This window comes from Pituophis catenifer, unplaced genomic scaffold, assembly GCF_029215685.1.
Source record: "Pituophis catenifer annectens isolate HBS135680 unplaced genomic scaffold, rPitCat1.0.hap2 SCAF_4, whole genome shotgun sequence".
Taxonomy (NCBI): domain Eukaryota; kingdom Metazoa; phylum Chordata; class Lepidosauria; order Squamata; family Colubridae; genus Pituophis; species Pituophis catenifer.
In genome coordinates this window covers 93,805,556-93,949,734 of record NW_027256884.1, presented here as the reverse complement: position 1 = coordinate 93,949,734, position 144,179 = coordinate 93,805,556, and positions in this window count along the sequence as shown.

The following is a 144,179-nucleotide window of genomic DNA, read 5'->3' as shown; positions in this document are numbered from 1 at the left end:
ATCAGTAACAAAGGTTTTGTTTATTGATTCCGCAATGTGTAGTAGTAGTCCTTGTTTTAAATTAGTGACCCTTCAAAGTAACAACCATACTAAAACTAACCTTTGGCTAGTCTTCATATTATGGTCATCACAGCTTTCCAATGGTTACATTATTAAAATGTGTGTGCTGGGCAACTGGCATGTATTTATAATGGTTGCAGTATCATAGGCTCATGTCATTATTTTTTTACCCTCCTACCAATCTTTGACAAGCAAAGTCAATGGTGGAAGCAAGATTCACCTAACAATCAGATTCACTTAACAACTGTGTTAAACTTGGCAAAAATGGCAGCAAAATCAGGAGGGACTCACTTAAAAACTGCCTTGCTGAGCCATGGTAATTCTGATTCCAATTGTGGTTTTAGGTCAAAGACTACTGCATTGGAAAAAGCAAGGTTTGAGGAGGGATCGTTGAAGACTTTCTGTTTTTTATATTATCGCATCAATGCAAGATGTATTGTAATGATGATGGAAAGTAATCCTACCACCATGTTTAGCTCCCCTTCTGTCTTGGGGGAGTCTCAAATCTCTTTATAAATTTGTTTTGGACTAATTCTAGTTGGCAATAAACTTATCATATCATCAGATCAGATCCCAGTCCATACAGCATCTGAGCAATCACCTCGCCTTAGAATTTTATAATGCAGGGCAACCAACTGCCTTCCTTGGGAATAGAAACATTTCAGAATAGTGTTCATTGTGGTTGCTAAAACAATGGTTGATTTTCTTTTTCTATTAAATGAAATGTGCCATCAACTCCCAGTGAATCTCAGTAATTTACAAAACATCTAAGCATTAAAAAAAAATCCAAAATATTTTTTTAAAAGCTGGCAGAGATGCAAACAAAGAAAAAGAGGCTTCCATCATACTTGAAATGGAAAATGTGTTTTCTTACATGAGGTTTATGAAAGGGGATACCTAGGTGTTAAAAAAGTTATTAGGATTGGAAATTAATTACAGCCCTCTCTAAGTGGTTTACAAAGTTAGCATATAGCATATTGTATATTAGCATATTGCATTAGCATTAGCATATTGCCCCCAACAATCTGGGTCCTCATTTTACCCACCTCGGAAGGCTGGAAGGCTGAGTCAACCTTGAGCCAGTGAGATTTGATCTGCTGATCTGCTGAACTAGCAGTCAGCTGAAGTAGCTGCAGTACTGCACTCTAACCACTGCGCCATGCAAGCCTCCCTGATTCAAATGGAAGGAGAAACAAAGCTGATTTTATCAGCATATTGATATATTAAACCATAGTTCTTGCATAACTGTTCTCCATAATATCATACAGCTCCCATGGTTTACTCTGCTGGTTGGTTTTCAGGCTGGAATCGCCATCATATAAAGCCCCAATTCCAAGCTTACTAAGCCATTTTAACAATATCGTATATTCAGGTGTGTTAAGATTCTGCAATTCAACATGTAACTTCCCTTGAGTCTCTTTCCAGATAAAGGTTAACAACCATTAGCTATTTCTGTATAAAGTTCAAACCTGAACCCAAAATGAAATGGAACAAGAGATGCAATTTACACAAGTGTGCTTGTACTTAGATATCCAATAACTGTTACTTATCTTTCCCATGAAAAGAATATTTACAACTGGGTGGTAGTTGTCCAAAATATCAGGAACCAGGTAGAGGCTCTTCAAAAGAGACAGTGGGAAGCCATGTCAATAGGCATTGATCAATGCCATGTAAAATACCCAATGATGAAAAAATATGGGAGTTACAGCCCAACAACATCTGCAGAGTCGATATTGCCTGACCTTCATAAGAGAGAAGCATGGACCTAATATCACTATATCATATGATTCACATTATTGGTTTCTGAAAAAAACAACAGCATTAAATGTGTCCTAAGAAGTGAAACAAGTGTATTTTCTATGATTTTTATGTTTGAACATGCTAAGTAGGTAATGGATTTATTCAAACGCAAGCAGTGTGATCTCACAGTTTATTTGTGGGCTGCCTGAAGGAAAGATTTTGCTTAACAGTAGATAACTGCTGACACCAAAACTCATTAAAGCACACTCGGGGCATTCCAGTGCCTCTGACAGATCTTAAAGACTTGGGCTGATGTGAATGTAAACTGAAAATGACTTATATCTGTAGCCTGCCTGACTTTCTTTATTCTGAAGTGCTTAATATATGTTTATGGAATTGCTCTCTTCAGTGGATATATACTGATTAATTAGTTTAGAGGAATACTTCTTCTTAAAATGTGGTTGTTGTAAAGGAAAAGCTCCCTATTCCATTAAAAAGCAATTTCCTGCTCTGCTCTTTTAAAAAGTAAGACATGTAAACTACTAAAAATGAAACGTCTCTATATTATGTACATAGTTACATATGGGCTTGGATGATTTTTTTTCTGTATGCACACATGAGTGTTTGTATTTTATTTTATTTTTTTTAGTTTTGCATTTGTGTATTCAACTGGCACTGGTTATTATTTGTTTTATATTTAAGAAAAGCTTATTGAAAGAAGCTTTTACACCACTCCAGAATTCTCCAAAACTCTCAACAGTTTTTCAGGTCCATTCTCAAGCACATCTCATCTATAAAAGTATTTAAAAAGAAAAAAGGAAACCGAAGGAGACCAGCCACCCAGCATTCAGCATCATGGAGTCATACTGTGCATAATACGTAGTTTCTGACATAATCACATAAAGAAATTTTTCTATGATCTTATATGTACCAATGCTTCTGACACATCCTCACTAGGGAGGAAATGGTCTTTGGTGGATGAAGCAGTAGCTTCTGGCCAATCATTTAGCTTGGTGATGGAAGACATTTCTTTCACCTTGTTCCACTTGGGAAAATGTACCTAAAATTGGAAGAAAACTACCATCATTAATCATATCTTTTTTGCATGCTGTCAGGAGACTTAGTCTTTACCACAAGAGGTAGGGAAGTGTCCAAATAATTGTGTGATACAATCTAATGGAGTGCAGATGCCTCTGTAAATAATCTAAATAACTTGTAAATCAAGAGGGGTTTTTAAAATTAATTTCAAATCTGTAGGATAAACACAAGAATTAAGAATAGCGAACAGAAAAGGAGACTCTTTTCCTGCATATCAAAAACTGGGTAACATTCACACATTTACAGTAATTGCTTTATTAGACCTTAAAAATGTTGAACACTGTCTTCTAGGTCATCACCTTAACCATTACACTAAATTGGCCTCCATTTTTGCTTAAATATTATTGATTTGAGATTGAACTTGCTCAAAAAAACAAATCTTCTTTTCTTTTGGAACAGTATTTGGAATATAAACTTGGTTAATTATATTAATGGGTTATATAATTAAAGTATGATTGATATTATCCAATCATTAATTGCATTGAAGCCTTGTAGTGATTTTGCAATATCCTTCCTGTCTATGACAGCTGTTCCCTCTCTTTTTTATGTCCTTAAAAGTAAACAGTATCATTTCCTGATTGAAAGTATCCAATTCAAGTCCATTTCAATTTACTGATGCTTAAGATAATAATGTGTAGTCAATTCACTAAGGTGATCATCCACTACCAATATCTTCCTACATTGCTGATATAGTTGCCTGCTTGCTTGATCTGGGAAGGTGGTATGACCTTCATGCCTTCAGTGATCCTGCTGTGATTTTATACTTTTAGCATACATTCCCAGCATTCTCAGCAATCCTTACTTGGTACAAACTGGCCCAAGAAAATGTGAGGGGGACCTCAAATAATAGTGGTGCCATCAAATAATTGGACATAAAATCTGAAAAAATGTGCAGCTAATATTAGCTATGGGAGAGAGTAGTTGTGTTTCTAGAGTTTATATTTCCCCAAATATCAGGAAAATATCCGATCAAATCTATTTATAGTTTAATTATGTTTCTTTACTATACTTTTAGATAGAAGATAGAGTTCCAAATAGAATCTGATTTGATATTCTCAAATTTTTAGCTGATTTTACAATTCCACTTTAGTTCAGAAGTAGAAAATTGTTTACTCCAAATCAGTTTCTCATGCTGAGAAGCTGCTCTCTTTAAGTAGCCATGCAGATTTATAATCTCATCCTCCTTGGATTACTTGGAAAATTAACTGGCCTGGCCGATATCATCTGCTTGTGGCATTACACCAGCTCCTCAAAAATCCAGCTAAAGCCCAACAGAATTTTTTGATATTTTAAAAAAGAAATATTTTTTCATGGTCAAGCCTCACTTCTTAAAACATATAATATTAACACATTAATCCAGTGACCAACCAAATTAATCTTTATAATAAGAGCAGGCAATTCTGTAATATTTTGAAGAAATTAATGAGAGGATTTATTTAATCTGTAAAATATGGTTTATGAATTATAATTTACTGTAGTTTACTGTAGTCTATTGATTATGTTCCACTAAGTCCTTTTTGACTCTAGCAACTATTTCAATAGACTTTCTCCATGCTGAACTATCCCTAACCTGTTCTTTTAAGTCTCCCAAAGGCATACTCATCATCCATATAACTGAGTGTCTCTACCTTACTTCTGTTCATCCACCTCTTTTCTTTGCCAGTATTAGAGCCTTTTCTAAATGGCTAGGTATTCACATAATACAAAGTAGGATAATATGAGCATGGTCATTTGTGCATTTAATGAGAATTTTGAGTTGATCTGTTTTATATCTATTAGTTGTTTTTTTCACTGCTCTAAGTATTCTCAGGAATCTTGACACTTTCGAACTTTAGTGTTGGAAAATTCTGCTTCTTTAATGTTCAATTTTTGCTTCCATAGATTGTGACAGAAAATTCCATGCTTGTACAGTTCTGTTCTTTGTAGATTATAAACACATCATGGCATTTGAATACCTTTTCCAAGATCTTCATGGTACTCTAACAAGTGCAAGTCCGTACTGTATTTCTTGACTGCTTGTTCCTTTACATAGAATATAGAACATAGAATAATAGAATTGGAAGGGACTTGGGAAGTATTCTAGTCCAACCCCCTGCTCAAGCAGGAGATCCTATACCATTTCAGGCAAAAGGTGTCCAGTCTCTTTTTGAAATCTCCAGTAATAGAGCACTCAAAATGTCTGAAGGCAAGCTATTCCATTAGTTGATTGTTCTCAGCATTAGTAAATTTCTCCTTAATTCTAGGTTGTTTCTCACCTTGGTTAGTTTCCAACCATTGTTTCTTGTCTTGCTTTGGAAAATAGTTTGACCCTCTTGTCTTTGTAGGAGATCCTTAAATATTGGAATCGTGTTATTAAGTCAGCCCTAGTCCTTCTTTTCATTAGACTAAACATACTCAATTTCCTATACCCAATCAACCAAGGTTGATCCTATAAGGCAGAATTCACCACGTTGATACCTTTATTTTCCATTCTAAATGAATAGTTTATTCAAAAAAATTATAATAGAATTATAATAGAAAGAAAACATTTTTTAACAAAGGATGATATGATTAAAAGTTAGAATAAGATATAGAAATAAGAGAAAAGGGAAATATTAGTGTATACACCTTTATATAATAAAATAAGAGTAATAATAAGAGAAAACATGGAATAATTAAATAATGACAGATTGCAATTTAATATAAATATGTATTATTATAAGAAATATATAAATTGGATTGAAAGTAATAACTATGACTAAAGCCATTAGTTTTATTTGTATTAGAATGTATGACACCCAGGTGCCACACTGTTCATGCATTGATGTGTTTGTAAAAATAAAATAAAATAAAAAACTTCAAAAAAAAATTATGGTGTACACATGAAGTAATTATGTAGAAAAATACTGTGAAAATTGTGAAAAAGTACTTTATTTCATAGAAGATGGTACTTTTGTTTTCTTTTTTGATTAAACTGTCTTAACCATTACCTATTCTCACATTGGAGTGTGAAAAACAATATTCAAAATTTGAGGTCCAATTTCACTACTTTGAACAACTTATTCGTTTCAGTTTTAGGCTAAAGAAAAAAAATCCATGTATGTCTCAGTAATTGCAGATTTAATGTACTATTTTCCCCAACATTTAAGAGTTTATTTGTCAATATTATATGCACATAGAGACAAGCACATATACTAGCATACACATATACAGGTAGAAGCCCAACGCAAAACATGTGTGAAAATTAGCTGCGGTTCTTTAATTATTTTCTTCTTTAATTCTTAGCTTGTCAATTTCTCTTAGAAATGGTTGAATTTGTCCATTTACTCAATTTATCAAGTTTATTCTATTATATTTTTGCATTAATCTGCAAATATTTGGAGAAACCAAGCTAGGAAATATATTTTCTTTTAATGTTCACATTTGCATTCAATTTTCCTAATGTACACTTTTTGCAGTCAGGTTTAGTCAGTACTAGGCATTTGGTGCTATAACATATGCATATCTGCATTTATTTTTAGCTAACATATGCATTTTTAACATACAGTGCTTTGTTTCGGGAAGAAGTTTGAGATGCAAGCTGTTTTGCTTCATTTGAAAAAGTATGGATGCCATACAAATAACTGTGATATAGATCACATAAAACTTGGCATAGTGCAAACTAAATTGGTTCAATGCATTTCTTTCTCCTAATAGTTTTGGGTTTGGGGGTTAAAAATTCATTTTTTTTTCTTTCTGGTTAAAGCAATAAAATTTTCTAAATACAAAGAAAATCCAGTTCATAATCCAGTACTTATTCTTCAGAAGCATTAAGAGATCCCACTGGCACCTCAGGGAAGAAAAGCACACCTCATCACAGGGAGTATCAAAATGCCACTTAATGACCTTGGATCATTCTAACAATAAAACCACAGGCATAAATCATATCATCTTGAAAACCAATGGCACATTAAGAAAATATCTCCCTAATGTATTAAAAAGAAAAGCAGATCAAAACAGGATATATATTACTTTTTCTGTCCTTAAACTGCACATTTAAGGATAGTGCACCATATTTTGGATAGTGCAAAAGAGAAAATTTTATGAGCCTAAAATTTGAGACAATTAAAAAATTGCTTCTCAATATATAGTGTACTGAGATATATCTGATTTTTTTTTCCAGAAAGTGTCATTATTGGCTATGCCTGATCATCAATTTTGAGTATATTTTGAACAGTATAATTTTATTATGTCCAGGAAGATATGAACAAATGCCATAAATTCAGTACTGAATTAATTTATTTGAGGATGACATCTAAATGCCATAATAAAAATTAAGGTCATGTTATTAACAACAAATATTAATTCCTCCTACCAATTTTATACATACAAGAAACGGCAGTTTTGCCTTTCTTTACCCATTGCAAAAATGGGTGAAAAATCTTTTCCTACAATCCCCGATATATATATCTGTTCATAAACCAGAACATACTTTTTTTCATTCCTGGCAATATTAATGAACAACTTATGTTTAGTATCCTGTCTATACTTCTTTCTTGTGAGATAAACTAAAGATCAATGACAATATTGGTTTGATTTACATATCCTAATGAAGTGAAGTAAGACTTCACTTATTTTATTTTTATTATTTATAGATTTCACTTAAGTCAAGAAGTTTCTATAGTTTTGTATATTTCTTCCACCACGTTCACCAGACTTACCTCTTTTCAATATACTATTTGTTCTGTCCCAACATTCCCTTTGTAGATTGCTAGTGTACTGCTTTAAAAAGGCCAGCACTTAATCCAGCACTAACACTGAAGGAATTCACACATTTAACATTTTCGTGTATCATACATACCATTCAGTGGTGGGTTTCATTTACTTTTGCTATCTGTTCACTTGCATGTGCGCCACTTCTGCACATGCACAGAAGCTTCTACGCATGTACAGAGCATATTTGATGACGTCTGGGCGGGTGGGCGGACCCTCCCGCCGCTACTACTACTAGTTTGCCGGAACCGGCCTGAACCGGTAGCAAGCCACCACTGATACCATATAAGCACCCATCTTGATATAGACACAGGATGAAGAAACAAATTGTAGGTTGCGGTGAAAGCTTCTCTTAGGCAACTATGCCAAATTTTAGGACATTAGGATTGTTTCTTCCTATTTCCCCTCCTTTTTTTGCTATGAATTTGATTTTTTTTTCCCTTATCCATCTTTTCTTCCTTTCTCTCTCCCTCTCTCTCCCCATCCTTCCCTCCTTCCATCCCTCTCTCTAAGGGACCCAGTTTGTACTTATCTTAGTTTGCAAAAAAAATGTAACTCCAGCTATATATAAAACTAGCAAGTATGGTATATTTTTTTAAAAAAGTCAGATAGAAGGTTGTTCAGGACAGCTCATTATTTGATGATGAAAATAATAGAAAATGGTGTCAGTGCTGAGAAAGTACGGCAGGCATATTAAAGCTGATGCCATCTCACTCTTAGAAAAGAAAATTCATTCAGTGAAGTTAAAGGCTACATAGCCCAGATTTCAGAGATATGAGACAAAGAATCGGTTCAGACAGAAAAGTTACTTTTGAATGCTTTTGCTGCTAACCCAAAAGTTCCATAGATATAGAAATTCAGAGTGCTAGAGAATGCAGATTGTATGAGTCGTCTCTATTTTGTTGTTGTTTGTTACTTGACCAATAATAGCAAGATTGCCTAGCTTAATGAAAGACCAATCAAAGGTCTTAACAAAATTTCTTTTCATAAATTCAGTTCTGTACTGTAGTCTTTTAGCCAGGTATTCTCATAAATAACTCTGGGATTGTTCTCCCCATGTGATTAAACTGGCACATGCTTTTATCTTTAGTAAAAGTTCAGTAAATGTTGTTTGACACTAGAAACTTAATAACTACAGTAATCAATTGTTTTATAAACAGTCAACCTTACAACTGTTCATTTAGTTTTGGAACACTTGGGGTTCTTAGAATTATAGATTGTTGCTATTGTTGCCTTATGCTACAATAGAGCACAAAAGAACACAAAATAGATCTGCTGGCTGAGCTTAGACTCATCTGAATCTGGCTTCTTTGTTTCTCAGTTACCAACCAGATGTTTTATTATTGCTACTTTACACCTCATCCCCAACAGATATTGTCATTTAAACAGTGATGTGAACAGAAGAAGTTTAAATATTTATATTTAATGTGTACCTTTGAAGCAAATGCACAAACCAAAATGCAAAATATTATTCTTTTTATGAATTTGTGGTGCAGTTCTCCAATCAAAAGGACAAGCTTGCTGTAGAAATAATATCAGAGGAGAGATGCAAACATGCATATATTAATGAAAATTACATTCCAATAAAATAGGTATAGTTGCTTTAAAAATGGTACAATAAGACATGGCAACTACGTTTCTTAGATATAAGAGAAATATCTGAGAAGAATGATTGCTAGAAACATAAAAAAAATCCTTGGGTATATATGTTGAATCATTATGATGTAGAAGTGGAAGACAATAACTTAAGGCTGAAAATGTAAGAAACTGAGAAACTCTTTCTCCTATCATTGAAGTGTGATGCTCCTAAAACTTAAACATATTTGAATTCTATACACTTCCCCCTGAAATAGATACATTTCTCATGTAGTTCCCGTATTTTTGTTGTTATTGTTGTAACTTTCTTCAAATTTGCATTTCTGTATAAATTTGAGCTAAAAACTGCACTAAAATATAGAGATCTATATCATCCAAGGATTATAATACATAATAAAACTATTTAATATTCTGCAGATCCATTTATTAGTCTGGTTTGTGCAAATTACATTGGTTCAATATTATAGCAGACAGATCTTTATTTTTATGTTGCCTCTTGTGTAACTATGAAGTTACACAACATATGAAGATATAAGCTTTCACAGACAGTAGTATACAGATCATTATAGTGTTCTTCTCTGTAAAATATACTTTAGCCATTAAAGGTGCTATGAAAATAAAGGTAATTTTTGTACTACATAATATGCAGCAAGAAATACCATCATAAGAAAATTGCTTAAAAGTCACACATTTCTTATAAAAGCTCTTACACCTGAGATATATAAATGTATATATAGAGAGAGAATCAGGAAGGGAATGAATTAAATTTTATATACCTCAGAAGTACCAATAAAGGAGAATATTTGTAGCTCAGGGTTGAAATAAGGAATCCTTGGTGCTCTCAGAGTTTGGTTGTTTTCTTGCAGGCATTGTTTTCTGAAGACAATCTTTCCCTCAGTAATCATTGTGACATATTTTACTATTCAAAGAATTGTCACTTTTTCTGAAATATTTCTAAGAGCTTAAATTAATCACTAGCATCTTTTATTTTATTTATTTTTATTTATTCATTTACTTTATTTCGTCAAGCGTGTATTTTATGACAGATACAAGTGTAAACATAATTATAAATACATGAAAAGGATACGAATAAAAGAAAACATTAGGACAGGGATGGTAGGCATGCTGGTGCGCTTATGCACGCCCCTTAAGTGATTTATTGTACTGAGACAAGTTACTAAAATAATTTTATTAGTAGGTACTTTTTATATCTCATTCTGTGATCTTACTTATTTTTCTGTAGCTACTTTTGCAGGAGTTCACCCATAATTCCATGTCAGTGCAAATCTGTGTAACAAGTTGATTGATTCAGACCTATTATATGAATACACTGCATATCACCTGGACATTTCAGATCAATGTCAGCCAATTCTTATGATAAAATATTATTCAGGTTATCCAGCTATATAATTTTCTTATTGACTTCTCTAGTGAGATGCTTTTCCTCCCCCAACTTCCCTCAACTTCTTTTTTAAAGACTTGCTCTTCACTGCGAGCCATATGGGCTCTTTCGCCTATGGAGATTAAATCTGAATCTTTAGGGGCACGTTCATCATTGTTCACAGGAGTCAAAATTGTCACTGCTTTATATCATATTTGAAATGCCTCCATGATATAAATATCAGACATTCTGCACCTGAAAGTTTCCAGATTAAGTTCACCCAAGTTAATCCTTCAATGAAATGTGACCCATTCCAAGGTAATGACAAACACATGTTCATCGTGTAATTAAAAAAGGGCTGCCCTGGAGCTAAAATTACAAAATACATGAGTTAAATGCTGATGAATTCCCAAATCCTGGAAATACATTGCAAACTTTCACAGCTTAACATAGTGTGAGATAGTTCAAGTCACAGTGTTAACTATCATTAAAACATATGCAGGGCTTATTTTCAAGCTTCTCACATTAACCATGAACTCTTTTTAACAAGGAACTTTTTAAAAAATATAAAAGCTGAGATTCTTGCATAAATGTATGACAGTGTGCTCTGGCTTTGAACAGGCCACGCATGGCTCAGATTAACCATTAAATTAAATACAGTACAGAGCAGCTGGGCCTTAGACAAATTAGGTTTCTGCGATGGATAATCGTCCTTGCGTTTACAATGAAAGCAGTGGAAGTTATCCCACAATTAAAGAGCAAAAAAGGCTTTGTAAAGGATTGGTGAGGTTGAGTAAGTGGAAGTTGAAAAACGGCACTGATTCCCCTCCATCAATAACCCCTACAAAAAAAACTTCCCAAAATGTACAATACATCTCTGAGTTAAACCCAACTCCTGGGGACTTAATGCACCCTCTATATTCATTCAGTTTTCTTGGGAACAATATTGAGGCAGTTTGCCACTACCTTTATCAGGGATGTTTTTTCAGTATTTTCATTCTTGATCACAGTTCTGGTATTGCCTAGAGCCAAGTACTAACCAGGTCTGAGACTGAGTTAATTACAAATTTAATAACAATCTTAGTTATTTTTATATTCAGGGCAAAATCCAATCGTACTAATAATCTTTAAATTCTGCAGATTCAGTTACAGAGATTTAAATTTATGATTAACATTATGATGACCAGTCATAAGTTACTGTATATACAATACTAAAAGCCTTCTCAAACAGGATGAGAGGATAGAAAGATAAAACACTAAACTGAGTTATATATCTTAGTGGATTTAAAGGAATTATTTGCGCAAGGCAGAGCACATCATATTGTTTTCTTACTTCCTGTGGCATATAACTTACTTTTTCCAGTGTTTCTCAAATTTCAGGAACAATTTTTCAATGCATCCACTGGGTAAGTGACCAGATACATGGCTTTACATACACCAGTGTAAGTGATAAAGGTAGGTGTGTGTGTGTGTTTGTTTGTGTTTGTGTGTGTGTGTGTGTGTTTGTGTGTGTGTGTGTGTAATTTCAGTAGCTTTTAGGTCATGGATGGGCAAGCCAAGGTCCACAAACTGCAAGCAGCCCCGGGATCTCTGGTTCTAATCCATAGATTGAAAGAGATGTATTCCTGGGTTTTGGTTGTTGTTTTATTGGTTCCTAAGAGATCAATTATCATTGCTGTTTGTCTGCTATCCTGAAATCAGGAGAATCTAAATTCAAGTGTATCATAATCAGAAAGCCATAAACTTTCCTCTTGTTCCCTGTGTTGGTATTGAAAATCACTAGTTAAATGAAATAATAGCCTGCATATCTGCTTTCATGTCTATGCAAACATAACTCAAGTGCCAAATATGAGCCAAAAGTGTTTGCATGTACTATATTTTATGGAAATACCTACATATAATCAATTTAATATCCAACTACTTCCCTTTTCAAAACTTTTGTCAACAAATATGTGGGGTAATCTGGGCATATACGGTACATACTGGTACTTCAATGAAAACTTTGAATATTTAAAGTTAGCATTACTTCAGCTCTTTATTTTGTTACATGTGTGTTTTTTTTCCTAATTATGTTTTCTAATTATTTTCTAATTATGATTCAGATAAAGTGGAGGCCAGTGTTTATGAAATTACTAATACCTTCAGGCACATAATGAAAAGATGTTTAATACAGTCAATTCTCATTTAAGAGTAGTGAAAATTGGCAAGAATTCTTTGGGAAGATAGACTATCATAGTATTTCTTCCAAGATTAACTGCCTGTCTTATCTATGCAACAGTTCATTGAGACATAATATCCAAAGTTGTTTGTTTTACCTAAATTTTGTTGGACAAACCATAAAAATGAAAGCAGGATTCATAACAAGAAAAGTGTTGTACTAGAGATGTGATTAGATACAACTATTGGAATACATACCTTCCAGTAGTGGGTTTCAAAATTTTTTACAACCAGTTCTGTGGGTGTGGCTTGGTGGGCGTGGCTTGGTGGGCGTGGAAGAGGAAGGATACTGTAAAATCTCCATTCCCTCCCCACTCCAGGGGAAGGTTACTGCAATATCCCCATTTCTTCCTGATCAGCTGGGACTTGGGAGGCAGAGAAAAGATGGCGGCAGGGCCAGTCAGAATTTTTATTACCGGTTCTCCGAACTACTCAAAATGTCCACTACCAGTTCTCCAGAACTGGTCAGAACCTGTTGAAACCACCTCTGATACATTCCTTCTTTTTAAAGGAGCTATTGTTTTCTGACATTGCTGTGTTTTTTTAGTAAAAAAATGAATAAATGAAAGCATGGCAAGCAGCTCCCAATGAAACTTCTTTGAAGTTTCCTTTCAAAGAAATTCCCCTGAAGATTTGATGGTATACAACCATCAATTTAAATAGGGAAACAAAGAAGATAAGAATTATTAAAGAACATTAAGCTTTCACGTGGCTTTGTATGATAGACAGTTAAGAGTAGGCCTGCCTAAAATGGACCTTATAAGCGAACCTGATGCCTTAATGATGATGTTATCCTATGGTAGTTGATTATTCTTGTTTAAAATTATGCAACCATACAACCATTCATCTCTCTGCATCTCTCTAAAATTGTACAAAGTGTGTTTGAAATCTTTGGACCTGCTTTCTAATAAACCATCCTTGAATTTGCAAAATATTCCTAAAGAAGAAGAAAAAAAGGAAATTGACGTAGAAACCCCAGCTTTCACAGTATTATTGGTTTTAAAGTAGGATGTAATAAAACAGCTCATTGTGAAATATGTTTGAACAATGCCCCCACCCCACCCCAAGGGGGGGAATAGTTAACACATGTCTTCCCTTTCTCTGATCAAATTTCCCTGATATCTGGATTTACTTGACAATATTTTCAGAACTGGCATTGACCTATTTCCTTAGGCTGACAGAATCTGACTGGCCTAAAGTTACTGAGCTGGCTTCCATGCCTAAAGCAGAATTACCTCTTCTGATCTTCCAGTTTGTAATCTGATTCTTTAACTGCTAGGGCAAACTGATTTTCGATTTAACACTGTATCTTTCACATAAATTGAGCCAGTGGAGGACAAATCTGTTTTCTCCTGTAAATATTTAGATGCTGTGTATTATAATGTTTAAAACTACTAGGCAGTCAAAAGTGTTATGGAGACATTATCAGAAATAATAAACTAGACAATTGGGAAGAAACTGACTTCACCTTCCTGCATAATAATGATAACCTGCTGGCATTTTCCGAGCCATCAGTAATAATCTAAAAAGACCATTTGCACTTCGGAGCATTAATATTCATTAGGTGTAATACCGTATGTTACTCCACAGGATTCACTGCCAGAGACTGTTTGTCATCAAGCCAGATTTAATAAAGTATTGTTAAACTAACATTACAATGAAAAATAGAAAATGACGGATAATTAGGGGATAATAAGGGAATCCTAATTGCCACTTTTCTATAATAACATTTATTTGGGATGAATCTCTCTTGTGATAATACCTTACTTAACTTTATTTTCTCCCTGTGTCTTTGTGATACACGTAGAAGGTAAGGTATTTTGAACCTAGAAAGATCCATTTTAAATATGATTGCAGCTAATGAATTGCTTGTTTAGACACAGCCATTAATCACTGATATTAATCAGTAGCCTGAAAATAAATCCACTGCATTTCATGTGTAAGAGGAGGAAGGATGTTAATTAGATGGGGCTGGTTTCAGTACTTTTGAAGTTATATTTAATCTGACACATATGGAAGCAAAATCTCATGTTAAAATGAATTCCTGTACCCAATTTCTGTTTGAGGAAACTGGTATTGCTGAAAATTGAAATTTTTTGAGATGACGATACATACATACATACATACATACATACATACATACATACATATCTCCCAAAAAATATCTCAAACCCATTTCACTGACAGAGTGACTCACAAAAAATATGTTGTACAATAGTGGAGACATTTATAGTTAAATTAATACGGAGTATTAAAATTTATCTTGGATACCAAAAGAGCAGTTCCCCCTCAGGTCAGTGATCATATAATATGGGAATTGTGAAACTGTATGTGACAATTCCATTTTTTCCTTTTGCATCATAAAAGAAGCATAGGGTGCAGTAAGTAGGGACACTAAATTCCATAGATTTACATAAATGTCTGTCTCCATCATCAGCTTCAACTCTAGAAATGGGGTTTGTGACTCAAGCAAGAAACAGATGAGTACACTATGGTAGCAGGCTCAGTAGTTGCATTCTTTTTATTAAATAAACATACCAACAATTTAATATAAAAATTGTCTAACAGAAAATGGCATTCATATCTAGTTGGATCCTTACATGGTTCTGTAATTCTTGATTGGGAAAATAGAGTACTTTACCCCAGTGATGAAATGTAAAATTTGTTACTACCAGTTCTGTGGGTGTGGCTTGGGGGATAATGTGACTGGGTGGGCGTGGCCAACTTTTTTTTTTAACTTTTAAAAGCATTTTTTCTACAACCTAAGAGGTTGTAAAAAAAATGCTTTTAAAAGGCTCTGACGATCCCAGCCGACTTGCCTGATCATCAGAGGCTTTTTTTTCTTTTAAAAGCATTTTTTCTATAACTTCTTCGGCCGAAGAGGTTGCAGAAAAAAATGCTTTTAAAAGCCTCTGACGATCAGGTAACTCAGCTGGGATCGTCAGAGGCTTTTAAAAGCATTTTTTTCTACAACGTCTTCGGCTGAAGAGGTTGCAGGAAAAAATGCTTTTAAAAGCCTCTGACGATCCCAGCTGAGCCGCGCGATCATCAGAGGCTTTTTTTTTTACTTTTAAAAGCATTTTTTCCACCATTGTAGAAAAAATGCTTTTAATAGTTAAAAAAAGAGCCTCTGATGATCACGCGGCTCAGCTGGGCATGGGGGGGGGCAGGAATTTTTGCTTTTAAAAGAAAAAAAAGCCTCTGACGATCAGGCAACTCAACTGGGATCACCCCTGCTTTACCCTGAAATAAACAAAATAAATTGTAATGCTAATTGAACAGACAAGTTTTAAAATTGAAATAAATAAAAAAACAAAAGCCTGCAGAAGTAGTTATAGAAGCAATGCTTCTAGGGGAAATAAGTAGAACAAGTTTCCAAGGCTCAAATTATGAGGGATGCCATCCAAAGTATGACTCAGCTGAACTGATTCTTTGCAATGAAAGCAGTGAAATATAATTCCAAGATTTCAATTTTTCCTCCTACAGGTAGGTTCCTATAAGTGGGTCTTCAATAGACAAAAGATTTTTTTAAAAAATACCTTTTAAGAGAGTGCATTAGGAAAGTAGAAGTGGGGAGCTTAAATGAATACTGTATTTTTTTTCCTAGGCCTCTCAGGATCTTAACAAGATGTAGGCAGCATATGTCAGGTATAATCATTGTTGCAAAAGGGAACAATGGGAAAGTCTATCAGTATAATTTAAAGGAAAAAGTGAAATCAGCTGTTTGAGACAGTAGCATTTTATGCTTTTAAAACTGAACTGTCCAGCATAGCAAATACAATATGGATTGGAAAAGACAAATAGGTCTCAATTAGCTCAATTCTTTTTCTTGCTGTTGCTTCTTTTTCTCTCCTTTTTTCAGTTGGGGAATTATTTTTTCCCATCTTGAAGATTAAAAGGAGTATTGAGCGGAAGAAGATAATGCTGTAGCATGTGAAAAAAAAGAAGAAGAACAGAGAGATCCCAGTGTTTCCTTTGGGCCACAACTAGCCTACAATTTACTGTTGTATCTGACAGCTCAGTTAACAATGGACTAATGACAGGAAATGTGCTAATATGACCCATTTGTGTATGATATCTGTGTTCAGTCCAAGATAGAATAATTTTATGTGTGGCACAGATATCATGCCTTTTAAGAACTCTCTCCTAAACCCTCTTTCCTAAAGGGTTTGCCTTATTACAGATTTGACCATATATTGAGTGTTCCAGTAATCTCAAAGGAATGGAATAAAAGCTGTCTTTTTTGGTGTTCCTTATGAAAAACAGACCGGCAAATCCAAAGGGGGAATCGGCATTTAAAATGTACAATGTGATGTGAACAAGAATACTGTGAAACATATTGATGACAAGACTTATTATACATCTCTTGCCAAAAAATAAATAACCACAAAGTTATTGTAGCTTCCTGCTTGGATACAAATCATAGTGATGCATATCTGACTCTTTCTTAGTCTGTCTTATGTTTCACAGCACACTCTCTCTCTTTCCCGGTCTCTAACCATAAGCCACATTTCTAATATTTCACTACTCTCTTTGTATTTCATTTCACATTTGTGGCACTTTCACTTTTGTAGTGAAGTCCCTTTTTATGTTCATGTAGAGTATGATCAAGACTATGTCCAGTTGTATAATTAACTGAATCAAAATCTGTTATATGGTTGTCAATAAAAATTGCACAAAAGAAAGAAAATCCCACAAGTCATGTCTTTCTCTAGACCATTCAAAAGGATTCACTGCATTCAGTAATACAATAGCATGACTTCTCATCTGTACTGGACACTGTAGGGACTTCAACAAACTGAAGTCAAATTTGTTTTTTTCAGTAATATATTTAGTTTATATTTATTTATTAAGGAACCTTGGTGGCACAGTGGTTAAAGTGCAGTATTGCAGGCAAACTCTTTCCACAGCCTAGAGTTTGAGCCTGAGGTTGACTCAGACTTCCATCCTTCTGAGGTTGATAAAATAATAACCCAGGTTGTTGGGAGAAATATACAAATATTCTTACATTGTAAATTGTCTAGAAAACAAAGCCCTATAGAGTGCTATATAGAAGCCTAAAATGCTTTTGGTATTGCTATTTTTTATACCAGAAAATCACTTTGTTTTAGTGGTAAAGCAAACCTGGAGACTATGAGTTCTAGCCCCATCTTAGACAAAAAAACTGGCTGGATGACTTTGAGTCAGTCATGTTTCTCAAAGCAATGTCAATAGGCTCTGGCAATAATTCCTGTCACAACCAATAGATTTGTTGTTGTTAGTTGCGAAGTCGTGCCCAACCCATCACAACCCCATGGCCCTCCAGGCCTTCCTGTCCTCTATCATCCTCTGGAGTCCATTTAAGCTCACGCCTACTGCTTCAGTGACTCTATCCAGCCACCTCGTTCTCTGTCATCCCTTTCTTCTCCTGCCCTCAGTCTTTCCCAGCTTCTTCTCCAGTGAGTCCTTCCTTCTCATTAGGTGGCCAAAGTATTTGAGTTTCATCTTCAGGATCTGGCCTTCTAAAGAGCAGTCAGGGTTGATCTCCTCTAGGACTGACCAGTTTGATCGCCTTGCAGTCCAAGGGACTCGCAGGAATCTTCTTCAGCACCATAGTTCACCAACAGATTAACATTTGTTAAATATATATTTCATGAAAGTAAATGCTCACAATGATTTTCTGTCTGATAAATTCAGCACAGGAAGCTAAATTCAAATACAAAGACAATGGATGTCAATTTCTTCTGGAAAATTTTCTTCTTGTACAAAATTCTGGGAAGCCTGCCTTTAAAAGACTCCATCATTGCAGAATCCTTTAAATAAAGATAAAGAAATTGACTTTCAATTGCCTTAAAATTGCACAATTGTACTCTTTTTTTTCTCTATTTTTGGAGAGGTGAGGCTTGGTAAAGAAACATGTATCTTTGTCTTTCTCTAGAGAATCTAAAAAGCTTTCAGAAATGTAATGTAGCCAAAGGCAATGACAAGGCTGCTTGCTGAAACCCAACACAAAGATGGCAAAACTGAAAGTAAAGAAACAAAGAGAAATACCTGTTTCAAGATTTGGGGCCATTGTATCTGAAATAGTACACCTTGTACTTCTAACCTAGACCTTGTTTCAAATGCTCTCATGTTCTTGCAATTTAATCTTTTAAGTTATGTCCACCGATTATGGTATTCCCTTACTAGAGAGTTCTGTCTGGCACTCTCTGTTATCTTTTGTGCAGTATTTATTTATTTGAGACATTTATTTTTTCTATACTTCCTGTGCTGCAATGTATATTTATGTAGTATCTATGCGTTTATAGTGCTTATCTCTACTAGAGTTGTTATAGCTATTTCCATTGATTATTATTCCATTCTGCTTGCTTTTTTCTGTATTGGTAGTTACAGCAGGTGGCAGCAACTAGCTGATGTTGGCTAACCAAAAAAAGAAAGAAAGAAAGAAAAAATTAAGCATGATTGAATTTGGTACTTGAATGAAATTTTACCAAGATTGCGAAGTATGATAGAAAGTTTTTAAAAAAATCACAATTGATGGTAATAAAAAAAACACTTTGATATTTTTGCCAACAAACTATGTGAAGTTGAATTCGGCTCAAAGGCATCCTTACTTTTTTTATTCTGCAAGAATCTGGGAATTTATAATTAGTAACACATACATTTCCTGAATAATTAGGTGTTTATAATCTTTTGCACTACTCCTGAAAATATTATTTACGACCAAAATTTACCCAACTATTAAATAAAACATTGTTATTAGAAAGATACAAAAGCTTGTCTAAAAAAATAACAAAATGAAACCAAATATTTCAGAATCAAACCACAAAAGTAAAACACTGTGAAGCTAAAATCTTAAAATCAAAAGGCTAAATCTTTCAACTTTATATTTAGAATTATTATAAGTTTTGATTATAACGGTACACTATCACAGATACCATTAATCTCACATCCTCTGGAAATAATTCTGCAGCAAAGAGGCTGCTACAGAAAAGAGACTGTCACAAATTCCCACCAACTGCGATTCTTCTGGTGATGGATTGCAGAGCAGAGCTTGCAAAATTAAGATAATCCAATAGAAAAGATCCTCTGAGAGGAAGCAGTCTTTTAGATATTCTTGCCCTGTGTTGTCTTGGGACTTATAGGTAAGCAGCAATTTGAAATATGAAGCTAGGTAAGTCCACCAAAAGAGTAGTTGGAGTTCCTTGATTGTCTTCAATGTAAGGAGGACAGCTCCTTATGAAGTGTCATCTATTTCAGTAGAAAATAGCATATTTATATAATATATTTTAAGATATTTAAAATATTCTATATTTCCTACCCTTTGTGAAGCCCTACTTAAGTCTTAAACATATTCCTAAGCAAAGCAACTTTCCAAAGAAACAAATGCAGAGAATGAACATAAATAGAAAATGAAATAGGTATAAAATAAAAAATAGGTATAAACATGATTAAATGTCTTCTGACATTTTTTTGCCACAGAACCATGCATATTTATAAAAGAATAATATCTGTTTGTTTATTTATTGAAGACATACTAGAAATCATGTGACAAGGTATGTCTTAGTGATGACAGACTAAAGCACTGCCAGGATTTTCATGCTGTCAGTGCATGAAGTGTCAAGCAAGCTCTGCAGGAACAGGCTGAAGAAAGGGAAGAAAGGAAGTTAACTTAGTTCCTGGAAACCTTTTATAAAAACCCAACCAGTATTAAATGTGACAAGATGACACTGAAGACACATACATTCTAAAAGAATTTGCTGAGTGGTAATATTTGATATTAAGATTGATTTAGAAGCAGATTTTGTATGCGTGTAAGTAAAAAAAAATATTCTTTTCATTTTTAAAGGTGCTGTGGAATGTATATATTAGATCCATATATGAACTTCACATTTCTTTGGCAAATGGATTGTCAACTCTATTATTTCCTAATTACAGTCATATACTGTATGTATAGGGATGCCTTGGCTCAGTGGCTAAGATGCTGAGCTTGTCGATCGAAAGGTTGGCAGTTCAGCAGTTCGAATCTCTAGTGCCGCGTAACGGTGTGAGCTCCCATTATTGTCCCAGCTTCTGCCAACCTAGCAGTTCGAAAGCACATAAAAAATGCAAGTAGAAAAATAGGGACCACCTTTGGCGGGAAGGTAACAGCGTTCCATTCACTTTTGGCGTTTAGTCATGCCGGCCACATGACCATGGAGACATCTTCAGACAGCGCTGGCTCTTTGGCTTTGAAAGGAAATGAGCACCGCCCCCTAGAGTCAGGAATGACTAGCACATATGTGTGAGGGGAACCTTTACCTTTTTAATATTTGATATTAAGATTGATTTAGAAGCAGATTTTATATGTGTGTAAGTAAAGTAAAATATTCTTTTCATTTTTAAAGGTGCTGTGGAATGTATATCCATATATAAACTTCACATTTCTTTGTCAAATGGACTTTTAACTGTCAATTCTATTATTTCCTAATTACAGTCATATATATATATATTGTGTGTGTATAAACAGACGCACACATAAATTTGTTTGTATGTGTGTGTGTGTGCCACTGATTCAAAAACCTGTCCTCAACAAAGGTATGAAAATGTAAATATCCATGCCAGATAGTTATTTAACTTTGACTTAAATACATCCATCAAAAGAGAAGCCACTATTTATCTGATCAGTTAGTTCCACTATGAAACAGCTTTACAAGGAGAAAGTTTTTAACTAACATTCCCTGAAACTGTGCTTCTTGCAACATTAATCCATGATTTCATGTCATGCACTTAAAATGATGGCTGTTGGATCTTGATTTTGTCCTTTGCTACATCCTTTAAGATATTTGAAGAGTGCTATCATATAACACTTCAGCTACTGTTTCATAGACAAAGATCTCTAGTTCTTTCTCTCTTTCTTCATAGGATTTAGTTACTGGTCTTCTAATTGTGACAATTTCTAAATCTGTTCCAATTTGTCTACATCTTTTTTTAAAATTGGAAGAACTGAACACAGTATTCAAGGTGAGGTGTGACCAATGCAGTAAAATGATGGTTCCATGATTTGTAAATTATATTTATATTACTCCAAGATAAAATTGTCTTATGATTTGTAAATTATATTTATATTACTCCAAGATAAAATTGTCTTAGCTTCTCTCCTTTCTCTCTGCAGCTTATCTACATTGCTTATTTCCCTGGATTAGTTTTTGTCGACTGTTTTCTTCTGGATATAAAACTCGCAACTAATAAATGTTAAGATATTGTGGTAGCAGTCAGTTCAAATCTTGATTACAGTTTTAAACCAGCATAAAGCACACAGGAGGAATATAGTCAATAAAAGAACCACGGAAATAAAAGGTAAAAAAAGGTGTTGGGGGACACAAAATAACTTGAAAGACATATAAAATAAGTTAAAAGACTGTTAAATTCTAGGCTATAAAATACTCAATAGTGGCAGACAAGGGACATACTGAGACTAAGCTATATGGTTAGGTGCTGTGCATGAGCCAGAAGTCATTGTCTAATAATATTGAGTGTTGCTGCACAGAACTTGACAAAACTGTATATTGTGGCAGGGATGAAGAAGCAGCAGGAAAATATAATATTGCCTTGAGTGTCCTGGATATTTGTATAGCGATGAGGTTGGTGTGAATTTCTATACAGTATAAACACTAGACATGCTTTGTTTTACTAAATGTGCATATTTACAAAGGCTTACATGTGGCTCTTATTCTAATCATAATGTATTTTATTTTTTTAACATCCATCCATTCATCCATCTACCTAAACACATTTTTAACATGTGTTGGCTTCTCCCGTGCTAATCACGTCATTTCACCAACCATACCCGTGCAAGACAGGAAGATATATTATGGCCTTGCCTCTGCAAGTTATTTTGGCTTTTTTTTTTTAAAGAATGTCTCCTTTGAGATTAGCTCATTTGCTAATGACTTTATAGATACGAAAATTAATTTTCCTGGCAGTAATATGGAAGTAGATTGCATTGGAACCTTGCTGAGATTTTCTTTTTTACTTTCCAATAGTTTGATAATCTGGTCTTCCATGTAAATACTAACCAGCATTTACCCTGCTTAGCTTTTTGGGATCACACAGGATATGGAATACTTAGAGTCTCTATAACATTTCCAATGTTATTACATAACTTAAATACAATAGCCAATTAGTCATTTAAATTTTTGTTTAATTCTTGGAACATCCAAAACAGGTTTGTGAAAATTAAGAGTTATTTCAGGAAATAAAAGTTGATTTATTGCATATTACATATTTTAGGTAAAGTACCAACAGTGTAAAAGCTAGCATCATGCTGACTTTTCACTAGCATTTTATTCAGCCAAAACCCTACATTCATGTAACAAATATAAAAGAACAGTAAAGTTATATACAGTACACAACTGTATACCATCTTTGTTATTCCCTCTATTGTTAGACTCAAAGTATTCCCTTACAATTGTCAGTTACAAGGTGATAAGGAATATGTACTAAGGCACTTTAGAACATAGAATTTGTAAGTTACATTAAAAATATTAAATGGGTGTTGGTTAAACACAGACGTTTTAGATGCCGATAGATCTTCACAAAAATATTGCACAATATAATTCTAAGGGAAAAATCAAGCTTAACCCCAAGTTTTCTCCGTCCCCCTCCCCCAGCATGCCTCCATAACATATTGAAATAGTAAACTCTGGTTGAATATTTTCAATATAAGAATATGACTGTGATGATTACAGGTAGCTTTCTGGCAACTATTTTAAGTCAGCATGGTATTTAAAGTCAGTAGATTTTTTTAAAATCATCATCTCATGTCAGTCTGATGTAGATGCTGGAGTCACATTTCTTAAAACTTCACAGAGAAAAACAGACATCATTTTATAGCAGATCTATCCTTGTTCTGAGGATTAGTCAGTTGTTGCCCATGATGTAAAAAGGGAAACTTTTTTTCCATCTGCTGTATTTTGTGTTCATTAACTCTGCCACAGTCTATTTGACTCTGAAGCAGGATATGATCATAAGCTGGCTATATTGATTTTCTTAGAAAAGGGAAGCATGTTTAGTCTCATATTTAAAATGTTACTACTCAAATTAATTTAAAACATTTCCATCTGGAATGACTGGAAGAATAGGAAAAGAAACAATATAGTGCTGTAATGGTGAACCTATGGCACACGTGCCAGAAGTGGCACACAGAGTCATCTCTCTAGGCACACGAGCCATTGCCTGTTGCTCTTCTGGGTTCTGGCACCCCAGCCAACTGGTCTTCACATGTGCAGGAGTGGCATAAACTGAAAGAGCAGCCACCAGTCTTCCGGTTTCTGGCATGCATACCAGTGCCATGCACGCACTGGAAACCAGAAGGTAATCTTCCCGGTGTGTGCATGTGCACCAGGTGGCTGCTCTTCTGGCACTCCCACGCATGTGAAGACCAAGTGGCTGGAACCCGGAAGAGCAAGGGGAGCAGAGCTGCCAGCCAGGATGGGCAGACCAGGGCTTCCCTCCCGTCCCACCCAAGTGGGAATCTTCCACAGCCCCAGCCCTCCAGCCTGCAGCACCAATGTGCATCCATGGTCTGGAGCGCCTGGCTGGCTTGGATACACAGGGCAGCGGGGCAGTGTTTGCTGGTTGGGCAGCCATCCGCCTGCACGGTGCTCCTGCCAACACAAGGGGCAAGGGACCGGCAATGGTCTTACACTGCTGCTTCCAGCCGGGATGCTGGAGCAGCCAGGAGGAAAAGGAGGAGGCACCACCATCGGGAAGGCAAGCTGATCCAGGAGGGCTGGAGGAGAGCGCAACTGCTCACACATGGAGATGCCAGTGAGGAGTAAGAGGCACACTGGCCGGGAAGCAGCTGAAAAGGGGGAACTGGGTTGGCTTGTTGTCGGTGGTGGGCTGCAGGGGGGGCTTCATCCCAGTCAGAGTTGGGGCAAAGCTCTCCTGCCTGCTGGCCCCACAACCCGACCCCCGGGAACGCTGATACCCCTTATCTCCAAGGCTGGGAAGGGGTTCTGGTTTTCTAGCAGAGAGAGGTGGCATTCCCCACCCAACTCTCTCTCTGTCCAGGGCCATGGAACTGGGTAATCAGTGGGGATGTCCTGCCAGCCCGACAGGGACCAGGGGGTGGCCAGGGAGGCACGAGGACCCCCAAAAGGCCAGGCAGAGCCGGCACATGTGCACTGGACATCTGGTCTTCATGCGTGCATGTGCCCCAGAAACCAGAAGACCAGGTAGATCATGTGCATGCCAACACTGATATAGTGTATTGTGAATATATATGGCCTGCATTCTACAGTACATAGTTACTCCCATCAATGAAAGATCAAATATTTCATTGACATTTATAGTTAGAAGAATGGATTGGATTGAATAAAACATCATAACTAAGAGTGGGAACAAATACATTAAAAATTGTGTCATATCCTAGAATTAATTATAACTAAACTTAATTTCTTCAGAAATGGTCATTATTACTTTTTTCTTTTCTGAAATCCCAGTCTAGTTAAAATTAGCAGAACTGGAAATATATGAGCCGTGATGCTGTCTTGACAGATGATGATCTCAAGATTCCTGGGAAATCTATATGGCAGTTGCTTATGGTGCAATCATTCAAATCAGTAGAAATTGAAAACGGTAACTTTTAGCCTTCCCTGCTGCACTGTGTAATTCTAGGCAGATTTCCAAGGGTTCGTTGCCTTTGGAAAGCTTAAGAAATAGAGTAAATAGGTGGTGTTATCACCATTCCCACTGACAGCTTCCTCTATTTTTCATATAAGTTTGGCAACAAAGTGGAAAATGATGATGGTATAAAGCTGGTGCAATTGGCAAGTTTCCCTTGTGTATAGAATCTATATACCTTTTATGCTAAAGGACTCTGGAATTTAGAAAAGGAGCCAGCAGTAGAACAAGCCAAATATGAAACTGTGGAATTGGAGAACACATAGGTGCTAATTTAATGACTTTATGGAATATATATATATATATATATATATATATTCAAAATCTTGCCAAAATATAAACAGGAACTAACTGAATCAGATAACAATTTTCAACACTGGAATTGCAGACATCTTTCCTAGCCTAAGTTGCAGTTGCATGGGAACAAATTTGAAATGCTCTTCATGCTAAGCTGAAGTTTTATTACTGTGCTACACCCTCATCAAAATATAAACAAATGGTATACCACAGATAGGCAAAGGATGATTGTGTACATTTTATATGTTCTGTTTATTTGTCACTGTACCAATGCAAGGCTTGTTCAGTAGTAACCTTCTACAGGTATTCCTTGACTTACAATCATTCATTTAATGATTATTCAAAATTATACAGTTAAGTGTGCTGAAATAAGTGACTTACAAGAAGTCCTTGCATAATTGTGGCTGCATCCCCATGGTAATGAGATCAAATATGTTTGATAACTGACATGTATTTGTTATCGTTGCAACATCCTTGGGTCATGTGCTCATTATTTATAAACCTTTCATGGAGCTTCCAACAAGCAAAGTCAATGAAGGAAGTGAATTTGTTTAACAACAATATGACTCACTTGACGATCATACTGGATCGTTAATGACACAACAAAAAGGTTGTAAAATTGAGCAAAACTCGCTCAATGACTCCCTGTCATTGTGGAACATTTTCTTCTGACAGACAGAAGCACTGCTGCTTCTTCCACGATTTTATTTTATTTCATTTCATTTTATTTAAATTTCCCAGTGGGTCTATAGTCCTGACATTTTCTACTAATCTGCTATCTAAACATTAGCCATCTCTGACACTGCTTAGTTTCTGACATTTTTGCTTGGTTATATTTGCATTTTTTACACTTTCGTATGTTTAATTTATTTAATTATATTACTATCTGTTTATTAAAACTCTTATTAAAATATGATTTTCGGTGTAGAAATCACTAGAAAACTTTGACTACTGAGTAGTATAATATTTAGACCTGTGTGAAATTTCAAAGGCATGTTTGCTTTTGAGAAAGGTTGCAAGTCCCTTGAACTGCTTTATAAAGCAATGTACTTTCTTTCTTTCTAAAAGCAAAGGGAGAGTTCCTTTAACTTGCTTTACTTTGAAAACCTTCTTGATCTACTGTCATGGAGCTAGTGTTATGGGAAAAAGCTGAAAGAAACTCTTCAATATTGCTCACCTCCTCCTTTGGTGGACAGTATGTTCCTCCAAGCTGCTCATCAATTCCTTCACATGCATGCAAATTAAAATATGCTAAGTAACGTTTAAATCACATAAGCATTTGGTTTTTTTTAAAAAAAATCTTTTAAATCTTTATTCTTTAAAAAAAAGAATATTAATAGAATTGAATTTAAAAATTGGAAGAGAGTTATTTACCCAATGGCTATTTTACATAATGCTCTTTGTGAAAGAAAACTGTGATTCCTTACTCTGTTTTCTTCTAAAGATCAGGGAGGGAATATCTTCCATCTGGTTATACAGTCATTTCCTGTGAAGCTCCTCATGTGCATCAACACCATATCTTATTTTTCAAGGAATTAAAAAAAACAAAAAAAACCAAGAAGAGCCAGTGCCACCCAAATTCTTTGCATATGTACCATTTATTTAAATTAAGAAGACAATGTTTTCAACGCTCTCCTTTAAGCTTTTTTTTAAATTTCTGCCATCTGTATTACTTAAATCTCAAGTCCTAGGTGTTTCTGTCATATTAAAGGAGTAGCAACAACAACAATAACAAATCTTTCAGCTGTGTATTAATTTAGCTTCTTATTCTTTTTTCTCTTGTTTTTCTTCCTGTCAAATTTGTAATTTTTTTTTCGCATCACCGATACAAATAGTTTTAAGGGAATGGATTTTTGCTGTTTCAGACATCTAAATAGCATGTGTTGTTTTAAAATAACTTATGGCCTCCCTTAATTCCTCCCCATTCAGGAAAATTTGTCTTCAAGCAAATTACTTTCCAGTGTTGTATATTGTTGGATGGTGGTTTTAAATTTTTTTTTATCGATTTTGAACCTCAGCAGATCCGACAGATGTTTTAAAGCAAATAAACCATGTACGGTGGTTGTCAGACATTGCTCACAGGCTAATCCCTTTATCCAAATGTAAAAGTTAAACACTTGAAATCATATGCTCAAATAAATGGAGTAGTTCAGCATACACTCAAAAATGCCAGCACCAATTTCTTCCAATTTAGTTATTTGGCATTGGCGTTACATTTTTTTAATTATTGGTTATATAGTCTATGTCCAGATATGAGAAAACATGCATTTATGAGCTAGTTTTATAGACATTATTGCTAAATATACAGATCTCACTCCAGCAGTCCAAACTTTAAAATTGGAATAGTGTACAGAAGTTTCTTGGGTGTAGGTTTTTTCTGTTTTTTCTGTAGTTTTTATTACTCTATATTATTCTGTTACATGTTGTGAACTGCCAAGTATCTATTTAAGAATGCAGCAAGCAATTGATTAGTTCAGATCAGGAGAGAGGGAGGGAGAGAGGAAGGGAGGGAGAGAATGATAGATGGATAGATGGATAGAAGGATGGATGGATGGATGGATGGATGGATGGATGGATGGAGATAGATAGATAGATAGATAGATAGATAGATAGATAGATAGATAGATGATAGATAGAAGAGAGAGAGAGAGAGAGAGAGAGAGATGTGTGTGACACATAGAGAAAGAGTTAATAACTCCATTGCTAGCATTTTAAAAGCTTTAGATTCATTGCACAATTGCACACTGAAATTGATTCTTCAACAAAACTATATGTCATCTGAAGAATAAGCAATAGTGTTTGTGAGGAAGGGGAGTAAGTGGAATCTACAATAGTTGAAGTGGTTTCTGGTTTTCTTTGATTACATGATAAACCAGAGATTCTATTGTAAGCTAATTAACACAGGACATGATGGAGTCCTTAAAGAATATCTAAGGTAGAAGACTGACAATTTTTCAGGTCAAGAATTATCCCCAGTTCAAAATCATGCCTTTCCTGAAGTGGACAGAAAAAATGTGTGCGGAGCCAAATTACAACAAATAATATTTACCATTGAAAGCAATATAGTTGCTACTACTTTTATCAATGTTATCTCTGTTGTGTTTATAGTACTCTTTTTCCCTGAAAATAAGCCTCCCCCCAAAAATAAGCTCTCCCCAAAAATATTTAAATGCAGAGCTGGAAATCAGGTAAGATGGCAAGAGGAGAGCCATCTTGCTCCACATATCCCAAAATAATAAGACGTCCCCGAAAATAAGGACAAGTGCTTATTTCAGGGTTCAAAAAAATATAAGACAGGGTCTTATTTTCGGGAAAATACGGTAATAGTACTATCAGCAACATATAAAGATATTTGTCAATATATCAATTTATCAAAGTTCCATTCCTTTTGTATATGTATTTATTCCTGACTGCAGCTAGACCATCAGGGCAACCTCGGTGCCCAAGAGACCATCAGGGAAACCCCCAAGTTTCTTGTAAGACTAAATCAGATCTCTATTTGTTATCTGGCATGGGCTAATTTAACATTGCTTGTCTCTCTGTAAGGTGGGTTGGCATCAGCAAATTGAAAAACAATCCATCAGAAAATGATCCAACTATGTTGTTGTTTTTATTTGCGAAGTCATGTCCAACCCATCGCAACCCCATGGACAATGTTCCTCCAGGCCTTCCTGCCCTCTACCATCCTCTGGTAGACCTCCGGAATCCATTTAAGCTCATGTCTATTGCTTCAGTGACTCCATCCAGCCACCTCATTCTCTGTCATCCGTTCTTCTTTTGCTACATCTTTCCCAGCATTAGGCTCTTCTCCAGTGAGTTCTTCCTTCTCATTAGGTGGCCAAAGTATTTGAGTTTCATCTTCAGGATCTAGCCTTCTAAAGAGCAGTCAGGGTTGATCTCCTCTAGGACTGAGCGGTTTGATCTCATTGCAGTCCAAGGGACTCACAGGAGTCTTCTCCAGCACCATAGTTCAAAGGCCTCAATTCTTTGACACTCAGCCTTTCTTATGATCCAACTATGGCAATAGGCAAATAGCTAAGTCTTCAAAACCAAATCACAACTCAATGCACTGAGACAAAAACCAATTCCAATGTGCAACCCCTGATATATATTGGGTCTGTAATGACCTGGGACATGCTTCATGGTTTCCATGGTGAATCCTGAGCTATCCTGGGTTCACTATTACTGGGTGGCAAATTGAAATCCCCATGGACCATAACATTCAAGATCTCAGCCACTAATCTAGCAATGCAATCTGGCAGATAGGGAAGATGCTGTGAAGCATGAAGGGCAGCACAACAACAATAATCCCACCAGTTCCCAAGAGTTCAACTTCAACCAGTGAATGTCACACTGGTTGACGTTGAAGTTGAAATTGTTATCTACATGGAAGAACTTCTGAAAACAGATAATGTGTGGATGATTGCTGTCATCCCATTTTGTCTCCCCTAGAGTCATGGCTGGGGAGACACAGAATCCAGGTAGGCATATCTCCAAGAGAAGAAGTCCTCCTTCTAAGTTTAGGTTCCATGATTATTTTATGGTTAGTTAATGAATTGTTTTATTGTTATTAATTTATTTATTGTGGTATATCTCGTTTCTGGGGCAATTGAAGTGGTTATAAATTTACTGCCCGATACAGTAATTGTACAGTGATTGTTGATATTCTTCTTCTTCATATTATTATTATGAATTAAATGTATCTTTAATGTATTACAAAGAAGACAATGGTGTCAGAAAAAATATTTCAGAGGAAATAAAGGCATGTGATTCAGTTACAGTTTGTACCTGAAAAAAATATTTAGAAAAGCAGAGACATTCAGGAACAGGGTAACTACTTTTCTGGAGGAGACTGACCTCCTATTGAAGACAATATAAGTTATTTTCTTATTCATCTAATGCAAAATATTTAAGAGGACAACTGACTTTTATACTAAAAAATTAATTATGGCATGCAAACATGAGCTGAGGTGTAAGCTTTGATGCAATTGTCTCATTGACTGACTCTGTGTGGAGCTCTCGTTTTCAATATAAATGAATACTTTATTATGATCACTGACAAGTACAACCTTAATATGCCAGTCGGGTTGTTTGAATCATTTCACGCATGCTGGTTCTTCAATTATATCACACAATAATTTCTTATAACTGAAAATAGTTAAAAAGAAATACCCTTCTTGATTTCTGTTTCCAGACCAATATTTTTATGAACTTCTAAAAGATTTCAATCATAGTTTGATAATTATGTCTGTGCCCCTCAGTTGAATAGCCGGCTTGCAATCGAATGACAAAATAAATATATGTGTACAATCACACCTGCTCTCTAGAGAGTGTGAAATCTTTTTGATCCAGAGTCTAATAACTTCTAGGTTACATGAAGTAACCTATAGAATGTCTTCCTGGCAATTTTCCAAACCAATGGAAGAGATTCCATTTGTTTTCACTGCCATCATTTGCTTAACCCAAGCCAAATAAAAATGGTGAAAAAGACTGAACCCAGATGCTAAAAACTATCCAGATGTTTCAAATCTACTAATAAAGTCCCTAGATAGTAATATTCTGTGTTGTCGTTAAACTTTTTTTTAAAAAGCCCCCAGTATTCTATTATTGTGTATTGAACTATACAAGTTTTTAACCTTGTACTTCATTCAATTTTCCTGAATTTCGTCTTTTTTCTGTACCGCAGGTGCAGATGAGATGGAAGTGGGAGGCTACTTTGGCTGAGAAAAATATCTCTTTTCCTGAAAATAAGTCCATAGAGAACAATAACAGCATTCTTAGGAGCCACAGCATGTCTTCCAAGGATCTTACTGTGTCTGCATTCACTCTGTAAGTGGAAATGAAAATCTTAATTAACTTCTGAATGTTTTTGATGAATTGTCTTAGGTCTACTCAAAGACATCCAGAGGGACTTCATCCTCATTGAAAAATAAATTAAATGAAATATCCATAAGTCATTTTTAATAACAAGTACATGAACAGTCTCTTGATTTGTAACCATCTTCCTTCAAAGTCAGTATCTTAAAATACCCAAGAACCCATAATCTTCATGAAAAAGCTTTCTTGCCTTCCTGGAAAAACTTTCTTACTTTTTTGTGAGTAAAACCAACATGTTGGTGTAAAACATCCTAATAATATGTTCCCATTTATTTGTGTAAATGGTTAAAAAAAACATGAGGGAGAATTGCTCATTAGACATAGCATGCCAGATTGAGGGGGAAAAGAAGCAACATGATCAGTAATGTTTTGTTTTAAATATTATTTTCTGTCCTTTCACCAATTATGTTTCCCATTAATGTGTACAAATTGGTTTAAAATGTAAACCATTATTTGAGTCTGAAATTGGTTGTTCTGGTTTTATTGACTCTTACGTATCTACAACCATTCAAATCACAAGAATTCCAAGTCTAAAATGATTCTGAGACTACAGTATGTCACTAATGTTAGAACAGCTGTTTCAGTTCAAAACATTTTCTAACCCACTAGTAACTAATGTATTAGTATTTGTAGTATTTTTAAAATATTGTGGTTCTTATGAATCCTAATGATATCCCAATTATATAGCAATATGCCAAGCCAGGATTATTTATTTACTTACTTACTTACTTACTTACTTATTTACTTATTTATTTGTCAAACATGTACAAGATAACAAGAACATAAACTTAAACAAAGGAAGTAAATACAAATAAATAGGGACAGTAAAACAGAGACAGCACGCTGATGTGCTTATGCATGCCCCCTTTATGGACCTCTTAAGAGTGGAGTGAGGTCCACAGTAAACAGTTTGAGATTGAAACTGTGATGGTTTGAGGCTGTGACAATGGAATCAGGTAGATCATTCCAGTGTTGACCACTCTGTTGCTGAAATCGTATTTCCTGCAATTGAGTTTGAAGCGATTTACCTTGAGTTTGCATCAATTGTTTGCCTGTGTACTATTGTGTTGAATCTGAAGAAGTCATTGACAGGCAAGACATTGTAGCAGACAATTTTGTGTACTATGCTTAAATCAGACCGCAGGTGGTGCAATTCCAGATTGTCCAAGCCCAAAATTTTAAGCCTGGTGGCATAGGGAATTCTATTGTGAGTAGAAGAGTGGAGTACTCCTCTCGTGAAATACCTCTAAATCCACTCAATCATATTAATCTCCATAATACAGTGTGGATTCCAGGCAGATGAGCTGTATTCAAGAATCTGGAAAAGGTTTTGTATGCCTTAGTTAGCAATACAATATTACCAGAGAAGAAACTTTGCAAAATTAGGTTGACAACTCTTAGTGCCTTTTTGGCAATGCTATTACAATGAGCTCTGGGGCTTAAATCATTTGAGATGAGTACTTCTAAGTCCTTGACAGAGTGAGGGTCATCTACGAGATTGCTTCTGCCCAACTTATATTTGGTATTCTGATTTTTATCGCCAATGCGTAGGACAGAACATTTATTAATTGAAATTTGGAGTTGCCAATTGCCATTCTGAAGTGCCATTCTGACACATAGTCAAGGTCACTTTGTAGGGCAGCAGCATTGCCAGTGGTGTTAAATAATTTTACATCATCGGCAAAAAGACGCAGCTGCTTATAATATAATCTCATAGTTGATATAAAGCAGAAAGAGTGTGGTAAATTATGTTATCAGTGCTGTCACATTTTCATTAAGAATTATTTAATATTATCCCAGTATTAGTATTTATCTACTGTAAGTTCTTGCTTATTAAACCTGATATAATGTCACATTACTTTAATATTATTTTAGAAAACCATTCGCAGTAATTTCAAGAAACCATGCTTATCACCTTTGTACTATAAAGAAAATGTACTAGGTTAGTTCTACAATACATAATTTCATGACAAAACATTTCTCCATGGAAATTTTACTTTTTTAATTTTACAAAATTAGTTCTGCCTTTCAAATATCAGCCAATAAAACACATGCAGAATGGGACACATTTTATTGAACCAAAAAATTATAAAAATTCATTAAGAATAGGCATAATAATATTGAAAAAGCACAGGTGGCATTGTACATTTCTCTTATATATTTCATATTAATTCTGACTTACTGCCTGCCTTTCTTATGAGCATGAAATTTTTATTTATATTTCATATTTCTTAACTGGTTATCTCCCTCAGATAGAATTTCCAGGTGGTGTACAATTATAATATAACACAACACAACACAGCCATAGCCATAGCCATAGCCATAATGATGTGGTATGTGATGGCTCAGCAGTTAAAGACACTGAACTTTTCATCTGGAAAGCTGACAGCCTGGATTTGAGACCGAGCACTGCATGACTAGATGAGCTCTTGTTAGTTGCCCCAGCTCCTGCCAACCTAGCAATTCAAAAGCAAATGCAAGTGGGTAACTGTGGTGACAAGGTAACAGCAATGTATAGTCATGCTGGCTGGCCACATAACCATGGAAAATGTCTTCAGACAATGCTGACTCCCTTGGCTAAAAAATGGAAAAAAGCACTGTCCCCTAGAGTCAGACATGACCAGACAGGAAATCTTTATCTTTACCTTTACTTTTATACTGTGTGTGTGTATACACATACACATACACATGAAACTTGATTTAAAATCATGTTTTAGTGGTATATTTTGTTTTAAAGGTGTAATACATTTTGAACCTAAATCTTCCTCAATTTCTGTCAAGGAGTAGCTTTTAAGAAATGGCCTTTAATGTGAGTGGTTTCTATTTGTATTAGGTTGAATAAAACCATAATGAGGCTGAAGGTTCCCTATAGCTATCAGCTTGCTTTGTACTCCATATGTTGTTTGTGAGATCTACCAGATGGCAACAATGAAATACTCCTTCCGGGTTTTTGCAGTGTGTATATCACACTTTGTTGGTATGCCGATGTTGGTTCAGCTGTTTTATTGTTAATTTAAAAAAGTAGAATAACTTGTAGAATAGTAGAATACTATTACTATGTATTGTTTTTAAAAAGACACTGGAGTGATGTGTAACAAAGGTAAGCAAACTTAGAGCATACTTCCTCAGACGAGAAAGAACAAGTTCATTGAGTCAATGACCAACATATGCAATACAAATATGTCTAAAATCTATAAAACTGCTATAAAACTAAGCAAGAATTAATACAAAATCATATTAACCTAAAATTAAAAAGAACCTGTGTCTGTTAAAACTAAACTATGATACTGAACCTACATAAACCACCTGTTTTAAACGTGTTGGAACATTTATACTATACCACAATAAAATATGGCATGTAACTTGTAAAGTCTAATCCAAATGTAAATACAACCGTTACTTGTCCCAGTTCTGCCAACCTAGCAGTTCGAAAGCACATAAAAAATGCAAGTAGAAAAATAGGGACCATCTTTGGTGGGAAGGTAACAGTGTTGGCTCTTCGGCTTTGAAACGGAGATGAGCACCACCCCCTAGAGTAGGGAATCACTAGCACATATGTGCGAGGGGAACCTTTACCTTTACCTTAGTTAGTCAAACAGTTATCACCTTTTAAAATCACCAGGCAATATAACAATATTTAGCAATTATTCAAAGTAACTATCATTTATATAAGATACCAAAAATAAAATTAATATGGATGGTGATACATAATATGTGTTAATATCCTGATAGAAGATGGAACACAAAAAAATGAACAAAGAGCCATTTCAACCTGATCACCTGAACACAAAGTGGTAAGTTGAACTGGAATCAGATTCTTAAGTCAAGCAACCTTTTAATACCTCATAGCATGGTGTAGCATAGTCTTCCCCAAGCTGCAATTTTCAGATACATATGATCTGCCGATTCCAAAATTCTCAGCCAATGCAAGGCTACTAAACTAATATACACTCTATTTTGCAAGACAATTAAATTTATACTTGGATCAAATATTTATGTAACATTTCCAAAGATATACTAGGAAGAATACTGAAAGAATCCCCTAGAAAAAAACAGACCAGATAACAAAAGATCTTTGACTGAATAATTTTATTCAATTTATGACTCAATCTACAGGCAATTTACTTCATGCATGTTGAAACAGGCAATTTCCTAAATCATATTTTCTGCTTTCCATATCTACTAGAATTGAAATAACCTTTCTTACTACTAATCCTTATTTTGTGATAATGTGCTTCTTTTGCTTTCAATAATAACTAAAAAGTAAAACTATGTAAGGGTTTTATGTTACATTGTGTTCAATTGTGTTTCATCTCTTCTTTTTAATATATAAAAACCTGTTTGATCCCAGTTCCATTGAGCTAAAGCGACCACAATTTTAGCTTGAAAAGAATGAAAGAAATAGACATTGAAAAGACTGGACCTTACAATAATATGGCTGTGATGTTGTAAGGATACTCCATCAAAGTAAATGAAAAAATCCCCAGTAAAAGATAAAAAGGAAACTGTCACTAAAACTCATATGGTAACTGTTGGAAGAAAAAACAGCTTATAGTTGCCTCCCTTTTGAATCTATACATATAAATCACAAGCTATAGATGATAAATAGAATTAATCTTCCTTGTTTGAGAATGGACATGCCACAATGACTAGAAGTGAGAACAATGAAGCAGAAAATCCATAATTCAAATATTTATGTTTAAAATACATTTAGTCTGCCTTTCAGGGTATGCAGCAATTTTCCAACAAAACATTTTACATTTGTGAACTTCTCTGACTTTAAGCAAACCACTCACTCTCATCCATGGTCTCCCTTCTTTCTCTCCACAGTTCTGCAAAACAAAAGAAAAGAAATTGAAGTCCCTTTCCAGCTGTAGTATGTGTTGCTGAGTGGTGTGTGAAATATTTCAATAGTTTTCAAGTTTTGTGAAAATTGAAATAATGATTACAGGCAGTATAATTTAAGAACATAAGCCCTGTTCAATTGGATCCGTGGCCCACAAAATCCAGCAGTCTGCTTTCACAGTTGCCCAACAAATTTAAATGCTGGTGGAGAAAGTTATGGTCCTACAGTCTATATTTGTAAGCTTCTTTAATGCGCCAGTTTAAAAACTGTACATCAAATAACCTTTAACCACATGGGCATTGGTCCTGATCCTGTTAATTTTCTTCATTGAGAAAGAATACACATTTTGCTTGTTTTTGTGAATATCTGAGTAGTTTTTTAGGGGGAGGGGCTCAAATTGTAAAATATATTTGTTAGTCTTTCAATTATTTTATTGGACTGTTTATATGTATTTATGGAATACTTCAAGATGCTTATTGAGATGATAAATTGAGTATAAAGTTGAAAACAAGGATCATCATCAGAGAGAATCCTAAACACACCAATGAAGAGTCAGGCATGTTGAAGCAGTTTGATGCAAGCAAGCTCTCAACACTGGACAAAACATGTCGAATGCCTTCATGGAGCAAAAACACTGCTTAGCTTATACATTATGGCTAAATGTAAAATGTTCAGAAAGTTTCATGCTTTCCTCATGTATCAATTTCACTGAACGTTGCATCTTCAAGCATGATACTCTTCTTTTCTGTAGGATGTAGGGATTAGGGAACACATTTCAACATATTCTTGTTATTTTTTTTCCAACCCCATGAAATGTTGTAAAGAAATTATGTAAAATTGCTCAGAACTCTGTCTTTCTGGTCTTCAGCATGATAACTCTCCAAAGTCAAAACAGAATGGGACCAAATTGCTATGATGACAAATGCTCCTGAAACAAATATCTGGTAGGGTGATCAATGCCACAAAGAGAGAGATCAAGTTCAAAATTGGACCAGATTTTTAAAAAAGTCTGGGGGGGAGGGGGGCGGTGGAGAGAGATAGAGAAACAATGAATCTCTAAGAAAGCAACAGTATGACTTTGCAGGTTGGCAAATATCATGTTCTAAACTACCACTTCCTCTTCCTTCTGTCACATCAGTGGTGGGTTTCTACTGGTTTGCCCCGGTTTGGGCGAACCGGTAGTGGTGGTGGCGGGAGGCTCCGCCTACCTGTCCGGATGTCATCACAAAAGTTCTGCAAATGCGCAGAAGTGCCACGTGCGAACGAAGCAAGCATGCACACAAGAACGCTCCCGATTCCAAACCGGTTGCAAAGTTAAGTGGAACCCACTACCGTGTCACATGATTTGGATCAGATATATGTGGCTCATCCCATTTTTCCCAGATATATATAAACACAACCACTAGAGAATAAACAAATAGAAAAACAGTGATACATGTTATTTTATTATATAGAAAAAAAATACAGATCCGTGCTCTGATCACTACTGATAAAAAGCTTGAAAAGACATGATGTGAATGCTTTCTTTATCTTGTTTTTAATTCCATATCCTCTCCACTATATAGGATAATATATTCAGTGCTGCTGAGCAAAAGAAGAAATGCATTCTATGCCAGATGCAACTTCTTACTATGAAATGTAATAGCCTGGTATAATACTTCCCCAGCTTTGTCTATCTGTTTGTAATAAACTAGTAAAATTTCTTCTCCTGGATAGAATGCTTATAAAATTGTATCAAACAGAATATTATGTCTAAAGTAGTAGTGATTATATTGTATATATAATTATGCATGTATAATTCTTTAATTATGTTGATCTTTTTCTTTAATGTACTTCTAAGCTCCAACGAGTTCATTCCTAGTCAAATTGAACTGACTCACATCTGTAAACCTATAGCAGAATTTGTCCATTTACATTAACACCCACACATACATAAATCAACTTCCTCATTTCTCTTGCATTATGTACACTTGTGTACAAATTATAAACTTCCTATTGCTTGACTGTTCTGGCATCTGTCCCCATAGGGGAGGAAAACCTTTCAAAGTTTCCTTTGGCCCAAGAAGGAGAAACATCTGTTGCAATCATGAGTGGCTTGTTGGCTGGATCAACAAACCAGAACCTGTATTTAATTAGCTTTGTTCCTTTCTCTACTGTTCATTGAGTCTCTGGGAAATAGTTTTACTGCCATTGAGGAGAATTTTTTTTATTAATAAGACATGGAAAGCAATATAGAAAAAAAAGATTGGGTACATTGGACTGATGAAACATAATTCATAGTCAGTCATGTAAGTTAAATCAGTATTTTTTTTTTGTTAGGCTTTTTAAAACCAGAACTAAAATATGTAATGAGAAGTAGGATGTTTGTGGTTTGTTTTGGTTTTAAAAACACAGCTGCTTGACAAATAAAAGTTTTTTTTAAAAAAGTGGCAGCTTAAGTTTTCACCTCCTTTGAAAGAAGGGAACATTCATTATTTTAGGACACCCCGGACAATAAAATAATTGTTGACCTGTTTTGCCTTGGCTAAATGCCATGTTCCTGTGGAGCAAACTGGGCAAAAAGATGACAGTCATCATTGCTAACAGGTGCAAGTCATTGCTGTTTTATAAAGACTTAACTAAAATGGTTTGCTGGCTCTGAGATCTGATGATTCATTCCATTGATTTGTACCATCCACAAGTTGCCTAGGTATGCACACTTCTTGTTGATCAAATATGGTTTTGAAATATCCTCCCCTAGTGTTTCACAAACAACATCAGGATAAATATTTTTACTCTTGTATCTATTTTGGCAAAATAGGAGAAGTTAAAATAAAAGAATCATAAAAAGAAAACAGAAGACACATTAATAATAAATTAATACTTTGCTTATTTATTTGAATCCCACTTTTATTGCTTTTACAAATAACTCGAAGCAGTCAATATATCCAACACACCCTCCTCCTTCTATTTTCCGCACAACAACAACCCTATGAAATGAATTAAATATATTATATTATTGTATATAAATAGTTAAATACAAAAACATATCTGACATTTGTATACTCATAATTATCCCAAAATACTTTATTGAAATATTGATCACGTGTTTGACTATTTTCAATGTATAAAAAATATACAATACTCAAAGGGTCATTTAAGTCATATAGTTCCTTCAGAGAAGAAACCCAATTGAAAGCATTAGTGGTGAATATCTATTGCATCGCTGCTTGAAACAGCTAGTGAAGAGGACTCTCCTCCATCTCTAAGTAACTTTTTCTACTGTCTCACTACACCTACTAGTAGTAATAGGAAGATTACTACTAGGAATTATTGCCTAGGAATTTGCTTTCCTGTCTCATAAGACCATAGTTCTGTGTCATTCCATCTGAGACAATGGACAACAGGGTATGGCTTTCACACTCTAACCCACTTCAGATACATGAAGAGCAATACATCATACTCAAATGACTGGCTGTCATTTTCTGAACCTAGGATTCCCAGTTTTCCCACAGTTTACATACCAGATGTAAGTTTACCTTTCCTTCCATCAGTTTGTTTCAATCCTTCTAAAAATGTACTCATTTCTGCACAGAATGGAACTATTAGTTCCCTTGACTTGAAGACTATATTTTTCTTGGTGCATTCTAAACCATTTTATTATTAAACCATTAAACCATTAAAAACCATTAAAAAACCATTAAAATACAATTAAATAATTGGCCCGGAAAATGAAATTTAAAACACCCCAAATTCATAAGACAAGTTTAAAATTTAAAAATTTAAAAAATTTTTAAAAACAATTTAAAAGAGAGGTTAGGCCAGGCCGGCCTGATGAAATAGAAATGTTTTGATGGCATGGCGGAAAGCGCATAGGTCCGGGATCCTCCGTATCTCCGGGGGAAGCTCGTTCCAGATGATGGGTGTCCCCACAGAGAAGGCTCTCCCCCTGGGGGCCACCAGTCAACACTGTTTGGCCGACGGCACCCTGAGGAGCCCCTCTCTATGGGAGCGTACTGGTCGGTGAGAGGCTACTGGTGGCAGAAGGCGGTCTCGTAAATACCCCGGTCCTAAGCCATGGAGTGCTCTAAAGGTGATAACCAGAACCTTGAAGCTCACCCGGAAGACCACTGGGAGCCAGTGCAGCTCGTGCAGGAGGGGGTCACATGGGAGCACCACGTCGCTCCCATAACCACCCGCGCGGCCACATTTTGGACCAGCTGGAGCCTCCGGGTGCTCCTCAAGGGGAGCCCCATGTAGAGAGCATTGCAGTAGTCCAGGCGGGAAGTGACAAGGGCATGAGTGACCGTATTTAACAAGTCCCAATCCAGAAAGGGATGCAACTGGCGAATCAGGCAAACCTGATAAAATACCCTCCCGGCCACAGCATTATCATTTAATGATAATGCTTAATATTTAGGCAATACATGTGTGGGATATAAGTTTATATCTCCCCAAAAGGAAGTGAAATATATATATATATATATATATATATATATATATATATATATATATATATATATATATATATATATATATATATATATATATATGTTTTCTCAGGTTTTCGCGGGTGTTTGTATGTAGGTCTTTGGTTATTCGGGTCTTCTCCCACGTAAAATTGGAAGTGTCTTGGCGACGTTTCGACGAAGTCTCATTCGTCATCTTCAGGCTGGTGTTCTCGGCTTCGTGCTTCCAGGAGCAATGTGAGATCGCAGCTGTCTCTTCCTTTTAACTGCTAGTGGGGGTGTGAGCTGATTGGGTGGGAACTTGGCTGTGTTCTGATTGGGTGGAGGTGTGTTCTGATTGGTTAGGGGCTTGGCTGTGCTCTGATTGGCTGGGGGTGTGTTCTGTTTGGGTGGGGGCTTGGTTGTGCTCAGCTTAGTCTGAGTTGCAGGGGGATTTGAGCTGGTGAGCTGCGTTGTTGTTGTTTGGTTTCGTGTTTGTGGCCGTGCGAGCTCTTCATGGTGGGTGTCAGTCTGCTTCATGTATGGATTGGAGGGGTTTAAAGTGGCTAATGATGCAGCTGCGGTCTGGCTTCTGGTCCTTGGTCGTGGCTCATTATCAGTGTGGGTTTGAGTCTGCTTTCTGCGTGGATGTGTGATGGTGACATCAGGTGTGGCACTCGTGAGTGTGGGTCTGGTGTCATTCGTCGTGTTAGGGACTCGTTTGTCAATAAGGGCGGGTTTCCAAATGGCTGGTAGGCGGGAGGTATCGTCTCGTTTGTTCATGCTGTGTGGGCGTTTTTCTATCTCGATGGCTTCTCTGATTATTCTGTTGTTAAAGTGTTCAGTTTTGGCGATAGTTCTGGTCTTTTTAAAGTCAATATCATGTCCTGTGGCTTTAAGGTGTTGGACCAGGGAAGAAGTTGGTTCCTCTTTTCTGACTGAGTTCTTGTGTTCTTCTATGCGTGCACTTATTCGTCTGTTGGTTTGTCCGATGTATGTGGTGGGGCAGGCGGTGCATGGGATTTCATATACTCCTTGATTTTCTAACTCAATTTTGTCTTTGGGGTTCCTTAGGATGGTGGATATTTTTCGGTTTGTGCAGAATGCTGTCTTGATGTTATGTTTGTGGAGGATTTTGCTTATTCTGTCTGTGGTGCCTTTTATGTATGGGAGGAGGGCCTTGCCATTTTCTTGTTCTCTGTCTTGGATTTTAGTGGGGGTTTCTTTTTGGATTAGGTTGGTGATCTTATTTCTTTGGAATCCATTGGATGTGAGTACGTTAGTGAGGGTGTGTAGTTCGGTTTTTAGGTGTTGTTCGTCAGCTAAGCGTTTTGTTCTGGAAATGAGTGTCTTGGCTACAGAGTTGATCTGGGCAGGGTGGTGGTGTGAGAGTGCGTGCAGATAGCGGTTTGTGTGTGTTTTCTTCTGGTATATAGTGTGTCCTAGGGAGCCATTGGATTTTCTGTAGACTAAGACATCCAGGAAGGGAAGTTGGTTGTTCACTTCTGTTTCCATGGTGAACTGTATTTTGGGGTGTAGGCTGTTGAGGTGTGTGAGGAAGTTGTCCAGTTTTTCTTTCCCATGTGGCCAGATTATGAAGGTGTCGTCCACATATCTGAGCCAGAGTTTGGGTTTGTGATCGGATTTTTCTAGAGCTTGGGTTTCAAAGTATTCCATATAGAGGTTGGCAATGACAGGTGAGAGGGGTGATCCCATGGGTGCTCCTTCTGTTTGTTTGTATTTCTGTCCATTATAGATGAAGTATGTATTGGATAGGCAGTGGTTGGTCAGATCTAAGATGTGCTTGGGGGGGTTATATTTGTTTTGGATAACTGTCAAGGCTTCTTTGATTGGTACTTGGGTGAAGAGGGATATGACATCAAAGCTCACGAGTAGGTCACTGGGCTGTAAGTTTTGTTGCTTTATGATGTCTATGAACTGGAATGAGTTTTTTACGTATGAGGTGATGGATTCTGCATAGGGCTGTAGTTGTTTGGCGAGAAATTTGGCTAGGTTTTGTAGAGGTGAGCCTATGGAGCTGACTATGGGTCTAAGTGGGGTTCCTTCTTTGTGTATCTTGGGGAGACCATAAAGCTTAGGGCATCTGGATGATTTCTCTCTGGGTATGATTCTTTGCTGAATCTCTTCGCTGATGGGGGAGGCTTTTATTTTGGATCTGGTGGTTTTTTCCAGGTAGGTGGTGGGGTCTGTGTTTAGGGGTTTGTATATGGAGTCTTGGAGTAGGTTGGTTAATTTGGTTTGGTAGTCAGATGTGTTCATAACCACCGTGGCATTGCCCTTGTCTGCTGGTAGGATTATTATGCTGGTGTCTTCTTTCAGGTTAAGTAGTGCTGTCTGTTCCTCTTTGGGTAAGTTACTTTTGGGTGGCTTGCTGGTGCAGAGGATATTGGTGATTTCGAGTCTGATTCTGTTTGCATCGTCGGGGTTGATTTTGGTCAGGCTGGTTTCAACTCCGCATATAATGGTTTCAGTGGGGATGCTTTTGGGAGCGACTGCAAAGTTGAATCCTTTGGAAAGGACATTGGTTTCGGCTTTGGTGAGGATCCTATCTGAGATGTTATGCACTGTTTGTTTCATGTGTGGCTGTGAGGGTGGAGGGGATTGTTTCTGGCATTCTTGTAGTCTTCGGAGTTTGTTGGTGTGTGTGTCTGTCTTGAGGGTGGTCTGTGTTTCGGCTCTCCAGATGGCAAGTTGTTTGGATTTGTCCCAAAGTGCGGGGTGGATCTTGTTGCTGAGTTTGAGGTGAAGTGTGAGGAGATCCTTGTTGATTCGGTCTAGGAGGAATCTTTTTCTGTGGAGTTCATTTCTGATTAGGGCTAGTTCTGTTCTTTTCAGAATGCGTTTGGTGGCTGCAGAGTTGAAGTGGAATTTCAGTTGGAAGCCTGTGGGGATTAAATTTTGATCTCGGCAGTTGCGTAGGAATGCAAGGTCACATAAAATGGAAGCTCTTTGGACTTCGAGTTTTTCATAGGTCCTGGTCAGATGGTGGATTTCCTCCCCGTAGAGGTGGGATATTTGTTTTCTCAGGTTTTCGCGGGTGTTTGTATGTAGGTCTTTGGTTATTCGGGTCTTCTCCCACGTAAAATTGGAAGTGTCTTGGCGACGTTTCGACGAAGTCTCATTCGTCATCTTCAGGCTGGTGTTCTCGGCTTCGTGCTTCCAGGAGCAATGTGAGATCGCAGCTGTCTCTTCCTTTTAACTGCTAGTGGGGGTGTGAGCTGATTGGGTGGGAACTTGGCTGTGTTCTGATTGGGTGGAGGTGTGTTCTGATTGGTTAGGGGCTTGGCTGTGCTCTGATTGGCTGGGGGTGTGTTCTGTTTGGGTGGGGGCTTGGTTGTGCTCAGCTTAGTCTGAGTTGCAGGGGGATTTGAGCTGGTGAGCTGCGTTGTTGTTGTTTGGTTTCGTGTTTGTGGCCGTGCGAGCTCTTCATGGTGGGTGTCAGTCTGCTTCATGTATGGATTGGAGGGGTTTAAAGTGGCTAATGATGCAGCTGCGGTCTGGCTTCTGGTCCTTGGTCGTGGCTCATTATCAGTGTGGGTTTGAGTCTGCTTTCTGCGTGGATGTGTGATGGTGACATCAGGTGTGGCACTCGTGAGTGTGGGTCTGGTGTCATTCGTCGTGTTAGGGACTCGTTTGTCAATAAGGGCGGGTTTCCAAATGGCTGGTAGGCGGGAGGTATCGTCTCGTTTGTTCATGCTGTGTGGGCGTTTTTCTATCTCGATGGCTTCTCTGATTATTCTGTTGTTAAAGTGTTCAGTTTTGGCGATAGTTCTGGTCTTTTTAAAGTCAATATCATGTCCTGTGGCTTTAAGGTGTTGGACCAGGGAAGAAGTTGGTTCCTCTTTTCTGACTGAGTTCTTGTGTTCTTCTATGCGTGCACTTATTCGTCTGTTGGTTTGTCCGATGTATGTGGTGGGGCAGGCGGTGCATGGGATTTCATATACTCCTTGATTTTCTAACTCAATTTTGTCTTTGGGGTTCCTTAGGATGGTGGATATTTTTCGGTTTGTGCAGAATGCTGTCTTGATGTTATGTTTGTGGAGGATTTTGCTTATTCTGTCTGTGGTGCCTTTTATGTATGGGAGGAGGGCCTTGCCATTTTCTTGTTCTCTGTCTTGGATTTTAGTGGGGGTTTCTTTTTGGATTAGGTTGGTGATCTTATTTCTTTGGAATCCATTGGATGTGAGTACGTTAGTGAGGGTGTGTAGTTCGGTTTTTAGGTGTTGTTCGTCAGCTAAGCGTTTTGTTCTGGAAATGAGTGTCTTGGCTACAGAGTTGATCTGGGCAGGGTGGTGGTGTGAGAGTGCGTGCAGATAGCGGTTTGTGTGTGTTTTCTTCTGGTATATAGTGTGTCCTAGGGAGCCATTGGATTTTCTGTAGACTAAGACATCCAGGAAGGGAAGTTGGTTGTTCACTTCTGTTTCCATGGTGAACTGTATTTTGGGGTGTAGGCTGTTGAGGTGTGTGAGGAAGTTGTCCAGTTTTTCTTTCCCATGTGGCCAGATTATGAAGGTGTCGTCCACATATCTGAGCCAGAGTTTGGGTTTGTGATCGGATTTTTCTAGAGCTTGGGTTTCAAAGTATTCCATATAGAGGTTGGCAATGACAGGTGAGAGGGGTGATCCCATGGGTGCTCCTTCTGTTTGTTTGTATTTCTGTCCATTATAGATGAAGTATGTATTGGATAGGCAGTGGTTGGTCAGATCTAAGATGTGCTTGGGGGGGTTATATTTGTTTTGGATAACTGTCAAGGCTTCTTTGATTGGTACTTGGGTGAAGAGGGATATGACATCAAAGCTCACGAGTAGGTCACTGGGCTGTAAGTTTTGTTGCTTTATGATGTCTATGAACTGGAATGAGTTTTTTACGTATGAGGTGATGGATTCTGCATAGGGCTGTAGTTGTTTGGCGAGAAATTTGGCTAGGTTTTGTAGAGGTGAGCCTATGGAGCTGACTATGGGTCTAAGTGGGGTTCCTTCTTTGTGTATCTTGGGGAGACCATAAAGCTTAGGGCATCTGGATGATTTCTCTCTGGGTATGATTCTTTGCTGAATCTCTTCGCTGATGGGGGAGGCTTTTATTTTGGATCTGGTGGTTTTTTCCAGGTAGGTGGTGGGGTCTGTGTTTAGGGGTTTGTATATGGAGTCTTGGAGTAGGTTGGTTAATTTGGTTTGGTAGTCAGATGTGTTCATAACCACCGTGGCATTGCCCTTGTCTGCTGGTAGGATTATTATGCTGGTGTCTTCTTTCAGGTTAAGTAGTGCTGTCTGTTCCTCTTTGGGTAAGTTACTTTTGGGTGGCTTGCTGGTGCAGAGGATATTGGTGATTTCGAGTCTGATTCTGTTTGCATCGTCGGGGTTGATTTTGGTCAGGCTGGTTTCAACTCCGCATATAATGGTTTCAGTGGGGATGCTTTTGGGAGCGACTGCAAAGTTGAATCCTTTGGAAAGGACATTGGTTTCGGCTTTGGTGAGGATCCTATCTGAGATGTTATGCACTGTTTGTTTCATGTGTGGCTGTGAGGGTGGAGGGGATTGTTTCTGGCATTCTTGTAGTCTTCGGAGTTTGTTGGTGTGTGTGTCTGTCTTGAGGGTGGTCTGTGTTTCGGCTCTCCAGATGGCAAGTTGTTTGGATTTGTCCCAAAGTGCGGGGTGGATCTTGTTGCTGAGTTTGAGGTGAAGTGTGAGGAGATCCTTGTTGATTCGGTCTAGGAGGAATCTTTTTCTGTGGAGTTCATTTCTGATTAGGGCTAGTTCTGTTCTTTTCAGAATGCGTTTGGTGGCTGCAGAGTTGAAGTGGAATTTCAGTTGGAAGCCTGTGGGGATTAAATTTTGATCTCGGCAGTTGCGTAGGAATGCAAGGTCACATAAAATGGAAGCTCTTTGGACTTCGAGTTTTTCATAGGTCCTGGTCAGATGGTGGATTTCCTCCCCGTAGAGGTGGGATATTTGTTTTCTCAGGTTTTCGCGGGTGTTTGTATGTAGGTCTTTGGTTATTCGGGTCTTCTCCCACGTAAAATTGGAAGTGTCTTGGCGACGTTTCGACGAAGTCTCATTCGTCATCTTCAGGCTGGTGTTCTCGGCTTCGTGCTTCCAGGAGCAATGTGAGATCGCAGCTGTCTCTTCCTTTTAACTGCTAGTGGGGGTGTGAGCTGATTGGGTGGGAACTTGGCTGTGTTCTGATTGGGTGGAGGTGTGTTCTGATTGGTTAGGGGCTTGGCTGTGCTCTGATTGGCTGGGGGTGTGTTCTGTTTGGGTGGGGGCTTGGTTGTGCTCAGCTTAGTCTGAGTTGCAGGGGGATTTGAGCTGGTGAGCTGCGTTGTTGTTGTTTGGTTTCGTGTTTGTGGCCGTGCGAGCTCTTCATGGTGGGTGTCAGTCTGCTTCATGTATGGATTGGAGGGGTTTAAAGTGGCTAATGATGCAGCTGCGGTCTGGCTTCTGGTCCTTGGTCGTGGCTCATTATCAGTGTGGGTTTGAGTCTGCTTTCTGCGTGGATGTGTGATGGTGACATCAGGTGTGGCACTCGTGAGTGTGGGTCTGGTGTCATTCGTCGTGTTAGGGACTCGTTTGTCAATAAGGGCGGGTTTCCAAATGGCTGGTAGGCGGGAGGTATCGTCTCGTTTGTTCATGCTGTGTGGGCGTTTTTCTATCTCGATGGCTTCTCTGATTATTCTGTTGTTAAAGTGTTCAGTTTTGGCGATAGTTCTGGTCTTTTTAAAGTCAATATCATGTCCTGTGGCTTTAAGGTGTTGGACCAGGGAAGAAGTTGGTTCCTCTTTTCTGACTGAGTTCTTGTGTTCTTCTATGCGTGCACTTATTCGTCTGTTGGTTTGTCCGATGTATGTGGTGGGGCAGGCGGTGCATGGGATTTCATATACTCCTTGATTTTCTAACTCAATTTTGTCTTTGGGGTTCCTTAGGATGGTGGATATTTTTCGGTTTGTGCAGAATGCTGTCTTGATGTTATGTTTGTGGAGGATTTTGCTTATTCTGTCTGTGGTGCCTTTTATGTATGGGAGGAGGGCCTTGCCATTTTCTTGTTCTCTGTCTTGGATTTTAGTGGGGGTTTCTTTTTGGATTAGGTTGGTGATCTTATTTCTTTGGAATCCATTGGATGTGAGTACGTTAGTGAGGGTGTGTAGTTCGGTTTTTAGGTGTTGTTCGTCAGCTAAGCGTTTTGTTCTGGAAATGAGTGTCTTGGCTACAGAGTTGATCTGGGCAGGGTGGTGGTGTGAGAGTGCGTGCAGATAGCGGTTTGTGTGTGTTTTCTTCTGGTATATAGTGTGTCCTAGGGAGCCATTGGATTTTCTGTAGACTAAGACATCCAGGAAGGGAAGTTGGTTGTTCACTTCTGTTTCCATGGTGAACTGTATTTTGGGGTGTAGGCTGTTGAGGTGTGTGAGGAAGTTGTCCAGTTTTTCTTTCCCATGTGGCCAGATTATGAAGGTGTCGTCCACATATCTGAGCCAGAGTTTGGGTTTGTGATCGGATTTTTCTAGAGCTTGGGTTTCAAAGTATTCCATATAGAGGTTGGCAATGACAGGTGAGAGGGGTGATCCCATGGGTGCTCCTTCTGTTTGTTTGTATTTCTGTCCATTATAGATGAAGTATGTATTGGATAGGCAGTGGTTGGTCAGATCTAAGATGTGCTTGGGGGGGTTATATTTGTTTTGGATAACTGTCAAGGCTTCTTTGATTGGTACTTGGGTGAAGAGGGATATGACATCAAAGCTCACGAGTAGGTCACTGGGCTGTAAGTTTTGTTGCTTTATGATGTCTATGAACTGGAATGAGTTTTTTACGTATGAGGTGATGGATTCTGCATAGGGCTGTAGTTGTTTGGCGAGAAATTTGGCTAGGTTTTGTAGAGGTGAGCCTATGGAGCTGACTATGGGTCTAAGTGGGGTTCCTTCTTTGTGTATCTTGGGGAGACCATAAAGCTTAGGGCATCTGGATGATTTCTCTCTGGGTATGATTCTTTGCTGAATCTCTTCGCTGATGGGGGAGGCTTTTATTTTGGATCTGGTGGTTTTTTCCAGGTAGGTGGTGGGGTCTGTGTTTAGGGGTTTGTATATGGAGTCTTGGAGTAGGTTGGTTAATTTGGTTTGGTAGTCAGATGTGTTCATAACCACCGTGGCATTGCCCTTGTCTGCTGGTAGGATTATTATGCTGGTGTCTTCTTTCAGGTTAAGTAGTGCTGTCTGTTCCTCTTTGGGTAAGTTACTTTTGGGTGGCTTGCTGGTGCAGAGGATATTGGTGATTTCGAGTCTGATTCTGTTTGCATCGTCGGGGTTGATTTTGGTCAGGCTGGTTTCAACTCCGCATATAATGGTTTCAGTGGGGATGCTTTTGGGAGCGACTGCAAAGTTGAATCCTTTGGAAAGGACATTGGTTTCGGCTTTGGTGAGGATCCTATCTGAGATGTTATGCACTGTTTGTTTCATGTGTGGCTGTGAGGGTGGAGGGGATTGTTTCTGGCATTCTTGTAGTCTTCGGAGTTTGTTGGTGTGTGTGTCTGTCTTGAGGGTGGTCTGTGTTTCGGCTCTCCAGATGGCAAGTTGTTTGGATTTGTCCCAAAGTGCGGGGTGGATCTTGTTGCTGAGTTTGAGGTGAAGTGTGAGGAGATCCTTGTTGATTCGGTCTAGGAGGAATCTTTTTCTGTGGAGTTCATTTCTGATTAGGGCTAGTTCTGTTCTTTTCAGAATGCGTTTGGTGGCTGCAGAGTTGAAGTGGAATTTCAGTTGGAAGCCTGTGGGGATTAAATTTTGATCTCGGCAGTTGCGTAGGAATGCAAGGTCACATAAAATGGAAGCTCTTTGGACTTCGAGTTTTTCATAGGTCCTGGTCAGATGGTGGATTTCCTCCCCGTAGAGGTGGGATATTTGTTTTCTCAGGTTTTCGCGGGTGTTTGTATGTAGGTCTTTGGTTATTCGGGTCTTCTCCCACGTAAAATTGGAAGTGTCTTGGCGACGTTTCGACGAAGTCTCATTCGTCATCTTCAGGCTGGTGTTCTCGGCTTCGTGCTTCCAGGAGCAATGTGAGATCGCAGCTGTCTCTTCCTTTTAACTGCTAGTGGGGGTGTGAGCTGATTGGGTGGGAACTTGGCTGTGTTCTGATTGGGTGGAGGTGTGTTCTGATTGGTTAGGGGCTTGGCTGTGCTCTGATTGGCTGGGGGTGTGTTCTGTTTGGGTGGGGGCTTGGTTGTGCTCAGCTTAGTCTGAGTTGCAGGGGGATTTGAGCTGGTGAGCTGCGTTGTTGTTGTTTGGTTTCGTGTTTGTGGCCGTGCGAGCTCTTCATGGTGGGTGTCAGTCTGCTTCATGTATGGATTGGAGGGGTTTAAAGTGGCTAATGATGCAGCTGCGGTCTGGCTTCTGGTCCTTGGTCGTGGCTCATTATCAGTGTGGGTTTGAGTCTGCTTTCTGCGTGGATGTGTGATGGTGACATCAGGTGTGGCACTCGTGAGTGTGGGTCTGGTGTCATTCGTCGTGTTAGGGACTCGTTTGTCAATAAGGGCGGGTTTCCAAATGGCTGGTAGGCGGGAGGTATCGTCTCGTTTGTTCATGCTGTGTGGGCGTTTTTCTATCTCGATGGCTTCTCTGATTATTCTGTTGTTAAAGTGTTCAGTTTTGGCGATAGTTCTGGTCTTTTTAAAGTCAATATCATGTCCTGTGGCTTTAAGGTGTTGGACCAGGGAAGAAGTTGGTTCCTCTTTTCTGACTGAGTTCTTGTGTTCTTCTATGCGTGCACTTATTCGTCTGTTGGTTTGTCCGATGTATGTGGTGGGGCAGGCGGTGCATGGGATTTCATATACTCCTTGATTTTCTAACTCAATTTTGTCTTTGGGGTTCCTTAGGATGGTGGATATTTTTCGGTTTGTGCAGAATGCTGTCTTGATGTTATGTTTGTGGAGGATTTTGCTTATTCTGTCTGTGGTGCCTTTTATGTATGGGAGGAGGGCCTTGCCATTTTCTTGTTCTCTGTCTTGGATTTTAGTGGGGGTTTCTTTTTGGATTAGGTTGGTGATCTTATTTCTTTGGAATCCATTGGATGTGAGTACGTTAGTGAGGGTGTGTAGTTCGGTTTTTAGGTGTTGTTCGTCAGCTAAGCGTTTTGTTCTGGAAATGAGTGTCTTGGCTACAGAGTTGATCTGGGCAGGGTGGTGGTGTGAGAGTGCGTGCAGATAGCGGTTTGTGTGTGTTTTCTTCTGGTATATAGTGTGTCCTAGGGAGCCATTGGATTTTCTGTAGACTAAGACATCCAGGAAGGGAAGTTGGTTGTTCACTTCTGTTTCCATGGTGAACTGTATTTTGGGGTGTAGGCTGTTGAGGTGTGTGAGGAAGTTGTCCAGTTTTTCTTTCCCATGTGGCCAGATTATGAAGGTGTCGTCCACATATCTGAGCCAGAGTTTGGGTTTGTGATCGGATTTTTCTAGAGCTTGGGTTTCAAAGTATTCCATATAGAGGTTGGCAATGACAGGTGAGAGGGGTGATCCCATGGGTGCTCCTTCTGTTTGTTTGTATTTCTGTCCATTATAGATGAAGTATGTATTGGATAGGCAGTGGTTGGTCAGATCTAAGATGTGCTTGGGGGGGTTATATTTGTTTTGGATAACTGTCAAGGCTTCTTTGATTGGTACTTGGGTGAAGAGGGATATGACATCAAAGCTCACGAGTAGGTCACTGGGCTGTAAGTTTTGTTGCTTTATGATGTCTATGAACTGGAATGAGTTTTTTACGTATGAGGTGATGGATTCTGCATAGGGCTGTAGTTGTTTGGCGAGAAATTTGGCTAGGTTTTGTAGAGGTGAGCCTATGGAGCTGACTATGGGTCTAAGTGGGGTTCCTTCTTTGTGTATCTTGGGGAGACCATAAAGCTTAGGGCATCTGGATGATTTCTCTCTGGGTATGATTCTTTGCTGAATCTCTTCGCTGATGGGGGAGGCTTTTATTTTGGATCTGGTGGTTTTTTCCAGGTAGGTGGTGGGGTCTGTGTTTAGGGGTTTGTATATGGAGTCTTGGAGTAGGTTGGTTAATTTGGTTTGGTAGTCAGATGTGTTCATAACCACCGTGGCATTGCCCTTGTCTGCTGGTAGGATTATTATGCTGGTGTCTTCTTTCAGGTTAAGTAGTGCTGTCTGTTCCTCTTTGGGTAAGTTACTTTTGGGTGGCTTGCTGGTGCAGAGGATATTGGTGATTTCGAGTCTGATTCTGTTTGCATCGTCGGGGTTGATTTTGGTCAGGCTGGTTTCAACTCCGCATATAATGGTTTCAGTGGGGATGCTTTTGGGAGCGACTGCAAAGTTGAATCCTTTGGAAAGGACATTGGTTTCGGCTTTGGTGAGGATCCTATCTGAGATGTTATGCACTGTTTGTTTCATGTGTGGCTGTGAGGGTGGAGGGGATTGTTTCTGGCATTCTTGTAGTCTTCGGAGTTTGTTGGTGTGTGTGTCTGTCTTGAGGGTGGTCTGTGTTTCGGCTCTCCAGATGGCAAGTTGTTTGGATTTGTCCCAAAGTGCGGGGTGGATCTTGTTGCTGAGTTTGAGGTGAAGTGTGAGGAGATCCTTGTTGATTCGGTCTAGGAGGAATCTTTTTCTGTGGAGTTCATTTCTGATTAGGGCTAGTTCTGTTCTTTTCAGAATGCGTTTGGTGGCTGCAGAGTTGAAGTGGAATTTCAGTTGGAAGCCTGTGGGGATTAAATTTTGATCTCGGCAGTTGCGTAGGAATGCAAGGTCACATAAAATGGAAGCTCTTTGGACTTCGAGTTTTTCATAGGTCCTGGTCAGATGGTGGATTTCCTCCCCGTAGAGGTGGGATATTTGTTTTCTCAGGTTTTCGCGGGTGTTTGTATGTAGGTCTTTGGTTATTCGGGTCTTCTCCCACGTAAAATTGGAAGTGTCTTGGCGACGTTTCGACGAAGTCTCATTCGTCATCTTCAGGCTGGTGTTCTCGGCTTCGTGCTTCCAGGAGCAATGTGAGATCGCAGCTGTCTCTTCCTTTTAACTGCTAGTGGGGGTGTGAGCTGATTGGGTGGGAACTTGGCTGTGTTCTGATTGGGTGGAGGTGTGTTCTGATTGGTTAGGGGCTTGGCTGTGCTCTGATTGGCTGGGGGTGTGTTCTGTTTGGGTGGGGGCTTGGTTGTGCTCAGCTTAGTCTGAGTTGCAGGGGGATTTGAGCTGGTGAGCTGCGTTGTTGTTGTTTGGTTTCGTGTTTGTGGCCGTGCGAGCTCTTCATGGTGGGTGTCAGTCTGCTTCATGTATGGATTGGAGGGGTTTAAAGTGGCTAATGATGCAGCTGCGGTCTGGCTTCTGGTCCTTGGTCGTGGCTCATTATCAGTGTGGGTTTGAGTCTGCTTTCTGCGTGGATGTGTGATGGTGACATCAGGTGTGGCACTCGTGAGTGTGGGTCTGGTGTCATTCGTCGTGTTAGGGACTCGTTTGTCAATAAGGGCGGGTTTCCAAATGGCTGGTAGGCGGGAGGTATCGTCTCGTTTGTTCATGCTGTGTGGGCGTTTTTCTATCTCGATGGCTTCTCTGATTATTCTGTTGTTAAAGTGTTCAGTTTTGGCGATAGTTCTGGTCTTTTTAAAGTCAATATCATGTCCTGTGGCTTTAAGGTGTTGGACCAGGGAAGAAGTTGGTTCCTCTTTTCTGACTGAGTTCTTGTGTTCTTCTATGCGTGCACTTATTCGTCTGTTGGTTTGTCCGATGTATGTGGTGGGGCAGGCGGTGCATGGGATTTCATATACTCCTTGATTTTCTAACTCAATTTTGTCTTTGGGGTTCCTTAGGATGGTGGATATTTTTCGGTTTGTGCAGAATGCTGTCTTGATGTTATGTTTGTGGAGGATTTTGCTTATTCTGTCTGTGGTGCCTTTTATGTATGGGAGGAGGGCCTTGCCATTTTCTTGTTCTCTGTCTTGGATTTTAGTGGGGGTTTCTTTTTGGATTAGGTTGGTGATCTTATTTCTTTGGAATCCATTGGATGTGAGTACGTTAGTGAGGGTGTGTAGTTCGGTTTTTAGGTGTTGTTCGTCAGCTAAGCGTTTTGTTCTGGAAATGAGTGTCTTGGCTACAGAGTTGATCTGGGCAGGGTGGTGGTGTGAGAGTGCGTGCAGATAGCGGTTTGTGTGTGTTTTCTTCTGGTATATAGTGTGTCCTAGGGAGCCATTGGATTTTCTGTAGACTAAGACATCCAGGAAGGGAAGTTGGTTGTTCACTTCTGTTTCCATGGTGAACTGTATTTTGGGGTGTAGGCTGTTGAGGTGTGTGAGGAAGTTGTCCAGTTTTTCTTTCCCATGTGGCCAGATTATGAAGGTGTCGTCCACATATCTGAGCCAGAGTTTGGGTTTGTGATCGGATTTTTCTAGAGCTTGGGTTTCAAAGTATTCCATATAGAGGTTGGCAATGACAGGTGAGAGGGGTGATCCCATGGGTGCTCCTTCTGTTTGTTTGTATTTCTGTCCATTATAGATGAAGTATGTATTGGATAGGCAGTGGTTGGTCAGATCTAAGATGTGCTTGGGGGGGTTATATTTGTTTTGGATAACTGTCAAGGCTTCTTTGATTGGTACTTGGGTGAAGAGGGATATGACATCAAAGCTCACGAGTAGGTCACTGGGCTGTAAGTTTTGTTGCTTTATGATGTCTATGAACTGGAATGAGTTTTTTACGTATGAGGTGATGGATTCTGCATAGGGCTGTAGTTGTTTGGCGAGAAATTTGGCTAGGTTTTGTAGAGGTGAGCCTATGGAGCTGACTATGGGTCTAAGTGGGGTTCCTTCTTTGTGTATCTTGGGGAGACCATAAAGCTTAGGGCATCTGGATGATTTCTCTCTGGGTATGATTCTTTGCTGAATCTCTTCGCTGATGGGGGAGGCTTTTATTTTGGATCTGGTGGTTTTTTCCAGGTAGGTGGTGGGGTCTGTGTTTAGGGGTTTGTATATGGAGTCTTGGAGTAGGTTGGTTAATTTGGTTTGGTAGTCAGATGTGTTCATAACCACCGTGGCATTGCCCTTGTCTGCTGGTAGGATTATTATGCTGGTGTCTTCTTTCAGGTTAAGTAGTGCTGTCTGTTCCTCTTTGGGTAAGTTACTTTTGGGTGGCTTGCTGGTGCAGAGGATATTGGTGATTTCGAGTCTGATTCTGTTTGCATCGTCGGGGTTGATTTTGGTCAGGCTGGTTTCAACTCCGCATATAATGGTTTCAGTGGGGATGCTTTTGGGAGCGACTGCAAAGTTGAATCCTTTGGAAAGGACATTGGTTTCGGCTTTGGTGAGGATCCTATCTGAGATGTTATGCACTGTTTGTTTCATGTGTGGCTGTGAGGGTGGAGGGGATTGTTTCTGGCATTCTTGTAGTCTTCGGAGTTTGTTGGTGTGTGTGTCTGTCTTGAGGGTGGTCTGTGTTTCGGCTCTCCAGATGGCAAGTTGTTTGGATTTGTCCCAAAGTGCGGGGTGGATCTTGTTGCTGAGTTTGAGGTGAAGTGTGAGGAGATCCTTGTTGATTCGGTCTAGGAGGAATCTTTTTCTGTGGAGTTCATTTCTGATTAGGGCTAGTTCTGTTCTTTTCAGAATGCGTTTGGTGGCTGCAGAGTTGAAGTGGAATTTCAGTTGGAAGCCTGTGGGGATTAAATTTTGATCTCGGCAGTTGCGTAGGAATGCAAGGTCACATAAAATGGAAGCTCTTTGGACTTCGAGTTTTTCATAGGTCCTGGTCAGATGGTGGATTTCCTCCCCGTAGAGGTGGGATATTTGTTTTCTCAGGTTTTCGCGGGTGTTTGTATGTAGGTCTTTGGTTATTCGGGTCTTCTCCCACGTAAAATTGGAAGTGTCTTGGCGACGTTTCGACGAAGTCTCATTCGTCATCTTCAGGCTGGTGTTCTCGGCTTCGTGCTTCCAGGAGCAATGTGAGATCGCAGCTGTCTCTTCCTTTTAACTGCTAGTGGGGGTGTGAGCTGATTGGGTGGGAACTTGGCTGTGTTCTGATTGGGTGGAGGTGTGTTCTGATTGGTTAGGGGCTTGGCTGTGCTCTGATTGGCTGGGGGTGTGTTCTGTTTGGGTGGGGGCTTGGTTGTGCTCAGCTTAGTCTGAGTTGCAGGGGGATTTGAGCTGGTGAGCTGCGTTGTTGTTGTTTGGTTTCGTGTTTGTGGCCGTGCGAGCTCTTCATGGTGGGTGTCAGTCTGCTTCATGTATGGATTGGAGGGGTTTAAAGTGGCTAATGATGCAGCTGCGGTCTGGCTTCTGGTCCTTGGTCGTGGCTCATTATCAGTGTGGGTTTGAGTCTGCTTTCTGCGTGGATGTGTGATGGTGACATCAGGTGTGGCACTCGTGAGTGTGGGTCTGGTGTCATTCGTCGTGTTAGGGACTCGTTTGTCAATAAGGGCGGGTTTCCAAATGGCTGGTAGGCGGGAGGTATCGTCTCGTTTGTTCATGCTGTGTGGGCGTTTTTCTATCTCGATGGCTTCTCTGATTATTCTGTTGTTAAAGTGTTCAGTTTTGGCGATAGTTCTGGTCTTTTTAAAGTCAATATCATGTCCTGTGGCTTTAAGGTGTTGGACCAGGGAAGAAGTTGGTTCCTCTTTTCTGACTGAGTTCTTGTGTTCTTCTATGCGTGCACTTATTCGTCTGTTGGTTTGTCCGATGTATGTGGTGGGGCAGGCGGTGCATGGGATTTCATATACTCCTTGATTTTCTAACTCAATTTTGTCTTTGGGGTTCCTTAGGATGGTGGATATTTTTCGGTTTGTGCAGAATGCTGTCTTGATGTTATGTTTGTGGAGGATTTTGCTTATTCTGTCTGTGGTGCCTTTTATGTATGGGAGGAGGGCCTTGCCATTTTCTTGTTCTCTGTCTTGGATTTTAGTGGGGGTTTCTTTTTGGATTAGGTTGGTGATCTTATTTCTTTGGAATCCATTGGATGTGAGTACGTTAGTGAGGGTGTGTAGTTCGGTTTTTAGGTGTTGTTCGTCAGCTAAGCGTTTTGTTCTGGAAATGAGTGTCTTGGCTACAGAGTTGATCTGGGCAGGGTGGTGGTGTGAGAGTGCGTGCAGATAGCGGTTTGTGTGTGTTTTCTTCTGGTATATAGTGTGTCCTAGGGAGCCATTGGATTTTCTGTAGACTAAGACATCCAGGAAGGGAAGTTGGTTGTTCACTTCTGTTTCCATGGTGAACTGTATTTTGGGGTGTAGGCTGTTGAGGTGTGTGAGGAAGTTGTCCAGTTTTTCTTTCCCATGTGGCCAGATTATGAAGGTGTCGTCCACATATCTGAGCCAGAGTTTGGGTTTGTGATCGGATTTTTCTAGAGCTTGGGTTTCAAAGTATTCCATATAGAGGTTGGCAATGACAGGTGAGAGGGGTGATCCCATGGGTGCTCCTTCTGTTTGTTTGTATTTCTGTCCATTATAGATGAAGTATGTATTGGATAGGCAGTGGTTGGTCAGATCTAAGATGTGCTTGGGGGGGTTATATTTGTTTTGGATAACTGTCAAGGCTTCTTTGATTGGTACTTGGGTGAAGAGGGATATGACATCAAACAAACAGAAGGAGCACCCATGGGATCACCCCTCTCACCTGTCATTGCCAACCTCTATATGGAATACTTTGAAACCCAAGCTCTAGAAAAATCCGATCACAAACCCAAACTCTGGCTCAGATATGTGGACGACACCTTCATAATCTGGCCACATGGGAAAGAAAAACTGGACAACTTCCTCACACACCTCAACAGCCTACACCCCAAAATACAGTTCACCATGGAAACAGAAGTGAACAACCAACTTCCCTTCCTGGATGTCTTAGTCTACAGAAAATCCAATGGCTCCCTAGGACACACTATATACCAGAAGAAAACACACACAAACCGCTATCTGCACGCACTCTCACACCACCACCCTGCCCAGATCAACTCTGTAGCCAAGACACTCATTTCCAGAACAAAACGCTTAGCTGACGAACAACACCTAAAAACCGAACTACACACCCTCACTAACGTACTCACATCCAATGGATTCCAAAGAAATAAGATCACCAACCTAATCCAAAAAGAAACCCCCACTAAAATCCAAGACAGAGAACAAGAAAATGGCAAGGCCCTCCTCCCATACATAAAAGGCACCACAGACAGAATAAGCAAAATCCTCCACAAACATAACATCAAGACAGCATTCTGCACAAACCGAAAAATATCCACCATCCTAAGGAACCCCAAAGACAAAATTGAGTTAGAAAATCAAGGAGTATATGAAATCCCATGCACCGCCTGCCCCACCACATACATCGGACAAACCAACAGACGAATAAGTGCACGCATAGAAGAACACAAGAACTCAGTCAGAAAAGAGGAACCAACTTCTTCCCTGGTCCAACACCTTAAAGCCACAGGACATGATATTGACTTTAAAAAGACCAGAACTATCGCCAAAACTGAACACTTTAACAACAGAATAATCAGAGAAGCCATCGAGATAGAAAAACGCCCACACAGCATGAACAAACGAGACGATACCTCCCGCCTACCAGCCATTTGGAAACCCGCCCTTATTGACAAACGAGTCCCTAACACGACGAATGACACCAGACCCACACTCACGAGTGCCACACCTGATGTCACCATCACACATCCACGCAGAAAGCAGACTCAAACCCACACTGATAATGAGCCACGACCAAGGACCAGAAGCCAGACCGCAGCTGCATCATTAGCCACTTTAAACCCCTCCAATCCATACATGAAGCAGACTGACACCCACCATGAAGAGCTCGCACGGCCACAAACACGAAACCAAACAACAACAACGCAGCTCACCAGCTCAAATCCCCCTGCAACTCAGACTAAGCTGAGCACAACCAAGCCCCCACCCAAACAGAACACACCCCCAGCCAATCAGAGCACAGCCAAGCCCCTAACCAATCAGAACACACCTCCACCCAATCAGAACACAGCCAAGTTCCCACCCAATCAGCTCACACCCCCACTAGCAGTTAAAAGGAAGAGACAGCTGCGATCTCACATTGCTCCTGGAAGCACGAAGCCGAGAACACCAGCCTGAAGATGACGAATGAGACTTCGTCGAAACGTCGCCAAGACACTTCCAATTTTACGTGGGAGAAGACCCGAATAACCAAAGACCTACATATATATATATATATAAATATGTAGGTCTTTGGTTATTCGGGTCTTCTCCCACGTAAAATTGGAAGTGTCATGGTGACGTTTCGACAAAGTCTCATTCGTCATCTTCAGGCTGGTGTTCTCAGCTTCGTGCTTCCAGGAGCAATGTGAGATCGCAGCTGTCTCTTCCTTTTAACTGCTAGTGGGGGTGTGAGCTGATTGGGTGGGAACTTGGCTGTGTTCTGATTGGGTGGAGGTGTGTTCTGATTGGTTAGGGGCTTGGCTGTGCTCTGATTGGATGGGGGGTTGGTTGTGCTCTGATTGGCTGGGGGTGTGTTCTGTTTGGGTGGGGGCTTCGTTGTGCTCAGTTTAGTCTGAGTTGCAGGGGGATTTGAGCTGGTGAGCTGCGTTGTTGTTGTTTGGCTTCGTGTTTGTGGCCGTGCGAGCTCTTCATGGTGGGTGTCAGTCTGCTTCATGTATGGATTGGAGGGGTTTAAAATGGCTAATGATGCAGCTGCGGTCTGGCTTCTGGTCCTTGGTCGTGGCTCATTATCAGTGTGGGTTTGAGTCTGCTTTCTGCATGGATGTGTGGTGGTGACATCCTGTGTGGCTCTCGTGAGTGTGGGTCTGGTGTCATTCATCGTGTTAGGGACTCATTTGTCAATAAGGGCAGGTTTCCAAATGGCTGGTAGGCGGGAGGTATTGTCTCGTTTGTTCATGCTGTGTGGGCGTTTTTCTATCTCGATGGCTTCTCTGATTATTCTGTTGTTAAAGTATTCAGTTTTGGCAATTCATATACTCATATATTTCATATACTCATACACTCCACCATCCTAAGGAACCCCAAAGACAAAATTGAGTTAGAAAATCAAGGAGTATATGAAATCCCATGCACCGCCTGCCCCACCACATACATCGGACAAACCAACAGACGAATAAGTGCACGCATAGAAGAACACAAGAACTCAGTCAGAAAAGAGGAACCAACTTCTTCCCTGGTCCAACACCTTAAAGCCACAGGACATGATATTGACTTTAAAAAGACCAGAACTATCGCCAAAACTGAATACTTTAACAACAGAATAATCAGAGAAGCCATCGAGATAGAAAAACGCCCACACAGCATGAACAAACGAGACGATACCTCTCGCCTACCAGCCATTTGGAAACCCACCCTTATTGACAAACGAGTCCCTAACACGATGAATGACACCCGACCCACACTCACGAGAGCCACACAGGATGTCACCACCACACATCCATGCAGAAAGCAGACTCAAACCCACACTGATAATGAGCCACGACCAAGGACCAGAAGCCAGACCGCAGCTGCATCATTAGCCACTTTAAACCCCTCCAATCCATACATGAAGCAGACTGACACCCACCATGAAGAGCTCGCACGGCCACAAACACGAAGCCAAACAACAACAACGCAACTCACCAGCTCAAATCCCCCTGCAACTCAGACTAAGCTGAGCACAACCAAGCCCCCACCCAAACAGAACACACCCCCAGCCAATCAGAGCACAACCAACCCCCCATCCAATCAGAGCACAGCCAAGCCCCTAACCAATCAGAACACACCTCCACCCAATCAGAACACAGCCAAGTTCCCACCCAATCAGCTCACACCCCCACTAGCAGTTAAAAGGAAGAGACAGCTGTGATCTCACATTGCTCCTGGAAGCACGAAGCCGAGAACACCAGCCTGAAGATGACGAATGAGACTTTGTCGAAACGTCGCCAAGACACTTCCAATTTTACGTGGGAGAAGACCCGAATAACCAAAGACCTTGATTATATATATATAATCAAAAAGTATGTCAGCTAATGTATTTCAGTGAATCTATTTCAAGTGAGCTAGGCAAATAGACCAGTCTTATTCTAATATACAGTATGTCAATTTTGCCAGTATTCAGTCATAAATCCTTCAATGTTTCAGCATTTTCTGGGACATGTATATTAGTACACACAATGTCTTAACTTGTTTCTATTATCTAAATAAAATATACGGCATTCATTGAAGACATAATTCATACAGATACAACTGTAAGACAAGAAATCAATACATTAAATTTTTACATGCAAATATTTTTAGCAGAGCAGCTGTATATTCTGAATACCTATGCATTAGGTGCATATGGTCAATCAGATAGTAAAGACTTGTACTTTAAAATGTATAATAAAGTTTTTTCAGTATGTTGTTCACCTTTTCAAGCTGTACTTTCATTTCACTAACAATTATATGTACCTCCACCAAAATACTAATTATCTACAAAGAAAAGACCTAGCATTGGATATGATACATTGTGATACTATACTGTACTTAAGGAAGCAATTGAAAACTCTTTCTTTTAAGGCTTTCCAAGTTTTTAACTTCCTAAATTCATGAAGTTAAAGTTAATAAACTGCTAAACTATCCTAATTAATGATTATTTCCTGTTCATCCCCATGGGCTCTTTCAAGGACAATAACACATAAATGTATATATAAACAGTTGTGAATTACTGATAATCTTGAATTCATGCTGCCAACATGTATGGATTTCTATAAATCGTATGTACATGAACGCTTAATTCATAGCAGTTGTTTGATGACTGGAGAAATGCAACTATTATCATTGAATACCTGCTATTTTGTCCAAGTTCTTTGGAATGGTTTCCCATTTGACTCTAAGCCATGTCTTTCACAGTTGACTAAAAAAACCAACAAGATTAAAGTTCTGCTGCTCGTACCTGAGAAGTGGAATCAGAAAAAAAATAATAGGCCTTGTCATTCCATGCTAGTTAATACCATTATTACCAAGAAGAGCTTGTCTTACAATCTCCAGTTCCCTTCTTAAAAATATGCAAGTTCAATTTATCCCTTATGGATTTTCCGTACTTCATTCCAAAGCATGTTATATCAGAAGACGAGGGGAAAGAAAAGGAGAAGGTTGAAATCATTACTGAAGCTATGTGCCTGTACTAGAAAATCCTTTGATATAGCATTGCAATTGGCAAAAAGCAGCTTACCGTGCAGAATAATATGTGATAGAATAGCTCCTGCTTACAAGTTTTAGAAGTTTAGCAAGACGAATAATTATAATTCTTTCCGCTTGACAAGAATACTAATTAAGACTGAGGCACCTTTCTTAATTGGTCTGAGTTCCTGAGCTGCAGAAATCTAACTTTCTGGGAAGAATACCCAGTTTAAATTTGTTCGGTTTCCTGAACAGTTACTTAAAATTGTATGTTATCATAGTCATTGATATCTAACATATTGAGCCACAGAATTTGTCACAGTATTATGGCCTTGATTTTTTACTGATGAATTTGCCACCATGGCTTAATTTATTTGGGATCAGCACATATATTATGTCTTAAATGAAGACTATGTTTATCAGATTCCCACTGATAAAGGATGTGAAGCATCAGTTTTCTTTATTTATTCAAATGGTCATCCTGTGCATTTCCAAAAGATTGGGACATGCTCTGAAGCAGCAGAAAAAATGGTATTGAGAACTGCATGGACAAGACAAGCTAGAGGATACTATTGGCAGAAAGAAGGGACAAATATCCAGGAATAATGGAATACATAACAGGAGCAGCTACATCCCGCTCCTTGGATATCAGTTTTCTTGATATCATAGAGAATGAGTATTTTGGAGAAGAATGTCATTTTCAAGCTAACACAATATGCCTGTAGGATAGTATCAATCCTTGGGTAATACATTGTTTCAAGGTTTAATTAATTCTGGTTTTGGATGAGCAGAGCCGTGGTGCCGCAGTATTGCAGACTAACTCACTGCTCACTCCAGAAGTTCAATTCTGATCAGCCCAAGGTTGACTTAGACTGCCATCCTTCCAAGGTTGGTAAAATGAGGACCCAGATTGTTGGGGACAATATGCTGACTCTTTAAACTGCTTAGAGAGGGCTGTAAAGCACTATGAAGTGGTATATAAGTTTAAGTGCCATTGCTATTTGTTAAAAATATGGATTTGTAAAAGATATATAGGCTACATGATGACATTTCTGTCTGATATGAAGTTTGTAGCTATCTATCAAAATAAGATGCTAGCTTGTGGTAGCAGAGAGGTAACAATCATGGCTTATATTGGCATACATTTATTAGAAAATATAGTCAACCGGTTCTGGAGCCAAATTTGGTTTGAAATGCAATGGCGTGCATGCTGGTGGGTAAGAGTAGCTTCAGCAACTTTACAGCTTTACTTACATTGTGAACACTGTGTTGGTTACCAATAGGTTCTCAAATTCAATATTAGATTCTGGTTATAACCCATAGACTTGTACATGCTTGAATCTAGGTTACCTTTGGAACCATCTCTTGTCAATTGAAATCCTGAATTAGGATAGCTCAATGGCAGACCTACTCCTTTGGAATATTCTGCCTATTGACATCTGGATTGCCACTTCTCTGCTAATTTTTTTTCACAAAATTATTAAAAGTTGGCTTTTCCAAGACGGCATAAGACAATAGAAACACTGCTGATTTTGATTTTAATTTTAATGGTGTTTTTATATATTTGGCATTTAATAGTTTGAAGGTTTTATTAGACAGGTACTATTCTTGTTAAATATCCAAATACTGTATTAGTGGGATATTCAGCACAATGTTAGGAGAACATAGAATGTAGAATAACAGAGTTAGAAGGGAACTTTGAGGTCTTCTAGTGTTAGTCTCAACATCTGATTTCAGTAATTGGAAAACAGAGACATGCCTTAGTGGGTAAGAATTACCTTAAATTTTACTACAGTTCTGCACACCTTTTTTAATACATCATTTTTTTTAAAAAAAAAAGGGGGGGGGGTGTAAAAAACAACTAAGGTTGTTTTTATTATTAGCCAAACAAAATAAAACTAATTAATTTGAAATTCATTCTCTTTCCTTGAACAATACATTTACAAATAAGTATGGGGGAAAAAACCACTGTCCTTCAACAAGTAGAATGACTATCTTTCTTAGACCAATATAACATCAGGAATAAAATAATAATAATTCTACCAATTCTGGATAGTCTCAATATCCATTGCATATGCTTCTGAATATATGTTTATGTTAAATAAAATACAATCTTGCTAGCTCAGTTTGAACAATAAACTAACAGTGTGGTAGTGCCCTTGCCAAAAGTAACAAAAAACAAACATCGTTTGCTTGGCATGTAGATTTGAAAGAACAATAACATTTCTCAAGAATATGATGGCTTTTTGGCAAGACCTCCAATGCAATTTGTGTTCATCTCTACTATGCAGCTAACTGTGCTTTTATTAAAGCTTTGGCTTGACCTATATGGAATCCAATAATAAGAACTACTAAAGTATTTTTATGTTTTGTGGGTTTTCCATTCAAACTATCAGATTAAATTTAAATTATTAAGCAGCCTGGCACATAAAACGACCCATTGAGTCATCTTTTATGTTGGTTGGAGAGAAGTACAATAATATGGTCTAAAGAAATAGGGAGGTGTTACCAATTGACCAGAATAGATATTTATTCACAGTGTTTAGTGTCGTGAGCTTTATCAAATCATGCTAATGTTGCATTTATATAGTTATTTAGTTATTTTATGTACAGTTCAATTGCAAGTGGAAAGGTTCTACATGTAAGCATGGTATATTTTGTTTAAATAAATCCTGCCTTGCAAAAGATTTAAAAAGAAACTGTATTTTTTTTCTTGTACATTTCCCTCTGATCTGCTAATGATTTTTCTATCTTTTTTATGTGAAAGCCATTGTTTAAGGGCAGTTCTAATGGAATTAATGGTCAAATACTTTTGTGGAAAGTATAGTTAGAATCCTTCAAACATTGAAATGAACTCCTGAATAGATAACTAGGCAATGATATCAAAAAAAGAAAGTCAAGTTTCACATAATAATAGACTTAGGGGAACAATATATTTCCAATCATTGGCCCTTAAATGTAAGTTATGTCAATTACAGACACAATTAATGAGGTATGTCTCATCTATATGAAGATTTCTGGCAAAAATCCATATACAATTTTCTTGACTAAACACATTTAAATTGTCGAGGGGATCTAAGGGCTACTTTAAAAAAAAATTCCTTGCCATTTGCATCTAGGTCCCTAGATAGATAGAACTTGATGACATATAATCTGTTCCATGTTCTTTGAACTCACAGTAGTAATAATCTATCATTTTAGTGAAGTATATTATATGTAAGGATTTATGATGATGTGGTAGATACATTAAGAGGCACTCATTATTTGACTCAAGACAGGAATAGTTTCCCATCTTCTATAGTTGATTTTGTATCCCTTTTACCAACTTATGCAAGTATCTAGTTTTTCCAAGAATAAAATGGGGTAGGAAAAACTGTTCCCCACAGGAAAAGGGTAATTTAGTTTTCCTTTTCTTTCCCAATTGAAATACAACTCTAGGACTAACACCTTTCGGTAATACCTCTCATTATTGTAAGATACTGGGAAAATGCTGAATTGTCCTTAGCTCTCAGCTGCCTTGTGTATCTTATGATAAAGGTTATTTAAATCATGGACCAAGGCACCAGCATTACAGTTCAGACACAGTGGTACAAGAATGACTGGCATAAGGTTGTCTGTGGCTGTAAATATTAATTCAACATAAGCTACATATTTTGATCGTAGTTTGGAATGTGAATTGAAAAGATTCATTAGTAATGAAGAAGTCTTAGTAGATTTCTCTTCATCTTTTGGCATAAGGTATTATCAGACATCATGCTGGAAATGGAAGGTAAGGATTAGGGGCAGCTGATAAATTTATCAAGTAGCATTACAATTTGCTAAGTACAGTAACTGTACTGGATGGATAAGCATATGTAGGGATTCTTCATAAAAATTTAGATGTTTTACAGCTTTCCTGGCAAAGGATCATTACCCAATTCTTTTCTGTTGATTTATCTAACCACAAATTATGACAAAATTAATGCAGCCAAACTCAGATTAATTCACTTGTAATTTTGGGATCTTATAGAGTAGGTTTTTATGGAAATAGTAACTGAAAAAATTCTGCAGAAGAGAAATCAGGAGATACTGTAGACATCTTTTCCATATCCACACCTCCCCCAATCACCCTGAAGGATGAAAAACAATTTAAGAAGATAAAAAAAACCTTGAGCTTCCTTCCATTCATGCAGAAATTCTGATAATTGCTAAAAGATAGATTCTGGAGTGGCAGGTGCACAAATGAAGGCTAATTAGCCTGTATCCTTCTTAGAAAATAATCCAATCTATATTTTGCTTCCAGTAGCTTTATTGGAATGACAAAGTCTGATGTTTTGCCAAGAACAATTCTCATTCTGGGCCCTCTGGGAGATGGCACCATGTGTCCATTTGGAATTAACATTTACTTCTCATGTGGTGGCAAGTTGAAGTACTCCCCAAAGCAATTTCTGCCATTCTCTTTCTCCTGAAATTGATGGGCTTGTGTCCATTTGTCAGATTCCTTTGTTGTTAAGTAAAGGGGGAAAGTCATGGAAACTGGCAAATAAGATTTTTGCTTCAGTGCATATCTACATATATTGGTTATTTGTTAATCATCCAATCAATATTCTCCTCATAAATATTTATTTATTTACACACACACATGCACACACTTTGTCTTGGACATAGATGATTGCTTAATATAAATTTCAAGTCATTTGTTAAATGGGATAAGATTATTTGAACAACATCCAAAAATGCTATGTCATTCTTGGTGTGATCTTAATTTATTATTTTGAACTTGGAATCAAAACAAATCATATGTTTTATCAAAATGTTTTAACAAATGACCACTATAATCAGGGGTGGAATTCACTTACCTTTACCACCCGTTTGTAAATGTGGGCCCGAGCACGCATGTGCAGATCGTCAAAAACGGGACGTGATGACATTCAGGCAGGTGGGCAGAGCTTCCCGCAGCCACCGCTACCAATTCGCCTGAACCAGTTAGAACCGTCTGAATACCACCACTGCCTCTGACTTTTGCATTAATTCTTGTTAGTGTTGCTTTTATATAAGGAAAACTTCATACTGGAAAGCACAAATTGAGTGCATTCAAGTACATGTTGAACAACTGGCACAGCTATGCCATAAGCAAAACACATGGATATACCTAGGAGGGCTATATAGTACTCTGGATTCAAAGGGGAAAAGTGATTCACAGCATGCACAGCAATAAACAGACACACCTTCCGAAGCTCACTAATAAGATCAATGAGAAATTCCAGGCGAGAAAAAATAAATCATTGGAAGGCATTGTTTTTATTTCATCCTCCCTCCCCCCAAAAAAACTCTACATCCCACAACTCTTCATCAAATAGCAAACACAACAAAGAAAGGGGCAGAGATATACAAAAATTATTGCCAATAATATCCCATCAGTGTTCACCCCAAGTGGAAACTGCACATTGACTTCATTAGTCACTAGTAAATATAGCAAGTATCTGATTGCACATAGCAGTCTGGAAACAAGAAGCAATGGCTGATCTTACAAAATTGCAGAGAAACACATTCGTATTTTTTTTTCTTTTTTTGAAAGCATAGATGAAAGCATAGTTTTCTGTCTGCCAAAAAGCAAACGTGAAAAGAAATAGACACTGCTTATGTTACAAAAGCCAAAGCTTACTTTTAAGTATCGCATTTAACCGAAATGTCAATTGAAAGAAGAAGCCAGAAATTGTCTGTGGTTGAAAGGTTGAAATCCTGAAAATGAAGCATAGTTCACTTTGTTTTTCTTCACAGCAACATTAGCTTGTAAAGCTGATTTAATTAAGTTGTAATCTGAAGCTATCAATGCCAAAAATCTAACATCATTAAAGAAAGATCAAGGCTGACTACTAGGGCATATGCATTTTGACAAATTATTATCCAGAAGTTTAAATTGGATTTGGCATTTTTGTCCAGTTATCAAGTTCTTCCTAAGCTATAGGTATATTCTCATGGATATAAACTGTTCCAAGTAAAGCTGCCTTTGGCAATTGACTGACGATGGTTTTATCAATGCCAATAGTGTTCAAGTGGTGTTCCAGTTGTTTTGGGACTACACCCAGGTGACTATTACTATAAGTACTATCTTTGTTTTTATTTGTCACAGGTGTTCTATTTGTGTTCTGTTTGCAGAACTATTTGTATTTTGTGATTTTCTCCAATTTCTCTCTCCCCTCCCCCCCCATTCTCCTGTCTCCAGCAATCTCCCCTATCCAGACTTTCTTTTCTTTCTTTTTTTTTTTTTGATCAATCAGGGAAGTTGTGTGGCAGGTGCTTGTCTATTTGAATTCTTTTTTTAAAATAAGTTTTTAATTTTATTTTACATATACATATCAATGCGTGAACAGTGTCGCACCTGGATGTCATACATTCTAATACAAATAAAAGTAGTAGAATTAATCATTGCTATTACATTTAACCAACTTATATATTTCTAATAATAATACACCTTTATATTAAGCTGCATTTAATTATTTAATTATTCCATGTTTTCATATATTATTCTAATGCCACTCACCCTATTATTTGCTCATACATAATAATACTGCCATTCAATTTATAAGCTTCCCTCTTGTTATTGCTTTTATTTTATTATGTAAAAATGTATACACTAATATTCCCCCTTTCTCTTATTTCTCTCTCTATTCTAACTTCTAATCATGTCACCCTTTTATTAAAAGATGTTTTCTTTCTATCCAACATCTCTCACCACTTTGGTGCTTTGAATCCTGTTCATTTTTAACTTACCTCTCATATTTCACTCTTTACATCTATTTGTATTAAGATACAATAATTCATTATTTTATTATTCAATGTTTCAATACACAATTCTAATACCAATCCCAATATTATTTAGACATAGAAAATTATTCTAATCATATTCTTTACAGTCATCAAATCTATATAATTCTGATAGTAATATACATGTTTATATTAAAGTATATTCTTTCATTATTTAATTGCTCAGTGTTTCAATATATTATTGCAATGCCAATCACAATATTATTAAAATATACTTAATAATACCATCATTCAATCTCTAGTTTTCCGATTTTATTGTTACTTTTATTCCATTATATAAAGGTATGTGTATACAAATATTTTACCCTTCTCTTATTTCTACCTAACTTCTAATCATGCCACCATTCTAAAAAAGAAGGGAAAGAAAGAGAAAAAGAGAAGAGAAGCAAAACATCAAAGAAAAAAGAGAAACCCTTTCCTTTCTAACCATCGTCTCTTGCCCGCTTCAATACTTTAGTTGCTATTTTTTTTTTTTACTTGCCTCCCATATTCCTCTCTTGGATCTTTATCTCTGTCTGCATCTACTTCTTGACTATACAATCTAAGTATTTTCCCGTCTCTACCCTTTTCCACTGCCTAGTTTCCAAAGTATCTGCCCAAATCCCTATCTCCCATTCAAGAGTATCTTCCTGTATTTCCAATTGTCTTTTCAACTCTCTTAAAATATTTTCTCCCTGGTTTAATTCATCAATCACTATTATTTTCAATATCTCCTCCTTGTCTTCTTCTTTTGTTCACTGGTTCTTTGGTTCTATCTTTTCCTCCATTCCTTGTGTTAGCTCCTCCCTTTTCTGAGCATCTAGATCTTTATTTATCATCCCTCGTATAGTATTTTTCATTTTTTCCATAATCTCCTTAAATCCTTTCTCCATGATGTCCTTTGTGCTTTGGAAAATCAACACCATCTCCTTCAAAGTTCCACTTATTTCTTCCTCTTATTTTGTTTTTTTTTTTAAATCCCACTTTTGTCCAGTAGTCCAAGAACCATTTATTCAAAAATTGCTATTGAAGAAGTACACTGATCACTGTTCTTTGCATCCCATAGGAAATCAATCAGTTCTGTTTAAATAGTCCCAGGAGTTATCAAAAGCCTCTTTATGTCCACTTTACAGGTTTAATCTTCTAGCATAACAGTCAGGGATCACTTTAATTAAATAATTTCCTTGTTCTCATATTTGAGTCTCCAGTAGTCGTGGGGTAGTTAGATATAACCCAGGCAGATAGCTATTTAGCATCGATTTACATAGATCTAATGTCCATCAAATCTTCCTGGCTAATTTATTCCATTGTCAAACTGCTCTTATTGTTAGGAGGGTTGTTGATTTTTTCCCGTTTTCTAACTTTCCATTGGAAACTATCACACCACTATTCCATAGAGTGGGATAAAACACTGACTTTCAGTCTTCTCAATGCTTAGCACATTCAGCACCTTTGATCGTTATCACTGTCTGAATCATTCTAATTCTTGTTAAAGGATTACATTGATTCTCAGAAAGGTATTCCTTGGCATAGTACTGAAGACAAAACAAAATAAAGCAAATATATTATGCTATAATTTGGAACTTCTATTTACATTGATACAGCCTAAATTTATATTTGTATTTCCTTTCTTTTCTTTTCTTTTCTTTTCTTTTCTTTTCTTTTCTTTTCTTTTCTTTTCTTTTCCTTTCCTTTCCTTTCCTTTCCTTTCCTTTCCTTTCCTTTCCTTTCCTTTCCTTTCCTTTATATTTCTGTTGCAATCCTTTGTATTAATAATTGTAGGAGATGTATAGAAATTTTCAAAGAAAACATCTTCAGATGCAAATTTTAGTTTTACATTACATTATGCATCACATTTAGTTTTAACTTTGCATCAATATTTATTAGATGAAAACTGAAATAAAAATTTTAAAACAGTATGAAAATAGAATTTGGCATCATGAGGGTCCCAGATCGTCTTATCAGAATACATGTGATAGGTGGCAAGTGTTTTAAGGCTGAGAAAAGAGCAGTCAAAGGTCCATTGGCTCACAGAAAGCATAAGAAGGTGCCTAGGCTTTTAAATGCCAGGTTTTCTATATGCTGAATTTCTCCAAATGTACAGCTTTTTAATCCTCTGCAGGAAAGCTCCTTATGTAAACTTCCTGCATCTACTTCAGAACACAGAATGGATAGGAAGTTTTAAATCTGTCAGGACTCTTTGATATATATTTATTAAAATTGTTCCTTTAGGATTAAATTAGGGTTGAAGTAGGAAATATTTTCTACAGTTTACAAATAAGTTACTGTAGCTGTAGGCAGTATGTGAAGCAGTGGTGAATTGTAAAATTTGTTACTATTGATTCTATGGGTGTGGCTTGGTGATGGTGGTGGTAATGTGACTGAATGGGCATGGCCAACTTTTTTTTTTTTTTTTACTTTTAAAACCATTTTCCTACCTCTTCAGCTGAAGAAGTTGTAAAAAAAAATGCTTTTAAAAGCCTCTGACGATCCCAGCTGAGTTGCCTGATCATCAGAGGCTTTTTTTCTTTTAAAAGCCTCTGACAATCCTAGCTGAGTTGCCTGATCATCAGAGGCTTTTAAAAGCATTTTTAAAAAACACTTTTAAAAGCATTTTTTCAGCCGAAGTGGTTGTAGAAAAAATGCTTTTAAAAATTAAAAAAAAAGCCTCTGATGCTTGCTCGGCTCAGCTGGGCATGGGGGGGGGGTGGGGCAGGGATTTTTGCTACCAGTTCTTCGAACCACCTGCTGCCATCACTACTGGATCAGGTAATCCGGTCCAAATCGGGAGCTTTTCACCCCTGATGTGAAATGTGTGCTTATAGCAATCCTTTCTACCTATTGTTTTCCTGATGCAAATCACCTTTTATCCGGACTTTCCATTCATTCATTCATTCATTCATTCATTCATTCATTCTCATTCATTTTATATAGCTACTCATACATGATCCTGGGTAGCTCACACAACAAGCTCATATAAATAAAAATTAAAACAAAAACAAATTACCCAAAAAACATAAAACATAAGAGAGTATTGATCAATACTCTATCAGAAAAAAACTTCTTTGTTGATGGAATTTATAACATGCTCCTTCTGCCAGATCTGATGGGATGGATAGATGTAAGCAGGGAGAAGTGGTTCCTCAGATAACACAACCTTATGGCATGTAGGGCTTTATAGATCATAACCAACAACTTGAATTGAACTTGGAAGCAAACTAGCAATGAGTAAGTTCTAATAGAAGCATAATGTTTACTCTGCTGCATTGGTTGCTAGTTTGCGTCCAAGAGTATGTGTTCCAGTGGTGGGTTGCCCCAGGTTCGGACCAGTTCACAAGAACTGGTAGTAAAACCATTGGGAGGCTCCACCCACTGACCCGGACATCATCAAAGTTGATCTGCGCACGCACAGAAGATCGCGCACGGACATGATGCAAACCGGTAGTAAAGGTAAGTAGAACCTATCCCTGATGTTTCAAATTCATTGAAACATATGCTGATTTTGGAGCATACAAAGCTGCCTGCACCACTATAGCTATAACAGACAAAACAGACAAAGGTTTAACCATGAGAAATCAATTGCAAAGTTGTTAAGTTTCTTATAATTATTTAATAAAGTTAGAATATCTAACCCCCATATTAGCTATTTTTTGTAGACTTGGGAAAAATATCACTTTTGCTTAACAGAATAAATAATTCTTGATGGAGTGTATTCTTAAATTTGGTTTTTTTGGATGACTATAGCAACTGTGTTAGTTCTGAAAACAGATAAAACTGAGGATTACTAGGAGAATTTACAGAGGAAGCAGGTGTCAGAAGACAAGTTTTTCCTCCTTGAATTTTAGAAGCATTGCTCAGGAGCTTAACATAGGACAAAAAAAAAAAAAAGACTTACATTGGATTCAAGAACTCTCTAAGAATATATATCTCCTGCAGGGAGTGCCGTCTTCTCAGACTGCCAATATGTTGAGATAGTTGCAATAATTGAGCAATGAAGATTCCTGACTTGGAACCTCCTAACCTTACCACAGAGAATGAAAATAAGTATGCCAACAGTTATATCTGCAATTTAAATGAATGTAAATGGATAAGCCACTTTTTTTAAATTTACAAATCAATCCTCCTGGGTTATTTAAAAGCTTGTTTGGTAACTCTTACCCTGGAGATTACCAAGTATATCTGGCTGAAAATGCAGGAAATACAGAGTTTGTCATTCTTTCTTGTCCTTATTTAACATGATGTCTTTGCAAGCCGAATTATCTAGCTTTTGTTGACAAGGAGATGTTTTTAATTGTTAGAAGGACTTAGGAGCCTTTAACTTTAAACTCTCCTATATATATTCATTACCAAAATCTTGCCACTTTTCCTTTTGGCGTTGCCTGAGATTTTCTGAGATATAGGGGGGAAAAACAAGCACAAAGATAAGCGAGGAAGGATTTTTCCTTTCAATCAGATGGCACCCCTCAATATCCCAGGTTTTACAGAACTACTAAATCAATCAGTTAAAATCCTAATTGGTTTTTTTATTTTCAGGATCTATAAATGATCTTACTAGAAAAGATTTAAACTTACAAAATAACATGATGGAATTGTAATAAACAAGAGCCGAAGTGGCGCAGTGGTTAGAGTGCAGTAGTGCAGCTACTTCAGCTGACTGCTAGTTCAGCAGATCAGCAGATCAAATCTCACCGGGCTCAAGGTTGACTCAGCCTTCCATCCTTCTGAGGTGGGTAAAATGAGGACCCAGATTGTTGGGGGCAATATGCTATTTAGTATACTGTCTTTGGTGTAAGCCACCCAGAGTCCTCGGAGAGTGGGCGGCATAGAAATATGACAAATAAATAAATAAATAAATAAATAAATAAATAAATAAAAAAAATGTGCCAAATATAGGTGCTTTGCCCATTTTTTATAAAGCAAGGAAATGCTGCACAAACATTATTTTTAAAAAAAAAATAATACCTCAAATCTAAGGTTGATAGTTTTGGCTGCAATAAATTGCAATGAAGTGACTTCATTGATACTAAACAATTCAATAAGGCATGGAATTATAGAATTCTCACCTTCATTTTGCTGAGAAAATTACATTTCTGTGTCAGAAATATTATATTCATGTACTAATTAGTTTTGAAGAGGGATTAAAATAATTTTAACATACATGTAGCTAGCCTGCTGTAATAGTGAAAAGCACAGGATTTGAAACCTTGACACCTAAATTCAAGCTCGGCCTTAGGCACAAAATCCCACTAGGTTTACTTAGGCCAGTGGTGGGTTGCCCCTTGGTTCACTCTGGTTCTATAGAACCGGTAGTAAAACCGGCGGGAGGCCCCATCCACTGACCCCGACGTCACCAAAATGCTTCTGCGCATTCGCTGAACAGCACGTGTGTGGTCCCACTGCAAACTGATAGTAAAGGTAAGTAGAACCCATCCCTGATTTAGGCCCACTATTAACTAGTCACTCTAGGAAGAAGGGATTGGCAAGCCACTTTCAAAAATGGTGCTAAGAAAACTGCATAGATTTGTAGTCACCAGAATTCAGAGTTGACTCTGTGGACTATAATAATAACAATAATAACAATTATTTATTTATTTATTTATTTATTTATTTATTTATTTATTTATTTATTTATTTATATGCCACCCTATCTCCAACGGACTCAGAGTGGCTCACAACAATAAAATCCATAATAACCACAGTACAAGGTTAAAATACCTAATTAAACCAGATAAAAGTTAAAAACCCATATAAAACCCCATCAGTCCAGGCCACATTACATCCCAGTCTTAACAATTGTCAATAAGAAAAACAAAAAAAATCTGGATAGTGGACATGGCAGTGCCTGGAGGCAGCAAAATCGGAGAAAAAGAACTGGAGAAGATAACAAAATGCAGTAAAGACAGGCATCTTGGGTGTAATCCCAAAACATTTGGAACACCACTTGAAAGCCATTGACACTGACAAAAACCACATCAGTCAATTGCAAAAGACAGCATTACTTGGAACTTGTTTGACAGCATTACTTGCTGTTAGTTTTAACAACATTCAAACAGCACCATCTAGCTATCCTAAGTATATTTATTTATATTTTATCTCTATATAGTAGCTTGGTCAGCGCTGGGGAGAGGGTCTTGTTTTCCCCTTGGTAGTTCCTAGATTACTATCAGAGAGCAAACCCTTCTAGCACTGACAATGTTACCTAGTTGGATAATGATATGTCTGCAAGCAAACAAGAGAACTTGCAAACTCAGAGAACACCAAAGGTTTCACAATTCAAATCGGAGCTACGTATACCCTGCTTTATTGATACTTTTAATATTATTAAACAATACCTGCCTAATTTAATCTAACAGGAGGAGACATATATCTATCCTAAGGCCTTGGGAAGAACTCAATAGGTGGATAAAAATGCCAAATCCAGACTAAACTTCTGGCTGACTATGCAACCACCCATAACGATGTGATGGCACAAACTGGCATTGGTCCCAGTAGCTATGAGAACATTGGGTGCTATACTTCGACAACATAAACTGTATGAAATCTGCATATTGACAAAATTTCCATCTGTCGATTACAAAGGTTTCCACTAACTGGATCTAAACATATTATACTAAAACATTGCAACATCCTCAGTTCTTGAGGAGAATTTCATTCAAATGAAGGCCAACCTGAGCTAAAGAACTGGCAGCCATTATTTCACATGGTTGTGTATAAAAATGTAAAAGTTCTGCCAAAAAAGAAAAAAAAAGAAGAGAAAATACAGTATTTTTATTTTGTTCACAAGCTTTCAAGTCTCTTGTTTCAAAATCTTAAAGAAGACTAAAGCTCTAAATAAAAAATAAAATACAGTAAAGAAAATGATCAGAAGAGTGATATTAGTCGTATTCCGTATCAGATTTTTGAAAAGTAAATATTGTTTATTTTACAACTTTTCATTGGCATTAAGAGAAGGAAATCCTTTCATTAAAGGAAATAAGGAAATAACATACAACACCATCCTAAAACATGAGATGCTCAATTAATAGAATTGAATTTATTCTCCCTTGACTAATTTTGGACATTTTAATATGAGATGTGTCATAGTTTAATTAGAAAAAAAAAATCTCCAATTGGAAACATAACACAGGCTATACTGGGTTGATGATGGTGTTTTCCTGTGAATACAAAACTCTCAGAGCAATTAAGTATTTCATATGGAATCCATATGCTGTTAAAAGGATGCAAAAGAAAATGGAGCCTCAAAGCAAAGCCGCTCTCAATTATTGGAACTGTCAGTAACTGATTATTTTTTGAGCGACACTGAGTTAGAAATGTTTTTAACAGAATCAATGATGAGAAGGATTTAACAGGAACTAGTGAAGACAGAATGTAACACGTCAAGGACTCTTTCTTTTTAAGAATCTAACAGGTAATCAATAATACCACTTACTGTATTCAGGTTAATTTGGTATGCAGTTATTCCTAATGGAAATATCTGTTTTAAATTCACATTCAATGTTTGATGGTAAAGTAACATTTCTCCAAGATTTGCTTGTTCTCCTGCTTTTCCTATATTTCAACCACAAATAATGTATAATTGCACCTGTGCAACGGATACAAATTCTTTGGTTAAACAACTGCCAAGAAAGTGACTTGTACTAACTAAATGTGAGTGAAAATTAGCACTCCTCTCCCTATGGAACATCTGTTTTGCAGGATACAACAGCAGCTGTGATGATCTAATAGTAAACTAAGCTTTCAGATTTCAATTGTACAAAAGCAGCTTTGAATGGAATGATAAAGCTCCTAATGTTTTAAAGTACCTAATTTCAAATTTCTCATAATGAACAAATTTTCCTGCAGCCTCTTTGCAAATGTCTGCAAATGTCTGAAAAACATCTGAACATGGTTTCTTTAGTTATAAAAGTATTTTTTACAAAACAATAGTCTTAATAAAAATTGATTTATTACAAATATATATCATAGAAAAAATATTTAGAATACATATTTATTTATTTATTTAATATATGGCATACAATGTCAGGGAAATCTATAAATGCTAGACACAATGCAGTCCTGATAGCCCAAATTGCTGGTTCATTCTATTCGGCTTGCATGCCTATCCTTGGTGCGCCACAGGGGTCGAACTAGCTTACACCAGCTAACTAGCAGTGCTTGGATCTCTGGCTGTTCCAGGCTCCTCCGCTGGTCTTGCTTTGCCTCACCTTGTGTTGCATTGCCTTACATCCAGCCAAGTCCAGTGCTGGCTTCTGCTCTCTGCACTCATGAACACAGCTAACTTTTTTCCGACTGAGTGGTACTCATTTATCCACTTGCATTAGTGCATCCTTTTGAACTGCTGGCTGGACAGCAACCATGGAGTGAGTGGCAGGATCTCCCCCCATTTCATGGAAACAGGCTCAAATTGCTGGAGTGCAAACCATTTCTGGTCAGCAGTTCCGGTGGCATTGAGCCACTGCGCTATTGCATCCACTGGAATACATAATTTCAGGGTTATATAAATAACTGAGATCTAATGTAAATTGAAGAACATAATGTGTTAAATATGATAAAAGTATTTTGGTAGCAAAGATGTACATGAGTGCACATAATACATTACTCTGTGCCAGAAGCTGAGAAAAACCAAGTGAAGCTTCTTGCATAGGAGAGAGAGGTTTAAACCCTTTTCTCTCTTTCTCCCAAGGCTGTTATTTCACCTAGTAAGAAAATTGTGCATTTCCATGTAATTCCTATTCAAAAGATCGAATTTAACAGCAGTGTTAGGAGGAGGGTCATTGAGAAAATGATATACATAGAAAAGTCAAACCTCTTTCATATGCAATAATCCCAGTGTAGACCAAGGCTGTCTGAGGAAGAGAGATACTGCCAAACATTTCCATCATAATGTCTGGCTAACATACAGAAGAGATAAGTTGAATGCCTTACATCTGTGCAAACATGTACAAAATGCTGCTGCCTGCATTTAACTACCTTGGAGTGAGCACAGTTCTTTTTAGTATTATTATTTCTGAATTAGATTGTCATGAACCTAGATTGTACTATTTTGAAAATAGATACGATATATTGCAACGGGAAGGAGGGAGGGTAGAAGGAAGGCAGGTTCAAGGAAGGAAGAAAGGTTGTTTTACTGCAAGTAGGAAGCTGTCTTGGAATTTGTTAGATCAGGGCATGCCTTCTCAGAGCTCCATAGTAGAAGCGTTAACAACAGGTATTTTTGAAAGGATTTTGGATAGGAATTAGAAAAGCAGAAAATTTCCCTTTAAACATATTCAGGAATTCAGAATTAGTAACCATGAGTTCCATTTATTTTCAATGCTCCTTAAGAGTACAAAAATTTATTTAAAGCTGGATAGCTTCCAGGATATGGGACGTGGTGGCTCAGTGGCTATGATGGTGAGCTTGTCGATCGAAAGGTTGGCAGTTCAGCGGTTTGAATCTCTACTGCCGCATAATGGGATGAGCTCCTGTTACTTGTCCCAGCTTCTGCCAACCTAGCAGTTCAAAAGCATGTAAAAAAATGCAAGTAGAAAAATAGGGACCACCTTTGGTGGTGGTGCGCCTTTGGCGTTTAGTCATGCCAGCCACATGACCACGGAGACTACTTCAGACAGCGCTGGCTCTTCAGCTTTGAAACAGAGATGAGCACCGCCCCCTAGAGTCAGGAACGACTAGCACATATTGAGGGGAACATTACCTTTTAGCTTCCAGGAGTTGGCCAGTCTTCTCTTGTACAGGACAAGATATGGCAGATAATGCAAAATATGAGGCAGAAAAATAGAGAGTTTACACATGATTTTTCTTCATACTCTCTACTCATTTGAACATCTTTTTTAAAGATCTTTCCAGTTTTTCCTTGTCATCTGATATACAAGCTACTGTTCCTTGAAACATATGCATAATTGAGTCTTGATCCTTAAAATTGCTTTTGAAAATCCAGCTTTTATATAAAGACATTGACACAATATCCTTGTTCCTGTGTCTTTTTATATTTCAGCAAATAACTAAGCCTAAGCATGCATAATTGCAAAAACTGGTTATAGCTTCCCCGTTTATTTTGCTAGCCTTCCTCTATCTTTACCCCATTGAATTACAATGGAATTTCATTGGAACTGAATAGCTTCTCCTGTTTGAATGCTCTTGGAATTCCATTGAGGAAACTGATTGACTTGGATTTAAGTTGCAATTATTTCATGCAGGAGTTAGGACTGGATATAAACAGGGGTGAAATTCAGCAGATTCTGACAGGTTCTGGAGAACCGGTAGTGGAAATTTTGAGTAGTTCGGAGAACCGGCAAATATCACCTCTGGCTGGCCCCAGAGTGGGGACGGAATGGGAATTTTGCAGTATTCTTCCCCTGGAGTGGGGTGGGAATGGAGATTTTGCAATACCCTTTCCCTGCCATGCCTACCAAGCCACACCACGCCCACCAAGCCATGCCCACAGAACCGGTAGTAAAAAATTTTGAATTTCACCACTGACTATAAATATTTATTCCTGTTATGGTAAGGATGCTTTGAGAATAGTAGTTAAATTAAGTATTATCAGCATTCATCTGAGATTCTAAAAAATAACTATCTTAGAGTAATAATTCAGCTTAGGGGTAGGACATATTTTTATGCATAGCAGTAGGATTAAAATCCTTACTCATACTGGGCCTGTTCCTTCTTCCTTTTTGTTGCTATTGTCTACAATTTAATTACATAATTAGATTAGGAATCAGAAAGTTAATCCTAACTTTTTCTTAAAGCTAAATTTCTCAGTATAAATTTAGATATTATTAGGAATCCAAGAATGACATATTAACAGAAATATAAACACGAAACTACTGTAGAACTAAACAAAAAAAGAAAGCCAGTTCATGTTAATGTAATGTAATGTAATGTAATGTAATGTAATGTAATGTAATGTAATGTAATGTAATGTTATGTTATGTTATGTTATGTTATGTTATGTTATGTTATGTTATGTTATGTTATGTTATGTTATCTTGAAGGGATCTAATTTCTATTACTAATTATATAACTTTTTATAAAGTTATAACCTTTTTATAACCAATTTCATTGTATATATGATGTTCAATGACAATAAAGGCTATACTAAAACCAGTAAAAGTTTACTTTGACCCCAGCAGCTAAATGAAAAACCATTTCAGGCAATTACAAACTTGTAAGATGTGCCAATACTGATCTTAACCTTCTAAATAAACACCATCTTCAAGAAACCTTAATGCTAGCGTAACTTCCCCTGATATCAATTAATTTTCAAATTCAGGCACTAACCCATCTTGGTATTTGACTGTAACATAAATATGAGGAAACCACTAAACTTAGAAACACACTCCATTGCTAAGGCTAACACTGATTTTTATAGAGTCCTTGGGGAATCAAAGCCCTGACCTAATTTCACCCTTTTGCCAATGAAAATAAAATCTCTACCCTACCTGCAAATGATTCATCAAATGTAACATAAATGCTGCAATTCCCAACCACCTAGAAAAATCAGCCCAGTACTAATGTTAAAATGTAGTTTAACTGAAATTATTACAGAACCAAAACCTATACTTAAACCTATTTTCCATACAATTTAATGCCCTAAAGGTAATTTCAAAATGAAATAATACAAATAGTTTGTATTATTGTAATATTAGATTGAGTCTTAAGGGCCAATCTTTAACTTCACTAAAGTTCTGAAGATAGCAGAATGCTAATTTAATCTTACTCTATTCTAAATATACATTTATGATGTAACCCAAAACAGAAAATGTAATACAAATTGTAACATAAATTTTGCATTATGATTATCCTTAAAAATTACCTCAGACTTCTGCTAATAATTAATAAAACAAACAGTCTCAAAAACCTCCACAAATAAACCCTAAATATATAATTTTGACCTAATGTAGATACAAATTTATTTCCTTATCTTAATCCCAAGAATGAAATATAAATTGCAATGCTAAACGTTATGTTAACACTAATCTTAGAAATGATCTCAGTGGTGATGTCAACATTTCATTTACTTTGAATTTTCAACCATTAAATCATACTTTAGTATTTATTTAAAAAATGAAATAATAATATTTAATAAACAATTCAGGCATAGTTTTCCACTATCCTTAAATGCTCACCCTAATGTCAATTCTAATACTGGATTTAATTGGAATTGTGACATAATATGAACCACAATCTTCAATTTATCTTAATCTAAATGAAGATTTGTACCCTAAAATAGACTGAAAATTTCAATTCAATTTTTAATACAATTCTGAGATTATCAGTAATCCTAAAAACTCACTCAGCCTTAATGTGTTGCTTTATGTAACAAAAATTTTCAAGGAAACCACACCAACTTAGTTTAAGTACAATTATGTTCCCATTCTTAAATCCAAGAATAAACTAGAAATAATTTTCATAATTTTTATTCCATTCATCTACCATTCACCTTTAATACTCACTCCAGTGATAATATTAATATTTAATTTACCCACAATCTCCATGTCATGCTATTCTTCACTTTACCTTCTTCCTACCAGTAATACAAATTTATCCTTTATTTTTATTTTATTTTATTTTTGTGCCTTTGTGTCTTCAGGAGTCAGATTTGACTCCTGGTAACTACCTGGGCTAATCTCTGCAGTTTTCTTGACAAGGTTTTTCAGGAATAGTTTGCCATTTAGATTTTCATTAGGGTGAGATTAAGGCTAGGGAAGGTGACAGAAAAATGAAAAAGAGGATGATCAGTAGCAAAGTAGAAGGATTCAATACAACTGTAATATGTTCACAGTTGAAAAATATAAAGAGAGGGCAGATCTTCTTGAAGAAAATTGATTGTGGTAAACACAGAGTTGATAGCACAAAATCAGTGAATCAGTCAATGCCAAATAGAAATGAGAAACTGAATATTTTCTTTACTATCATATGTCCCCATATTTGAAATTAGGGCACAAAAATTGATTTGATTTGATCTCAGGTTTCTCAGGTTTGCACAAAACAGTTTACATTTTGTACAGTAAAGAGTGGCCAATACTTCTTTTGTGAGGCACTACTTGTGTTTGTTCTAGAATAAATCCAACCAAAATCAGGCTCATAAGACTAAGGAATACAATAGAAAGCAATAAAGCAGGGAAGGGAATCAAGCTGACAACCCTGAACTAATTATTTTAGTATTACAAGATTGGTAATAGAGCTGCACCTTCAGTTAATAGAGACAATTTCATTAAGAGAACATGGATCATCTTGATGTTTGTAAGTGGAATATTTATTTTATGAGCCTGGTGTATTATTGAAGAGTTTTGAAAACTGTTCTTACCATAACACTTCCTTATAAACTAGGAAACCTATTCACCTGCAATTCAAAGTTTCAAACTTAATTGAATTCAATTTACTTCCCTGGTTCAAGGGGTGAGATAGCCTTCCCTCCTGCTATCACATTGCGCTATAATAATATTTACACAATTGTTTAATTTTCAAGCTTTCATTGTGTCAGTGGAGTTCTATCCACTAACAAGGAATTTGTTTCTAGCAGCTTACAAAAAGAGCACCAAAGCATTTCCTTGCATAATATAAATTGCAAGTGGATTAGAAAATGGATATATACACTATGCAACTTCAGTATAATACACACTACATATAAATGCATGCTATATTATTTTACATTAATTCATAATCTGATTTAATGAAAGATAATCACTTTTGGAACAGGGAATGTATAAAGATTAATGAGCACTCTAGACATGCTGTACATTCTGATTTAGACTTCAGGAAAATTAATTAAAATTATTAGTGAGCCTCTTTAGCTGTTAGTAGTTTATTATTATTATTTTATTTATTTATTTATTTATTATTATAGTTTATTTATTATAATTATTAGTGAGCTTCTTTAGCTGTTCAAAGATTCGAGGGAAATAGAAGTGAGAAATGCTGTTGTGTACATCTCAGCATACTTTAAAAGTTTAAAATGTTCAACTGACCCAGAGGAAAAAAAATGTCTGCCTTGAGTTACCTTGAGTCACATATTTCAGAAATAACACTCTGTTGCTTTATAATCTAACTCTCACTAGCTGATCAGCTGGTTAAACTCCACAACTTTTTACAGAAAAAAATACTGGCCAGAGGGAACATTTTTTTTTAAAAAAAAATAATAATGAAACTTTTAAAAGTTTCTGTAGAAAATAACAGAAACAGCAATGGGAAGTTTAAAATCTGTTTTTAGAATTTAGATTTTCTCTGCTGCTCAATTAATAAATCCCTTACAGTTCTTTATATAAAACATATTATGGTCAAACAGCATCATTTGTTGTTTGCTGCAAAGTCATGTCCGACCCATCACGACCCCATGGACAACATTCCTCCAGGCCTTTCTGTCCTCTACCATCCTCTGCATTTCATTTAAGCTCACACCCAGTGCTTCAGTGACCCCATCCAGCCACCTCATTCTCTCTTGTCCCCAGAGGTGGGTTGCAGCAGGTTCTGACCAGTTCTGGAGAACCATTAGTGGAAATTTTGAATAGTTTGGAGAACCGGTAAATACCTCCTCTGACTGGCCCCATCCCCATCTATTCTCTGACTCCTGAGTCCCGGCTGATCGGGAGGAAATGGGGATTTTGCAGTAACCTTCCCCTTGAGTGGAGAAGGAATGGAGATTTTAAAGTTTTCTTCCCCTGGACTAGGGTGGGAATGAAGATTTTACAATATCCTTCCCTGTCACGCCTATAAAGCCATGCTCACAAAGCCATGCCACACCCCAAAAGCCACACCCACAGAACCTGTAGTAAAAAATTTTGAAACCCACCACTGGTCATCCCCTTCTTCTTTTGCCTTCAATCTTTCCCAGCATTAGGCTCTTCTCCAGTGAGTCCTTCCTTCTCATTAGGTGGCCAAAATATTTGAGTTTCATCTTCAGGATCTTCTAAAGATCATTCAGGGTTGATCTCCTCTAGGACTGACCGGTTTGATTGCCTTGAAGTCCAAGGGACTCGCAGGAGTCTTCTCCAGCACCATAGTTCAAAGGCCTCAATTCTTTGGTGCTCAGCCTTTCTTATGGTCCAACTTTCACAGCCATCATAATAAAAGCATCATAATAATGTAAAAGAGGTAGTTCCTCATTCGCTATCTTCAAAAACTTCCCATCCCCATTTCTGAAGTATGTAAAACTGCATTTTCTTTGAGGTTTTTTTTTTTAAGACTGTGAAGCTTTAGCAATGTGTAGGCAATGTTTTGAATCTGGGTCCAAAAAAGGACACAGCAAAGGCAGCAAGGCACTGGATGTAAATGGTGAAAGTGTGGGAGATTTAGGAGAGAAGGCAGCTGAGGTGAATGAATGTTTGCTGGCACTTCCTGCTGAACAAAGGAGTGCTTGGTGGCTCACTTATTGGCATGGGCCGGAGAGTCATGTGAGTTGGAGAGGGAAGGCAGCTGGGTGAATAAATGCTTGCTGGTGCCTGCTAAAACTTCCTGAGGCATGGTAAGATGTTGCTGAAGTGCACAGTTCTGTAGCTGCTTACTGTCCCACAACAAGAGTACAGGGCAGCCAAAAGTGCAGAGATGGGGAGAGGTTTGAGATAGGTGGATAGAGAGATTGAAAGTACCACTGTAGTAATAAGTGCCTGAATTTTGATTATGTGATATATAGGGATGCTAAAACAACTATAAAAGTATTATAGTTAATTTTTTCAATACCATTGTAATTTTGAACAGTTGCAGTGAATGGATGATTATAACTCAAGGACTACCTGTATTCTCATCCCAAAAGTCAACCCATCAGTTCAAACTATCATAGAGTCTTTTTATTTTTAAACACAATCTGAAATCTCTACATTGTACTCGTAGTTCACAACTGCAACAGTGCTAAGATTATTAAAAACCTCAGGACCAATACCCAGACCTCCAATCACAAGACTTTTGTTCAGAATTTAAATGCCTCCATATATTCCCATCTCTTTATATCTTAAATTCAAATGTATACTCCTCGGAGGAAAATTATACAGTTGGTAGATTTGTTATGTTTTTTCAATATATATTCAATATATTTCTTTTCAATATATATTCTTTTAAAATTTTGTCTACAAATGGTATGTAATAAATTTTCCAATGTTTTTTTTAAAGGTTTAATAAAGGTTTTATTGAAGGTTTAATAAACGTTTAACTAAACTTCTAAAAGAAAGATTTGTTCAGGGGAACAAATAAATCTGCAAATGAATAAAGACACTGAAAAATATACACCCACACATCCCAAACACCTTTTCCTTAGATGTAAGAAAAAAAACTAAAGAGCTGTGAACTTCAAACCTCCTTTTACAACCCAATTCACACCTTTATACCTTCCCATGATTTGCCGAGTTCACTGCAAGTAGTAAAGTAAATATTTCTTTAGCATATCTTAAAAAGGAAATAAATGTAACACTGCATTATGACTAAAATAAAATCTAATCAAATATTCAACAGAATTATCACTGCATTTTATCTGAAACATTGCCATTTCTGGAACAAAAATATCAAAGGATATAAATAAGTTGCATAGATACAAAAGCAATGTGGTTGGAAAAAAAATGATATATTATCGCACCTTTCATTCTACATGATTTAATGGATAAATTTATTAAAACTATCAGTCAGTAACTGGTTCTTTGAGTCCTTATAACCATATTATCTTCTACAAACCTCTTTTTCATTTGCCTTTTCTTATTTGAAGTATAAGGGTTATGTTTCCAACTATTTAAGCCTTAGTTTCTTTAATAATGGTTCTGGTTTTGTTTAATCTAGTATTAAACAATTTGTTCTTTCTATTCAAGCTACTTTTAACATTTTTGCTCCAGAAAAACAATTTAAATCTTTCATTTTTTTTCCCAGTCTTCTCAGTGTCACAACCATAGGTTATGCCTGTGAATACAGTTGTTACTGGCAATATGATGTCTTGACAATTGTAGAAATAAAAACCACATCGATGTAGAATTTTTTTTTTTAAAGAAACTATTTCAGTTGTTCTTGGATTGTATTGGAGTGGTTTGTCATTGTCTTTTTCCATGATTTTTTAACATTCCCAGTGTAATATACAGTTGTGGTAATAGGCAATTTTCTCTCATCTAAATATTTATTTTTCCAGTATGGTACAATGAAGAATTGCTACTTGCCAAAGTGTGCGTATATATATATGTGTGTGTGTGTGTGTGTGTGTGTGTGTGTGTGTGTGTGTGTGATTGTGTGTGATTGTGTGTGTGTGTATAGTTAATATTTCGGGTTTCTTCCCGTGTAATTGTGGATATATCCCTAAAAGGGTAGAAGCGACGTTTCGACAGAATCTCATCTGCCATCATCAGGCTTATGTGAGGAGTCTTTTGCAGTAACTGCCATTACTATTTCAAATCTGGTGCTGGTAGTCTGGGATGGCTCCACCTTTTCATTCTGATTGGTTGGGAGTCCCAGTATGTGTTTATTGACTTGGCTTCGGGTGTATGGTCGGTTTTTCTCCACTAGGTGGCAGGGCTTCATCTTTATGGCTGGTTTGAATATGATTTGGTTGGGCTTTGTACATGTTTTTTGATTAATGTTTGATCTATGTTTTATATTTGGTGTTAAGATTCATCTATCTATGAGAGCAGGTTTCCAAATAGTAGGCAGACGTGAAGTGTCATCCCGTTTATTCATGCAATATGGTCTTTTCTCTATTTCAATTGCTTCTCTGATTATTCTGCCATTGAGATGTTCTATTTTTGCAACTGTTTTCGTGTTATTAAAATTAATATTGTGTCCTGTTGTATTTATGTGTTGAACTAATGATGATGTGTGTTCTTGTTTTTGTGTTCCTCGATGCGCACATAGACAACTTACATAGACAAATATATATATATATATATATATATATATATATATATATATATATATATATATATATATATATATATATATTTATATATATAAAATTCAATGAATGGTCTATATTTCTGAATAAGCATATATACTGTATGTGGATATCCTTGTGCCGTTCGAAGCTCCTCCAGATGTCTGCAACTCAGATATCTGTTAGTATAACTATTAGACATATTTCTGATGTGCTTAATCATATTAGAGGTAAATGAGAATGACAAAGAAATAAGAACTGAGTACAAAATAAATGCTATAACTGAGCTAATATTCCTGTCATAACTACATCAATATATTTGAGATAATCGTTTTTATTGATGTAAATTAAACATACCGATGCTAATGTTTTTGTTGAGGATGAGAATGACATAGCTGTCTTTTTTATATATACATTCAGGACCATTGAATCCCCAAAATTTTGTAGTAGCTATTCTTTTGGCTCAGACTTAATAAATCCACAAGCTGTCATTGTCATTCTTTAGAGTAATCAGAATAATGAACAATCAGGAAAGATAGCTGGGAAATGGAAGTGCTCTTTCCTAACCTTAACGTTCTCCAAAGGCTGTTGAGAAGGTTACACAGTTGTGCAGTGGATTTCCAAAAATATTATAGTCTTTAATGGTTTGAAATTTTATTGGTAGTATACAACATACGGTATTATTATTACAAGTAATAAAAAGTTAAATTAACATGCAATTTAATTTCTAAAAATATTCTAATATACATTGTCACAATAAGCAATTTGATCTATAGCTTTTTATGTAACAGTTAAACTGTTTCCACTTAAGTGGTAGTAAATTGTCAACCTATAAGCCTGTCATTCAAAGGCTGTTTCATGGTTCAGTTACCAATCATCTTTTTAGCTCTTAAGGCTGATACAAAAGGAAACAACAGCATGACATTTTTCATAACACATTTTGTTTTTCAGAATTTTATCTTTGCATTTCACCTTCCTCTTTTTTTAAGTAACAGTTTTTGTCAATTCAATTCCAAATCCAGTGTTCAAACCTGCTAATATTCATCAATAATTAAGAGAACCGGCTTGAGTTATGGTGTTGCGCCAGTCATTTTGTCTCAGCAATAGAAAGGAGACAATTGCAAAACACTTCTGGAAGAAAATTGCAGGGAGTCATCTAGGCAGTCTCCAAGAATTGAATATGATTGAATTAAAAAAAAAAAAAGTTCTGTTAGAATTTAAGTTGTTTATATTTAGATCTCAGCCTGATCATATGATGATAAAAGTTTGTTACTTGTCTTTAGCACTAGTCCACTGTATCTGCTTTTTATATGGTAAATCATACTACTAAGCCTACATATCAGAAATAGAAAGAAATAGTGTCAAACTGTCAGATTCTTTATGTAGATATACTTAAGGAACTGGGCTCTTGCAGCAGCTGAATATGCCAGTGTTAATGCATAAAACAGAGTTTGCAAGTGTGTCCCAAATATTTTGCAGATGTTTCAGTTATATTAAGCAGAATACAAAAAAATTGAGTATTTCAAAAAAAATATTTTTCTCAGGTGCCTTTTAAAATAAATTACTTTTCTAGTCTTTTTTCAGATCTGTTTATTAATAGCAGTAAATGAATTGGTTTTCCTGTTGGCTTTCATTTTATACAACAGAAGTATCATTTAGTGCTATCCCCAGGTTTCTCAACAGCAGATAATAAAAACACATGGAACAAATGTGATAGTTATATATCCCGTGTATATTTATCATTAGGCCCTTTGAAGCATTCTCCAAGGTGTCTTTAGCTAAAAACCAACGGCTCGGGGTTTTCTTAAGTATTATTCAAGTTTTAAGGATGATAAAAAAAAAGTTACTTGAAATCTAGGAATATCAGTGTTCCTTAGCATCATAGCCCTCTTGTGGATATAATGAATATGTTATAAAAAAATAACCTACCCTTGAACGATTTCATGGTCAAAATGCAATTCTGTGGAATGAAAACTAAAAGATAGTCTCTTTAGCTGAGTGCAGGTGAAAGATACAGATGGTCTCCTGGTTTTGTTTTTGTTTTTGTTTTTTTTGTTTTTTAGTACTGTAATAGGGTTTCTAGCAACAAAATCAGGTAGAATGGAGCCTTGAGTTGAGCAGGAAAGTTGACTGCTGTCAACTTCTTTCTGACTTTGCTTAGTTACCTTTTCAAGTAAACCAAGAATTTCTGTTATATGAAACCATCCATTATTTTTGTGTGACCAGTCTTTAAAACCAAGACACTTCTGTTGATGAGTAATAAGAAGCGCAAGACTGCTGACTGAAATATTATGGGAATTGAAGCCCACACATTTTAAAATAGCCAATATTGTAAAATATTGATATATGGGACAGAACTGAAAAGTATCTCTGTATGTTTTTAATAGTAATAGAATTTGAAACAGATGATAAAAATATTTGAATATGTACAAACCCTTCCTTGAGAACTCATTTAATTATTTAAAACTTTGTAGAAGGATTGTTGGGAGAAAAGCAGCATACTAACTAACTAACTAAACAACCCAAAAACCCCACAAATAATAGAAATATGAATGAACAGTATAGAGAAAGTGAATTAGAAAAAAAAAATGAATCATGTAAAATTCAAACACTTGGAAGTGAACGTGTAATTTTTTAAAAAAATATTAGAAAAATTATATTTCTAAAAGCTGGAAGTATGAGCTAATCACAATTCTAGAATCAAACACAAGATATCATTTGCTAAACAGCTTACTCTTGAACTTTTTCACTACCTTAAATATTAACTAGCCTCATCTCCTCTCGAAATGTCAGGCACCATTTCTAGTAACTGCAAAGATAAATATTTTCTAGATCACTGTATACCTAGCAATTTAATTATTTATTTATAAAAGGTATAGGGCAGCTTTCCTTGATAGCATTTAACCATCTTAGTTGCTGTCTTTCACTCAAAATATTTTTTTCTTTAGTCCATAGTATATGCATTTCCAAAGTATATGAATTTTTGCAAGCTGATCTTGATCAAAATGATAAATTAGCTTTTATTTGCTGTAGGAATAAGTAATTGGATGTTATTACAATCCATGGCCCGTTTAGTGACTGTTCTAATTATACTTCAAAATGCCTACCTTTTTTTCTTGTTATTTCTCAATATTCAGCTTTCTCATCTGTAAATTACTACTAAAATAACCATTGCTTTAACTAGTCTAACCTTTGCTCTCATATATTTGTCTTTGTGCTTTTAATAGGCTGTACACCGCCCTGAGTCCTTCGGGAGAAGGGTGGTATAGAAATAAAATTATTATTATTATTATTATTATTATTATTATTATTATTATTATTATTATTATTATTATTATTATTATTATTATCTTTCATGACTTTGTGTCAATGACTTTCTTCCCAGTCTTAATCTTCTTGTTCTTTTTCCGGTACATCTATTTATTCTTGAGTCCAAAACTAAACCATCTCCAATGCTAATTCATTTACCATGAATAATAAGATGTTATTTTCTTAATGTTTAGTATTAAGAAATTCTGAATGTTATGTCTATAATTTGATGCTATCCTTTAATATTATAACTAATATTAAAATGTTATACATTGACTACATTCAAGTTGTATCATTTATTTATATTCAATTTTATTGAAATATTGTTCTGTTTTCAAAAATCCTAGGTACTAGTACTACATTGCAAACTGTAGGAAGAATACTTTTGAAATACAGTTTTCTTTCACTAAAGTTCACTATGATGATAAGGAGTTTCCAGGATAAATTGTAAAGGAACAGTTAAGGGAACAAAGTATAGCAAAGGTCTTAAAAAGAGAAGAATCAGGAGTGACATAACAGTTGTTTTCCAGTATGTGAAGAGCTGCCATATAGACGAGGGAATTCGCTTATTCTTCAAAGTTCCTGGGGTTACAACAAGAAGCAATTGATGGAAACTCATGAAAGAGATTCAACCTAGAATGCTGGAGCTTTTCAAGAAAAGATTGGACAATCTTTTGTGGCTTGGAATAGAAGACCTGCAAGGTCCTTTCCAGTTTATGATTCTATTCTATTCTATTCTATTCTATTCTATTCTATTCTATTCTATTCTATTCTATTCTATTCTATTCTATTCTATTCTATTCTCTTCCATTCTCTTCCATTCCATTCCATTATCGTATTTACAAGTGTCAGTGTACTTTTCATGATGCAAGGAGTACTACATTTGCTTGAAAATTTTCATGATATCTATTAATTAAAGGCAGAGGACTTGTGGTTTTTCAAAAGTTACATAGCTACAGATTCCAGCATCTGTCATTATTCTTTCTGAAGATTATAGTTTCTTTACAGAAACCAATCAGAGTAAACCAATAGGTTGACTGAATTATTAATTTGTATCAGAAATACTAAAATACGAAACACTTAAACCACTTATTCTATTAAAGAGAAATCCTGTCCATGAAGCTAAAATGATCCATAATTAAAAATTTCAAAATGAAATTAGCTGATAAACACCAGATTTGATGTAGGGTGTTCTTGTTGTTTTAAATAGGACATCTTGCTCTAAATGTGGTAATTTTTTCCCATGTGGGTCATTGTTAATTAAGATTACTATTTTTCATATATAAACAGTAACATAGATTAATGATGAAAAATTAAATAGAAAGACTGAAGATTTCATTTTTTGATAACAACTGAAAGTACTGTTTTACAAAATGCAAATAATATTGTAAAACTCTTTAACTGAAAACAAACAATACACACAGAGAAAGGTCTTATTCTGAAGGACTAGGCCATCTGCAATAGATTTTTTTCTCCATCACCTTCCTACTCTGCTATCCGTGTGATAGAGATTTACATAGGACTCTAAACTTTTATATCTTGCAATTTGCCAGGCATTGAAACAAAAGCTTATTTTCATTGGTCACTTAATTCCTTTCTGATCAGGACAATGTGACATTATGAAACAGAAGGACTTTATTTTACAGTGTATGGATAATAGCACTTGAATATATAAAAGGAGCACTATAGTGCTATAGTTCTTTAATTCATTGGGCCAAAAGAAATGTGAAAAACTTCTTTTTCTGGTGTAGCATTTATTATAGCCAAGATGATGCAGTAGTTAGAATTCAGTGTTGCAGGCTACCTCACTGCTCACTGCCAGGAGTTTGATCCTGACCAGCTCATGGTTGACTTAGGTGTCCATCCTTCCAAGGTCAGCAAAATGAGGATCCAGATTGTTGGAAGCAATAAACTGACTCTGTAAATTGCTTAGAGAGAGCTGTAAAGTGGTATTTAAGTCTAAGTGCCATTGTTATTGCCACAGTCCCTTAAGCTGACTATCATTCTAGTTCTACTTGTATTTCTTCCTTTTAGATATTTTATACACCTTTATTTATATCTAAGAAGAAATGATACATATCTTTGTATGAACTACTTTTGCCGTTCAAATATGAAAAGAATTTTATTTCTTCTTTTTCTCTGTTTTTCCCCCCAAGATATGTAAAATATAAAGCATGATCTGTATCTAAGTAATGGATTGGTCAGATTAATTATCTAAATGATATGGAAGTCTTTCCTTCTGGATTTCTTCATGGCTTTTGATACTATTGACCATGATATATAACTGAACCAGCTCTGCATTGGGAGTGGAGGACACTGTTTCACAATGTTTCTCTTCCTTTGTTGCCTATTCCAGCTGTTCTAGTCAGGGAAAAGAGTCCTTGTTCTAGGCCCCTATTATGTGGGGTGCCTAAGAGTTCAATTCTCTCTCCCCTCCTAACATATAAGTTCACTGGGAAAGTTCATCTACCATCATAGATAGACGATAAATGATAGAATAGAATTCTTTATTGGCCAAGTATGATTGGACATACAAGAAATTTGTCTTGGTGCATATGCTCTCAGTGTACATAAAAAGAAAAGATACATTTTCAAGAACCATAAGGTACAACACTTAATGATAGTCATAGGGTATAAATAAGCAATCAAATCATACTAGGAAACAATCAATATAAATTGTAAGGATACAAGCAACAAAGTTACAGTCATGCAGTCCTTAATTATACTCGTGCAGTATACAGGTCCTCAATGGAAGGCAGGTTAATAGTAATTGTTTTTTCTACAGTGCTAATTATCCTCTGAAGTCTGTGTCAGTCTTGTTGGGTTGCAGAACCAAACCAGGCAGTTATAGAGGTGCAGATGACAGACTCAACAATTCCTCTGTAGGCTTCTATCATCAGTATGCTCAGACTGCGTGAGATAGGGTTATATAATTGGGTATCATCATATGCTATTTCATGCAAGACAAGTGATACTATTCAGGTTCCTGGTTCAGAACCTGGCTAAGTGCCTGGATGGGGAGAAACTGGCCGTGACTCAATCATAGCAGAGTGGTTATTGGGTTTTGTCCATCAGGATCAGGGGACTTAACATCTCTGATTCTGGACAAAGTAACACTCCCCTGTACAGATATGATATGCTATTTGGTATTCCTCTTGGGCTCATGGCTTCCACTAGGAGGGAATGTTTTGTTCTTCCTAAACAATTTTCATCCAGTCTTAAGTTTCCTTTTATTGGAAAAGTGGTAGGTTTGTAACTTCAAAAGGCCCTTGTAAAAATAGATTACCTATGCACATTTCAGTTGAATTTCAGGCTGGTTTAGTACACTAAGTATAATGTTATCTTAGACTTAGAAGACCAGGTACATCCACATAATATCACAGCTCTGTGAATTATACTGTCCCCCAATTGCATTCTGAATGTAATGTAAGGTGCTAGTTTTTACCTTTAAAGCCCTACTTGGCCCTTGATTAGGTTAGCTGTGGGATCACCTGTCCTTGGTGATTTCAGCCTTTTAATTCAAACCAGGCAGAGTGGGCATGACTCTTTTCTATGAATCAGTACTACTTACAGTAAGACTCAACAGATGTTTTTTATTTGTCATTGAGCATTTGCTATGAAACAGCCTGTCCCTTGAGGCTGCTGACCCCAACCCTGCTGGCTTTTCAGAAGGTCTTGAAGATGTAGCTGCTGGATCCAGAATGCTAGTGAACAAACAAAGGTGTGTTTGGTTCTCTTGCTGTCACAGATTTTTATTTTATTTTATTTGTCAAGAACGTATTAAGTAATATATATAAGCATAAGCATGAATTGAATACATAAAATATGAATAGAGGAAAAATTAGGACAGGGACGTTAGGCAAGCTGGTGCTCTTATGCACGCCCCTTATATAGACCTCTTAGGAATGGGTAGACAGTCTTAAGTTAAAATTTTGCGGGTTTTGGATGAAACCACAGAGTCAGGTAGTGCATTCCAGACATTGACCACTCTGTTCCTGAAATCGTATTTTCTGCAATCGAGTTTGGAGTGGTTCACTTTAAGTTTGTATCTGTTGTGTGCATGTGTATTGTTGTGGTTGAAGCTAAAATAGTCACTGACAGGTAGGACATTGTAGCAGATAATTTTATGTAATATGTAAGGAACCACAAATGTTCCTTTTTAAATTGTTTGTTTTTTACATTTTTAATACTGTGCTTAATAATGGAATCTACCAAGAGTTATTTGTTAAGATAGGCAGCCCTGTAAATTGCTAAAGTAAACAAACAAAAATTAGTGAACAATCTATAGTAATTGTTTAGATTCATCATTTCTGAATGCTCAAGTCCTTGGTGCACATTTTTAAATAGCTATTTATCCTCACTTCTTCATGTAAAACTTATATTATTTCATTGCATTACATTATATTCAATCATATTTAGAGTTAGCCTAATACTATGGTATCATGAAGAAAAAGCATTTTTCTCCTTGTGCTATCACTGCAATAAAATTTAAAATTGGTCCCCATCGCCCAGGCTTAACTTAATGCCTTCTCAATATCACATTGCTCAAGAAAGACAGAGATTATAGTTTATATTATCTGGCCATAATGCAGCTACTTATTTTTAAATGATATAATTGCCTTATGAAGCACTTATTTCAAGCAATCATATCATATCAATCATGTATACTTAAATCTATAATAAAATAAGCCTCTGTAACTCTCTACATGCCCAGCCAGACATCTAGTCACTGATAACTGATAAATAGATGTTTTCCAAAAGTACGTTCCTGAGGTGGATACGCTTAGCCCATCTGGGCCCAACCATACCCTGTCAGCAAAACTATTGACATTTGGTATATTTTTTAGTTTTCTGAACATGTTTGTACTTTCACCAGAGATCTGCTGGTGGTAAAGCCCTAAATTTGTTTCCCGACACCTGCTGTTGCAAATTTCTTCACATACAAACACTATATATCCCCAAAAGAGTGAATGGTGGTATTAATGATGCCTTGCATGTCATTTAAATAAAAACAGCTGTGCTGATTTCAGCTGCATTCTAAACAAATAAATATAATTGAAGCTTGCCAAACAACAACCAAAGGAATCAAATAGATGTATAATAAGTTAACCACAAAAATAGGGAAGGAGAAACTGAAATGTTATGTGTACATATGTATGCATATGTGTATCCATATATTACTAGAATGGTTAGCCATGTATTCACTTTCACTATGATTTTATTCCTATTAGTAAATTATACATTAGCAATTTTATTCTTTTTCTTTTGCTGAATCCATCTGTTTCCTGATAAAACCCACCTCTTTTTATTCAATCAAAATGTTGAAATGTTATTAAGGATGAGATAAGCTAGACCTCCCAGGATAGACATTTCTATGGCTTCATCACTGAAGCAGAAAAGATACTTCTTCATGTAGTCCTAGCAACTGCATATCAGAAGATAATAGGATAAACAAAAGTTCAATAGCTGCTTGTGCAGATCACAATTATATATTATTAGATGCTACTTTATTCTGCCTATAATATATGTGTGTATATGTGGGTGGGTGGATAGGTCTGATGAGGTTAACTCTAAAGCTATACTATGTAATGATCAACAGTTGTAGGCCTCTTATATATATAAAGGTTGATTCGATCAATGTGAACAATTGCATACAGAGGTCTCCTAAGTAATGATGTAAAATGAAATGAAACATTGATTGTAGGGTAGAACTATGTGGTGCAGTTGGTACATTGTTGGAGAAAGCATCATGAAATCAAGTCCAATCTCAGTCATGAAAAGTCACTGCATAACTTTGGTTTTGGTCAAGCCAGCTTCTTCACAAGATTGTTATGGGATAAAATGGATGGAAAGCTCCATTTAATTCTGATAAAAAGATCCGTATTAGAGGAATTTGTGCAGTTTCTAATTTTGTGTATCCTTACTGTGAAGCTGTTTATTTGATCTTAATAAATATTTTATGTGCTAACAAGAAACTCAGTTCTGCACTTGGTCCACAACACACCTGACATAACAATAGTTGAAAAGAAAAAATTATGGTTCATTGACATTGCAATACCTGGTGATGCACGAATTGAAGATAAGCAGCAAGAAAAAATCACAAAGTACCGGGACTTACAAATTGAAGTTGAGCGACTGTGGAAAAAGAAATCGTGTGTTGTCCCAATTGTAATTGGAGCCCTCGGAGCAATACCCAAAGGGCTACCCCGCTATTTAGAAATTCTAAATTTGCCGGACTTGAACATTTTGACTCTACAAAAAACCACCTTACTCGGAACAGCTTACATCCTCCGACGATACCTTAACAGTTCCTAGGTCCTTGGTTAGGACTCGAGCTGCTGAGCTATTAACCAGCCTCAAAGGCTGTGAATCTCACTAAAGATTAACCAATAAATAATAATAATAATAATAATAATAATAATACAACTATGGAGAAAATGAATTGGGAAAACAATCACTGTATGGCTGGCACATTGAACAAGAATGCTGCTTATCTTTGCTAGAAGATCAAAGCCAGGCTTCAGGCTCCAGGCTTCAGCAGAGGTTTTAAGAAGATGCTCATTCAAATTAACTCTTATAGCAACTGTCCTATTTTTCTCATTTCCCTGGAAGCCTGAAAGCAGTTGGTCTGTTTTAATGAACAGCAAAAAAAGGAGGCTGCAATCAGTCATTTAAATTTCCAAATAATTTACAAAGCATGCCCATTCAGAGTTCATTAAATATACTCAAGGATGTATAGTTATGTGTTACTTTAATCATCTTTTTACCCCTTTTATTTTTTACTCGACATGTTGTTAAAAACATTCAGTGACATGTAACTGGTATCTTTGATTGCAAGCACAGAAAATGATAGCTATTACAGTAATTATCTAATGATTTGTCCAGGAGATGGTATGAAAGAAATACATATTTTATATTTATATAGTACAGTTATCTATTTTTACTAGTTTTCTATTAAAGGCAGATTGTTTGTTGCCGGTCTGACAGGTCATCATGCTAATAATTTTATTAGAAAATATTTATGTTGAGAAAGTAGACAGCGACAAGGATGCAAGCTGCAACAGCAGAATCAGGGCTATGGGAATTAATAGAAAATCATAAAAGTAACATAATCTTGTTTTCAGTTAGTGATGATTTAGATAGTTCCAGGAAGCTAACAGGCAAAACATATAAGTTACAATCTTTCCCTGTTCCCTGTGGAGCACTTTGTATTCAAAGGCAAAACTTTCTTTATTGTGAACATTCAGTTTTGTGATCATAAACCTTTTTAACGCCAATTAAGTTATTAGCAAATATTACATACTGTTTTAGTAAATCTAAACATAAGATCATAGGATATAAAAAGTGGTTTTATACTGAAACAGATTATGGTTTATTTCTATTTCCTTGACTAAGATTAGACTCCAAGATTTTAGGAAGTTCTATCTGGAGATAAAATGATCTGCTGCTATTCACTGATACATAGTAATAGCAAGTACTTAGACTTATAAACCACTCCATTCTGCTTTACAGCACTCTCTAAACTGTCTAGTTTTTTAACAATTCCCAAATTAATGAGTGAGACCATTTCTGTCAGAATGAAAAGTTCTGTTGTGAATGAAAATTGTGTTGCAAGTTGATTTGGGTAGCCTTTAACTGATTAAATGTATGTATCAGCCAAGCATCGCATTTATTAACAGTAGGTCATTAAAATTAATAATAAATGAAACTGCTACTTTATAATAGAATAGAATAGAATTCTTTATTGCCCAAGTGTGATTGGACACACAAGGAATTTGTCTTGGTGCATACGCCCTCAGAGTACATAAAAGAAAAGATACATTCATCAAGAATCATAGGGTACAACACTTAATGATAGTCATAGGGAATCAGTCAATATAAATCTTAAGGATACCAGCAACAAGGTTACAGTTATACAGTCATAAGTGGGAGCAGATGGGTAATAGGAACAATGAGAAGATTAATAGTAATGCAGACCTAGTAACTAGTTTGACTGTGTTGAGGGAATTATTTGTTTAGCAGAGTGATGGCGTTCGGGAAAAAACTGTTCTTGTGTCTAATTGTTCTGGCATGCAGTGCTGTATAACATTGTTTTGAGGGTAGGACTTGAAACAGTTTAAGTCCAGGATGTAAGGGGTCTGTAAATATTTTCACAGCCCTCTTTTTCACTCGTGCAGTATACAGGTCCTCAATGGAAGGCAGGTTGGTAGTAATTGTTTTTTCTGAAGTTCTAATTATCCTCTGAAGTCTGTGACTATCTTGTTGGGCTGCAGAACCAAACCAGATAGTTATAGAGGTCCAGATGACAGATTCAATAATTCCTCTGTAGAGCTGAATCAGCAGCTCCTTGGGCAGTTTGAGCTTTCTGAGTTGGCGCAGAAAGAACATTCTTTGTTGTGCTTTTTTGATGATTTTTTTTAATGTTAGGTGTCCGTTTTAGATATTGAGATATGGTAGAATCTAGAAATTTGAAAGTCTCTACTGTTGATACTGTGTTGTCTAGTATTGGCAGTGGTAGTATGGGAGGGTTTCTCCTAAAGTCCACCATCATTTCTACGGTTTTGGGTCTGTTCAGTTCCAGATTGTTCCAGTCGCAACACGAGGCTAGTTGTTCAACCTCCCGTCTGTATATGGATTCATCATTGTCTCAAATGAGACCAATCACTGTTGTGTCATCTGCGAACTTCAGTAGTTTAACAGATAGATCATTTGAGATGCAGTCATTGGTATATAGAGGGAAGAGAACTGGAGAGAGCACATAGCTTTGGAGGGCCCTGCGTTAATTGTACAGGTATCTGATATGATTCTGCTTAGCTTCACCTGTTGCTTCCTGTCTTTTAGGAAGTTTATGATCCATTTACAAGTGTGTTCAGGTACCTCTAGCTGATTTAGCTTAGTTAGAATAATGTCTGGAATGATGGTGTTGAATGCTGAAGTAATGTCTACAAAGAGGACCCTTACGTAGGTCTTTGAAGATTCAGGATATTGTAGGATGTAGTGCAGAGCCATATTAACAGCATAATGTGTTGATTTATTTGTTCAGTATGCAAACTGCAGGTGGAATACTTTGTATTCTTTTCATTAGATTTTTAATATTTTGTTCCTGTAAGAGAGTCGTTGTGAAGGAATGGAGTCCTGAGTTTCATTAACATTAAAAATTTTCATTCATACAAGAGTGATTTCAGGCAGTCCTCAATTTACGAACCTAAATGAACAGTTGTAAGTCAAGGACTGCCTGTAATGCACTGACATAAAACAATGCAGTAAAATGAAAATGTCGGGCCAAAATAGTGTGTTCTGCATTACACAGAATAAATTCAGAATTTTCTCATCAGTGTAGGTATCCTAAATGCAGAGCAACAAACCTGAGGTCGAATTTTAAATAATTCATACAACAAGCAATGTTGTCTATATTTTAAATTGTTTATCATTTTCCTAGCCTTGTTTTGTAGATTGATAAACCTATTATTGTTAATGTTACAATTTTGAGAACTGTAATCTGAAAACTAAATATTCCAATATATTCCCAATATGTATGAATTTATTTATGAGTGATGGAATTATGCAAACATTACAAATAAGATACTTCAGTATTATTTTTTAAATTAATATTGTGCTAGAAACCAGGCTGCAATTTCCTTTTAAAAATGTGTCATGTAGTTTAGCATACATTATACTAGTTGAAATATAATTTTTTTTTGTAAATGCTCTGTATATTAATATTGCTTTAAAAGCTTACAGGAAATTATATAGGATGTCGATGTTCCCATGAGCCACATATGTTTATGTGAGAGTCAATCCTAGGTTGCATCCACTAATTTAACTTTCAGGATTTTTGTAGGAAAACTACTAAGAGTATTCAGAGGACGTGTCTTTAAAGATCCTTCCCTGGGATCAGCCATTTGCTTTTCCTCTCTTTCTGAACCTATTCCAAATCCAGTAAAAGTACAGTATATAACAATTCAAACACTGGAAGCTGATACCCTTCTGCTTCTACTTCCCCAGCCAAAGGGACACAGCTGACAAATAATAAGACACAATGGAAAAGCAGGAACAAGAATCAAGGTTGGTGGTCCAGAATTGCCTGCCTACTTATGCATGAGTGTTGTCAAGAATATTGATTCCCCAGGCTGGTTGTGTTTCTTGGGAATATACCTCATTGAATTCAGTGATCTTGCTATAAATTTGTTTTCAGCTTTACCAATCTGAAGTTAATAAAGCATCATCTTTTTGCATATTATCTAGTCTTTATCTTCATACTTGTTATCTGGCTCCTTTTGTCCTTCCTTCAGTGTCTTTAATCCTTATCTCTGTCGCACATAAATATTTACAAAGCAAAATGGTTTTTATTAAGGCAAAGTTGCACGTTGTGACATTATTAAAATGTTATCAACCTACAAATTAGCTACATTATCCATTCTTTATCTACATAATCCTCATACTCCAGTTATTTTGTTTAGAAATCCAAATTAATTTTATGCAGCCCCAATCTAATTAATTTTGGATTAGCCTTTCAGATGTATGCTGCTTAGATCAGAATAATCTCTACTATCCCTTTTCTGTTTAGGGTATACCAGTTCTCTTGTGCATTCTACTTTTTGTAAGGATATGCTGGGACATGAATATCAAGAGGACAGTTAATCCTAAAGCTTATGTATAACATCCTGGAGTTCGTTAGCTGTAGTTTAAGGATCTAGGAAGCATAAAACTCAGTCCATACTAATCGAGATATAACTAGGACCTTAATGAATTCAAATAGAGCATAATGAAAACTAATAATAGAATTATCTTTAGATGGATCTGGCAATCGTATTTCTTTCTAGCACAAATAACTAGTGAATGTGAATGTATTTCCTCTCTCTATATAATAATCATTTAATATATTTGCATTAATATATATACACTATATAGTAATATGTAATACTGTAATATTTAGGTTTCAACCAATTCATTGTTTAAGATCCAAAGTGAATATTTGTTGATAGTTACTGATACCTATCCATCAGAGTTCAATCGTTTATCTGCATCAGAATCAGCTAAAAATCTTTAACCTAAAGCTTAACATACTATAGCAATAGCTTTTGTAAATTAGTCCTTTAATCTACTTATGCCTATGAAAGAAGCCAAGTACCTAAGGGGTACAATGCTGAAGATTGCATATACAATGTGGAGAATATATCTTAGCTTGGAATTCTCTTATGAATATTCTATACCAGTGAGGGTGAAACTTTTTTCCCTCCGGTGCTAAAAGCCACACACCTCCACACCCCGTTTTGGTGCTAGCAGGTCTCCTGAAGCCTCCTGGGACCAAACACAGGCTGCAAGGGGGAGCACCGCACTCCCCCATGCCCCATTTTTTGTCCCAGGAAACTTCAGGCAGGCCTGCTAGCACCAAAACCAGGGGTGGGACGCACCACACACTCCCATGCCCAACTTTGGTGCTAATGAAGCCTCCTGGAACAAAAAATGGGGTGCGGGGGGGTGCCATCCCCCACACCCACACATGCGCATATGAACCCCCATCCCCATTCATGCATGCACAACCACCCACCCACCCCCACGCATGTGCGCATGTCTCCCTGCAGAGACCCAAAAATCAGCTAGCTGGCAGGAGCAGCTCAGTAGAGCTGACCTGGGCGTCGGCTCACATGCCCGCTTAGATGGCTCTGTGTGCCACCTGTGACACATGTGCCATAGGTTCGCCATCACGGCTATAGATAATTCACCCACAATACAGATTATAATATAAAATAGATTGCATTGAGAACAAACATTTTCAGCAATGAAATATTTTGCTCTCTTGACAATAGTGCTTATTTCAAGGTATCGCGTTACCAGCTAAAACACTTTTTAACATGAGATTAACAAAAGGAAATCTAATAATATGCTATTTTAATGAAGAAGAATTGGCAAATACAGATGAAACGTAGTGCCAAAGTAATCATAAAAACAGAATTTACTATAGTTTAGAAGTCAGATATAACTTCTCCAGGATAAAATGAATTGTTTGTTTCCTACCCCAATATATTATATATTGTTTCCCTATTAAAATAAAATTGATTTTATTAACTCTATTACTAAATCATATTCCATCAGAGTAGAGAAGTCTTTTCCTGAGACTCAAGGGAGAAGTAATTTGATAGAATATTGAAACTAGGAAGTGTTTTCACTCACATAAATAGTCAGAGACCATGTAATTCTTCTTCTGTTTTCATAAAGTTCAATAAACAAGAATCTAGACATATTTTTTTCAAATTAATTTTAACTCCATAGAAAGGAATTTTATATGTTATTATTTATTGCATTTTTCTCCTTTTTCACACTACCTGATGAGATTGTTTTGTTATATAAGTAGTATCTTAATGTCCTTTTTAAGTGTCATTCAAAATAAATGTATAAAATTATAATGGGGGTTTATAATGTAGTAAATATTACTGTCCTCAGTTGCATGTTCACACATATACTTGGAATCTTGCTTGTGGGAAGAGGAGTTGAGCTTTTGCACTTTTTCATTTCACTTTATTTCATCTTAATTCTATTTTCTGGTTGGTTTAGAGTAGAAAATTCTAGAAGTGATAGCTGCATGTTGGATTGCTTGGTTTCACATTGGAGCCACAAACACCGTACTCCAAGTTTCAATTGGCAATAACACAGCAACCCAGTCAAGCAAAACATCACCTCTCTCTTGTTTATATTTTCAGTTACCAATGACTTTCCTACACATAGAAATAAAGCCAAGTTGGAAGGTTTATTTATAAGTAATCAAGAAGTTACAAAGCTTTACAAAAGTGAACACATATTCAGTAGCGAGTTGTTATTAAAATAAGAAGACTATTTTTTGGCATTAGTTTATTAATTTACAAGTGTTGATCTATAATATCTTTTATATATATTTATATAAAAGATATAAATATTTATATAAAAGATATAATATCTTTTATATATATAACCACCATCTTATTTAGGCTGCAAATGGAATGAGACTGCCAAAAACAAAAAAAGGACCATAAAAAGCAACTATTGGGTGTTCTTTAAGAAAGACTAAGAAGATTTTTTTTGGGTAATATTAAAAGAAGAGCTTATAAAAAAAATAGACATAGAAGAAAATATAAAATAAATAAATAAAGTAACAAGAGCAAAACTAGAATGAAAAATAGAAGCCCCGTATGAAAAAATATTAGAAGACATAATCATTTCTGGGTAGATGGAATGGAATGGAATGGAAAGGGGACATAAAGAAGTATCATCTGGAATCTGCTTGGAGGGAAGGATAAATATGTGCTACAGAAGCATAAAATTATGTTACTCTTTAAGTATGAAAAGGGGAACTTTGGTGGAACAATTATAAGTTGTAAAAATGTTTTTGATTGATTGATTGATTGATTGATTGATTGATTGATTGACTAAGTGAAGAATTATGTGGCATCATGTTAGTGTCAGTTCTTAGGACCTGCATGGATAGATTGTCTCCATGATAATCTGTCCCTAACAGATTGGTCCTTTGGATCTTTCAACAGCGAAGGCATAACCACATAATTGGATTCATTCACCTTGCTGCTAGTCATCTTATTCTTCTCTTTCTTTCCAAAAATGCACGAGAAACTGCTGCATTTTGCATTGCTGAAAAAGAAAGAGTATGAGAAATTTATTGTGTAATATACAGTCTGGTCCAGAAATATTGGGACATCGACACAATTCTAACATTTTTGGCTCTATACACCACCACAATGGAGTTGGAATGAAACAAACATGATGTGCATTAACTGCAGACTGTCAGCTTTAATTTGAGGGTATGTACATCCAACTCAGGTGAACGGTGTAGGACTTACAGCAGTTTGCATATGTGCCTCCCACTTGTTAAGGGACCAAAAGTAATGGGACAGAATAATAATCATAAATCAAACTTTCCCTTCTTAATACTTGGTTGCAAATCCTTTGCAGTCAATCACAGCCTGAGGACTGGAACGCATAGACATCACCAGACGCTGGGTTTCATCCCTGGTGATGCTCTGCCAGGCCTCTACTGCAACTGTCTTCAGTTCCTGCTTGTTCTTGGGGCATTTTCCCTTCAGTTTTGTCTTCAGCAAGTGAAATGCATGCTCAATGGGATTCAGGTCAGGTGATTGACTTGGCCATTGCATAACATTCCACTTCTGTCCCTTCAAAAACTCTTTGGTTGCTTTTGCAGTATGCTTTGGGTCATTGTCCATCTGCACTGTGAAGTTCCGTCCAATGAGTTCTGCAGCATTTGGCTGAATGTGAGCAGATAATATTGCCCGAAACACTTCAGAATTCATCCTGCTGCTTTTGTCAGCAGTCACATCATCAATAAATACAAGAGAACCAGTTCCATTGGCAGCCCTACATGCCCACGCCATGACACTACCACCACCATGCTTCACTGATGAGGTAGTATGTTTAGGATCATGAGCAATTCCTTTCCTTCTCCATACTCTTCTCTTCCCATCACTCTGGTACAAGTTGATCTTGGTCTCATCTGTCCATAGGATCTTGTTCCAGAACTGTGAAAGCTTTGTTAGATGTTGTTTGGCAAACTCTAATCTGGCCTTCCTGTTTTTGAAGCTCACCAATGGTTTACATCTTGTGGTGAACCCTCTGTATTCACTCTGGTGAAGTCTTCTCTTGATTGTTGACTTTGACACACATACACCTACCTCCTGGACAGTGTTCTTGATCTGGCCAACTGTTGTGAAGGGTGTTTTCTTCACCAGGGAAAGAATTCTTCAGTCATCCACCACACTTGTTTTCCATGGTCTCCCAGGTCTTTTGGTGTTGCTGAACTCACCGGTGCATTCCTTCTTTTTGAGAATGTTTCAAACAGTTGTTTTGGCCATGCCTAATGTTCTTGCTATCTCTCTGATGGGTTTGTTTTGTTTCTTCAGCCTAATGATGGCTTGCTTCACTGATAGTGACAGCTCTTTGGATCTCATCTTGAGAGTTGACAGCAACAGATTTCAAATGCAAATAGCACACTTGAAATGAACTCTGGGCCTTTTATCTGCACATTGTAATTGGGGTAATGAGGGAATATCACACACCTGGCCATGGAACAGCTGAGAAGCCAATTGTCCCATTACTTTTGGTCCCTTAACAAATGGGAGGCACATATGCAAACTGCTGTAAGTCCTACACCGTTCACCTGAGTTGGATGTACATACCCTCAAATTAAAGCTGACAGTCTGCAGTTAACGCACATCGTGTTTGTTTCATTCCAACTCCATTATGGTGGTGAATAGAGCCAAAGATGTTAGAATTGTGTCGATGTCCCAATATTTCTGGACCTGACTGTACAATGGTTGTATTACAGTATTTGAGAAGACTATAGACAAACAGAAAAAGAAAATGTTAAGATTAGAAAAAACAAAATAATTTTGATGGAAAACATTGATGCTAGCCTCAAAGTAAACGGTTTTCGGATCAACAATTTAAGATATGCTGATGATACAGTTTTGCTTGCCAGTAAGCATGAAGACCTTCAGCTCCTCATCAACAGAGACACAGAAATATCTGAAAAATACAACTTGAAGTTAAATACCTCAAAAACCAAGGTCATGGTTGTCAGCAAACAACCCATTAATTTACCACTGATAACTTCAGAAGGAATACTACTAGAAAAAGTTGAAAGGATCACATACCTTGGTTCTAATTTACATAAAAGCTGGGACATGACCAATGAAGTAAAGACAAGGATAGAGAAAGCTCGACAAGCATTCTTCAAAATGAAAAAAAGATATTCTGCAGTCACAACATAAGCCTAAAATTGAAAATCAGGCTTGTCAAATGTTACATCTTTTCTATCCTGCTCTATGGAGTAGAGAGTTGGTCTCTGACAGATAGCCACTTGAAGAGACTAGAAGCATTTGAAAGATAGATGTACAGGTGGCTATTACATATAAGCTGGGTTGACAAAATCAGAAATGAGGAGGTGATAAGCCACTTGGGAAAGCCAAGGGAAATAATCAAAACCATACAAAAGCGAAAGTTAGAATATTTTGGACATGTGATGCAACACCTGGAAAAATATGGCATTCTTTACTTAATCCTCCAGGGAAAAATTGAAGGTAAACGAGGTCCAGGCAGAAGAACATCATGGCTTCAAAATCTAAGGGACTGCTTTGGACAAAACTCAGCAGCATTTTTTCATGCAGATGTTGATAAAAATAGAATCGCCAACATAATCACCAACGCCCGATGACAGATATGGCACAAGAAGAAGAAGAAGAAATAAAAAAAAACAATACTTTAGAAGTTTATGAAGAGTGCTAAAAGCTTTCAGTAGGCTTAAAAGAACTATAAATAAAGTGAAGGAATGAAGATATACTGTATAAAGGTCAGAACCAACAATCTGAATGTGTCAAATTAGAATATGTTTTGTTTTTCAGAACACAATATATTGTAATGCTATAGTTTTCATGTACTATTTCATGAAAATACTTTTATCCTTCTACCAATATGTATTACTGAGAAATTTTTAAACATTAGCATCCATATAAGTAACAAAAATTGATAAAGAAGGCTATTAAAGTATTGTACTTTTACATAAATAACATAATTTTCTTCTCTCTGAAACTCAGTTTTTTTTACAGATAACATCTGTTCAAAGCACTATATTTTATTATGTTTCTTAAGAAGTAAAATGAATTGACAAAAACATGGATGCTGCCGTTGGCATTAATTTCTTTTAAAATAGTAACAGATCTTTTACAGTCTTTTACTCATTTTTTTTTCTAGAAAATTATTACAATTGCTAGGACCCTTTTTCCCTTCATTGCCAAAATAACTTGCTATCTGGTTCCTTCAAATGGCTTTTATGGAGACAATTTTGTGGAGACAATTGTCACCATTACCAACTTTGTCTAACAAATAACCAAAGATATGGACAGCATGGAAAATGGAAAAAACAATATTGAAATTGCTCTTGGTACAATATTTGAGTAGCAGAATAGAAGGAACCCTTAATTTCTAGGTAAGCAAATACTGTCATTCGAATCAAATTGCTACTGTCAAATTAGAATAGTTGTTCCCTGCCTTTTCCCCAAGTTATATTTGATTTCATTCAGAAAATGAAACCAACCTTATGTGAAGTATGCTGACAAAACAGAAGCCTGCTGGTATGTGGAATATGACATTCAGACAAGCATGCAAACAGTACTAAAATCTGAGGTACATTAAGTTAAATGTTAAATATAAAGTTGTACATTATATGTACATGTAATATGTACATTAACGTAAACTAAATAAATGATTAGAATAGAACTAAAATAAATGAGGATGTTAATTGTAATTTAAGATATTAAATATATTTTCTATAGAATTCTGGACATAATCTCATAACTCTATATATGTTGTAGTGTCGTTCTTGATCAGCAATATAAATGGAGAACTGCCACACCCCACCTCCCTTTTTTAAACTTTTCCTGATAGTATTCAAGCTCCAAAGGTTAAAGATTTAAAACATTCGGGTATATTGAAACCAGATATTACTGCAAATAAATGTTGGAGCTACAATCTTGTATTCTGTCAAAATTAGTTATTTACAGTTTCTCTAAGTTTGCATTCATGATTTTGACAATATTGGAAGATTCTGGGGAAGCAAAATTGGCTGCAGATAAGTTAAGCCCCATAAATATATTCCAGACCCATAAGATTCATAAAGGATTTCAACACTGGAACTCAAAGATGAGTCAATGAAGATTTGTTCAATGACATTGCTGGTATTTTTTAATGGATTTTGTCTATGGATTTTGAGAATAAACATGTGATATCACAGCTCAGGCCTAATAACTGATAGCACTACTACTGTGGCACTATATAAATGTGGAAATATATAAATGCTTTATTGATAGGATCAATTTCATACACATTTGGAAATCTGATCCATGCTCTGGAGCACATGGAGTTTATATCATATGTTCAGTTTGAATTAGAAATGGCAGATTAATATTTGGTTTTCAAAAATAAGAAAATTCAGTAATGTTTCAATTTATTTGGAATGGAGAATATCTATAGAAAACAGCTAGATTTCCACATCCAAACTCAGTTGATTTACATTTGCACTGTAAGTGAGTAAGCAATGAAGTAGCCGTTTACCTTAGTAAGAATTGTTTAAACATTGGACTGATTATCTAATGAGTTACTGGATTTGCATTCAGTGGATATTTTGTTGGCAGAGAGGATGGATAGATATTTGTAAAAAGAGTTTTAATTGGGATTTCTGCACTAAACAGCAGATTAGACTCAGTGGCTAAGCAGCCTTTCAAAATACAGATCTATTCTTCTCCCTGTTTGTTCTACGTAGTGGATGTTACAGTTCTTTCACTTTTCCTGTTTGTTTGTTTTTTCTTTTGGGGCTATTGGCAGGGGTGGGATTCAGCCGGTTCAGACCAGTTCAGGCGAACTGGATGTTAATTTTAATCTGGTTTGCCGAACCAGTAGTTGCAAGGACTGGCTGACCCTGCTTACCCTGCCCCGCCAGGGTAAAGAAACAGAAGCCCAGGGGAGGCCGTTTTTACCCTCCCAGAAACTTGAGCCTGGGAAAGGCAAAAAACAGGCCTACCTGAAGTACCAGAAGTCTGAAAACAGGCCTGTTTCCAGCCTCCGGAGCCTGGGGGAAGCCGATTTCGAGAAAAGTCTCTGGAGTCTGGGGAGGGTGAAAACACCCTCCCCCCTTGGTGCAGGAGGCCGAGTAGGCCATGCCCGCCATGGCCATGCCCACCCAGCAACTGGGGAGAGAACCGGTTGCTAAAATTTCTGAATCCCAACCCTGACTATTGGGTCTTTTGGTTTATTTAAGATGTTTTGCTTTAGATGTTCTTGCACAGTTTCTCTTGTAGGAAGTTGGATGTTACTTTGATCACTTTGTTATTGAGAGTTGTTTTTCCGTAGTTTTTATCATTGTTTTTTCTGCTGATCAGGAATACTTAAGATAGATAGTGTTTGTTGCTTTTTTCCCCCTTCCTTTGTGAACTTTATTGCTATGATGATTTCTAAAATGTTTCAAGTGTCTTTTCTATTATGACAAAGGTGCCATCTACATACTGGAGCCATATTCTGTACATATGTATACAACAAAAGTATGGGAGTGCTATATTTTCTAGATACTACATTAAGTTTATGCTATGAGCCCTGAAAGTGGTGCTCCCATGAATATTTCTCTGATTAGGTGGTGTGTTTGTCCATCAAACTGAATGTAGACAATGAGGCAAAGATTATGAGCTCCATGATTCTGGGCATTTTGATTGTAGCGTATTTCATTAGGGTAGGTTGGGTGTATTGTATAATACAACTGCCATTGATTCTTTAACTAGTTTTGGACCTTTGGATGTAAAGAGTCCTCTGATAACAAATGAAACTGTAATCTCATCTTCTTCTATTTTTAGATCTTTGATTTTCTGGAAGCAAAGAAGAAGTTTGGTTGGTGGAATATTCACTCCTGTCTGGAACATATCTAAGGTTTTTTTGTAAGTTCTTTGCCTATGTTGTATGTTGGGATCCTGATAATGATACAGTTAGACAGACAAGTATGTGAGGCTTCTATATTTTGGGGTATCTATAAAAGCATGAGATGATGGATCCAATGGTTTTCATCCATCACTGTTGTTCTTTTGTGATTTGACCTTTCTTAGTTAGATCATTAAGATCACTTTATCTACTTTTTTTTAATTGGGTTGGTGTTTAGTGGGGTATAGGTTTCTTTGCCTTTCACTCTTTCTTCAATTTTTGTATGTCTTGTGATTGATCTATGATAACTATGGTTTGATCTTTGTATGTTGGAAATATGTTGACAATTTGGTCTTTAAGTTTTTGAGGGCTGTTCAAAACCTGTGCTTTGCATTGGTTCTAATTCTATGTTGTTCTGGTCTATCTAAACACAATTGATTTTGAGAATGTAATGGATCATTTAACTAAAGAAACAGAAGAAAACCTAGGGTACTGTATGTGTTTCAAATATCTCTATGCAGCAAAATTTACAAAAGCTGTAATTAGATTGCAAAAAATATAGAACACAAAAATAGGCTCTGTTATGCAATGTTTTAAAACATATTTGATAGAAAAAGCACTGTTCTTTCAGAAAAAAAACATCCAATGTAAACTATGAGTTAACAGGTATACAATGTCTCTACAGTAATAAAGTAATATGAAAAAAGCAAAGAAATGCAGCTTATAGTGGCTTACCCTCATGTCCTCTGTCTCAATAGTACTGTGATCTTTTGCATTTTAAATACAGAATAGAACCATCTAACAAACAGTTTATTGTAGACTCTAGTTTATTGGCCCTATGGGTTATTCTTTTAGAAAACCAGAGGTCATAGCTAAGAATAAACTATATATTGTTTATTGTACAATATATAGTTTATTCTTCTTATATTGACAGGTTATACATTTACATTAATTTTAAATATTACAAACAACATATATATTAGAGGGCCAGTATATACAGTTTAAATCAAATAAATAAATAAATATAAACAGTGAGATATATAAGGATATATGTAGTCGGGCACTCCACTTCCTCAGTCAAAATAATCTTTCTTAAAAAATAATGTTATGGGAGCAGCATCAACCTAAGTGGATGTCAGCAAATACTTGTCAGCTCATCTATTATCAGTGCCAGGACTATTTATCATGACTTCCATCACTAGCCATGTATAATGGAAAGAATGTGTGCACCTCAAGCTAAAATTTAAATGGCTACAGTGAGGAGCACCAGCTAGGAAGTCTCAGCTGAATCTAGACATCTTTGATTAGTGCATACAAGAAAACTGTCCATAATATTACTGTCCATAATATTTCATAGTATACTTGTTCTCTTCAAATCTTGTACTCATGTTCTACTAAGTCTGGCACCGCCTATTCCCTCATGCTTCCAATTTTCTGTCCCATGCAACTGAGAACATCAACATATGAAAAATAATGCCATTATTATGGATCTACTATTTTGAATTAACTGGGAAGGATGGAGCCATTTTGTTGCCAATGTTCTACAAAACAAATTGGAAAAATGTATAATATGAAATAATTCAATATAAAACTATGCTGGCATCATATTCAGTAATTCCATATTCCTACTAGAAGCTTACTGATTTGAGAGGTACTTGCAAAGTAGTGATACTACATTATGAAGGCATTTTAGGATAACCATCAGCCATCAGCCCTCTCCCCTTTATTCATTTTCCTATGTTGCTGGTCAAGTTTTAAACTACAGACAGTCCTTTGGTTATGACGGCAGTTGAGATTGGGAACACCACAGTCATTGAGTACAACATCACGTGGCAGCACTGCTTAGAGACAGTGATTCTGACAGTCCCAGTTTTGTTGTTAAAAAAAGGACCAAATTGGAATTGACTAACTTTTTTTTTACTGCAATGATTTTGCTTTGATTCTATTGACTTTACTTGTGGAAAGCTGGCTGGGAATGTTGGAAATTGAAACTCTGAATTGCTGCTATGGCCAAAACTCCTGTAACTCCTCCTCTTGTAACTCCTATATTAGAGCAGTATTTCTCAATTCAAACATTTGCTAAATTTGCTACAGAAGAAAATTTGCTAAAAAAATTTGCTGTACTAGAGTGTAAATACCAATTAGAATCTGACAGAATGTGATGGTCTATAACTTCATAAGTGAATCAAATAAATAAATAAGAGATATGATGAACTTTTCTCTCCCACTCCTGGCTGCAAATCCAAATTTTCTATTTTCCATGGCAGTATAAAATATAAATGATTATTGATCCCAAATATCTGGATCCAAGTTTTGAGAGTGCAAAAGTATTTGGAGTACTTAATCAGCTTCTTATTTTGTTTCACATACTCAGCATCTTTCTTAACAAATTATCATGCCATTTCTTTTTCTTATTCTTGGCTCCATCACTATATGATCTGATGGTGGTTTTAGTCTAACTCTTTGTTTCATTTTTTTCTATTTATTCTTGGAAGCTATTTTTAATTTTCAGATTAAGTAGTATCAAGGAGCACTTACTCCTTTAAATCAAGGGTAAAATGGACTTGAAATGATTTACAAAGTGGAAACAGGCATAGCCAACTGCTTAAGTCCTTTGCAAATTGTTCGATATGTTACCACAGTAGTGTGATTCACTGTTGAAATTTGAACATTTGCATATCCAAAGTGTGTTCATACATCATTTCAGACAGCAGAATTGTTGTCTTAGTTGACTTCAGACTGATGAAAATGAATAATGGCAAAATATTAATTACTGACAAACTGCTTCAGAAAATACTTTCAGTTTATAAGTACCCACCATTGTAAAAGCAATGTTAAAGGTTTAGATCAAAATTCCTCATATCATCCATTCATCACCTGCAAAACTTTTGCCAACTATGTAAGCTTTTTAAAAAGCTGTCACAGAATGGCTGAAAAAGTTTATAATGGGGAAATGGAAAAATACATCTCCCAGGTTAAGAAAATAAGCATTTAGCTCTCCAAATCCTGATGAATGATATTTCCTCATATTTTTCACCATTGGTAAAGCTAGCTGAGACCAATTTGAGTTTTAATTCATCAGCTTTGCCAGCTTAATATGTCCACTAGGCCTTCATACAGGAGAATCCAGTTATTCTGAAATCTAATGGTCAAATTATATATTGCTTTACTTTATTCCGTATGACTTGTACTGACAGCTGAATTTTAGTTAAACTATAGTAACATTCCTCATACATAGAATTATTAAAGAAGGTAGGGGATCTGGATATTTTTTCTGTTACAGGTGGGTAATTCCTTTGAGCATGGACACGGAGAGTGTCAGACTGTGCAAAACTGGAATACACAATTTTCAGAGAAAACAAATTCTGCCCCTACGTATGCTCAAGAATATTTCCAGGGCTTGGACATATAGCTCCACATTTAGAACTTCTCAGTGGTATTGTATGGTTGAGATTTTACACCCGTTTATCTACAGAAGTTGCTCTGAAATAGAACAAATAATGCTAATATATGAAACGCACATCTGAGTTCACTCATGCATTCAGTTTTATGTGAGATTATTATATTGACTCAAATCCCACTGTGCACAGTAGGCTTCCCTCAAACAAGTAGTTTTCTCTCTTAGTAGCTGGCAAGTCAAAGGAAAAATAGGAGAAGGGATTTCAAAACATGATTTAAAACCCCAAATACAAAATCTCCCTCCCCTTGCTTTTCCTCCATCCTAACATCTATTTAATAACTCATATTTAATCTCTTGTGTAAGAGATTGCATGTTTTTAAATGAAATTCTTTTTATCATACTTCAAAGCTTAGTTAAGGCAAATAGCAAGCATACAGTAAATACTTTCAATTGAATATTCAGTTGTCATCTAGCAACCCAAGCAGTTTCATAAAGCTGAACTGATAAGCAATTTAATAATGGAGGATATTCTCTTATTTCATGACCTTTCTTGAACCAGTAATAAATCAGATACATGCAGTTTAATGCTTACAATACTATATATTATAAAGGTAGAACCAATGACTCTTTCAATCTGTAGCTACTTCTAGATCTCCTACAAACAGTCCAATGAGGTTTCTATACTGTTAATCTCATTGGCTTGCCTTTTGAAGAAAAGAATGAAGAACACCAGTCTGTTTTATAACTGAACCCTTTGGCTATGTTTTATTAATTCCTTATTTTATTGACCTAGGGAAAGATCAATAACATGTGATTGTCCAGATGTTGTGAAACTTCAAGTCCCAGGATTTTTATCTCATGCTGATTTGGCTGAAAGGAGATTCAGCAGTATTTGGGAAGCAATAAATTATTGCTGCAAAAGTACAGACTAGCAATTGCTTTTTTTTTTTTCTCCATCTACTGTGCCTATGTGTGATTCATTGACTAGACAAAGGGACAGTTTTAAGCTGATTGCTAAAGTCTAAATCTGCTTACTTGTTCAAAACCAATATGCCAAAGTCATTTAAATAAACACGTGCCAAAATAAATAAATAAATAAATAAATAATTTTATTTCTATACCGCCCTTCTCCCAAAGGACTCAGGGCGGTGTACAGCCGATTAAAAACACAAAGACAAACATCAGTTAAAAAATAATTAAAATTATTACATAATTTAGGCTCAGATTTAAAACCCCAAAATTTAAAACCCAATTTAAAAATCATTACATTGATAGCCCAGCTTGGCGGAACAGCAGGGTCTTGAGGGCACAGCGAAATACACGGAAGTCAGAGATCTTACGTATTTCCGGGGGCAGTTCATTCCACAGGGCAGGGGCTCCCACAGAGAAGGCCCTGGGTGTCGCCAGCCGACATAACTTGGCTGATGGCACCCTGAGGAAACCCTCTCTGTGGGAGCAAATTAGCCGGTGGGAGGCTGTTGGTGGCAGAAGTCAGTCTGCCACCAACAGACTATTTATAAATAAATATTAGAATATTTATAAATAAATAAATAAATAAATATCTATATTTATTATAGAAATAAGTATCTATTACACGCTATCCCATCTCAGATGTAGCAAATGCTATTCATTCGCCAAATACATTTAAACAAATCTAAGACCACTTCATTACGTACTACTCACAAGAAAACCGTCAATGATCTATATTATCTCATGAAGGGTTAGTCCTTACATTAGATTTAAAAAGTTTTATTTATTTTATTTTATTTATTTATTTGTCAAACATGTATTAGATAACAGATATAAGTATAAACATGATTATGAATACATGAAATGGATACTAATAAAAAGGGACATTAGGACAGGGATGGTAGGCACATTGTTAGATGCTTCAGACCAGATTCCTAACCAATATCTTCTCAACCACTTCTCAACCAAAATGCAGCTGCCACTTTGTTGCATTTGAGCCATATAAATGTCCAGGGCAGTCGATACCAGGGCAGGGGTGAAATGCTCCCGGTTTGGACCGGCTCGGGCGAGTAGGTAGCGATGGCGGTGGGCAGTTTGGAGAACCAGTAGCAAAAATCCCTGCCCCCGTCCCCCATGCCCAGCTGAGCTGCGCGATCATCAGAGCCTTTTTTTTTCTTTTAAATGGTTCTGACCAGCCAAACTCTGAGGATCCCAGCTGAGTTGCCTGCTAATCGGGAGCAAAAATCCCTCCCCCTCCCCCCCTCAGCTTGCTTACCTTAGCTGCTGGTCGCAACGCCTTGCTGTAATCCCTGCAATCCATTGCATCAGCAAGCAACTGATCTCTCTGCCTGCAATCAAGCAGGCAGGGGTTGTGGACTTCAACTCCCAGAATTCCTCAGCCAGCAAAGCAAAACTGGCTGAGGAATTCTGGGAGTTGAAGTCTACAAGTCTTAAAGTTGCCAAGGTTGGAGACCCCTGTTCTATTGGGTAAGTTTTTTCTCCCTTTGGGAGCTTTAAAAGAATAGTTAATTGGGGGTTTTTTTAGTTGTTCTTTTTTTAGACCTAGCCATTTAAAGTTTAGGAAGTTTTAAATTTAGCTGCTTTTTATAAAAATAAAAATAAATAAAATAAATATTTGTGCAGCTTTCTGAGATTTAGTGTGTTTCTGTAGTGTTTCACTCTAACTACACAAACGCACAAAATCTCACAAAGCTGTATGTGGAATTTTGTGTGTATAAAGTGTGAAAGTTGTTTTTTGGGGCTTTTTGTGACTGTGTGAGGTTCCTGCTTGTTGCAGGGGCCATTTTGGGTCTAGCACAGCTGCTTTTATATTGTGTTGTGTTTTATATAGTTGTGTTGTGTTGTGTTTTGTAGGTAAAAAAAGGGCAAAGAAGTGACATTGATTTGGCCATGCCCACCTGACCACCAAGCCACGCCCATTAATTAAGCCACGCCCACAGAACCAGTAGCAAAAAATTTTTAGATTTTACCCCTGTACCAGGGTCAATATATCACATCATGGGATCTTCATCAAGACACATTGTAGGTTGGCTATAAAGTTTGCCTGCACAGGCAGACAATGATTGAGGGTTTGAAACCGAATGACTTTGCTGATATTCCTGTAAAAAACAGAATGTGTGAGAGTTTTCCACCTATCTTAAATTGTGAATTCTTTTTCAGTCTTGCAGAGCCAAGGATTGCTTTGTTCATCCTCTTTGATGTACTATTCATCCACTCTGATAAACCAAACTGTAGTGGGGGAGATTCTGCATTTAGCAGTTTTGGATAGAGAGAAGATTGAATCAATTTTTGAACTTTTGGAGGTGGGAACAAAGTTGTTCCAAGCAGTGCAATAGCATGTTGGACTATGCAACACAGCCAACTTGAAAAAATGTGAGAATCCATTAATTTTGATCTGAGTATATATTCTTCAACTGAAATAATTAGAAATGAACATATAATTTGATTTTTAATATTTCAGTATTTACTATTATCTTTAAACATTATAGTTAAATGGTTTAAAACTAAAACAACCACAAAAAGAAAAGTAGTGCAGAAAAATATGGATAGAAATAAAAATAAGAATACAAAAAAGAAAAGAAATATATAAAAAAGCAACTTCACTCTTTATCACAAGTATAAACAATTTTAACAAACTGTAACATTATCTTAAAATATAGGAAACAATCTCTTTGTCCCATTTCTTCTCTTCTCTATAAACAGATAGTTGCATTCTCAGTCCTGATCAGCAAAACAGCAAAGCAGCAAAAGTCTATTAAGGGTTACCAGAAATAATAAGATATATATCTTTAATTTTTAATCTTGATCAAAATTCCAACTTTCTATTCCTTCTTTTCATGTTTAACAATCTTGATATTCAACCCTTTCAAATTATTTCATATAGTTTCTTCTTTTTTCATTTTATTATCCTCTTCACAAAATCCATTAGAACTTTACTAGTTCTCTTTTATAAATCCAACATAAGAAAGTTATCCTAGTTCTTTATTCTTTATTTCTATTTCCAATTCAGATCTTTTCTTTTGTCGAAACAGTCTATGTTTAGAGTTCATGTAAATAAGTACCCCTCTCATATAAGCTTTACTTGCGTCCCACACAATTTCAATTGGGGTACCTTTATTCAAATTTATTTCAAAAAATTCTTTCAAATGCTTTTTAAGTTCTATTGTATTTTTTTCATATCTAAACAAGTTCTCATTTAATCTCCAAGAACGTCTCTCAACCTTATCCATCTCAATTTCTATCCATACTGGGCTATGGTCAGTCAAAATTCTTGGAAAAATCTTTGTTCTTTTTGTCTTAACAAGTAAATCATCTGACAACAAAATGAAGTCAATCCTAGAGAAGGATCTGTGTCTATCAGAAAAAAAAGTGTAGTCCAATTCTTTTGGATTATGTATTCTCCAAACATCTTTTAGTTCCATATCTTCTTTCATGTCGAAAAAGGTCTGTGGTAATCTGATCCTAGACTTTGCCAAACTCTTTTTATCTAATTTAGAATCAATTACTCCATTCCAGTCTCCCATAATTAAAATAGATCTGTAGTCCCATTGCAGTATTTTAGTATGTAACATTTTATAGAAATGGTCCTGTTGTTGATTGGGAGCATAAATTCCAATCAGAAGAATTTGGCCATTTGCTGTAAGCAATTCAATTGCTACAAACCTACCATCTTCATCTGCTTCTATAACTTTAGCTGTTAACTTTTTATTTACATAAATAACCACACCATTCTTTTTTTGCAAAGTTGAAGATATAAAATGTGTTCCTAGTTTGGAGTTTATCAAATATTTTTGATCTTGAGTTGTGATATGCATTTCTTGTAGACAAATTATATCATTATTAAATTGTTTCAAATATGTAAATAATTTCTTCCTTTTCTGTGCTGAATTCAACCCATTCACATTCCAAGATAAACACTTAAACGTCATCTTCATCTTTCTGGAGCAAAGAGCAGAATAATCGAAGGTCGTCCGAAAGCTTCGATCTTGCTCCCCCCATGGCTCCAGTCTCTTGTGCAGTACTCTTAGCTGCCTTCTTATCTTGTCTTTCCTGTTGTTGTTGTTGCTTTTGTTTAAGTAACTTAGATTGAGCTCAAGTTATACGTTGATCCTGAACTTCGATCATCCGAACCGGGTCCAAGATTGGAGAAGATTCCAGCAAAGGCTCATCCAGAAAACCTCCTTCTGCGCCTTGCTTTTCCTCTAGTTCCTGCTTAGACTGTTCTTGCTGTTCTCGTTGAGGTTGCTTCTCATCACTCTCCTTAATCTCCAAAACTGTAGATGTACGTGGGGATGGTGTTCTTTCCTTAAGAATAGTAGCGTAAAAGTGCTCTGCCTTCTCCACGGTATTCAAACGATATCTTTCTCCCTTGTATCTGAAAATTATACCAACTGGGGCGTCCCACCGAAATGGTATCTGTAGATTTTGCAATTCCTTAACAAGAAAACCAAACTCTTTTCTAGTTTTCAGCATTTTAGGAGGTAATTCTTTATAAATTCCAATTCGTGAGCCCCCCACTTGCACAGAAGTGTAAAAGGATTTTTGCAGGATGTCATTTCTTATTTCTCTATCTGTAAAATATATGACCACATCTCTGGGCAATTGTCTTTGTCTGGCCACCCAAGAATTCACTCTGTAAATTTTATCTATTTTGTGAAAAACCACATCAGGATTAACTTGTAAAATCTTGGCCAGGGCCTCAGAACAAACCTGTCTCAAATTACTTATTAAAAATCCAACAGATGAAATAATAAGTGGTGCTATAAAACTTTTGAAAGACCAATTTCAAATGCTTATGGCGGAACAAGTTGCAACAAACTTACAATATGCGAAGCATAATACATTTTGTAAAGCTAATAAACCGGGCAGATGGTTGGCTTATACATTGAGGAAAAAACAAAGTATACGGACTATTGATAGTATTGATATTGGAGGGAAAGAAATTTTTCAACAAAAATTAATTAAAGAAGCTTTTGTGGACTATTATACCAAACTATATGCCAAAGAGGAGGTGCAGAATGGACTTATAGAAAAATATTTAAACGATAAAAGAGTTACAAAAATTACTGATCAACAAAAGGAAAGAATGAATTATCCTATAACAGAGGAGGAGATAATAGTAGCAATTAAACAGCTAAAAACAGCCAAAGCTCCTGGCACGGATGGTTTGACCGCAGTGTATTATAAAACTTTGCAAGCTGAAATGGTGGAACAACTCAGAGACTTATTTTGCAATATTCAACAAGGGGGTAAAATACCCCCATCATGGACAACAACTTACATATCTTTGATACCAAAAGAACAAGTTGGTCCTAAAAAACCAGAGAACTATAGACCAATATCTCTTTTGAATACAGATTATAAAATCTAAGATTATAAAAGTATTAGCCAACAGGTTGATGCCAGTAATCCAAAAGGTGATTCATGATGATCAAGCGGGATTTATCGAGGGCAGACACATGAAGGATAATGTAAGGCAAGTAATAGATTTATTGGAATATCTTGAGAAGAATAAACAGATTCCTGCAGTGCTGGTCTTTTTGGATGCAGAGAAGGCCTTTGATAGAGTGGATTGGAATTTTCTACTAAAGATTTTAAAAAAGATGGATTTTGGGGATCAATTTATACAGGCGATTTCAGCAATTTACCAAAAGCAAAAGGCACAGATCATTATTAATGGAAGTTTGACAACAGAGTTTAAAATTGAAAAAGGAACAAGACAGGGATGTCCGTTGTCCCCACTTTTATTTATTCTAACACTAGAAGTCTTGCTAAATACAATACGGGACTCTAATATCTTGAAAGGTATAATGATTAGGCAAGAGGATTACAGAATAAAGGCATTTGCAGATGATCTGGTTGTTACCCTATCACAACCAATGGAATCAATAATCCTGATGAAGGACATTATACAAGACTATGGTAAAGTTTCAGGTTTTAGACTGAATCCAAAAAAGACTAAAATGATAGCTAAAAACATGACACAAGATCGCAAACATGAGCTTGAAAGGAGGGCAGGTTTTGAGATTGTACCTAAGGTAAAATATCTAGGAGTTCAGGTTGCAGAATCAAATACGAAATTGTTTCAAAATAACTATGAGGTATTGTGGCGAGAGGTGCAGAAAGACATGGAGACTTGGAAAAAACTGCAGCTGTCTCTACTTGGAAGAATAGCAGCAGTTAAGATGAACATTTTGCCAAGATTTCTTTTTTTGTTTCAAATGATTCCGGTGCTTAAAAGTGATAAACAATTGAAAGTTTGGCAAACTGGACTCAATACGTTTGTCTGGAACGAGAAAAAGCCGAGAGTGAAATTGAAAATTATGCAAGATGTTCCAGAAAGAGGAGGTCTTAAACTTCCAAACCTACAGTTATATTATGATGCAGCAGCTTTAACTTTAACAAGTGATTGGTTTGGAAGTAAAAAGGCTGGAATATTGAATGCAGAAAGTTTCGATCTTGAATTTGGATGGCATGCTTACTTATTTTATGATGACAAAGTTGATAAAGTATTTAAAAGTCATATACTTAGAGACTCTTTGATGAGAGTTTGGAAGAAGCACCGACTCAAATGGGATTATAAAATACCGCTATGGCTGGATCTTGGTCATATCTTGTGGAATACAAATATAATGTCACTCGGGGGGGGTTTATACAAAGAGGTTCTTTTTACAGATGCGGGCAGATGGCAGCTGAAGACATTGCAGACACTGTTGGACGAAGGGATTAATTTAACCTGGTTACAATATAATCAATTACAATTGAGATGGAAAGAGGACCAAAAAAATGGTATTATGTTGCACGAGGAAGAATTGGTTAGACATATAAAAGAGAAAGGTCCAATGCATATTAAAAGGCTTTATAATGTTTTGCTAGAAAGGGATTCAGAAACTGAATTAGTTAAAGATTGTATGATTAAGTGGGCACAAAATTTTGAAGAACCAGTGATGTTGGAAACATGGGAAAAAATTTGGGTTCAGAATGTTAAATTTACACAGTCGCAGAACCTGAGGGAAAATTTCTATAAAATGTTTTATAGATGGCATTTAGATCCCAAAAAGTTGTCATGTATGTACCCTAATGTTCAGCCAAAATGTTGGAGATGTGAATGTTTGGATGCTACGTATTATCATGTTTGGTGGACCTGTAGGAAAGTTAAGGCTTTTTGGATAAAAATTTGGTGGGTCATGCAGAATGTTTTGAAGAAAAAAATTCAATTCTCTCCACAATTGTTTTTATTGGGTATAGCTAAGGGTTTTACATCGGGTGAAACAAAATTGATATTGTATATGATAACAGCAGCAAGATTGTTGATAGGTAAATATTGGAAAAATGAAGCTTTGCCCACTATTGAGGAATGGACTTTGAAGATGGCCAGTTTTGCAGAGATGGCGAAGATTTCGGCATACTTAAAAGATTGTTCACAAGAGACTTATGAATGGGAATGGAAAAGGTGGATAGAATATGTTCAGAACAAATATCAAACTAGAAAGTATCAAATAGTTTTTATTTGAAAATAATGTATTAGAAATATTTTAATGTAATGAGGTAAAAAGAAAAACTATACAGGGGAGGGAGGGGTTCAAGTTTTTACATAAGTGTCATATTAAGGGTTTTTTTTTTTTTATCTTTCTTTACCAGCTATGAGTATATTATAGGGAAGTCTGGGGGGAGGGGAGGGTTAGGGAGGGTTAGGGAGGTTGGGAAGTTTGGGTGTGGGGGGGGGGAAAAAGGGGTGAAAATGTAATTGTAAAACTTTTGCAATAAAAAAAAAAAAGAAAGTTATCCTAGTTACTCTTTTGATTTTTTATATCCTTTTCTTTATTAGGACATCAACCAGTTTCATGTTATATCCAGTATATCCAGTATATGATTCTTATAGCTTGTCACTTTTAAATCCATTTTCAATTAGTCTCAGTCTTGTTTTTTATAACCTCTTTTAAAAGACATCTATCTATAATGGCAGTCACTTTTAATTTCTCACAAATATCCTCCAATATATCCAATGTTAAAATATTTGGCTCCATACTGTGTTAGTAAATCAAATATAAGATTTGTTAACCTTTAATTATAGGTTAATTAGTTTATTCTGGCTCCCTTTAGTATCCAGCTTTGAAATTCCCATCCTATATGTTTTCTATTAAAATTTCAGAACACCATTTTCCCATGGGAAGGATTTGTATGATTAATTTCAAAATCTTATTCCAAATCTATCTGAACCTTTGGTCTGTTTATATCTTTCCAAATCAATGTTCTAATCACTTTTTCTCTGCCAACACAGTGTTTTATGTCCTTAAGCATTATTTTTAAAATTTTAGGAAGGAAGGAAGGACCCAGAGCATATTATACAAATTGTTGATCAATGTTCTTAAAAGGAGAAAAGCTGTTAATAAGCAGTTTCCAAAAGTTATTAAGAAATGAGCTCAGCAGAACTTTGTGTCCATAAAGCTATGTAGCAGCTGTGAGCTTGGTGGAATTTTTTTAACTCCCAGTTGCTCCCCTCATGAGCTGACTATAGAAACTTCAATTTCTACTGGTTTCTCACAAGGACTAGTTTCCCCCCCCACCTTTATTTTATATCATCACCCTCTTAATTTCTGACCAATTTCCTCTTTCCCACTTTTTCATTTTTTCTTTCCCAGTAAATTTATTATTTTTGTTGCTTCTTTTTTCCCCTGCTTCTCCTGGTAGAAAGTAGGATGAATTGTTTGAATGAATGAAAAATATGTAGATGGGGAAATGAATTAATTTTATAGATGGGATATATTACTAATTAATTGTTACCACACCTAATATCGATATAGTTTTTGCATTTCCCTTATCTTTTTTCTAAAATACATGCACATACACACACTGTATATCCTCGCATATTATGGCTATGCATCAGTCTAGTTTTCAAAGGATAAATATGCGTTAAAATTATGAAACACCTGTTTGCAAATTTGTAAAAGACCAAATCCCACTGGAGAATCTCAGGCTCTGCTCTATTCTCATTGGGCCATCAGCTTTCTATCAGCCCAATCATAGGGTTGTTTCTTTAGTATGTGTGTGTGTGGGGGGGTGAGGATATAGCACAAAGTAGACTGCCATGACATACAATGGATTATAAATCTAATGTTTTTTAAAAAATCTTATTTTAATCTTACAAATGTAAATAAAGCAATAGAAATAGCACTTAAACTTATATACTGCTTCACAGTGCTTTACAGCCCTCTCTAAGCAGTTTACAGAGTCAGCATATTTACTCCAATAATCTGGGTCCTCATTTTGCCGATCAGAGAAAGATGGAAGGCTGAGTTCTTGAGCCAGTATAATCAAACTGCTGAACTGCAGTCAGCAGAATTAGCCTGCAATGCTGCATTCTAACCTCTGTGCCACCACAACTCTTAAATAAGGCAATGTATAAGTAGAAGAAATGTATTTTTATAAATCAATACCAAATGATATATCAGACAAAGTGTTATCTTATTAAAGTTGGAATAGGTTCAATCTTTATTTGGCAATAGCAGAAAATGGAAAACACAAACACACATGTATATTACAGACCCAATTTTTCTAAGGACCTCTCAGACTGTTATTGTTGATGTTGCTCTTTCAAAGGTTTTATAATTTGTAGGTAAAAGTTTTAATGACAATATTTTTTAAAAAAAATTGTATCCTAAAAATAGACTCACAAATTTACAAGACTATGCATCCAAAATGGTCAAGTAATTATTTATTAGCATTACACTTTCTCCTTTCCATTGATTTATTGAAAAATTCACTAATGTGCTAAGAGGAAAAAAAAATATTCTAATGCAAGAAGATTTTACAATTGGAAAATGAGTTTTTTTAAAAAAAAATTCTATCAATGCTTGGACATATTCCATCAAAGGTAGAATGCCTCCTTTTACATTATATATTATTTACTAATATATAATATTAAGAAAGACAATTCAGCAAAAGGAATGAAACATGTATTATTTTTCCTGTTCTCAGTTCTACAATATTACATTTAATCCTTATATTTTATTTATAGTACCTTCTTCTATTATTTTTACTTTAATTTTATTTTAAGTCCATTCCTGGCCCCCACCCATTTTGCAGTCTTTCCTTTTGCTTCGTCTTATTCCATATCTATGTCATGAATAAAACTTGAAAATACGTAGGGTTTCTTATTATTCCTGAATATATGAATATTTCATTCTCCAATAAAATTATTTTTGTAGGAGGAAATAAAGCTAGTTTGAAATTAAATAAAGCTAGTTTGAAATTAAAGCTAGAAATAAAGCCAACTAAACCTTGTTTGTTTATTAATTTAGTCAATCAAATTCCATCTGTCCATCTCACAATATTAGTGACTCGGGGCAGTTTTCAGACAAAAAGATCATAAAATCATCATAAAGATACAGTTAAAACAGAATTAAAATTGAATGTCAAATAGGTGAAAGCAAGGATCAAAGACAAGTTAAAAGGTGGAGTGAGCACTCTTAGGTCCTAACCACCTGCAATAGTTATTAAGAAAATAAGACCTTGACTTAAAACTATTTATTACTGTTATTTACCCTAGTCTGAATGTTTTCAAAATAGTGAAATAAATAAAATAAAATAAAATTTTCAAATTTTAACCACTATGTTATGTTAAAAAAATGGTTGTTTGCCAACAATAAGCACAGGCTGATGTTCTAAATAAAACCAGTCGTTCCAAAGGTGATTAATATTACAATTTTCAATATAAGCATTAACTTTGGCAGATACTAAGATGGTCTTGGGTGCTCACAAACATCTGGGAACATTTTATAAAGTGGATTAGAACCTGATAAGATTTCAAAACTTGTCTTATGTTTTCTCCAAAACTTCATCTTAATTAGGTTCATATTCCTTGCAAGCAACCATATTTTATGTTTGTTTTGACATCAGAGGCATCTGGTTAATTAAATGTCAGAAAAAAGAAAAGGTGGTAAGAAAAGACTGACATAAATAAAAAAAATGTACATACAAAGATGGGGAGTGGGCTGGATCTGTGCAGGCATAGAACTAAGTAGCTTTCTTTGTTTTGTTTTGTTTTTTATAAATTTTCCCTTTCCCATCATAAAATTTGTCATACATTGCCAAAGGAAGTTATCTTGGGAGATTAATGGGAAAATAAATTAGATGAACTGAAAAGCAGAATCTTTGTGCCTTGAATCTATAACATCTAATCTAGTTTTTCTGTTTTTATTCTGAAGGTCAAAGGTATAACTTAATCCCTCCCTTTTGGCATCAGCATTATTTTTGATATCTTTTTTTTTTAAAGAAATATAGTTTCAGTTGTCAGAATGAAAAAAAAAAAAGAAGCTCAAAGGGAATATATGATACAGTGGAGATGGCTGATTGTTAATTCCAGTCAAGATAGCACTTTAGGTGACCTTAACAAATATGAAAATTTAGTAGCTTCAGTTATGGCCAAACTGAGCTAAATCAAGAGGTATCATTAACTCCTTTTAATTCTGCATTATTAAATATATTTAATATATTAGTACATATATATAATATATTTACAAAAATGACAAAATGCAAGAAATTATAAATAGGGTTCTGCTGGTTCAGCTCCTTTCTTCAAGGCTGATTCCAATCAATGTTGATAAGGGATGAAGTCCAGCCAATGGTCATTCCTTTGTGGCATGCTGAAGGGCTTGATATTCTCTTTGTTCCTTTTTAACATTTACATAAAACCATCGGTAAGATCATACAATACCACAGCATACAATATCATCAATATGCATATTTTACTCAGCTGTGTATCTTCATTCTGGGTGACCCAAGTGATGCCATCACTCTGCCTGCAGGCTGTGAAAGCCTGGATGGGGAAAACAGCTGAAGTCTAACATGGAGTAGTTGTAGGTGTGTGGAGCCTCAGGATCCAGAGGGATTCTTCTAGGCTCACAATTCTTACTCATTGAGTTGTGCCCTTTTTTGGATCATGAGGCCCTGTGCTTAGTCATTCATAACCTGTCATCTGGATTATTGCAATGTGCTCTTCATGGGGCTATCCTTGAAGATCATTTAGAAGCAACATTTGGTCCAGAATGCAGAATGCAGACAGTTTTGGAGGCCACTAGGTGAGCACATGTAACACCATTGTTATGCAAGCTGCATTACTTGCCAATCTACTTTCAGGTCCAATTCAAGATGTTGGTTATTACCTTTAAAACCCTTATGGCATGAGTGCAGGATATCTGAAAACCATCTTTCTCCAATGGGATTGGCTACTCCCATGTGTTCCAGCAGAAGAAGTCTTCTGTGGCTCCTATCAGTCAAGGGATTTTAGCTAGTAGGATCTAGAAGAAGAGTTGTTTTCTTCTGTGGTCACCACCTTTTGGTATATCCTGCCACTAGAGGTGAGGTCTGCTCCTACCCTTCAGGAAGGGCCTTAAAACTTGGCTTGGTAATGGAGACTCTTCAGGATTGGAAGTGATTGGTGAAGTGATAGAAGGCACCACCCCTAATCTGCATGAGCCCTTGGACTTTTATTCTTTTTCTCTATTTAATTCTTGTAATGTTAATTGCTTTTTGATTGCCTTTAAATTATAATTATAAATATATATTTATATTTATAATTATATTTTATATATAATTATATTACATTTTATATTTTATGTCTCTATTTTACTGCACTGTAAGCTGCAATCACTTTTAATCATGAGAGAGATGGCATATAAATTTAATAAATAAATAAATGCACATGTCTATCTACCAATGGTGTTTCTGGAGGCATTTAGACAATATATGAGTAATTAGGCATATTTGCCATTTATCACAAATAATCCCGTGAAGCATTCCTTGAAGGGAATTAGTAAACCTTATGGTTAGTACCAGTAGATATATGAAAGTGAATATACTGTTAGATTTACACACACACACAAACACACACACACACACACACACACACACACACACACACACACACAAACGTACATACACACCTCTCCCCAAATTTATCAGTCTATTTTATATTGTCAGGAAAATGATTGATATTAGAAATGTTATAAACATCTTAGATCCATTTTCCCAAATAGGCTCTCTGTGCTTGCTGATTCCTGACTTTTTAATGAAAGATATACAACCATCAAACTGCCTAATTCTTAATGCCCAGTTGGCAGAGAAAATTATTTCATTAGTAAAACAGCTTTTTTGGCAATTCTCAAATTGCTATGGAGGCAGCCCATTGCTAACGTTGGCTAATGCCCAAAATCAAAGTGGGGTCAAACCTGGGCAATACTTTGATGGGAGACCACTAGGAAACCACAAGACTATAAGCTAGAGTGGGAACTTGACCAAACACCCTGTACGAAAGCAGTATGAAATCATTTCCACACTGCTGCCAAGAAGCAACAAGCAACCATCAGCCTAGTCATCCGTAACTCAGAGCTTTTATTTTACTGATTTGAGAAATTGCATGCCTTTGAAATGTCATTTTGAAATGACACTTTGTTTAATTTGCCTAATTAATCCATTTCATTCCAGAATCCTGATAGACCTGGAATAAATATATCTAAACCTTTATGTCAAAATTGCTCATTTTTTTGGGTTTTTTTAAAAAAGGAAGAAATTGCTATGTTGGATCATTCTAAACTTATAAAGGAGAGGAAAAGCCATAAATATATAAAAAATATTTCACAAAATTAATGATATGAAAGAGCCAAATAGCTGTTTCTAGAAGGAAGTTGGCAATGGAATCTTTTTCATCCTGTTTTCAATTCTTGTATTTCCTTGTTTCTGTAAACCTCTCCTAATCATGTTTGATTACAGCCATATCACAACCAATGTTTTACAAAAAGACAGAAATCTATAGGAGAATGAAGTATGGAGAAAAACTTTTGGCCACATTTTTCCTGCAATCAGATTCAACACCAAGTTTCTTCTGTTCATTTCTAGCTTTAATGCAAATAGTTATTTATAAGTCTTGAATGGCTTAAATGTATTGGAGTAGAGTACAGTAAATCCCAGGGCATTTTGAATCACACTATGATTCAAAGGACAGAACTTTAAATGACAGGCAAAATCAATTTAGAAAGTTTGAATTTTAAGCCTATAAAGCACATATTTTCATTTTCAGGTTTATTTGAATTTAGATATTATAAAGGTTGTAAGTTATTGGTATATTTGGAATTCTATAGTTAAATATAATTTATTTCTTCTTTGAATTGGATTCAGATTTTATTTTCCTACAAATTTTAATGGGACCTATGTTCCATTAATCCGAATCCAGCACATTATATACAGAAGAAATCAGCTTGTGCAGTTTTAAAAAAATATATAGTAGTGCCACAATAAAATCTTGGATGGAAGCCTAGAAACCCACTCACAAGGATAGGCTTGAAATCTCCTAAAAAGTAATATACAAGGAGCCATATGCAATATGAAGTGTTAACGACTTGGAAGCGCTGTATATAAAAAGGAGTTGGTTGTTGATTCTGTCAACACTACAGATGAGAAGGAGACTGAAGGTGTTAAAAAAATAGCTTCCCTTGAAGTCATCTAATGAATCCAGAAGGCAAGATCTGAACAAGAAATGTCCTGATTTAAATTGCATTGCAATTGATTGATTGACTATGTGCTATCAAGTCATTTTTCGACTCCTAGCAACCACATAGATAGGGTGACTATACCTGCAATAGCTCTCATAAAATTATTAATGTGGTAATCTTTCATTTTAATTGCTTTGAACTAAAATATGTTTTCCTTGTAATTTGAACGCTCTTTTAGCATTTTTAGTAGTAGTTTATCAAAAACGCTGGCATTATTATTTAGTTAGAATGAAGTACATTTACAATACTACATACACACTTATTTGAGGTAACTTTTTGAACTGAATCAATCTGCTTCTCAATAAATTGTACTGAGTTAGACATTGCATCTAGGATGCCTGTAAAGGTTTTGCCAACATGCCACTCAGTTCACAGTCATCTCAACATATGCGGCTAGACTAGTATGCTTTATACTCTAATGGGAACCCATGGAAATGAAACAGTATTTAAGAGCTGGGATTAAGTATTTTTAATAGAATTAAACAGCAATAATTCTGCTACTTAATTAAATTAATTATCTAACATAAAACTACATCTTCAAATGACTGGAATATCTTTTCAAGACAATAAACAAGCTATTAAAATTTATAGGTATTGAAGGGGAAGAGTGTGAGGGATTAAATGTCAAGTGCCAGGAGATCCAGGAAGTTCAAATTGGTATAAAGATTTATTACAAGCTTAAGCTCTCTATAGGAATCTAAACTACCATTGGTTAAAGCAATTTGGCTGTAAATAAGGAATTCACAGTGGGCTAACTTAGATCTTTTGTGGGCATGAAGGGATTCATGAATGATTAAACATTTGACTCCTTCCTTGGGCCCGGCATTAAATTGTATCAGATATCTTGGGACAAAAATGTGACTTATGAATTTGCATCAGGTTTCAGGTTATTAAGTACATGGGGGAGGATTGTGTGATCATATCAGCTTTTTGACATAATCTCAATTTGCTGTAGATCCCCACAATAGGGTCATTCTTCTGTGAAAAGAAGGACCAATACTGCTGTTGAGGTAGCCATAAACTATTCTCCATAGTCCTACATCAATTTTTCCAAGCTGGTAACTTCAGATATATTAGAATTGATGTCATGATAACAAAGTATTTTTGGAATTACAGTCCAATCACATGTATAAGATGCTTCATTGAAAAAAAAAGTTCTATGCCAGAGAGGTAAAATACTATTTTGTAGATATCTACAAAATAGATATCTATCTATCCTTATCTATCTTTATCTATGTTATTTAATCTGATCACATAACTTTTTCTCCACAATACAAAGACAGCTTGGTTATTCCATTTATCTTTTAAATGAAGCAAATCTGAATTCCTGACAACTATGTTATTTGAAATATAGAAGGTCATTTATATCAAAACAAATACTTCCGTTTCTTCTTCTCTAGGGAAGGGATAAAAGATCCCATTGATAATAGCAGCACTACTCTATTTTTTTCCATTTTTCTTGTACAGACCAGTAGGTGCAACTTGACATCTTTCATATAAACTTTCTTCATTATGGCTGGAGAAATGCTTACTAGAACATGAAGGCTCTATGGAATGTGATGACTTAGATGTATTGTTAGGAACAGATCGAACAAATTGTTTCCATTGTGCCAATTGCAAACTGAGTTTCTGCAAAAAAAAAATATTCAATAAAATAACAAAACAAATATATGACCATCCTATCCATCCCCTGGATGATAACCTTGAACTTCTAAATATATTTCTATCAATAAAGGAGAATATTTGTACCTCAGGGTTGAAATGAGGGAGCCAGAATTGAAATGAGGGAGCCATGGTGCATCAGTGCATAATAGCACCAATGATGCTACCTAGTTTGAGTAATGAAACATTTGCAAGAAAACAACCAAGCTCTGAGACAACTAAGGACTAAGCACTAACCACTCATATGTTTCCATTTCCAACATTTTTTTATTTTCACTACCAGAAATTTAAATAGGAAAAAAATGTGCTATTAACACACATTCAAGATGCACCTCTCAGTACATACATATTATTTTTCTTTTCTTTTATGATGGTTAGATATAATAATTATTTTTTCCAGAAATGAGTCATTGGTTACAAAACTGCACAATTGCAAACAGTATAGAAAAAGATGAAAACATAGCACGGTTTAGTGCTGTTGGTAAGGCTACTGCTTCTTGTTATGGCACAAATTTTGACAAATTAATATCAGACAGTAGTAAGAAAGTGTAATATGATCACAGCTTTATCAAATTGAGTTTTACATGAACTGGCAAGAAAGATAAATCAAATGGACTGTGTCTTGAATGTCAGCAAGTTTGGATATGAACAGTCTGAATCTACAAAATTATCAAGACATTTAGAAACCAAACATTGCAATTTGAAAGATAAAAGCCCTAAGTATTTCAAAAGAAACTGTTCAAAATGCCATGAGAAGAAAATGGTTTTTTGAATATTTTCAGGCAACAATAAGAAAAATGCCAAACAGACTGATTTGTGTAATAAAACATTAATTTTTCACATAATTGTGAATTTTTTATGTGTTTTGTATCCTGAAAACATTAATTTGCATTTAGAATAAAGAAGTTACTTTTTGCTGTATTGCCAATTAATCTACCACAATTTCTTAGCCTCTTGATCATGAGTTCTGAGAATTATTATTGTTGTTGTCAAATTCCTCAGTCTGAAATATTCAAAACCTCTGACATAACCTGACAAAATGGAACATTGTCCTTAATCTTAAGAGATGGCAACTTCGGGAACTTTGGTCTTTAAAAGGTACACAGAGGATTACCTATTTTTATTATGACTGCAAGGATTCAGAGGGCAATTGTTTTAAAGATTTTTTTTTATATACTAAAGTTATAGATTGCATATTTCTCTCACAAGTGTATTTGGGATCAAAGTATCTGTTTAAGTTGCCTGTTTAGCATCTCTGAGCAATATTGCTCTTGCGGTCCCATTGCTCCCATATTAAAACACAACTCAGACACACATTAGTATCTTACATTATCATCAAGCCACTATAGAAATGATATAAAGCCTGTCCTATTTTTGTTACTCTTATTTTGGCACAATAATGTTTGGATAACTCTAGAAGATAATATATGGTAAATAGCTAGTGGGGAAATGACAAATATATTGTCTATAAATGTTCAAGATTAAGTTGGCAGTATATTAATGCAGTATATGGCAGTATATTTTTTTCCAACTTTATTAATTCAGCCTTATACAGATTACTACAGTAATGGATAAAATGTTTGACTGGGACCTAGGGAATCTAGGTTCATAATAATTTAAAGTCATGGATCATGTTACCTGACCTTGGGTCCCTGTCATATAGGTTTCTTTATTGCAGTATCACTGAAGGATTATTTTGTTCATTGCAATTCACTAATTAGTTTTTTTTAAGTAAATAAAAGTAAATAAATAAATAAAAACTCAAAATACTACCACATAGATCTAGCTATATCAGTGACTTGTTCTAAAAAATGTTAGCCAGCTGTATAACATCATCCTGAATTTCTTTGAGAAAGGAAAGGATTTTAGAAGTGTAAATATATATATATTTAAAACTGGATAGCTGTCTCTGGCTAAGCTTTTTTCCTAGTTTGTGCTAGTAATTGAGGATTGTTTCAAAGCACAAAAAAAGACACCCTCAAATATTATATTAACCTCTTATACTGTTTTGAAATTGTCAACTGAATTATACTAGTGGAGTTTGCTTATCTTAGAATGATCCTATGGTTAGAACTCCAGAATTCTGGGAATTGAAGTCAGCATGACTTTAAATCACTGAAATTAAGAAATACTGTTAGAGAATATTTTAAATGTACAACTTTAGTGAGTTATACATTTCAAACTACAAACCTTGTTTCCTATTCTTAAAAGTCCAAGCTCATTAAGTTAAAAAAGTGAATTAGAGAATGAAGAGTGATTAAGAGCTGAAAACAATACCATCATAACATATCACTCTGCCTTGCATTTTAAGACACACCCAGGGAGAGTTAGAAGATAATTTTATGATGATGAGGATTTTTTATCTGACTTCCTGCTGCACATATAATGTACTGAAATCACATAAAGAGAAAAATGTAATATATTATTAAAAGAAAATTAGGAAGTCGAGCACAGATCAAAATTGAAGTACTCTTTAGGAAAGTATTCACTGTTTTCATCCCCACTCAATGATGAAAAGAGAATTTATCAGTGATATTAATACAGTCAATTCTGCCACATGACAAGGAATATTTTAGAAAATGTTGGCGTCTGCTGATTCATTACCTTTGTGCTTTCAGGGCTATGAGGTATTGCAATAATACTTTGTCTCCAAATTCTAAATGACAATTAACTAATCCCTTTGGTCTACAGTCTCCATCTTGATACTGACTTTGAAATGCAGCTATTGGGACTGAAAAAAACAGAATTTTCTTGCCACTCCCATTGGTGTTTGTGATGTATTTCCTCGTGAAGAATGTTACAGATTATACACCACTGTGTGCTGCTTTTGGTTGGTCTCACTAAAAATCTGTAAACCTACAGATGTTTGGGTTTTTAATCCTTCTCATAGATTGCATGGCCTATATAAGCACAAAAATAACATTTGTTCAAAACAGAAGATTGAAGGAAATCACTTCATGCTTTCATTCCTTTCGTTAAGACAATGTTTAAAGTGCAGGTCCTGCATACAGTAAATTGCAATCTCAGGCCAGTACAGTTGTAAAGTTCTTTTACAAGACAGGCCTTTTCCATTTAGGAAGAGACATTTTCCAAAATTCTTCCCATGGCAACTCTATTTGGAACAGTGGTGAAATCCAATTTTTTTTTACTACCGGTTCTGTGGGTGTGGCTTGGTGGGCGTGGTGTGGCTTGGTGGGCGTGGCTTGGTAGCATGGCAGGAGAAGGATACTGCAAAATCTCCATTCCCACCCCCACTAGGCGAAGAATACTGCAAAATCCCCATTCCCTCCCCACTCCTGGGGGAAGGATATTACAAAATTTCCATTCCCACCCCACTCTGGGGCCAGCCAGATGTGGTATTTGCCGGTTCTCCGAACTATCAAAATTTCCGGTACTGGTTCTCCGAACTGCTCAAAATGTCTGCTACTAGTTCTCCAGAATCTGTCAGAACCTGCTGGATTTCAACCCTGATTTGGAAGAAGCAGAATAATACCAGTAGCTTCATTGGAGGTTTCAAAGCCACTGTCTTGTTTTCATAAGGTGACCAGACGTCCCGCTTTTGGCGGGACAGTCCTGCTTTTGAGCAATTTGTCCCGCGTCCCGCGGCGTTTCAAAAAAGTCCCGATTTTTCTTGAGCCCCAGCTGATGGCTAGAAGAAAAAAAAACTGTTTAAACTCTTGCCCGGGGCTTCAAAGGGTCGCCCTACAGGCAATCAGTGTAAAGCAGTTTTTTTTTCCCCTAGCTAAGCTTCAGAAACGAAACCGAAACCAGGGTCTTTGGTGCAGCGTGACAAAATGAGGCAGAGAGAGATTTATTTTTATTTTTATTTTTCCTCCCCAAAAAAGGTAGGTGAAAAACTGCAAACAATGGGAAATTTAGGAGGAGAGTTCAAGATTTTAAAACACAAAGGAAAAAAAGCTGTATTTAACTAGGGAATTGTAATAATTGAGATACTATTAATTGTATATTGTGTTGAAAGCAGAAATGGTTAAGTTGTGGTTCGGAGGAATATATGGGAGAAATTATTTGGTTTATTATTATTGGTAAATATAATTAATTGATTTGTAAGAAATTGGATTGCATGGAAATAATTGGAATATTCATGTTCATATTGATTAATATACAAAAAGATAGTTTTATAACTAATTGATTTATATTAAAATGTTGAATTTGTATTAAACAACTGTATTACATAATTACATAATTAAACAATGTGAGGATGGATATAAAAATAGATGACAATGGGAAGGGGTATAATATAGAATAGAAGGGAAAAATTGAATTTGATTAAGATTAGAGATGAGGATGAAGGGTAATATTGGTTTTTTTAAAAAATAGATGAGGAATAAATATGGCAAAAAGGAAATATAGAAATTGTAAATTTAATTGAAATGACTAAACGCTGTTTAAATTTGTGAACCAGCCAAATATTCTGTTCAAAGAAAATACATTGTATGTTTGTATGTGTGTTTCTAATTATTGCTATTTATTCATATTTGTTCTCTTTTATTCTTTAAAGTTTAACAATTCATTCTTTATCTTAATATCTTTATATTTGCTTGGGGTTGGCTTTCTTCCCTTTCATCTTTTTTATTGTACAGCAATCTTTCTCCTCAAACCTACCACCTCTCTCTTTTCTTTCCTTCTTACTTTCTCTTCCCCCCACCCTCTTTTTCTCCTCCCTACTTCCTCTTTCTTTCTCCTTCTCCTCCTCTCTTCCTCCCTCTCTTACCCTCACTCCTACTCTAATTTCCATTCCTTCATCCCTCTCTATTGCTGTAATCCTTTAATGCATATGGACTACTCAGAGGGCTGAAAAAGTTATTTTTGACTGGTCCTCACACTTTTGACCAGTCCTCGAACTTATGACTGTCCTCACATTTTACATTTTTGCCCTATCTTGTCATCATGGTGAAGAGAAGCAGTTGTGAAATGAGTGACATGGTTGTTAAGAATGCTGCATGGGCATAAATGTGAGGATGGTCATAAGTGTGAGGACCAGTCAAAAGTGCGAGGACCTGTCAGAAATGACTTTTTTCAGCTCTCTGGTTAGTCCTTTTGTGCATATGGACTACTCAGAGGGCTGAAAAAGTTATTTTTGACTGGTCCTCACACTTTTGACCAGTCCTCGAACTTACGACTGTCCTCACATTTTACATTTTTGCCCTATCTTGTCACCATGTTGAAGAGAAGCAGTTGTGAAATGAGTGACATGGTTGTTAAGAATGCTGCACGGGCATAAATGTGAGGATGGTCATAAGTGTGAGGACCAGTCAAAAGTGCGAGGACCTGTCAGAAATGACTTTTTTCAGCTCTCTGGTTAGTCCTTTTGTGCATATGGACTACTCAGAGGGCTGAAAAAGTTATTTTTGACTGGTCCTCACACTTTTGACCAGTCCTCGAACTTACGACTGTCCTCACATTTTACATTTTTGCCCTATCTTGTCACCATGTTGAAGAGAAGCAGTTGTGAAATGAGTGACATGGTTGTTAAGAATGCTGCACGGGCATAAATGTGAGGATGGTCATAAGTGTGAGGACCAGTCAAAAGTGCGAGGACCTGTCAGAAATGACTTTTTTCAGCCCTCTGGTTAGTCCTTTTGTGCATATGGACTACTCAGAGGGCTGAAAAAGTTATTTTTGACTGGTCCTCACACTTTTGACCAGTCCTCGAACTTACGACTGTCCTCACATTTTACATTTTTGCCCTATCTTGTCACCATGTTGAAGAGAAGCAGTTGTGAAATGAGTGACATGGTTGTTAAGAATGCTGCACGGGCATAAATGTGAGGATGGTCATAAGTGTGAGGACCAGTCAAAAGTGTGAGGACCTGTCAGAAATGACTTTTCAGCCCTCTGAGTAGTCCCTATACACATAGCCATGGCCACCCGGTCACATGACCAGGTAGCCACGCCCACCCAGTCACATGGTCTCCAAGCCACGCCCACACAATAAGCCACGCCCACAATGGTGTCCTTCTTACCAATGTTAAAATCTGTTCACCTTACCCTATAGACATAGCCATGGCCACCCGGTCACATGACCAGCTAGCCACGCCCACCCAGTCACATGACCAGCTAGCCACGCCCACAAAATAAACCACGCCCACAATGTCCCTCTTTACCAATGTTAAAATCTGGTCACCTTATGCTTTCATATAGTTGGTCAAAATAATATTATATTGCAGCAGCTTTAACTTTAACAAGTGATTGGTTTGGAAGTAAAAAGACTGGAATAATGAATGCAGAAAGTTTTGATCTTGAATTTGGATGGCATGCTTATTTATTTTATGACGACAAAGTAGATAAAGTATTTAAAAGTCATATACTTAGAGAATCTTTGATGAGAGTTTGGAAGAAGCACCGACTCAAATGGGATTACAAAATACCGTTATGGCTGGATCTTGGTCACATTATGTGGAATACAAATATAATGTCACTCGGGGGGTTTTTATATAAAGAGGTTCTTTTCACAGATGCGGGCAGATGGCAGTTGAAGACATTACAGACACTGTTGGATGAAGGAATTAATTTAACTTGGTTACAATATAATCAACTACAATTGAGATGGAAAGAGGACCAAAAAACTGGTATTATGTTGCATGAGGAAGAATTGGTTAGACATATAAGAGAGAAAGGCCCAATGCATATTAAAAGGCTTTATAATGTTTTGCTAGAAAGGGATTCAGAAACTGAATTAGTTAAAGATTGTATGATTAAGTGGGCACAAAATTTTGAAGAACCAGTGATGTTGGAAACATGGGAAAAAATTTGGGTTCAGAATGTTAAATTTACGCAGTCGCAGAACCTGAGGGAAAATTTTTATAAAATGTTTTATAGATGGCATTTAGATCCTAAAAAGTTGTCATGTATGTACCCTAATGTTCAGCCAAAATGTTGGAGATGCGAATGTTTTGGATGCTACGTATTATCATGTTTGGTGGACCTGTAGGAAAGTTAAGGCTTTTTGGATAAAAATATGGTGGGTTATGCAGAATGTTTTGAAGAAAAAAATTCAATTCTCTCCACAATTGTTTTTATTGGGTATAGTTAAGGGTTTTACATGGGGTGAAACAAAACTAATATTGTATATGATAACAGCAGCAAGATTGTTGATAGGTAAATATTGGAAGAATGAAGCTTTGCCTACTATCGAGGAATGGACTTTGAAGATGGCTAGTTTTGCAGAGATGGCGAAGATTTCAGCATATTTAAAGGACTGTTCACAAGAGACTTATGAATGGGAATGGAAAAGGTGGATAGAATATGTTCAGAACAAATACCAAACTAGAAAGTATCAAATAGCTTTTATTTGAAAATAATGTATTAGAAATATCTTAATGTAAAGAGAAAAAGAGGAAAAATTATATAGGGGGAGGGGTTCAGGTTTATATATCAGTGTTATTAGTTATGAGTACATAATAGGGAAGTCTGGGGGGGAGGATTAGGGAGGGTTAGGGAGGATGGGAAGTTTGGGGAGGGAGGTGGGGGGGTGAAAAAAAAGGGGTGAAAATGTAATTGTAAAACTTTTGCAATAAAAAAAAATAATAATATTATATTGAATTTAAAATACCCTTATGATCTTGTGATTAAATTTAGGGAGCTAAATAGAATCTCTATATAATTGATAGATGGAGATAATTTCTAGAATTTTTCCCTGTCCCTCCAAAAAGGACAAGAAGGCAAAAGAGAAGGCAGAGAGAAATGTGTCAAGAACCGTAAAGAGGAAAGGGCCTGAAGCAACAGCTGTAAGAATACTTTCAGGAAAGTTTTCATTTTTTAATGCATAAGAACAAAGAATAATCTGAGTTTCTCAACATTTAAAGTTCTTTCCTCTCTCTTTCCTATCCCTTTTTTAAAAAAATATTTTTAGTGTAAGATGCCACATCCTGCTTACAAGTGTGCTCATGGGGCAGATGATGGATGGAACTGCCTTACTTCAGAGATCCCTGGTGAAGACAGAAAACTCCCCTTTCCCTCCCTCTGTCTCCACCACCCCAAAGTCAGAAAGACTTAATAGCAAAAAGGTTAAAAGGAAGCATACAGCTCTACATATTACTCCAATAAAACTGTCCAGAATCTGGCCAAATTAAAAAAAAAACTGAAGAAGCTGAATGAACTCTATAAACATTGCTTTATTTAGCTGATATTGAATAATAATACTAACAATGACAAGGACAATACTAATATTCCAAATGTTATGCAAATAGCTACTGAAAACAATAATATGGTATTCTGTTGTATTATTCAGATAATTATTCTAACCATCTGAATAATACAACATTAAAGGACAATGATTTTGACAGCTGTTTATATATGTTTGAATTAATGTGGGGAGGATTTTAACAACTCTGATAATATTTGGATAATTGACAATACGCTCCTACACATGTTTACTCAAACATAAATTCCAGTGAGTTTAATGGGTCTAACATCCAGCTAGGTTTACATACCATTTACAGGGATTTACTTCCAAATAAGTATAGGATTGTAGCCTATAGTTACAGGCTTAAGCAACTGCATGCTTCATTTACAAAGACGTTACAAAGTAAACAGATGAAATATCTGAAGCATCTGATTTGAGCGATGATTCAATCCAAATTCTTGACTTAATTAACAAAATTGATTTTATTTAAATATTGTATTAAATTACCTTTGAATCAAATATCCAAATCAAATGCTTGCATAGCCCTATTTATGCATGTGTTCAAACACAAGTGCTTTGGAAATAAAAATAATCATTTAGCTTGGCATATTTTTATGTTTACAATATCCCAATTCCTTTTCTAAAAGATATGTTCTCTCCCCAAGGAAAACACAAGATCCATCACCTACAATAGTTTCATGACTTTACACTAAGGTGGCCAGACGTCCCGCTTTTGGCGGGACAGTCCCGCTTTTGAGCAATTTGTCCCGCGTCCCGTAGCGTTTTAAAAAAGTCCCGATTTTTCATTCTGCCTCCTGAGTCCCGGCTGCCTCCTGAGTCCCCGCTGATGGCTAGAGGGAAAAAAACTGTTTAAACTCTTGCCGCGGGGCTTCAAAGGGCCGCCCTATCTTGATTAGCTCGGCTTCCCCCCCTCAGCTGATTTGCGCAGAGCTCTGCTCTTGCTAAATTGCTCAGCAGTTTTTTTTTCTCTTTGTGCAAACCAAGCTCAAAACGAAACTGAAAGTAAAACAGGCTGTTGGCTTTGCTGTTTGCTTGCAACGTTGGAAAATTAGGCAGCAGATTTATTTTCCTTTTCCTCACCAAAAAAGGTAAGTGCAAACAATGGAAAATTATTTAGGGCAAAAGAGGAGAGTTCAAGATTTTAAAACACAAAAGAAAAAAAAGCTCTTTTTAACTAGGGAATTGTAATAATTGAGATACTATTAATTGTATACTGTGTTGAAAGCAGAAATGGTTAAGTTGTGGTTTGGAGGAATATATGGGGGAAATTATTTGGTTTATTATTATTGGTAAATATAATTAATTGATTTGTAAGAAATTGGATTGCATGGAAATAATTGGAATATTCATGTTCATATTGATTAATATACAAAAAAGATAGTTATATAACTAATTGATTTATATTAAAATGTTGAATTTGTATTAAACAACTCATATTACATAATTAACCAATGTGAGGATGGATATAAAAATAGATGACAATGGGAAGAGGTATAATATAGAATAGAAGGGAAAAATTGAATTTGATTAAGATTAGAGATGAGGATGAAGGGTAATATTGTTTTTTTAAAAAAATAGATGAGGAATAAATATGGCAAAAAGGAAATATAGAAATTGTAAATTAAATTGAAATGACTAAACACTGTTTAAATTTGTGAACCAGCCAAATATTCTGTTCAAAGAAAATACATTGTACGTTTGTATGTCTGTTTCTAATTATTGCTATTTATTCATATTTGTTCTCTTTTATTCTTTAAAGTTTAACAATTCATTCTTTATCTTAATATCTTTATATTTGTTTGGGGTTGGCTTTCTTCCCTTTCATCTTTTTTATTGTACAGCAATCTTTCTCCTCAAACCTACCACTTCTCTTTTCTTTCCTTCTTACTTTCTCTTCCCCCCACCCTCTTCTTCTCCTCCCTATTTCCTCTTCCTTTCTCCTTCTCCTCCTCTCTTCCTCTCTCTCTTACCGTCACTCCTACTCTAATTTCCCTTCCCTTCCTTCATCCCTCTCTATTACTGTATCCTTTTATGCATATGGACTACTCAGAGGGCTGAAAAAGTTATTTTTGACTGGTCCTCGCACTTTTGACCAGTCCTCGAACTTACGACTGTCCTCACATTTTACGTTTTTGCCCTATCTTGTCACCATGGTGAAGAGAAGCAGTTGTGAAATGAGTGACATGGTTGTTAAGAATGCTGCACGGGCATAAATGTGAGGATGGTCATAAGTGTGAGGACCAGTCAAAAGTGTGACGACCTGTCAGAAATGACTTTTCAACCCTCTGAGTAGTCTCTATACACATAGCCATGGCCACCCGGTCACATGACCAGCTAGCCACGCCCACCCAGTCACATGGCCTCCAAGCCACGCCCACACAATAAGCCACGCCCACAATGGTGTCCTTCTTACCAATGTTAAAATCTGTTCACCTTACCCTATAGACATAGCCATGGCCACCCGGTCACATGACCAGCTAGCCACGCCCACAAAATAAGCCACGCCCACAATGTCCCTCTTTACCAATGTTAAAATCTGGTCACCTTACTTTACACTGCAACACTTGGACGCTTGAACTTTAGGCCTAACTTTGTGGAGATCAGAATTATCCTAATCAGGACAAAGGATCAGGGTTTTCTGTCTCTGTGGTATTTCCATCACTAACATTTGAAGGACCAGTCTTTCTCTCTTTCTCTCTGACACACAGCAAGAAAGAACGGTAGCAGAACATATTTACTACCTTTCTGAATAGCTGTTTTAAATGAATTTCCTGCTACATAGACAATCGAAGAAAGGTAAAAATGAAGAACTAGGCCACCTAAATACAAATCTGGATAATGCAATGCAATCACAGATGAAAGAAGCATCACATTTTTAATAGAAAGACACTAATATTTGAATCTAGTTTAGAGAAAGGCTCATTGGTATTATTATTATTATTATTATTATTATTATTATTATTATTATTAGTCATATTTCTATGCCGCCTACTCTCCGAGAACTCTGGGCGGCTTACACAAAAGACAGTATACTAAATAGCCCCCAACAATCTAGGTCCTCATTTTACCCACCTCGGAAGGATGAAAGGCTGAGTCAACCTTGAGCTGGTGAGATTTGATCCGCTGATCTGCTGAACTAGCAGTCAGCTGAAGTAGCTGCAGTACTGCACTCTAACCACTGCGCCAGCTAATGGATTTATATTGAAGAGAAAACCTGAATGCCTCATCATGTGAATTCATTTCTATTTCATTTCAATCTCAATACACAACAGTCTGGTGTAGAGAATGACATAATATCTGCTCAATGTACTTTTGCTGATATGATTCATCACAGTCCATCAAGATACAAAGTCTATGTTTGCTTACATAGCATACCAAGCCATAATTTTTTACTTCCTTTTGTCTTAGTAGGGTTTAATAAACTGTGGTTGGGCATGGGCAACTCTTGGTTTAGTGTGCTATATAAAACCAGCCTTCACATTAGGGAATAGGCTTGATTTATAGGTATATTTTCATTTCAACGAATGGCTCAAATTTCAGAGAGAGGAATAATGCAAACTGCTGCCTTCAAGTTGCTGCTTATATGTTCCCTAGCCAAGGGTGTAATTTTGTAGAAGAGTTCTAGATTTGCTATATCTGAAATGGTATTTAAATAGTTGTAGAAGACAACTATTTCAATGATATCCGCAAAGATTCAAAGATAAAAAGCATTTCATTCCACTCTTTCAGAGAAATGCAAGGCACCAGCTTAAGCTTTCCAAAACACCAACGAAGCACAAACAATTTATCGATGACAATTTCACCTTTGGCGTAATAAATACTTGCACGGTGTGATTTCCATGCAGGATGTTGATTTAAATCACCTCAACTCTGTTAATCTTTGCCTTTCAATTTTAGAAGAGCAAATTGATTAAAAAGATAAATAAATGCCACAGGAATAACCAAAGGTTATCCATTAGTTTTCAAGTCAGCTTACATGACCTGGGTTGATTCTGATGAACATAATTTATTGCAATGTGAATAAACAGTAGCAGTAAATTCCAACCATTTAAACACAATACATATTAGGCTGGGATTTTTTTAAATGTTACTCTAATGACTAGCTGTCTTCTCCCATATCGAAGAAAGTGCCACAAATAAATCATTTGAAAATAGTATACACAAATTGTTTAAACTGTGTTTACCCAAAAGCATCTCAAGTCAATTTAAATAGATATTACAAGATATAACATAGAATCATAGAGCTAGAAGGAATCCCAAAGGTCTTGTAGTCCAACTCACTCAGGAGACCTATGCCATCTTAGTCAAATAGTTATCCAGACTATTTTTGAAAATTTTCAGTGATGGAGCACCTACAACTACAGGAGACAAGCTATTCCATTGATTACTTGTTCTCACTGTGTGAACATTTCTCTTTATTTCTAGTTGAGATTTCTCTTTAATAAGCTTCTACCCATTACTTCTTGTCCTGCTTTCTGGTGGTTTGGAGAATAAGTCAGCCCTCTCTTCTCTGTGACAGTCCCTCAAATTCTGGAAAACAATTATCCTGTCCCACCTAATCCTTCTCTTCTAGGCTTGTCATGTCTAGCTCCATATAACCATATATCATATGATTCAGCTCCAAGCCCTTTATCATTTTTTGATGCTCTTCTTGGCACATTTTCTAGGGTATTATAGAACAGGAAAGTATTATACAATAAAAAAGCACTGTCCCCTTTTTTCTGTTCCCAAATTCTTAACTATTCAGTTCATTTGGTAAGTTTAAAGCCAGTGTTATTTTTTTAAAAATAATTTCATTAATACATCATAATGCATATTTATGAATGAAAACAATAGTTTGGATCAATTTAATAAAGAAGCTTAGGTTGGCATATTATACTTAATAGGTCATTTAAAGTCTTATAAGATGTATTCACACATGGTATGCTTGATTAATTCTTACTTTAATTAGTGTTCTCTATGGTAGAATATTATGTGACTGAAACCCATCTGGTTTTTTATGATTTGTGTGTTAACCTAGCCATTAACCACTATTTTTGAGATTATTCTAATTCAATTTGATAGAAGATAAATGCAAATCTTCCTTCCTTCCTTCCTTCCTTCCTTCCTTCCTTCCTTCCTCCCTCCCTCCCTCCCTCCCTCCCTCCCTCCCTCCCTCCCTTTCATTTTCAAATATTTAGTTAAGAATAACTAATTGTATTCATAGCAATATTTGCTTATAATGGTAGTTTAAAATGAAACCAAATGTCAAAAAGCAGCTTTTTCATAACCACCTTCTTGTGAACTCAAATCTTCAGGTAAGTCCCTCCCTGAATATCAAGGAAAGAATATTTTGTTTTGATCCCAATTAGATTTTGATTATCCCTTTTGTGGGATTTAGTGAGCATTGGCATTTTTTTTAAGTCACTTAAAAAATAAGTCACTGTACCTTTAGTTACTTAGACATTATTACTTTAATTTGCAAAATCTCAACTCTCAGTTATGCTTCTAATCTTTCAGACCACCCTAATCCAGGGTCTCTGAAAGTCTACCTATTATAGTAAATTGGATTATTGCAGCAATTCCTTCAAGGCTCTTGCACATATAGATAGGTAACTAAGTTGGAAATGGACACAGCTTATGGGAAAAAAGGCCATGGCCCTTCATTATCTATGGTTGCTTTCCTTAACAATGAAGAGTGTGATTCCGTGTAATAGAATAGATAAAATGGAAAGCCTAATCTTACTACACCAATTATAGGAATTGCAAAATCACTTTTAGTTTCAAAAGTCTGATTCCTTTTAGGTAACCCAAGATCAAAGGTTTCAATGCTTCTGTACAGTGTATTACACCTCCAATCTGCCAAACCCAGATTTTAGTGGCATTTGTTATTCTATCTATCTATCTATCTATCTATCTATCTATCTATCTATCTATCTATCTATCTATCTACCTACCTACCTACCTACCTACCTACCTACCTACCTACCTACCTATCGACGCAGTGGCTCAGTGGCTAAGACGCTGAGTT